At 49.2% G+C, this 121,896-nt stretch overlaps 2 protein-coding genes across 3 annotated transcripts in view; one reads left to right on the forward strand and one right to left on the reverse strand.

The window, feature by feature from the left end:
* EIF4EBP2 (eukaryotic translation initiation factor 4E binding protein 2) overlaps positions 1-4,012 on the reverse strand; it is a 19,790-nt gene extending 15,778 nt beyond the window's left edge. The window contains exon 1 of the mRNA XM_084752312.1: positions 3,646-4,012. Within this exon, the coding sequence (XP_084608438.1) occupies positions 3,646-3,790 (145 nt within the window). The 5' untranslated portion in view covers positions 3,791-4,012. The remainder of the gene's footprint in view (positions 1-3,645) is intronic.
* Positions 4,013-20,107: 16,095 nt separating this feature from the next.
* Positions 20,108-121,289, forward strand: LRRC20 (leucine rich repeat containing 20). 2 transcript variants are annotated; one of them, XM_084752310.1, is made up of 5 exons: positions 20,108-20,245; positions 25,192-25,336; positions 67,359-67,508; positions 88,497-88,664; positions 118,785-121,289. In XM_084752310.1, the coding sequence occupies exons 2-5, from the start codon at positions 25,255-25,257 to the stop codon at positions 118,937-118,939; spliced, it is 555 nt and encodes a 184-aa protein (XP_084608436.1). In that variant the 5' UTR covers positions 20,108-20,245; positions 25,192-25,254; the 3' UTR covers positions 118,940-121,289. The 2 variants fall into 2 exon arrangements, with proteins under 2 accessions (XP_084608436.1, XP_084608437.1); XM_084752311.1 differs by lacking the exon at positions 20,108-20,245 and adding an exon at positions 24,946-25,067.
* The last annotated feature ends 607 nt before the right edge of the window (positions 121,290-121,896 follow it).

Here is a 121,896-nt window from a genome sequence, read left to right on the forward strand (position 1 = left end):
ACCTCCACTGGCAAGCGGACACACGAGACACACACACACACACACACACACACACACACACACACACACACACACACACACGCCCCAATAATAAACATCTCTCTTATACCTGTGTGACATATGCCATGTGTGCAGATGCTGGTGAAGGCCAGAAGAGAACATCAGTTCTTCTGGAGCTGCAGTTCCAGGCTGCCCAATGTGGATGCGGGGAACTGAGCTCATGGCTTCCACAAGACGGGTAGACGCACACTCATACCTGTTGAGCTCTCTTTCTGGCCCCAATAAAGGCCACTTTAAAATGATTCCAACGGGCTGGAGAGATGGCTCAGAGATTAAGGGCATTGACTGCTCCTCCAGAGGTCCTGAGTTCAATTCCCAGGAACCACATGGTGGCTCATAACCATCTATAATGTGATCTGATGCCCCCTTCTGGCCTGCAGGGGTACATGCAGGCAGAGCACTGTATACATAATACATGAAGAAAGAAATCTTTTTAAAAATTTTAAAAAATGATTCAAAAGGGGAAAGTCAGTAAACACCATATACCTAAACACCACCAAACCAACTGCTATACAAGCCTGCTTAGCCTGGCGCTGGGGAGATTGTTCAGCAGTTAAGAGTACTGTATGCTCTTCCAGAGGGCCTGAGTTCAATTTCCATCAAATACACGGTGACTGACAACCATCTCTACTGGGATCTAACGCTCTCTTCTGGATGCGGATCTACTTGCAGATAGAGCACTCATATACATAAATAAAATCTTAAGAAAGAAAGAAAAGACTGTTTAGTCAGCCACTGTGGCACATACTTTTAAACCCAGCACTAGAGAGGAAGAGCAGGTAGACCGCTGAGTTTGAGGCTGGCCTGGTCTACCAACCATGGTTAAACAATGAGAGCCTGTCTCAAAAACAAGCAAAAAACTAAAAGGCTTCAGCTCCAACTCCTACAGTGCTAGCTCCTTACAAACCGGAAGCAAGCCCTCCTGCATCAAAATGTACAGATTGCTAGACATGGTGGCTTTTGATGCCACTACTAGAGAGGCAGAGACAGGTGTGTCTCTGTGAGTTTCAGGCCAGCCAGGAAGATATAGTGAGACCCAACAAACAAACAGCTACGTGCAGAAGCTCTGTAGAGGCAGGCTGTGTGGTGCTCAGTGCAGTGGTGACTTTGTAGCAGAAGGGTAGATCAACGAGTATTTCCAGCAGACTCTCCCAAGCATCTGAGAACTAATCCAAGCCTTGAGATTGCTTCTATCTTTAAGCAAGGCTTAAAACACTATCTGCTTTTCCTACCTATTTTTTTTTTCCTGAGACAGGGTTTCTCTGTGTAGCCTTGGCTGTCCTGGAACTCGCTCTGTAGACCAGGTTGGCCTTGAACTCACGGAGACCTGCCTGCCTCTGCCTCCCAAATGCTGGGATGAAAGGCATGCGCCACCACTGCCTGACTGCCTTTCCTACTTTTGAAAATACAGCACCTCTGAGTTTGAAATAGGACCACATGGTTTTCCCTTTCTGGATCTTCCCTCAGGAGAGCAAGATTAAGGTACAGCTTGGTTCCTCCCCAAGTAAATTAGAGTTAAGTGCACCTGTTACTGTGACTTGTGCCCTGAACTACTGCTACATACATGTGCATTTAGAATTGCCTGGCAATTGTGGTGCACGCCTTTCATCCCAGCACTTGGAAGGCAGAGGCAGGTGGATCTCTGTGCACTCGAGGCCAGCCTGGTCTACATATAGAGCGAGTTCTAGGACAGGCAGAGCTATTACACAGACAAACCCTGTTTCAAAAAATAAATAAATAAATAAATAAATAATAAAAAAAATAAATAAAATAAATAAAAAAAAGAAAGAAAGAAAGAAAAAGAAAGCCGGGCGTGGTGGCGCACGCCTTTAGTCCCAGCACTCGGGAGGCAGAGGCAGGTGGATCACTGTGAGTTCGGGGCCAGCCTGGCCTACAAAGTGAGTCCAGGACAGCCAAAGCTACACAGAGAGACCCTGTCTCAAAAAAACAAACAAACAAACAAACAAACAAAAACAAAAAAAAGAAGAAGAAGAAGAAAAAGAAAAAGAAAATTAGAGTTAAGTACATTTGTTACTGTGACACATGCGTCCTACTGACCAATGCCACAGAACTCTGGAATATATTACAGCTCTCTCTCCATCACCTTGGAAATAACTTTTTTTTTTTTTTAAAGACACGGCCTCATTCTGTAGCCTTGGCCATCCTTAACCTGCTGGTCTTGAATAGACCAAACTAGAAAGGCTTCTTAAATAACTTAAGCTGCTGCCCATCACCACAATCTCCACTGTTCCACAGTGGGCCTGTCTTATGCAATCTTGATCCTGCCTCTAAGAAACGACAGCTTCCTCTGGCCTGGGTCACCAGGAAGGTCTTTCAGGGCATCTCTCCCTTTCTGCCATCCTTTCTCTAGACTGGCCTGGCTGGATCCTCTGCCAACATTTCTCCCAGATTTGTTTGCTTTGATTTTTTTGCCCCCTTCCTGGTTTGGTTTCTTGTTTGCTTTTCCAGACAGGGTCTGACATTGTAGCACAGGCTGTCCTGGAACTCATTATGTAGCTGGGGCTGGCCTTAAAGTGCAATCTTCCTGCCTCTTCTTCCTAGAGCACTGGGATCACAGCCCTGAACTACCACACGCAGCCTTCTGGATTGCTATCTCTTGGTGTTGGCAAGCCTCCCAGGGCCCCTCACTCTATGCCTTCCCCACTGTATAAGATTCCAGGATGGCCAGGCCCAATTGCAAGTAATTGGCTAAATCGAACGTAGGAGCCCTGCCCCCATGGTCAAGACTACCAACCCCAAGAGACCGCAGGGGCGGCCAACCAAATCTTCACCCGCTAGCCAAAGCCCAGCTCCCAAAGAAGGCAAAGTTCTGAGGTTAGAAAATGAGGGCCAGTTTCCTCATGAAGGCCCTGAAGAACTCTTCCCAGGCTCCTCCCTCTAGAGGAACAGCCTAAAAAGGAGACAAACAACCTTTGCGCTTCCTTCTCCCCGTGACCAATTCGACACGTTTCACCTTTCCTCCAGTGCTGATAGTAAACAGTTCCGGGCCATGTTTTTGAAAAGCAACCCCAGGGATCTCCCTTTGCGCCGTCTCTAGGATCAAGCAACCTAACCTGATTAGTGCATGCTGTTTGACCAAGCACCCTTCCACAATCTCAAAGTCGCTCCCGGAAAGCTCTGGTCTGAAAGTTGACAGTGTCTCTACCAAGGCCATTATCTTCTTGGGACACCACAGGAGCTATTTAATCCCCCAACTTCTTCTGGCCTAGCGGCCCACCCCAGCCCCGACCAATGATGACTCCTCCAACAAAGTAAACAATGCTGTCAAAGGCGCATAACGCTGGGCGAGGCATGCTGAGTGCCTGCCAGCCTCCTCTCGGGACTCTTAAGGACCGCCAGACTAGTCATCTTACGGTTCCGCGCCAGATCACTCTCCCCGACTTCCCTCCCTCCCAAAGCCTGTAGGGCAGCTCCACAGGCGAGCCCCGCCGCGCAGAGTGCACGGTATGCAGCACACAGTCCGGGGAGCCGGAGGTGCCAAGCAAAGGCGGAGAGGAAGCCGGAGGGTCGAGCATACAGTGCCACGCGCCAGGCGCGATGGCGGTCAGGCCCGGAGCTGCTCACCTCCCGGCGTTGTGGAGAACAGCGTTCCCCCGGGCGTGGTGCAGTAGTCCTGAGGTAGCTGCGCGGCGTCGCTGATTGCCACGGTACGCGTGGGGATGGCGCGGCTCTGGCTGGGCTGGTGGCCACCCCCGGCGGACGCGGACATGGCTCCGGCGCGGGCTCGAGGCTTTGTGCGGCGGCGGCGGAGGGGCCGGGCGGCTCTGGCTCCTCTGGCGGGCGGAAGAGCGCGCTCGGTTCTCAGCTCCTCGGCTCTCGCTCGGTCGTCCCGCTGCGCTCCTGCTCCCCCCGCCGCCGCTGCCGCCGCCGCCGCCCGGTCCTCCGGCCTCCGCCCGTAGCCTCAGCAGCAGCAGCAGCAGCGGCAGCAGCGGCAATGATGACTACCGGAAGCGAGCGAAGGCGGGAGCAAGGGGTAGTAGGGGAGGGAAATATGGAGACCGGACATGACGTAGGGGGCGTGTCGGAAAGAGTGGGAGGGTAGCTAATGGCGGGGCTGAGCAGATGAGGGTTGGAAGCAGAGTGATTACGGAAATCAGAGAAAGAGGAAGTGATGAAGTCCAAGGGGCGTGGTGGGCGGGGCTTGGAGGGGCGGGACTGAACGCGGAGGAACAGAATCCAATGACGTGAAGCTGAGTGTTGGTGGCTAAAACAGGCGAAGAAAACTTGTTTGTGGTGTGTATGTGTGTTTGGGGCTCAACTAACAGTACTTTCCTGGTGCCTACTTCAATTTCCCATTTATATATAATCATTAAAACTATACTTTTAGGCCCCTTCCTCCCGCCCCCCCTCACGCAAGGTGGCTCGGCAAGTAAAGATTTTGCCATCAAGCCTGCCAATTGCAGTAGCCACGTGGTGGAAGGGAAGACAGACTCCCAGCAATTGCCCTCATCCATGGGCACCCACCCATAAATAAATAAATGTAATAAATATTTTAAAGTATAATTTTAGTTTTAGTTGTTCATCATTAAATAAAAGCAATGCATGCATGATGAACTAAATTAAAAATCAGAAACTGCTTTAATCCCAGCACTCGGGAGGCAGAGGCAGGCAGATCTCTGTGAGTTCGAGGCCAGCCTGGTCTAGAAAGTGATTCTAGGACGATCAAGGCTGCACAGAGAAACCCTGTCTCGAAAAACCAACAAATAAAAATAAAAATAAAAATCAGGGACTGGAGAAATGGCTCAGTGGTTAAGACACTTGTAGCTCTTGCAGAGTACCAGGAACACCAGGGTTTAATTCCTAGCACCCATGTAGAGGTTCAGAACCATCCATAACTACAGTTCTGGGGACTGACCTTTATCTTCTGACATTTGCAACACCAGGCTCATACGCAATGCATATACATTCATGCAAAGCACTCATGTGTATACAATAGAACATACATATACAATAGAAGCAGGATGCTTAGGAGTTTAAGGTGCACCTATGCTACATAGCTAGTTTGAGGCCAGCCAGGGTACAAGAAGCTCTCTGAAAAAGTAATGAAAAATGGAACATGAGGGGGGATGGGTCCACCTGTAAGACTGGATTTGAGTTCAATCCCCATCATCCAGGTTAAAAAAAAAAACAACAAAAAACAATTTAGATCTGGGTGTGGTGGTGTATGCCTTTAATTCCAACACTTGGGAGGCAGAGGTAGGTGGCTCTTTGTAAGTTCCAAGCCAGCCTCATCTACAAAGAGAGTTCCAGGACAGCCAGTGCTATTACACAGAGAAAATCTGTCTTGAACCCTGCCCCCCCCCCAAATTTAAAGGCCAGACATTCCAGCACTTGGGAGGCAGAGGGTAGTGGATCTCACTGAGTTTGAGGCCAGCCTGGTCTACAGAGTGAGTTCTAGGACAGTGAGAGCAACACAGAAAAATCCTATCTTAAAAAGATAAAGAAGAGCTGGACGTGGTGGCGCACACCTTTAATCCCAGCACTTGAGATTGCTGTGAGTTCGAGGCCAGCCTGGTCTACAAATCGAGTCCAGGACAGCCAGGGATACACAGAGAAACCCTGTCTCAAAAAACCAAAAACGAAACAAAACAAAAACAAAAACAAAAAAAAAGATAAAGAAGAAGAAGAAGAAGAAGAAGAAGAAGAAGAAGAAGAAGAAGAAGAAGAAGAGGCCATACATGAAGTACCCCAGGGTGGGGGGCGCTTGCTGGTATAAGAAAGAGAGCTAGAGAGCTAAGCAAAAGCAAGCTCGTGAGAGCAAGCCAGTAAGCAGCACTCCCCCACAGCCTGGGCTTCACTTCCTGCCTCCATCTAGTTCCTGCCCTGACTTTCATCTATTGCCTGTGGTCATGGCCTTCATCACAGCGATAAAAAGCAGACTATAACACAAGGCAATAAGGGGAGAGTGGTAGAATAGGACATCAGCATCCTCCTTTGGGCTCTGAGCTCAAGCACAAAGACTCGGTGTGTGTGTGTGTGTGTGTGTGTGTGTGTGTGTGTGTGTGTGTGTGTGTGTGTGTGTGCCTGTGGCTGTGCATGTGCGTGTGCTGGGGCTCAAACCCGGTCCTGGACTGGACAATGCTAAACAAGGGCACTGCCACCTACCCACACCCAGTCCTGCCACTTAGCCCTTGAATGTTGTTTTCTCTCTTCTTCCTTTGTGTTTGTTACTTTAAGATAGGGTCTTGAGTGATGGCTCAGAGGTTAAGAGTGCTGGCTGCTCTTCCAAAGGTCCCGAGTTCAAGTCCTAGCAACCACATGGTGGCTCACAACCATCTATAAGGAGATCTGGTGCCCTGTTCTGGCATGCAGGTATACATGCAGGCAGAACACTGTATACATAATAAATAAATAAAAATCTTAAAAAAAAAAAAGATAGGGTCTTGCTATGTATCCTAGGTGGGCTTTGAATTAGTAATTCTCCTGCCTGTGATTCTAAAGTACCAGAATCTAAATGCCCCCACATACCCCCCTAAAAAGAAAGAGAAATTAGAAGAGAAACATATTTCTGTTCTTGCCTAGAGTCAGCTATGGGTGCTGAGGAGGGCTTCTTCCTGCCCTAAATGTTGCAGGTTGAATGACTTCTCTGAATGAGAGGTTACTGGAAGCCTGAGGCTACGGGCCCACAGCCACAGAACTCTCTAGATGCACACTGGTGTATTGTCAGGATGTGGCATTGTAGCCAGGCATGGTGGTGCATGCTGATAATCCCAGCACCCAGGAGGCAAAAGCAAGCAGATCGATGTGAGTTCAAGGCCAGCCTGGTCTACAAAGGGCAGCCAAGACCACACATAGAAATCCTGTCTTGAAAAAAAAAAACAAAAAAACAAACAGAAAAGATGCAACACAGAAAACCTATTACATGTGAGTGACTGTAACTTGGAAGTTTTTGTTTGTTTGCTTTCTCTCCCCTCCCCTCACCCCCCCATAGGGTTTCTCTGTGTAACAAGCACCCTGGCTGCCCTGGACTCGCTTCATAGACCAGGCTAGCCTTGAACTCACATAGATCCACTTCCCTCTGCCTCCTGAGTGCTGGGATTAACTAAGAAGTTTTATATAACTTCATAACTAAAAGTTATATAGTTTATAAAAAAAAAAAACCTTGAAAGTTTCATAAAACTTTGTAACTGACGTTTTACTAGCTGAAAGCGGCTGAGCTGTCCCCAAGGCACAGTGACCTTCCTGGAGTCATCTAGTGCAGCGGTTTGCTCTCCCCAGACTCACTTCTCACATCTGCCTGGCTTCCCTTACCTCCCTCTCCTTCCGGCATCCCCAGGGCAGAGCCATTCAGCCACCCACGCCAGATCTGTATCACCAAAGGATGATGGCCCCTCAGATCTGGAAAGCAGTTTTCCACTATACAAAGCACTTTTGCCACCATTATCTCCAGAGCCACAGCCCTGTGATGGGGGCAGGCTGTCCACGGCTCTTATCTACTCTACTCTACACATGGAGAAACTGAATGTGGCGCAGGCATGACCTGATGGCACTGGGCGAGGACCTCTGCCCTCCTCCCTCTGCACTCTCTCCTGCCCACTGCTGGCCTACTTTCTTGAAGAGAGCACAGTGTCCTTGAGTGTCTATCCCTCACCAGCACCCCTGCAGAACCCAAGGGTTGCCGAGAAAATGCTGGTGTTGTCACAGTGTCCAGGCACTGAGGTGAGGCCAGGCGCTCTGCTGTGTGGCTCTGAGGGATCTTATATGACACCCAAGGGGCTGGCTAGTTTTTAATGTCAACTTGACACAGGCTAGACTCATTTTGGAAAAGAGACCCTCAGTTGAAAACAGTGTCCCCACCAGATTGGCCTATGGGCAAATCTGTAGGGTAGTTTCTTAAGTAGTGATGGATCGGGAGGGCCCAGTCCATTGCGTGTGGTGCCGTCCCTGGGCAGGTGGTCCTGATGATGTAAAAAAAACCATGGGGACTTAGACAATAAGCAGGACTCCCCCATGGCCTCCATCAGCTCCGGCCTCCAGGTTTTCGTCTTGAGTTCCTGCCATTAGTGCCCCAGATAATGAACTACAAGCTCTCAGACCAAACAAACCCTTTCCTCCCCAAGATGCTTTTTAGTCATGGTGTTTTAGCTCAGCAATAGAAACCCTAAGTGAGACTCCCGGCCCACTTCTATTTCACAGAGGAGGAAGCAGCTCCAGAAAAGCTAGCTTGCCAGCGTGACCTGAGTACCTCTAGAAATGTCTTTTTTTTTTTTTTTTTTTTTTTTTTTGGGTTTTTCAAGACAGGGTCTCTCTGTGTTAGTGTTGGCCGTCCTGGACTCACTTTGTAGACCAGGCTGGCCTCGAACTCACAGCGATCCGCCAGCCTCTGCCTCCCGAGTGCTGGGATTAAAGGCGTGCGCCACGACGCCCGGCTCAAACCTCTAGAAATGTCTTGTGCGTGCATGTGTGCAGGTGTGTGTGTATGTGTGTGGTGTGTGTGTGGTGTGTGTGTGTGTGTGTGTGTGTGTGTGTGTGTGGTGTGTGTGTGTGTGTGTGTTTAGGCTAGAGGACAATGTTGGAGCCTCTTCCTCTTATTGCTTTGCACCTTTTTTTTGATGTTGTTGATGTTTCTGTTGTAAAATTTTATTTTATTGTTACTATTAGTGTGTGTGTGTGTGTGTGTACACGCGCGCACGCGCATTCAAATATTCAAATCCCACGGCATGCATAAAGAAGTCAGAACATAAGGTTGTGAAGTCATTTCTCCATTTCTCCCCTTCCGCCTTCCTGTGAGCTCTGGGGATTGAACTTAGGTCACCAAGCTTATACAGCAAGAGCTCTTTTGTTTTGTTTTCCTAGACAGGATTTCTCTGTGGAGCCCTGGCTGTCCTGGAACTCTCTTTGTAAACCAGGCTAGCCTTGAACTCACAGAGATCCACCTGCCTCTGCCTCCCGAGTGCTGGGATTAAAGGCGTGCACCACCAGCGCCTGGCCTAATAAAGGCTTTCTTCCTCTTTCTTTTCTGTCACCATGCCATCCAGACTGAGGAAGACCCAGAAACTCTGGGCCGCATCAGGAAGCGCCGCAAGCATCCAGGAGGCCGAGGGAATGCTGGAGGCGTGCCCAGCACAGGATCAACTTCTTCAAATACCCAGGTGACTTTGGGAAGGTGGGTGTGAGGCATTACCACTTAAAGAAGAGCCAGGGCTTCTGCCCAACTGTCAGCCTGGATAAACAGTGGCCATTGGTCAGTGAGCAGCCATGGGGTCAATGCTGCAACAGACCAAGACTGGAGCTGCGCCCATCATGACGTTGTGCAATTGGGTTACTACAAAGTTCTGGGGGGAAGGGCAAGCTCCCTGAGCAGCCCGCCATCGCGAAGGCCAATTCTTTAGCAGAAGAGCTGAAGAGCAGATTAAAAGTGTTGGTGGTGCCTGTGTCCTGGTGGCTTAAAACTGCCTGGGGAGGTTAGTTAAATGCTGACATTAACAAAAAAGGCCTCCTTGAAGCCGGTTTTGAATCTGCTGGCATACTACAAGTCAACCTATCTCTCCTGTCTTTTTTCTTCTCTCTCTGTCCTGACACTCACTAGAGGATCTAACTCCTGTGTTGCCCCAGGTCTGCAGAGTGAAAACAAGGTTAGGGCCCTCAGCAGCCACGTTGCATCTGGTGGAACATGCTGGATATGAGCCCTCAGCAGCCACGTTGCATCTGGTGGAACGTGCTGAATACAAGAGGTTCAGCTCCAACTAGGGAAAGCTCCGTTGGAATGGAAACGCACAGTCATCCAAACATTGAGTGTCCAGCCACACCCTGCTCCTGCCTCAGGCCACAGGCAGGGCACACTGTGTACCCAGCCTCCTAGCCAAGGCCAGTGTCTGCCAAGTTGAGGCAAGGGGTGCTGTCCCAGGATCTTATGCCATCTCTTGGGTAGATCTCAAGGCTGTCAGGGGGACTTCTGTAGGGGTGGCCACAGTGGGGCTCAGAGCAGAAGACAGACCGCCAGAGATTGGATTCTTGGAGCAAGGCGTGAACAAGCCACCTGGCTTTTTAGCAATTCATCAAATAATTTATTCTCAAGTACCCACTTGGTCCCTATTGCAGTTCTGGCTCCAGGTTCGAAACCAAGCTTGCCCACAAGGCACTTCCAGCCAGCTGTGGGGCCACATGCCTTGGCAATAACTCCTGGACCCGTGTCTACTGCACGATCTGGATGGGACCATTCATCTATAGTGTCCGTGACTGGCTATATATGTTGGGTTGTGTTACCACCATCTCTTCCATGGCTTTCCGTTTCTCTTGGGATCTATGAGAAGCTCCATGCAGGTGCTGGAGAAATGGCTCAGCAATTAAGAGTGCTTATTGCTCGCACCAAAGACCCAGGTTTGATTCTCAGCACCCATAAGACAGTTCAAGACTGTCTGTAACTCCCGTCTCATAGGATCTGATGCCCTCTTCTGGTCTCCATGGGTACTGCCTGCATGTGGTGTTCAGACAGACATGTAGGCAAAACACTCATTCACATAAAATAACCCTCTTTAAAATTTTTATTTAATAGATGGATATGGTGGTGCACACCTTTAATCCCAGCACTTGGGAGTCAGAGGCAGGTGGATCGCTGTGAGTTCGAAGCCAGCTTGATCTACAAAGCTACTCCAGGAGAAGCCAAGGCTAACACAGAGAGACCTGTCTCAAAAAACAGAACAAAGCCGAAACAAAACAAAACAATATGTATTTATTCACTTTACAACATGATTTCATCCCCCTCATACCTAAAATAAATCTTGAGAGTAAAACAAGCCCAATAGAGTGTCTTAAAAAAAAAAAGGTATATTTATTATGTATACAGTGTTCTGCCTGAGAGTACACCTGCAGGCCAGAAGAGGGCATCAGATCTCATTATAGATGGTTGTGAGCCACCATATGGTTGCTGGGAATTGAACTCAGGACCTTTGGAAGAATAGCCAGTGCTCTTACCCTCTGAGCCATCTCTCCAGACCAGAGTGTCTTTCTTATCTACCCTGCTCCCTCTGAACATCGTTCCTCCTGTTGCTCTGAGAGCCACAAGTCTTCCTGTCACAGACCTTTGCATGTGCCTCTCTCTTTGCCTGGTTGATCCGTGGTGACAAATACCAAGGTCAACCTCAAGATCCCACCACTCGATATCACAGCCTAATTGAGCGGGACCTTAGGCTTGGATCCCAAATAGAGCTTAATTCTGCCAATATCCAGAGTGAACTCTGAAGTCATCCTTTCCCAGTGGAATCTCCATGTGAGCACTCAGTCCTGACTTGCACTTTCTCCATAGCCTTGCAGAGGACTCTCTGTGCAAAAATAGCTGGTGTGTAAATGCTTTGTGTTAAACCACTACAAGCAATGTCTCCTCACACTCAAAAAGCCATGTGACCTCCACCCTATAGGCATCCTGGGAAACCAATCCATGCTTGTCTTCCTTGTTTCTACTCATCTCAGAGTCCATTCCTAGGACAGCCCCAAGGTCCAAAGTCTCCTGGGCAGGCTCTCAGGGAAAGGGGGAGGGGGTGGCCCTCTCCCTAACCTGACCAGTTCTTTTTGTCTGTTTGTTTTTGTTTTATGAGACAGGGTTTCTCTGTGTAGCCCTGGCTGTCCTGGACTCACTTTGTAGACCAGGCTAGGCTCGAACTCACAGAGATCTGCCTGCCTGTGCCTCCCGAGTGCTGGGATTACAGGTGTGCTCGCCTAGCAACATGACCAGTTCTAATCATGTTACTGCACAACCACCCATCTGCCCCGTCACCCACAGTATATCCTGTGGCTGGCCGTGCTCAGGAGGCAGAGGCAGGTGGATCGCTGTGAGTTCAAGGCCAGCCTGGTCTACAAAGTGAGTCCAGGACAGTCAAGGCTACACAGAGAAACCCTGTCTCAAAAAAAAAAAAAAAAGGACATCCTGTGAATATAAGCTATATGCTCTCTGAACTATCAGGGCCGAGCACATTATCTGATATGTGCAGCCACCCATCCTCTCTATTTCTCTTTTAAAGTTACTTTATTTATTTGCTTATTTGTTTATTGGAAAGGAGGTGTGCATGCCATGGTAAATATGTGGAGTTCAAAGGACAATGTTTTTTGATGCAATTCTCTCTTTCCACCCTGTGGGTCGAAGTATCAAATTCAGACTCGGCAGCAAGGACCTTTACCCACTGCGTCTTCCGTCCACCCTGATTCCCTCCTTCTGTTTTGTTTTGTGTCTCTTGTGTCTCTCTGGATGGCTTGGAACTCCCTATGTAGACCAGGCTAGCCTCCACTGATAGAAATCCACCTGCCTCTGGCTCCAGAGTGCAGGGGTTAAAGGCGTGCGCCACCACACCTGCCTAATGTCTGCCTTTGATTCATCTCGCAGAGCATTCTGGGTGAGAAGTGGGGTGGTAATTGACGAAGTGTTTAAAGGCTAAGTGGTCTGAGGAGAGGCTAGACCATCAATCTTCAAATTTGCTTTTACTCTGTGTGTGTGTGAGAAAGTCAAGTGTGCTTAGGGGCTCTCACTGTCACGAGAATATGCTTGGGGAGAGCAGTGACCCTAAGCAGCCTCCCAGGCTTGGCGGGAGCGTGCTTCTACCAAAGGTTCCAGGATTTTTCCTCTCCCACAGGAATATCCTGGCATTCGGATCCACAGGCAATCCAGTTGGCAATCCCCTTATTATTGCACCTTCCAGGTCAGAGGTTGGGAAACTTGGAGGGAGAAGGCAGGGTGCGAGGAGAGGTGAATTCATCTTAACGAAAGGCCATGCATGAATCAGGCAAGGGGCCCTGTACCTCCAGTCCCAGCTACTGGAAATGCTGAGATTGTAGGCTATCTTAAGCCTAAAAGTCCCAGCCAGCCTAGGCAAGAGGGAGAACCCATAGGAAAAAAAAAAAAAAAAGAGGGGGTGGAGGCCTAGGACTTGCCAGTGCTTCATAGAGCTCAGTGCATGGGTTGTGTGGACCGGCCCATGTCTCTTCAAGCTTATTCTTCTGTGTGTGTCTGGTTGTATGTGAGTGCACCTGTGTGTACACACACTCCTAAAGGCATGTGCCCCCACCATCAGACCAGTGCAGTTACTTTTAATGTTACTTTTTATCTTTAGCAAATGAAATAACATCAGCTGTCTTGGTCAGTGTTCTATTGCTGTGAAGAGAGAGTGACCAGGAAACTCTGATGAAAGAAAGCATTTGATTTAGGCTTGTGTCTTAGTCAGGGTTTTATTGCTGTGGAGAGACACCATGACCTCTGCAACTCTTGTAAGGGAATACATGTAAGGGGGATGTAAGGATGTAAGGAATATGTAAGGAATACATATTCGGAGGTATAGTTCATTATGCCATGGTGGGGAGCTTAATGGCATGCAGGCAGACATGGTGCTGGGGAAGGAGTGGAGAGTTCTGGATCTGCAGGCAGCAGGAAGAAAATGCCACAGTGGGCATGGCTTGAGATTCTGAGGTCTCAAAGCCCACCCCCTGGTGACACACCTCCTCCAACAAAGCCACACCCACTGGAGGTCACACTTCCGGTAATGCCACTCCCTATGAATCTGTTCAAACCCCCCACAGCTTGCTTACAGTTTCAGGGGTTTGGACCTCGCTGTGAGTTTGAGACCAGCCTGGTCTACAAAGTGAGTTCAGGATAGCCAAGCCCACATAGAGAAACCTTGTCTTGAAACAAAACAAAACAAAACAAAACAATAACCAAAAAAGAAAGAAAGAAAGAAAGAAAGAAAGAAAGAAAGAAAACCCAATGCCCACCCCCCAAATAATACACTTCCTCCACAAGGCCATACCTCCTAATCCTTTCAAATAGTACCACTCTCTGGTCACCCAACACTTAAATCTATGAGTCTATGGTGGCTATTCTTATTTAAAACACCAGTTTCCATTTGTGGTCAGGATGTAAAGTTATTATTTTTATTTATTTATTATTATGCACTCGGTGCTCTATCTGCATGTACACCTGCAGGGCAGAAGAGGGCATCAGATCACATCATCAGATCACATTATAGATGGTTATGAGCCACCATGTGGTTGCTGGGAATTGAACTCAGGACCTCTGGAAGAGCAGACAGTGCTCTTCACTGGTGAGCCATCTCTCCAGCCCAGTAAAGTTATTAAAAAAAAAAGTTTCACAGTTAAAAGGTCTTAATTTATTTATTTATTTTTGTTTTTGAGACAGGGTTTCTCTGTATAACCCTGGCTGTCCTGGAAAGCACTCTGTAGACCAAACTACTTCAAACTCAGAGATCTATCTGACTCTGCCTCCAGAATGCTGGCATTAAAGATGTACACCATCACTGCCTTGCATTTATTTATTTATTTATCTATTTATTTCTTTGTGTTTTTTTTTTAACATCCTGACCACTGTTTCCCCTCCCTCTTTTCCTCCTGTCCCTCCCTCCACCTCTCCTCCCTGCCCTGCCCCCATCCATTCCTCTTGCATTTCTCTTCAGAGAAGGGCAGGCCTCCCATGGATATAAGCTATATTAAACTGCAGTAAGACTAGGCACCTCCTCTCCTGTCAAGGCTAAACAAGGCAACCAAGTAAGAGGAAAGGGTCCCAGAGTCAGACAACAGAGTCAGGGACAGCCCCTGCTCCCACTGATGGAAGGCCCACAAGAAGACCAAGCTATCTGACGGTAACATGTGTGCAGAGGGCCTAGGCCAGTCCCATGCAGCCTCCCTGGTTGGCAGCTCAGTCTCTGTGAACACCTATGAGCCCAGGTTATGTGACTCTGTGGGTTATCCTGTGGTGTCTTGACTCCTACAATCCTTCTTAGCCCTCTTCATCAGGATTCCCCAAAGTCTGCCTAATGTTTGGCTCTGGATGTCTGCATCTGTTTCTATCAGATGCCTGTGAAGCCTCTCTGGTGAAAACTGGACTGAGACAGCAATCTGTGAGTATAGCAGAATATCATTAGGAGTCATTTCATTACCCGCCCCCCCCCCCATTCGTGTTTGGTTCTATCCTAGTCTCTGGGCTGTTCAGCCTCTGATTCCTGACTCTCCAGACAGTGTCAGGGGTGGGTTCCCTCCACACTCACGTCTGACAGAGGGATGACACCTAAGATATATAAAGACCTCAAGAAAATAGACATGAACAACTCAAAGAATCCAATTTAAAAACGGGGTAACAGACTTAAACAGAGAATTCTCAACAGAGGAATCTCTTATGGCCGAGAAGCACTTAAAGAAATGCTCAACACCCTTAGCTATCAGGGAAGTGCAAATCGAAACGACTGTGAGATTCCATTTTATACCTGTCAGAATGGCGAAGATAAAAAACACAAATGAGGCCAGGCAGGGTGGCGTATGCCTGTAATCCCAGCACTCGGAAGGCAGAGGCAGGAGGATCTCTGTGAGTTCAAAGGCAGCATGGTCCACAAAGTGAGTCTAGGACAGCCAAGGGTACACAGAGAAACCTTGTCTCAAAAACAAAACAACAACAACAACAAAAAATCAAAACAAAAACACAAGTGAGGCCGGGCTGTGATGGTGCACGCCTTTAATCCCAGCACTTGGGAGGCAGAGGCAGACGGACCTCTGTGAGTTTGAGGCCAGCCTGGTCTACAAAGTGAGGCCAGGACAGCCAAGGCTAATACATAGAGACCCTGTCTCTAAGAAAAAAAAAACACACCCCCCACACAAACTCATGCTGGGGAGGATGTGGAGCAAGGGGAACACTCCTCCACTGCAAACTTGTGGGAGTGCAAACTTGTACAACCACCTCATAAATCAATATAGCAGTTTCTCAGAAAGTTGACAATCTACCTCAAGACCCAGCTATACCACTCCTGGGCATATACCCGAAAGATGTTCCACCATATAACAAGGACATTTGCTCAGCTATGTCCATAGCAGCTTTATTCGTAATGGCCAGAATCTGGAAACAACCTAGACATCCCTCAACCGAAGACTAGATAAAGAAACTGTGGTACATTTACATAATGGAGTATTACTCAGCTGTTAAAAAACAATGGCATCCATGAAATATGCTGGTAAATGCATGGCACTAGGGAAGATCATCCTGAGTGAGGTAACCAGGCCCAGGAAGAGAAACATGGTATATACTCACGTATATGTGGATATTAGCTGAAAAGTAAAGATAACCATGCTACAATCCACAGAGCCAGAGAAGCAAATTAAGGAGGGCTCAAATGGGGACACATGACACTTACTGAGAAATAGAAATTAGTGGGGTGGGTGGGGAGGGAGGGCACTGGACAGGGTGGGGATAGGAGCAGGAGGGATCAGGTGGAGGGAGGAAAAAGAGAGACAATACTGAGAGAGACAAGCAGAGGCCACTTTTAAACCCTATCTCTGAGAAGCACAGGGAAGCCCTGGTTCGCAGCAGGATCCCCTCCAGAGTGGAAGTGAGCCTCTCAGGCTCTAGGAGCCCGCATGTGAGACTCAGGCTTACCGCTGGGTGGCGCTGGTATAGCAAAAATTAGGAAGGCGGGGTGCTGTGAGTGAGAAACCAATCCTTTTCATGGCCTATTTTAAGTACGACTGAATCTGAACTTTGGGGGATTTTTTTTTTGGCGGGGGGCAGGGTTTTTTTTTTTACGTAGCACTGGCTGTTCTGCTTGGAACTAAGGCAAGCCCCACCACTCCTGGCTGAATCTTAATTTCTGTGGTAAAGTGCAAGCCCTTTGAGGGAGAGACTAAACGTTTCTGCTCATCTGGCACCCCAGCTGTACCATGATTGCGGGGGTGGGGGGGTGGGGGGGCACCTCTCACTAGGCAGAACCTTTTGGTAGGTGGACAAAAGAAACTGTTTCGTCTGTCTGCAGTGATATCAAACCCTGCCTGTTGGGAACTCAGCTGTCGGCACGGATGCGGCTAGGTGGACACAGCGAGGCTCAGGGTGAGAGTGTGAGTGAGGTAAGGGCTCCTGTGAAGAGAATAGGATGGGAAGGGGAAAATCGCTATGGCTTCTCCCACACAGGACAACATATAGGGTGGCAACAGAAATGTATTGTCCTTTACACGGGAGGCTGGGGTGTGAGAAAGGGGGTGCGGGCGGGCCGGGCGGGCTGGCTAGAAAGAAAAATCATGATATCAAGGATTAAGTTTTTCTCTTTGTTTCTTTCTTTCGGTTTTTCGACACAGGGTTTCTCTGTGTAGCCTTGGCTGGCCTAGACGCTCTTTGTAGACCAGGCTGGCCTCGAACTCACAGCGATCCACTTGCCTCTGCCTCCCAACTGCTGGGATTAAAGGCGTGCACCACCACCTTGTAGGTTCTTTCCATTTCAAACAAAGTGGAAGATGAGGACCCATAGCAAGAGGTGTTCTCTGCACCTCTGATTTAAAAAAAAAATATTTTATTTAATTTTAATTTTTCTGCATTGGTGTAAGGGTGTCAGATCTTGGAGTTATAGACAGTTGTGAGCTGCCATGTGGGTGCTGGGAATTGAACCTGGGTCCTTTGGAAGAACAGGCAGTGCTCTTAGCCACTGAGCCATCTCTCCAGCTGCCTGCTCTCTGATTTTTACTTATGTATGCATGCGATTGCACTTACAGATGAACAACACACACACACACACACACACACACACACACACACTTGGGAATGAGCAAACAAAACTTATTCTAATTGCTACCATTTCATTTTCAGACTTCATTTAATCATAGGGAGAAACTAAGTTCAAGGTCCCAGGCCCTAGGGGAGCTGGGGACTTCCCAGTAGACGAACAGCTTCTGCTGTAAGGCGACAGTTGTCTGAGTCCAGGCATCTCAGGGACAACCTCCTTCATTTTGCTGACAGGGTCAAGCTAAGTTCATATTTGCAGGCCCAGGAACCTATTGCTATCCTGATGGATGGAAACTCCCTTACTCAACCCCTTATTGGAAAATATGACTGGACAATGCTGCAGCCCAGCCCGCTCCTCTCATTTAATGGTTTCACCCTTTAAATATGCTGTACAACGTCCCTCAGGGTCGCAGTTCAGCTCCTGAGTCTGTTCTGTGGTCCTGAATGATCAGTAGTGGCTTGATTACAATAAATTCTTGTCACATGCATTGACCTGGTTTTTGAGTTTTTAAGTGGTTCACACAACAACACCACACACACTTTTTTTGCAGTCAATCCAAACAAGCTTGTCAGGCACCGAACAGAACAAACTCACTAAGGAAAAACTGCCTGTTCTAAAGGCTTCAGAAATAATGTAAGGCCTGCTTAAAATGCAGACAAATGAGTAGTCCTTGGGGCCATTGCTTACTCTCATGCCTTAGGAGTGTCCTGGGCTCCATTAGACAATGAAGACATCATTAAGCAATGTACCTTATCTTTTTTTTTTTTTTTTTTTTTTCAGGACAGGGTTTCTCTGTGTAACAGCTCTGGCTGTCCTGGGACTTGCTCTGTAGTCCAGGCTGGCCTCGAACTCACGGAGGTACCTTGTCTCTTTTCACAGAGATCTCAAAGATGGAGAAGAAGAGGAGGCTCTTAACCAGGAGCCCAGAGTCAGTGTATCCCTAAAGCTCCCTTGTTGTATAACAAGTTTATTGCTTGGTCTAATTGAGTGGCAGAAAAGGTGACACACTCAGAGATGATTTGACAGAATAGGATATGCCCAACTCTCACAAGAAGAGAGTAGAAAGGGAAGCTACTTAAGAGGCAGTTTTGCTAGCACAGTAATAGAGAGATGGGTTGCAGAGAGAAAACTCAGGTAAAGATGGAATGAGCCAGAAAATGAGAAGAAGCCAGAAGATTAGAGTGGACTGCTGAGTTAGTTTGAGGCCAAGCAGAGCAATTCCAGGCTGAGAGAGAAGCCAGATTAAATAAGTCAGCTGAGAGAAGAGTTTGAGCCAGAACAGCTAAGTTGAACCAGCCACTCCAGAGCTCAGAAAGAACAAGGTGAGTTTCTCTGTGTTAGCCTTGGCTGTCCTGGATTTACTTTTGTAGACCAGGCTGGCCTCGAACTCACAGGGATACACCTGCCTCTGCCTCCCGAGAACTGGGTTTAAAGGCATGGATCACCATGCCTGGCTCACAGTGAGCTTATTAAGCAGTCAATCTCAGAGGCTGAAAAGCACTCTAGGCCTAGATTAGATTGTATGGAGGCTAGAAGCTTCCAGGACCAGGCCTAGGTTAGCGGAAAGAGGCAATAAGCCTCCCAGACAACAACTAAACAAGAAGAATAAAATTACTTGTACAGTTTTATGTCTTTGTTCTTCATCAAGAAGCTGGAGAGGCCGGGCATGGTGGCGTGAGCCTTTAATCGGGAGGCAGAGGTAGGTGGATTGCTGTGAGGCCAGCCTGGTCTACAAAATGAGTCCAGGACAGCCAAGGCTACACATAGAAACCCTGTCTCGAAAACAACAAACAACAAACAACAAAACAAACAAACAAAAAAGAGAGAGGCTGTAGAGATGGCCCAACATTTCCCTTGCACAGGGCCAGGGTTCTGGTCCCAGCATGTACATGGTGGCTCACAGTTGCCTGTGACTCCAATTCCAGGGGATTTGTCCCCTCTTCTGGCCTCTGAGGCCAGCAGACACACAAGTGGTAAATGGATACACATGCAGGAAAACAAGCATACAACGAACAAACAACAAACAAGAAACCACAACAAAACGAAACAACACAACCTTTATCAAGCTGTTACCATGTGGGAACATGAAATTTGGGATAACCTGTATCTGTGTTGTAGGGCCAAGGTCACTCCTATTTGACTCCAGGATAAACCATCTCTGATCCCCGCTGAGGTTTTTGTGTCGCAGCAGCGCTGCACTTAACAGTCCCTTCATCACTTCTCACAATGACCTCGTGAAGTAGGTAATTATAGATTTTAATTCCATGTTTATGGGCTTTGGGGAGATGAAGTTACAATGCGGCCTCAAACTGGTGTTTCTTCACGTTTTCCAAAGTTCCCTGATATGCAAAACTCAGCCTCACCTGGAGAAAACCCAGCCTGGAGCAGAATCCTGAAGACGAAGCTGCAGACGCCCACCCGCAGTGGTCGACTCTACACAAAGCGGTTCCTCCTTGGGTTCCAGAGCGCTCAGGAGGAGTGCGCGCTGATTGGTGCGCGCGGCCGGAGCGCCGGCTTCGCCCCGCCCTGGCTCTCATCCTGGGATTGCTATTGGCTGAGCGGCCTTGCGCGCTGAGCTCGCTGCCCCTTTAGCTCCGCCCCTCAGCCCCGCCCCTCGGGTTCAGAACTTGCACCCTGTGCCCGCGACCGCCGCGGGAACGTGACTGCTGGCTCTAGGACGCATTGTCGCCGTAAGTGCTACCTCAAGCGGCCCATAGGCTTCCCGCGGCGTAGTGTAACGGTGGCCAGAGGCTAAGAGTGACAGGGTCTGGGGAAGAAGGGAGAATAGGGTCCCGGACTTGGTCGCGTCCCTTCCCCTCCCCCGTACACCTTGTAGCACTAAGTGGTGGCTTGGGCGGCGCCCAGGGGTCGTGGACTTACTTTCGCGGGCCCAATATCGCTCGGAAGAGTGGGAGGCTCGATGTTAGAGCTCTCGGACATCCCGGCTTCCGTTTCCCCAGGGAAGTCGCCCCTGCCCATGGGGAGAGGCGGCTGCGCATGTCGTTCCGGGAGTGTGCCTCTCCGCCTCTGGCAGCGTGGGACGTCCCCGGTCTTTTCGATCACCAACGTCCCCTCCTCTGCTTGCTTTATTTGCTTCAGTCCTTGCTTGGCAGGCCAGCGCGGGGCTGGAGACGAGTGTCACCTGGCTGCGGGTATGGTATGGGGTCTGGCGGGGGAGGGGGGGAATCCTGTCCTTGGCCATTCTGACAGTCACGTGCAGGTACCGTCTAAGAATGCTCACGCGGAGCGCCTCCAAACCCAAAGCTCAGAAACCAGGTGCCGATGTGTCCGGCTCTCGCCCCAGCGGGCACTTTCCCCTGGGTGGGAAAGTGGGTCAACTCTGTTCTGCTCTCGAGTTGGCCTTTGGGACTGCTGAGGTGCGAACTACCACTGTGCCCCTTGCCTCTTCACCTCGGTTCTTGGGCTTGGCAGGGTCCGGAAACCTGGCTGGAGCAAGCGGTAGGGCAGCGCATGGCTCCGGAGGCTCCGGTTGCCCAGCAGAGCGGCTGCCAGGCTCTAAAGTTCCCAGTTGACCACAACAGTAACTAAATATAGGGCCAGCTGGTGCGGACCGAAGTGTCACAGTGGCTCCTTTGCCTAGCTCTCAGGGCTGCAGATAATGTGGTAGAATTCTGTCCCTTAAGGCTGCGTCAGAACCATGGTCAAGGTTTAAGTACCCTAACCCGCAGTTTGGAATCTAGGTGAGACCGGTTTCTGATCTGGCAGGGAAATTGCACAGCGCTCACACCCATAGCGCCCTCAAAGCAGAATAGCACACCCACCTTCAATTTATTATAGGCAAACTTCTGGTCTATCTTTGTTTGATCACCTATTGACTGGTCATACCTTAATGTGGGAAGCCTTAAATGGCTTGTAAAGTCCTTCTTCAGAAGTGATTTATCATCAGTTAATTTACCTAACAGCTCCATTGAAGAAGGCAATGTTTTTTTCATCTTACAACTGGGGCTGTCCCACAACATTGAGAACTTTCCCGAATTCTGCTTGGATTAGGTGTGTGTGCTCTTCAGAGGACAGCCTACTAGGCAGGCCCTCCAGAGATCTGGGATAGACTGCCGACCTTATCCTCTGTGGCTTTGTGTATCTGTTGCTGGCACCCTATGGTTTCACCCTCTGGGGCCATGCTACAGGCTTCCATGGCCCCCCAGCCCCAAGGTTAAGAATTAGGAGAAGCCAGGCAGTGGTGGCGCATGCCTTTAATCCCAGCGCTGCACTGTGAGGCAGAGGCAGGAGGATCTCTCTTTGTTCCAGGCCAGCCTGGTCTATATATAGAGAGAGAGTTCCAGGCCAGCCAGGGCCGCACAGAGAAACCCTGTCTCGAAAAACCAAACCAAGATGAACACAACGCAAGAATTAGGAGAGTTGGGGATCTCTTTTTCCGTCCAGCTGGCTGGCTACCTTCTTGGCTCCTCACTTTCCCTGTTGTGAAGGAGTTAAGTCACTGTGGGGGCCAGTGAGATGGCAGTGGTTTAGACGCCCTTGCTGCCAAACCTGATGAGGTGAGTTTGATCCAAGGACCTACCTGGAGAGAACACACTCAGGGAAGTTGTCCTCTTCCTCCAGATGTACCCCACAAGCGCGTGTGCGTGCGCGCGCATACACACACACACACACACACACACACACACACACACACACACACACAGAGGAGGAAATAAAATCAGAAAAGTAAAGACAAGTGAGTCACTTCAGTTTTGGCAGCCCTAATCCACACCTAGGGTTCTGGCCTAAGAGGCTGCGTACTGAAAGTTGTGGGGTCCCCTTTGCCATAGTCCTTCCTTTTCCCCACTGTCACCCACTGTCTCGTGCTTAGAGGGCTATTGAGGCGTGCGAATTTAGGGTCCTATTCACGTTGGACTCTGTCTTAGCCATGTTGAAAGAGTCGTTTGACTTGGTGTGTGCATGTTGAGCATTACCATCGGCGATACTTACCAAGCATCTATATTGGTGAGAATTAAAAAAAAAAACGTATTTATGTGTATTCAATGTTCTGTCTGCCTGAAGAGGGCAGTAGATCTCATTATAGATGGTTATGAGCCAGCTTGTGGCTGCTCGGAATTGAACTCAGGACCTCTGGAAGAGCAACCAGTGCTCTTAACCTCTGAGCCATCTCTCTAGCCACCTACTGGTGAGAATTTGAAGAGAAGTGTAGGGTTGGTGTGCTCACAGAGCTGTGGGAGGGAGAGGAGGGGAAGGGAGCCATGGGAGTAGAGAGGTTTTTTACTTTCTTGGGTTTTCTGAGGCAGGGTCTCTTTATCATGTAGCTCTGGCTATTCTGGGACTCACTGTGTAGAGCAGAGCAGGCAGGCCTTGAACTCCCCCAGTGCTGGAATTAAAAGGTGTGTGCCTCCATCCCGGCTAGAGAGAGAAATCCTGAAGCTCACTAACAAGCCCCCTGACTCATGCTCAGTCATTAAGTACTATTGAAGCTCAGAGGGAGGCTCTGCCTGGGAGTGGAGCAGCAATGGGAACTGGTATTCATTCCTCAAGGATGAGTTCTGCCGAGGTGTTTATTCAGAGGCCTGTGGGTGATGCACAGAAGACTCAGCACTGGGCACACTTGCACACGTCCTCCTGTGCCCTCTTAGCTGGTTTTTGTTGAATGTTCATGAGTTCTGGACTCAGAGGGAAGCAGGCTCACATGCTTTGCACAGTCATATGTACTCATCAAAAGAGGTGTTTCTAGCCTGGCAGTGGTGGTGCCTGCCTTTAATTCCAGCACTTGGGAGGCAGGGGCAAGGATCTCTGTGAGTTCGAGGGCAGCCTGGTCTACAAAGCACAGCCAGGACATCCAGGACAGAGAAACCTTGTCTCCAAAAACCAAAGGGGGTGGGGGGCTTTCTAGGCTCAGTATGGTTGATTACCTCTTCTGACTCCTCCCACACCTTTTTTTCCCCCGAGACAAGGTTTCTCTGTGTAGCCTTGGCCGTACTGGACTCACTTTGTAGACCAGGCTGGCCTCGAACTCACAGCGATCCGCCTGCCTCTGCCTCCCGAATGCTGGGATTAAAGGCGTGCTCCACCACCGCCTGGCCCTCCTCCCACACTTTCCAGCTACTAAGCAGTACAGTTGGATTTTTGGCCCTTCTCATCAGCTGTGTGTTCTGGCCTCCCTGTATCCGCCTTTTGGTGGGACACATGTTAGCACCGTTGACCTGAGCTTGACCTTACCTACTGTTTGGCCAGTGGGTCCCCCGCATCTCTTATTTCTCTCCTCCCAATCCTTCCACATCTGGCCCTTGACTAAGGTGGGTTTGCTGGAGCTCCGTTAGCGAGTTCGAGCCCCAGTCTCGAACTCAGGAGAGACCAGGAGAGACGAAGAAGAGGTCCTTTGACCTTGACTTTGAGTTCTTTCCTCTAAATGGTACTGCCAGTGGTGATGGAGGTGATTTCTGTGAAGAGGTGAGCACTGAATGTGGAGCTACACAGACCTGATTATGGCCCACTGGCCTAGAGCTTGTCCCAGGTACCTGGCCGTTGTTTGTGATTTGGTTTCTTTCTCTATAATAATAGAGTCCTGGAGATACTTTTATTTCTTTTTCATTTCCTTATTTATCTATTTATTTAATTGAGGCAAGGTCTCGTGTAGCCCCAGGCTGGCCTTGAATTTATTATGTGGCCAAGGATGACCTAGTACCTGGATAACGGCCATGTCCCACCGCACCAGGTTTATTTGGTGCTGGGAACTGAACCCAGAGCTTTTGGTAAGCATGTTACCAGCTAAGCTATACCCTCAGCTTATTTTTCCAATGCCTTATCATTTGCCTTTATTTTATATATATGGTGTTTCCGCCTGCATGTAAGTCAATGCACTACATGCATGTTTGTGGCCTGGTGTCTTCACAAGCCAAAAGAGGATGGTTGTGAGCTACCATGTAGTTGCTGGGAATTGAACCCAGGTCCTGTGGAAGAACAGCCCGTGCTCTTAACCGCTGAGCCATCTCCCCAGCCCTCACATTTCTTGAAGCGTCTTCTTCCCAATGATCTAATTTCCCTTCTTATTTCCAGCCCTTCTCTTTGCTTGCAGATAAACTCCAAGCAAGCTGAGAATGAGGCCGGAGGGCTGACACTGTAACTTTGCTCCATCTGGCAGAGAGGGCCTTCCTAGAGATCACCCACCTGCAGACCCCAAGGTCCATTTGCCTTGGTACCACACTTCCTGCTGTGTAGTGGGAACCTGGCAGAGGAGGGCGGTGAGCAGGCCAGCTGGCCTAGTTATGTAGCCTGAGCCCTGGTCAGGCGGCTGCAGAATAGACAGGTGTCTTTCCCCAGCAGTTAGCTGGACCTGGCCTCTTCCCCAACACCCTGCCCTTCCTGTTGAGTCACAGGCGGTCTGATTCTTCACACCTACCCGGCCACTGATATAAGCTCTGTGTATGGTGAGGTCATGTGTTGATCCTCTCAGAAAAGTGGTAACTGCCCTCAGCCTCTGTGTGGCAGAGCAGAGCAGCCCCTGCAAAGGGCAAGCTGGATGTAGCCTGGGCTCTGGAAGAGGTGAGCGGTCTGGGCCTTTCCTTGTAGCTTATTAACGGCCTGAGGCCCTAGGGAGGAAGAGTACTGGTCGTGGGACCCTGGCTGGCAGGTGGGTGCTTCATGGATGGTCCTGTGTCTTCCCCAGGCACAGACCCCTTTGTGAGTAGCAGACCAGCCTGGAGGCTGGGACCGGAACACCCACGTCTGCATGCTGAGGAAGATGGGTGAGGCTGTGGCCAGAGTTGCGAGGAAGGTCAACGAGACGGTGGAAAGCAGCTCAGACACTCTGGGTAAGTGAGGCCTCGCTCTCCTACCCTGTGACTGTCTTGTGGACTCAGAGATGGCATGTAAAGAAATGAAGGGGACATCCATGTGTGTCCAGAAGGACAAGTGCTTTGTGGAACTTCTACTATAGTTGTGGTAGCTGTGAGTAGTGTGTGTCCCACCTTAGACTTTTCATTTTGTTCTTTTGTTTTTTTTTTTTTAATTTATGTTTTTGTTTTTTGTTTTTGGAGACACGGTTTCTCTGTGTAGCCCCGGCTGGCCTAGAACCAACTCTGTAGGCCAGGCTGGCCTCGAACTAAGAGATCTGCCTGTCCCTGCCTCCTGAGTGCTGGGATTGGTGGTGTGCACCACCACTGCCTGGCTTAGAATTTGTTCTTATTTTGGGTCCTGGCTAAAGAAATTGGAAGAGTGCTGAGCTGTGGATCTTGTCTGCTTGGACTTCAGTGGTGTGTGTGTCTGTGTGTGTGTGTCTGTGTGTGTGTGTCTGTGTGTGTGTCTGTGTGTGTGTGTCTGTGTGTGTGTGTCTGTGTGTGTGTCTGTGTATGCTCCCCTGAACTGCCTCAAACCATCAAAATGAGCATGCTTGAGTCAACCCATGCTGTCCATCTTTTGAGTGGCTAGACTGTGTGGACTTCCAGATGGTTCACCCATCTGGAAGGTTCCTTCATGCTCCACTGTTGTGGCATGCATTTTATAAAAATTGAATTGAAGCTGAACGTGGTGGCTCACGTCTTTAATCCCAGCACTTGGGAGGCAGAGGCAGGTCGATGCTTTGAATTTGAGGCCAGCCTGGTCTTCAAAGGAAGTCCAGGACAGCCAAGGTTACACAGAGAAACCCTGTCTCAAAAACAAACAAACAAACATTGAACTGATCACAGCATTTTTAGCCTTTTACTTACCCCGAGATTCCAAGCATTTAAGCAAGCCACCTCTCTGGTGGAGTTCTGCGGACGTGAGTGACAGGAGGAGCCAGGGAGACCAAACACTTACCTCTACGTATGTCTGAGTTTGTGTGTGCCTGTGTGGACGTGAATGATTCATGTCTGTATAGTACTCGCATGTTCTGTGTACACGTGAGTGTGTATGTATGTGAATTCACAGGAGTATCAGTGCCACTGTGGAGACCTAGGCATGTCGGCATATTGTGGGAACCCAGAGGCTTAGTGCATAGCTCTGCCTTGGGGGTGACGGCACGTATGGCTGAGGTAGACTTTGGCTGTGGAGAGGAATATTCTCGGCTTGCGGGGTGGGGGTGGGGGCAGGCTGTGTGCACATGTGTGTGTCTCCATTATGTCTGTATAACAAGGAAGCATTTTGGGTGGTGGTTTATTGTCGGAGCAGAGACCCATCTGTGAGCTCCCTGTCAGGTGTGTCTGGAATGAGTGCTCCGAGTCAGAGGGTGGTGACCCAGGGATAGACAGATGGCCTTCAGATATGCTTGGTCACTGCCTCTTCCAGGAAGCCCTCAGTTTTACCTCACCCACCCTCTCTCCCTTCCTCCCTCCTCTGTAGCTACCCAGTTGGCATTCCTAGAAGGCAAAAACATGGTGGTTTTTTTTCACTGAGTGTCTCTGACTGGAGTGAAATGCTATGCTATGTGGACCTGGTGGCTTCGAACTCACAGTGATGTGTCTGTCTCTGCCTCCTGAGTGCTGGTATTAAAGATGTGCGCTACCACACGCAGTTGACCATGTGGTGTTCTGTGCCTGCTCCCTGAACCTTGTATGGCCTTAGGTGATATCCTGGCATGGGGAGAGTTTGCTGAGCTGAGCCAAAGCTTAAGAGGCTGCTGGGAAGTGGAAAGGTTTCTGCTGGTTTTGAAGGGAACCTTAGGGACAGCCGTGAACTGTGACCCCCCCCCCCAGTACAGCCTTAGAGACTTTCCCCAGCTTACAAGACTCTCTGCCGGGCTTTGGGCTGTTGGGTGTCCTGAATTGAAACCCTACTCTGCCACCTACTAGCTTGGCATATCAGCAGGTTACCTACCCTGTTGAGCCTCGGTTTCCTCATCTATAAAGTGGGCATGCTAATCGTGTCCTCACAGGATGGCTAGGGATAATGGTGTCCTCTCAGGGTTATTAAAGGCAATTACATTTGTCATTTGCTTGACATGCAGGAAGCTGAATAATCGGCAGCTATTACTTTTAATTTTTCTCTCATACCCAGAGGTGGAGGTGGCGGCTAAGTCCTCATTGGTACAAATGCACCTCCATGGCCTACTTTGCATTCCCTCTGAAAGTCCAGTTCAGCGTCAGTTGGCATGTCTCTATAAAGTGGCAGGGGTAGAGGCACCTAGGCAGCTCCCACTCATCCAGATCTGGATCCTGTGAGCACAGTGGGCAGTGACAGTGCTCAGGAGGGAGAGCCAGAGAGGGAGACATGAACTCTGACCCCAGAAGCTTCCTGGTGGAAGTGGCAGCTAGCTATGAAAGGGCAGGAAGAAAGGACCAGATGTAGCTGAGTTGAGAAAAACCCCTGCTGTGTTAAGAGTTGTCATTCCAACCTTCAAGGAGGTGTTGTTGAGGGTTGACACCCCTCCACACACACATACCCCATGTTGTGAAATCTAGAACTCCAAAGACCAGCAGTTGCAAATACATGTGTCCTAGTTGTTAGGTGAGTGAGTGAGAGTGGGGTCTGGGTGACGTGTGGCAGAAGTTATGGTGGGCCAACTTCTGCACTACCTAGGGTCCATGCCCCCTGAGGAACCCAACCAAGGCAGGCCTCCAGCCATCCTGCCAGACCACTGCAGTGCCTGGGATTAGAGCCCCTACTGTAGGCACTAGAGCTGAGTCCCTCCCTCACTATACCACAGAGCCTTGGCATAGGATGGTAGCTGGTGATTACCAGGATTCTGAGTGCCACAGAGCTTCTGTCAATATGGGAGAGCCTTCAGCCATGTTAGTCATCCTAAGCTGGAGACTTCCCTGTGGTGGGGAGCGGGCCTTTTAAATCAAGGTTGGATTGTACAGGCCTTTTATCCCTTTAGTGACCATAGAAGCAAAATGAGACCTGGCCACTGTGAGCTCCCCGGAAGTATGCCTTTTGGAAGGTGAGATGACCAGGCTCAAACAGTCTGAAGGATCTGGGCTTTAAGAAGTCTGTACAGCAGGGTGTGGTGGCGCACACCTTTAATCACAGCACCCGGGAGGCAGAGGCAGGCGGATTGATGATGTGAGGTCAAGGCTAGCCTGGTCTACAAAGCGAGTCCAGGAAACCCTGTCTTGAAAAACAAAAACAAAAACAAAACAAAACAAGAAAATGTGTACATATTGAGTACCTACTGTGAAAAAACCAAAAAACACAAAACCAAGGCCTGGTTAGATGGCTCAGTGTGGAAGGATCCTCGTTACCAAGCTGAAGGATCTGAGCTCCTCAGATTCCCCACGGTAGAAGAAGGGGACGAATCCCTATAGGCTGCCCTCCAGCCTGTGTGGGTCCTGTGACACTTGGGTACGCACACCCGCACCCGCACATGCATACACATGCCTGTGATTTCAGAATCCTTGAAGACTTTTCTTTTAGTGCAGAGGCAAATAAAGATAAGACAGATTTGCTAAAGGAAACAGCTTCAGAACCCAGCTTCCTGCAGGGCATGGCCTTAGCTTGGTCCTTCGTCAGGTCCAGAGTGACCATCCTCCCACCCGAGGGTGGTGAGGTATTGGTTCTGCCCCCGATCCTGCCTCCCCGGTTTCTCTCCTCAGCAGGCACCTGTGTGAGCACTTTGCCAACCCTGACTCATTTAATGGTCATGAGAACTCTATGATGTTAAAATCCTGTTGTAAAGATGGTGAAACAGACATGAGGGGTTTGGTTTTGCTTTGCTTTGGTTTTTTGAGACAGGGTTTCTCTCTGTGTACCCCTGGCTGTCCTGGACTCGCTTTTAAGACCAGGCTGGCCTTGAACTCACAGAGATCCACCTGCCTCTGACTCCTGAGTGCTGGGATTAAAGGTGTGTACTACCAAGCTCGGCTAGACTGAGTATTTTTAAAGAATTGTTTCTAAGCGTCTGCTGCGTGAAGGTATCCAACCTGTCCCCTTTGTAAGTTGCATTTTTTTTCTTTTTCTTTTTTTAAAAATTTTGTGACAGGGTGTCTCTGTATACCCCAAACTCACTACATGGAGCATGCTGACACCAAACTCAAGCTGGCCTTGAACTTATGGTGACCTTCCTACCTCAGCCTCCCAAGTGCTGGGAATACAAGCGCATACTGCATCATATTGTGGGAGTTTTACAGACCTGGAGGTAGGCAGAGTGTACGGGTGACTTGCTGTCACCCAGGTGACCAGAGATGAAACGACAGCTCATCCAGCCTTATATGGTTCAGAGCCTGACGCGGCAGACACCCTGATGCCCCGTAGGGGGGCAGGATATGACAGGATGACCTGAGAGCTAAGCAGCTGGAGGCTACCCTACTGTAGGCTCGCTCTTCTCTCATCTCAGAAACACCACCATGAGCCTGCCTTTTCCTCTCCTCCCTCCTCCCCCTGCCTCCCCCCCCCACCCCTTTCTTTCTGACAGGGTCTTACTATGTAGTAGTCCTGACTAGCCTGGAACTTGCTCCATAGATCAGGCTGACCTTGAACTGGCAGAGTTCCTCTTGCCTCCTAAAGTGTGTCAGCAGACTTGACTTGTATTTTTAATTATGTGTGCCTGTGTGTGGGTCTGTGCACACAAATACAGATGCCCTCAAAGCCAGAAGACAGCATTGGCTCCTTTAGGGCTGGAGTTATAGACGACTGTCCCCTGAAAGAACAGCCAGCGTTCTTAGGCACCAAGCTACCCTGCAACCCCCATCCCTACCACCCTAACTTTTGCTTTGTGACAGTCTCATCAGGTTGTCTAGCCTAGTCCCGAACTTGCGACCACCGTTCTGCTGTAGCCTCCCATGATACCCACGCTTAGCTGAGCTTGGCTGCCTTCCTCAGCAGCCTGTGTGATGTGACACGCATCCTGCCTTGTGAGAATCTTTACCTAGCTTCTCTCTCCCCTCTGAGTAGGATTTGTGGTGTGGACACATGTGGGCTGGAGGACATGCAAACGATTTGTAGGTTTCCCACATCATTAATGGACCCGTCAATGCTGTCATGAAGGCTTTTGTGTGAGTTTGTGCTGGGCCAAGAGTGGTGAGTGTGGTTTGACGATGGAATGGCCCATCTCATGCCCACGGCTCTTCTCTAGCACTTAGTACAGTTTTTACTTTAGAAGTGAGACAGCATCTTTTGTTACTTTATGATGACAAGTGATGTTGAAAATCTTTTCATGTGCCTCTTCACCACCTGTCCATATTTGATGTAATCTGTCTTCTAAACTTTCACTGTCACCCATTTTAAATAAATGAATTTTCTCATTAAAATTTGAAAATTCGTGTGTGTGTGTGTATGTGTGTGTGTGTGTGTGTGTGTGTGTGAAGAGATATTTGATTTTTTTTTTTTTCATTGAGATAGTGCCTTTGCTATTCTGGAACTCAAAAAGATCTGTTTGCTCCTGCTAGGACTAAAGGCATGTGCCTCCCTACCTGGATCTATAAATAGTAATCTTTAAAAGTTACATTTATTCTTTACTTATTTATTGAGTGGGGCACACACATGCCATGGTGTTCATGTAGTGGTCAGAGAACAGCTTCTGGGAGTCAGTTCTCTGCTTCTGCCAGAGGTTCTGGGGTTGGAGTTCAGGGGTCCTGGGGTTAGAATTCAGGGTTCCTGGGGTTAGAGTTCAGGGGTCCTGGGATTAGAGTTCAGGGGTCTTGGGGTTGGAGTTCACGGGTTCTGAGGTTAGAATTCCGTTCATCAAGCTTGATGGTAAGGTAAGCGCCTTTACCTGCTGAGCTGTCTTGCTGGCACCCAGTTCTTTATATATTGTGGATCAAGTTCTGTTTCACTTTTTATTTTTATTTTTATTTTTTAAGTTTGAGGCAGGGTCTGGCAATGTAGTCCAGGCTGGACTCTATAGACCCTCCTGCCTCAGGCTCCTAAGTGCTGGGGTCCTCTGTGTTCTCTATCACACCCGGCCACGTGTGTTTGTGTGGCTCACTAGCTCAGTTTCTGGGCTCTCAGCCTTCTAACCCTGTCTTCTGAGAAACTTGCTTTTAATCTTTTTTTTTTTTTTTCCAGACAGGGTTTCTCTGTGTAGCCTTGACTGTCCTGGACTCACTTTGTAGACCAGGCTGGCCTCGAACTCACAGCGATCCGCCTGCCTCTGCCTCCCGAGTGCTGGGATTAAAGGCGTGCGCCACCACGCCCGGCTTGTTTTTAATCTTGATGAAGTCCAGGCTTATTCTTTTTTCTTCTAGACAGTACCCTTGGTGGTGCATGTAAGATAGCTTTGCCAAACCCAAGCCTGTGTGTCCTCCTCTTGGAACTTTCTGGGAGCTGGGCAAATGTATGGGGGAACATGCAAGGTTCTCCCGAACGACCCTGGACAGGAAGTTTGTGTGAGTCCCTTCTACCTTGACCTTCTAAGGTCTGGGGAGGCCGGCAGCATGGCGGGCCTCAGGATGTGTATGAGCAGTGAGAGAATGAGTGAGAGCTGGGAGAGGCCACGCCCCAGGATGGGTAGACCAAGGCTAAAGAGAGAAGAGATGCTGTGGCGGCCTTTTCCCAGGCACACCCGCTCTTAGTCACCGGCTGCTACACTTACCAGCAGATGGCGCCCTGTCACCAGCTGGCCCGGCTGTTGCTGGGTATCAGTCCCGTCGCATGTAAGGAAGGAGTCCTCTCTCCAGGCAGCTTACTTCCTGTATGTGTACTTGTCTGACCCCTGTAGGGATCAGCCTCCTGTGCATGAATTGTTTTGTTTTGTTTTTGTTTTTTTGTTTTTCGAGACAGGGTTTCTGTGTGTAGCCTTGGCTGTCCTGAACTCTCTTTGTAGACCAGGCTGGCCAGGGTATGCGCCACCACACCTTGCACATGAATTTTTAAAAAAGGTTTCTTATTTATTTGTGTGTGTGTGTGTGTGTGTGTGTGTGTGTGTGTGTGTGTGTGTGTGAATGTATGTGCAAGAATGTATTTGAGTGTTGCACGTGTATGGAGGAGGATGCTGAGCGGTATGTAGGTGCTGGGATCTAGCTGCAGTTCTCACGGTTATGCAACAAGCACTCTTAACCTGAGCACTCTCTCCAGCCCTGTGTGCATGAATTTTTAACACATATGTCTTTGATTTTGCTTGGTCACCATTCAGAATCTTCCACATGGCTGCTTGTAGCCAGAGTTTGTTCTGTGCATCACTGTCTTATATTTCACTGTGCATACATGTGCCCCAGTGTGTTCACCCACACCACTGTTCATGGCTTCAGGGCTGCTCAGCAGTTCTTCTGTATGTATAATTCTGGAAGAGAGACCCAGGCTGTAGGTATCCTATCTAGGTAGTTCAATGAAAAAAAGAAAGAAAGAAAGAAAGAAAGAAAAAACAAAACAAAAAGAAAAAAGAAAGAAAAGAAAGAAAAAGGAAAGGACATGACTGGTGGAGGAGAAAGTTTATTATAAATATAGGGGAGAGCGTAGCCAGAGGCAGGGACATCTGGGGGAGTCTAGAGTGGTCATGACCCTTAGCCATGGGGGTGTGGGCAGGGAGACGGGAACAAGGCTGCCTACAGCAGCCAGGAGGCCAGAAAGAAAGTAAAAACAAAAGACCAGGTAAACAAAACCAAAACAAACAGACCAGGTAAACAAAATGGTGGGATTATATAGGGAAGGGCAGTGGGGGGGGGGCGGTGAGGGTAGCCCAGCTTTTGGGCTGGAGAGGTTGCCAGCCAGGAGGGCCCTGTAACAGGTTGGGACTAAGGGATGCAGAGAGAACCTGGTGGCCAGCATCCACTTTGATATGTTAAATAGGCACCTCAGCCATTTGTTTCAGGGTTTGAGACCTGACAGTAGTAGAGGTGTCATTCAAGCTGGCTTGGGTACTGACTGGTTGTAGGACTGACAGACGGGTAGAGCCAGCAAGTGGGACATAACCAAGGTACCTGTGGCCCCTTTTATCTCTCCTAGGATAGGCCTGCTGGTAGCAAGAGGCATCTGGAGGCTTGGGTGCAGCCCTGACCTTGCTAGGTGACCTTGACAGTCACTCCTCAAGTGTGGCCTGACTTTGAATACAGGTGCCGAGGAGCCAGGTGCTTTGCGCATGTACATCCTCAGGTCACTGGAGTCTGAGAAAAGCAGGCTTGTGTGGGTTAGCTGCGGCTGCAGCAGCTGTCAGTAAGCCTCCGAGGGTCGGAGGCTGTGTGCCTGGCAGGATGTGCCAAGTGGAGAGAGAGAGAGAGCGAGCAGCGTGGGTGGAGCCTTGGTAGGATGTGAGGGTGTAACTCAGAAACAAATAACTGGCCTGAAAAGGAAAATCAATAGAGTTGGAGAAGCTTCACCACCAGCAAATTGGCCTGGCGCCTGGGCCTGCTGCGCCTCAGTGCAGGACCCAGGCTTAGGGCGGCTCTTGTTTCAGAGGCTTGTGATTAACGGCAGCGTTCCCTGGAGGGTACAGAAGTGGTATCAAGAGCAGCTGAGGCCCAGAACTGTGAAAGCAAAGTGTTGTGTCCAGGCAGTGGGAGGCAGGAGAGGGCTGGAAAGATTCCAGCAAACCCTGTCCTCTGTCGTTTGCGTGTTGTTTCTTTGTCCTATGTGGTCATGGGGCCTGCCTAGACGCCTGAGCCTCAGGCACAGAGACCTGAGACAGGGAAGGGAGCCACTCTGATCGGATGCAGCCCCTGGGGTGGAGTGAGTGTGGGGATTGCTCTAAGGCAGTGACTCTCAGCCTTCTATGCTGCAACTCTTTAGTACAGTTCCTCATGTTGTGGTGACCCCCCCCCCAACTATAGCATTGTTTTCATTGCTGCTTCAAAACTGTAAATTTGCTACTGTTACATGTTGAATGCATACATCTGATATGTAGTGTATCTCATTTGTGACCCCTGTGCACGACCCCTGTGCACGCCACTATCTGGAGCTTTCTTTTGAAACACTTTATTTCTGCTCTAAGGCCTAGCCAGGATCTTAACACTTGGGAGGACTACTTAAAGCAGGCAGATGGCCAATAAAACAGCAGCAGGTGCGCTGGCGCATAGCTCAGTTCGGAGAGTGTTTCCTTAGTCACTCAAGCTCTCGGAGTCCCCACCATTTGAGAATCGGAGGGAGGATCAAAGTTCAAGGCCACCCTCAGCTACATAGTCAGCTCAAGGCTGGCACGAGATACAGAAGACCCTGTCTCAAAAGGAGCTGGAGAGATGCCTCGTTGGTTAAGAGCGCAGGATGCTCTTCCAGGCTTCAATTCCCGGCACCCACATGGTGGCTCACAACTGTCTGTAAGTCCAGTTCCAGAGGATCTGGCACCCTCACTTGGATATACATGCAGGCAAAACACCAATGCACATAGAATAAATACTAAAAACCAACAGCAGCCAAACTCCACTAACACAAAACAGGCGTCAGCATGGTAGTACTTGCCTGTAGTACCAGTTCCTAGAAGGTGGAGGTCATGAGTTCCAGGCTAGTTAGACGGCATAGTGCTACCTGTCTTAAAAACCAACCCTCAGCCCCCCACCCCCACCTCATCCAGAAAGAAAACAAAATCAAAATCCAAGCACAGGTGCTGGAGAGATGGCTCAGAGGTTAAAAGCTGTTCTTCCAAAGGTCCTGAGTTCAATTCCCAGCAACCACATGGTGGCTCACAACCACCTATGATGAGATCTGGTGCCCTCTTTGGTGCCCTCTTCTGGCATACAGGCTCACACATGGGGGCAGAATACTGTATAAAAAAATAAATAAACCTTAAAAACAAACAAACAAAATCCAAGCACAAGAAGCAGCTGTGGGCCTTGGGTGCGGACTCCCAGGCGGGGAGGGGTAGACAGTGGGAGGCCCGGCTTTCCCCACGCTCTCCTCTGGCCCTAGTCCTTTGCTCTCTGCCCCAGTGTTTTGTGGGACCGGAAGAACAGTTAGGAGGCTATTGGGGTCAGACTGGCCAGCTGTGGGATTGCTGGGACAGACAGTGGTCAGCTGGAGTCCTAGGCTGCCCCAGTCAATGGCTGTAGTGAGAGAGTCCCAAAGCTCTGTGGAAGGGTCCCAGGCCCTTGATTTCTGTATCCTGCTTGAGGTTGAAAGCGTCGTTGAAAGAGCCCCCATTCTGATATCACGAGGGCTGAAAACCTCAGGCTTCCAAACTTTCAGAGTTCAGGAATGGGGGCCAGTGCTTCAAGGACCTCAGGCTGGTTGACCTGTTGCCTAACCCCCTGATTCTAGCTCTGTGCCGTGTTGCCCAGGCAGAGGACTTACTCCCAGCCAGTGCCAGCACTGGAGAAATGAATAAAGCCCCACTGGCTTGCTCTCCTCCCTTCCCCTCCCCTCCATCCTACCGCTGTGAAGATGGCTCAGGTGTGAGAGTTGCTCCCTCCTTGGGTTGTCTCACTAGAAGCAGGTAGACGGGTTGGTCCCATGACAGTAAGGACACCAAAGCCCAGATGTGGCAGCGGTTTGTGGAAACGCTGCAGTCGGTGGAGACAGGGCACCAGATGGAGAGGTGGTCCTGTGGGTTGGTTGTACAATCCTTGCAGAGGGGGAAGTGAATGGAGGTAAATGAGATTACTCTCTGCACTTGCACACACGTACAGGACTGCTGCTGTACATCCCCACTATGGCCTCTGGGTAGATGCTCCTGAACCTTAGGGTGCCAGATGCAGACAGGGAGCCCCCGGGTTAGAAGTGTTCATGGGTAAGGGTGGTAGATCCCTGCCCAGAAGGGCAGGGCCACGCAGAAGAGTAAAGGAGCCAATTAGGAGATGAGGCGGGATGGTCGTAGTCTGCAGTGAGGTCCCACCTTGTACAGGACCAGGATCTAAATGGCCTGAAGATGGAAAAGTCACTTGGAATCAAAATGACCAGTCAGTAAGAACACACAGCCACTGTGTCCTCAGTGGGCCGGGCTGGCTTAGCTGAGGGACGTACCTCGCACTTCTTCCTCACCAGCTCTGTGATCTGAACCTTACAAGGCTTTGGCTAAGCCTCCCACTCCCTCTGTAGCTGAGGAGAGCTCTTGGATCACAGGCGCACACCACTCTGCCCAGTTCGGTCTCATGCATCCTAGGTGAACATTGCCAACTGGGCTACATTCCAGCCCCTAATTCTCTGTTACAGATGAGGAAACTGAGGCATTGTGGGCGGGGCACCAAGCAACTTCTTCAGGCCATACTTTTCCAGGGGCTTTATGAGAAGGAGGCTTTAAACTCAGCTAAATTCTCTCTGAGGTGAAGCATGCATTCTTGCCTCTGAGGAGAACCACTGAGCCTATTGGGAGTACTTGAAGTCCCAGGTTTGTGGCCAGCACATCCATATTGCAAGGAAATACGTATCTTCAATGTCAGAGTCACATACTGCTTCTGAAACTGGTTAAATGAGTGAGTGCATGAGCTGCCTCTGCTGTCCCCGATCTGGATGAGGACAGAGGTCCCTGGTGGCTTTTGAGCAAGAGAGCTAGCTACAAGCTGGGCTTGGTGGTGCACGCCTTTAATCCCAGCACTCGAGAGGCAGAGGTAGGCGAATTGCTGTGAGTTCGAGGCCAGACTGGTCTACAAAGCGAGTCCAGGACAGAGAGACTCTGTCTCAGAGAGAGAGAGAGAGAGAGAGAGAGAGAGAGAGAGAGTGCACGTGAGCGCGCAAGCGCGCTGTGTGATCCGTTCAGGTCTAAACAGGGCATTGCTGGGTATAGGACATACATGAAGCCACCCAGGGAAGAAGTGGCTATAGACACCTTTGTGGGTAGTGAGGCAGTCAGGTGTGTATGTGGGACCCGGTTGCACTTAATAACCAGGGAAGCCTGGGTTATTTGGAGCTGCTGATAAAGGGGGTTCTGATGAGTTTGGGGACCTCATGGGACACCATGGAACTGGACAGGTGGCTCGGGCAGCTAACACTGGGATTTCTGCAAAAGAGCCATGGCCGCAGGAGCCCACCCCACCTTAGGCTGCTCCCTCCCTCAGTTACAGAGACCCATGCAAATCTTTGAAAGTGCAGGGCTAACTGTGCAGCTCCAGATGCAGGCGGAAGAATGAAGACGCCCAGCCTCAGAAGTCAGCAAATAGATAATTTCACAGCATCAGAAGCTCACGTTGCTCAGACACGAGAATGTTAGCCTTGGGCAGGCAGTTTAATGAGGAGGCTGCAGAGTTTATTAAAACCAGATATCTCTGGCTGTTAAGGCGGCTAGGGAGGTGGGTGCAGGTTGGAGCAGACTGGCCAAGCCAGCCGTTCTGGAATTGAGACTCCCCTGGGCTTTAAACACAACCGTGAACGTGCCAGAAGTGATCTCTTGCTTGATAAAGTTGAGAAATTGCATTTGCTCTTGGAGACAGTGCTGTCAGGACTAACCCTGGAAGATGAGGGTGAGATTAAGACCCTTTGAATCGTCCTGCCTTGGCTGACTAGATTGCCAAGATGTGTATTTTTGTCATGCTCTAGTTTACCAGGGAGGTCACCCTGTGCTGTGTCTGTGGGCATCCCTGCAGAGGATGGAACTCGAAGGTATTGGAGGGAGGAGTTAAAGGAGCCCTGCAGGTATTCCTCTGGGCTGCTATGCTTGTTTCTTGTTCCTGCCCTGAGGCTCACACCTCACCCCTACCTTAGCGCCTCACCCCTACCTCAGTGGCCTGCTGTTCCAGGATACCCTTCTGTTTCCTGTGGATGGGTACAGCTGGCCACCCTCTCAGGTCTGCCTGTTTACCGTGCTAGCCTAAGCTAGCACAGTTGGGTCTAGCTTACCGTTGTGTCCTTAGACAATATTGACACAGTGTGTACCCAGGAGAGACTTCTCATGTGAGTGAATGAGTGAAATGAATTGCTGACAGCTTTCAGCGGGCGGTATTTTTACATCACACAAAGACAGAGAGCCAGATAATGGTGGTATATCTGTCCAACTCCAGCACTCAGGTGGCTGGGGCAGGAAGGTTGCTGGTTTGAGGCTAACCTGGGCTCTATACAGAAAACTATATAAAAAACAGTCCCCCCTGAAGAACCCCAGAGTTGGATGAATAGCTCAGCAGATAGTTGTGTAACATGTACCAGGCTCTGGGTTCAAAATCTATCCCTGCAAAAATGAGAGAGGAAGTAGGGGCTGGTTTTGACTCTCATAGCTAGCAAATTTGTTCTTGGAATTTGAACTTGAGCCTGTTGACCTCTGATGCTACCTGCCCCCCTGGGACCCAATTCCTACCCTTAAGGAGCTCACTGCCCGACCGGGAAAAGTGAGACAGGTGCATTAATAATGCCTTTTTTAAAAAAATATTTATTTATTTATTAAGTACACAGTGCTCTGCCTGCACAGCTCTGCCTGCACATCTGTAAGCCAGAGGAGGGCATCAGATCACATTATAGATGGTTGTGAGCTACCATATGGTTGCTGGGAATTGAACTCATGACCTCTGGAAGAGCAATCAGTGCTCTTAGCCACTAAGCCATCTCTCCAGCCCTAATAATGCCTTTTTGATCATTTTTGGGGAAAAGTTAGAAAAGAAAAAAAGAACAGCTTACCTAAGATACACCAGGCCGTGGGGAGATGTAGTGTGGACTGGGGACTGCGGGTAAGGTGCTTGCTGGATGGCTACAAGGACTTGCATCTACATCTCCAACACACACAAAAACAACCCCTGCAGTTCACGCAGCCTCAGCCTCCCTCATTTCCTTTCTTTTTTTTGTAGTGCTAGAATTTGAACCAAGAGCCTGACACAGGCTGGAGAGATGGCTCAGCTGGTACCAAGGTGGAGAGATGGCTCAGCAGTTAAGAGCACATGCTGCCTTCCGAGGGCACTTGCACTTAATGTGCGTCCACCCATACACAGGCATACATACATATACATAAACATCAAATAACATTTTTGAAACGAAGCTGGCGTAGCAGCACACAGCTGAGTCCCAGTGCTGGTGGGTTGTGGGGAGACAAGCGCATTGAAGGGCATTTTATAGACAATGGTGCCTGTAAAAAATAAGGTGGAGCATGATAACGGAAGAGACACAGGAGCGCATGTGCGCTAGTGCATGTCTTAAGGGGAGGGGCGCTGACCTTCATTGAGAACATGAGACAGAGAGCTTGAGATGAGAACCGAAGAGTGACCTGCTCATGTCCACTTGGGAAGCGTAGCAGGAGATCAGGGATTTGGCCCCACATTCTATAGGGGTTCCACCCATTCCCTATTTACGGTATGATTTTGGGAAAAATCTCAACTCCTATGGCCTTAGCTTTATCTGCAAAAGGGGACATCAGGAACCTCTGGCTTGGGTGTGGTCATCAGGTTTAGTCCAGTGATGTTCGGACTGCAGTGTCCTTTTAGAAGACCAGAGAGCAGTGGTCCTCAGCCTCCTCCCTCCTCTTCCTCCCCCTCTTTTCCTTTCCTCCCCCTCCTTCCCTTCCTCCTTCTCTCCCTCTTTCTCATTCTTTTGGTTTTTAGAGACAGAGTTTCTCTGTGTAGCTTTGGCTATCTTGAGTTTGCTCTGTAGACCAAGCTGGCCTCGACCTCACAGAGATCTGCCTGCCTCTCCCTCCTGAGTGGTGGGATTATAGGTGTGGACCACTGTGCCCGGCTGGTTCTCAAATCTTCTTAATGCTGCTACATCATACCTGTAATTTTGCTACTGTTATGAATTATAATGTAACATCTGATATGTAACCCTTGTGATAGGATTGTTTAACCCCCAAAGGGGTCGTGACCCACAGGTTGAGAACCACTGTCCTGGGGCCTGAGCAGTCTTCTCCAAGATCATGTGGCTTCTACCCAGACCAGCTGAGACCCACCCTGCCCCAGTAGTAGCTGGTGTCTAAGCTGTCAACATCTTCATGGCTGCTGTTCTGACTCCTAACTGTGACTGGGATGAGTCACTGACTAAATTAAAATAATGAATGTTGCAAATCAGAACCAGTGTGTCATTCATGTAATCTGTGCTTGCAAAAGGAAACTTTATTTTTAGTTTTTAATTGAATATTGCTGTATTTTTTTTCTTAAAATAGCAAATAGGCTTGTCAGCAAGGAGCAAGGGTTTCTTTCTTTTTTTAAAAAATGATGTTTTTATTAATATGTTGATAATTTTATATTTATATTTACATATTTTGATCATATTTATTCCCCTCCCCCAGTGCTTCTAAAATCCTCTCTACCCGTCCGATTCATATTTTCTCTTCCTGCTTCTCTCAAACCCATCAAGTCTAGTGCGTGTTTGTGTGGGCTGACTATTCTTGAGAATGGGGTCTGCTCTGGAGTGTGAGCAGTAAACCCCATGGCACATCATTGATGGAAACCAACTCCTCCCAGAAGCAAGGAAACGTTACTAGCTCCTCAGCTAGGAGTGAGACCTCATGCCACCCACCTCCCTTTATTCTGGAGTTTTGTCTGGTTTGGGCTTATACAAGTCTTATGCATGCTGTCACAAGAGCTGTGAGCTCATACATACATCTGCCCTATTGTGTCCAGAAAACCCCATTTCCTTGAATAGATACCCAAACCTTGTGGGAGGGGTATAATATACATGTTCCATTTAGGGCTGACCACTCCTATGTCTCTTATTCTCTGCATGTTGACCAGTTGTTGGTATTTGCTTTTGTTTGTTTGGCTGGTTGGCTTTTGGTTTTTCGAGACAGGGTTTCTCTGTAGCCCTGACTGTTCTGTACTCGCTTTGTAGACCAGGCTGGCCTCGAACTCACAGCGATCCACTTGCCTCTGTCTCCCTAGTGCTGGGATTAAAGGCACGTGCCACCATGCCCAGCCTGGTTTCTGTTTTAATTGCCATTTACTGCAAGAAGGAATTTCTCTGATGAGGCTTGAGAGATGCACTGATCTATGGATAGAGCATTATGTCATTCAGAGTAGTTTTTAATATTGTGCCCGTCTACCAGAATAGTAGCATTAGGTTCTCCCCAAGAGCCATGATCTCTCTAGCCACAGGTTCTTGGCCTGGTTGACAGTGTAGCATATGAGTTCCATCTTGTGGAGCTAGGCCAGAAAGTGGTTGGTTACTTCAAATAACAGCTGTGTCATTGTTGAACTAGTTGACGTATCTTGCTTGCAGGGTTCACAGTGGGGTGAGATTCATGGCTACTTTTCTCCTCTGGTGGTGTGCACAGCACTTTCCAGCCCTGTGAGAGCTAGCGAGTAGGGGTGAAGCTTCGTACACCTTGGGTATGTGTTAACTTCAGTGATAGGTTCTTCTTACCATTGAGTTCTGGAGGTTAGTCAAGCATTGGCAGTAGCTAATATTGTTTGCGGAGGTTGTATGGGACCCTGTTGACCAACAACTCAAAAACCCATCCCTGGCAATAGGTACTTTTATTTGGTAGTGTATGGTTTATAGTTGGAGCATAAGCTCTCATTATAAGGTAATTCCATTTAAATATATATATTTGTACATACATATATGTGTGTGTGTGTAGTATATATTATAATAGTAGTGCCAAGAGCCACCCTGTTAAGGGAGTTCATTAGGCATGTAGGCTGTCTAGGAGGTGATCCAGTATTTGCAAGGTCTGTACCGAGCTGCATCCCCAGAACTGCTTCCAGCCTCTGAGACACTGTCAGGAGCCATTGACTTGGGGAAGTTCAGTAGGCATGAGAGATCTATGGAAGAGATCCGGTATTTGGCAAGGTCTGTACTGTGATGCACCCTAGAATCGCTTCCAGCCTCTGACTACCCTGTCAATTGTGCACTGCTGCATCTCTCTCAAATCTGGCATTAGAGCCGGGCATGGTGGCTCATGCCTTTGATCCCAGCACCCAGGGAGGCAGAGACAGGTGGATGACTGCGAGTCTAAGGCCAGCTTGGTCTACAAAATGAGCCCAGGACAGCCAGTACTACATTCAAGGCCGGCCTGGTCTATAAAGCACGTCCAGGACAGCCAAGGTTACACAGAGAAACCCTGTCTTAAAAAACAAAAAGAAAAAACATCTGGCATTGTTGTGACCTGTTACTGTCTGGGTATTGACCAGCTCTGATTGAGCAAACTTCCTGCAGGATCTTGTTTGAGGATACTGTTTGTTGTTCATATAAATTAATCCCTGATTATGGAATTCCTGATTTGATTCAAATAGTTTTAAAAGTTAAATTGTTTTAGATCTTCTAAAACAATTTTAGAGAGTTTATGGCTGCAGTAAATACCTTTGTGGACCTCCAGATGCCTCACTGAGGATAGCCTTGTAGCAGATTTGTGGCTTCAGATAAGCTTCCACTCCAGATGGCACCAGGAATCCTGGTATTTCACCATAAATATGAGCAAGTTGGCTTGAACTTCCCATGAACCCAAGTTGGGATGAAGCTACGTAGAGATGTCTGAATTTACTCTGTTTTTAAGAATGAAAGACAGATAACATTATTGTCCTGAGCTCATTATGAACTAAGAGATAGCTGGATAATGTATAGTTAGGTCAGTCCTAATTGATAAGTCGTATATTCTTGTAACTTTTAGGCCTTGTCATTCCGAACTCACTGTGAACTTATGTAATGGATACTTAGATAAGAAATGTTTAGATTTAAAACATGTAACCTGTTGTATTTTAGAATTCATCTGTTTTTGTGATTAATTGTCTTTTTTAAAAAAGATTTATTATTATGTATAAGTGCTCTACCTGCATGTAGGTCTGCAGGCCAGAAGAGGATTTCAGATCACATTATAGATGGTTGCGAGGCACCATGTTGTTGCTGGGAATTGAACTCATGACCTCTGGAAGAGGAGTCAGTGCTCTTAACTGCTGAGCCATCTCTCCAGCCCTGTCTTTTTTTGACTATGAAGTAATACCCCTTCCTCAGAAGTATAAGTACGGTCACCAACAATAAACGGTGTTGGAATTGGGAAACTTAACTTCAGTTGAAGTTAAGATGCCTGACTTCATCCACTTTTTCTCGTGTGTGTGTGTGTGTGTGTGTGTGTGTGTGTGTGTGTGTGTGTGTGAGAGAGAGAGAGAGAGAGAGAGAGGGGGGGGGTTATTTTCTATCTATCTCTCTTATTTCCCTGTAGATTCACAAATAAGTTAGCCGACTCAGGGCTTTTTTTTTTTTTTTTTCAATCCAAACCTAAGTTTACATTAGCTTCCTGGAGACCTCTGCAAAGAGGCCTATCTACAGATCAAAGAACCTCCTTTTACAACTGCTCCCACATGCCTCCACCACACCCCCCCACACGCCCCTGCCCTATACTCTCTCTAGCTAGAAGCTGCTTTTATAGCCTCAGCCATAGGAAAATTGTGGTCAGTTTAAGCTCTCCTTCTTGGCCGTAGTATAGCCAGTCCCTAGAGAGGGAACCTTGGACTCCCTTTTCTCCTTCTTCTTTCAATCCTAATCAGTTGCCTGAGCCATCAGCTCTGGCCACCCAAGAGATGAAGTGAACAAACTGGAAGGGCATCTGCATCTAGCACCAGAGACCCCACCCTGGACCTCTCCCCAGCAGCAGCTGGGCATTAACAGAGAGTAGGTTTCTATGGCTTTTTCTTTCTTTTTAGAAACATAAAGAAATGTTTACTTTTATATGTATGAGTGTTTTGCTTCCAAGTATATTTATGTGTATCACATGTGTGCCTAGTGCCTGCGAAGGTCAGAAAAAGACAATGGATCGCCTGGAAGTAGATTTAGGATGGAGGGGAGCTATCATATTGGCACTTGGAGTCACACTTGAGTCCTCTACAAGAGCAGTAAGTGCTCTAAACCACCAAGCCATCTCTCTAGCCCTCCATATGGCTTTTCCAAAAGGTCTTCTGTTCATCACCCCTCCCCATATTCCTTCCTCAATCCCGCCCTCCTATCCTCCACCTCATTTAACCCTTGCAGGTTCTCCTTTATCACACTGTATTCTTTACCCACTTCTGTGAGTTATCCTCTCCCTTATGGCTTCTTTTACTAATTATCTGGCCTCCGTAGGTTCCAAATGAAACACATATGTCTAAAACGTACTACTTTTAAAAAAAGATTTACTTAGTTTTGTGTTTTATGTAGATGAGTGCTTTAGCTGCATGTACATCTGTGCACCACCAAAAGAAGGCACCCTATCCCTAGGTGGTTGTGAGCTGCCATGCAGATGCTGGGAATTGAACTCAGGACCTCTGAAAAACCAGCCAGTGCTCTTAACCTCTGAGCCATCTCTCTAGCCTCACACCTAAAATTTATAAGCTAGCATCACATGTGAGAAAACACATGATGTTTTTCTTTCTAGGCCTGAGTTATTTTACTCAGAAGGAATAGGGATTTTTTTCCCCTCCTAAAACTCCCATATCCCAGGGCCTGGGGAGATAGCTAGGCAAGCATGAAGACCTGGGTTCAATGCTCAGAACTCTAGTAAAATGCTGGGTGTGGCGGCAATTTGTTTGTAATCCTAGTGTGAAAGAGGCAGGGACAGGCATGTGCCTGAGCAAACCAGCCAGCCAGCCTAGCAGCATTATGAGCTCCAGGTTCAGTGAGGGACCCTGACTCAAGATAGAAGGTAAAGAACAGTCTACGAAGATATGCTTCCTCTGTCCCCCCCCCCCCCCCACTTAGCACCCAGGAAATGGAGGCAGGAGGAGCAAGACTGAGGCCTGCCTTAGCTATACTACAGGAGACCCTGTTTCAAAAACAAAAGAAGGGGGCAAGATGGCCCGGTGGATAAGTGTTTGCTCAGATCCCCAGAAACCTTTAATGTTGTGTAGGTTGGCCACCTGTAATCCTAGCACTCAAGAAACAGAGGCTCTGTGTGTGTGTGTGTGTGTGTGTGTGTGTGTGTGTGTGTGTATGTGTGTGTGTGCGCTTGCGCACAAGCTAGGTATCTCAGACTAGGCAGAATTGGTGAACTCCAGGTTTAGCAGGAGACCATATCTCAGTAGATAAAGTGGAGAATGATGGAGGAGAAAGATACCCAATATATTCTCTGGTCTCCACTTTTAGGCATGCATATATACATACACACATACACACACACACACACACATACACACACACACACACACACACACACACCCATACACATAGGAGCATCCATCCACACATGCATACACACTACACAGGCAAGAAAAGGAAAAAGAAAAGAAAAGAAACCAAACCAACAATTAAGACCACCCCCAACACACACACACACACACACACACACACACACACACACACACACACACATACACACTTATATCTCTTCATCTCATAACAGTGAATCCTGCTTATTGCATGCAGGCTGCCTGGTAGGCAAAACACCTTGGCCTTCATTCCATGCCCATAAATTGGTGGTTTTTAGTATAATTACAAGATTGTAAAGCCATTACCACGGTCTAATGCTAAAACATTTTCATCACCCTCATTATGAGCCTTTTAACATCAGTTGCAGGCCCACGTGCCCTATGTGCCCTATCTGCTGGTTACCGCTAACCTACTTTCTGTCTCAGCAGGCTGGGTCTTTTCTAGACATTTCTTATATATGCAATCATATATTGTTTATCCTTCAATATATTGGCGTCCTTCAACCTCTTAAAAATGTTTTCACGGTTCGGCCACTTTGTATCCTATGTCAGAATTCTATCCACTTTTATGGATGACTATTATTTCATTGCATGGATATACTGTACTTAGTGTCTCTGTTCCTCCATGGATGGGTATTTGGTTGTTTTCCACTCTCAGGTTGTTGTAAATGGTTCAGCTGTGGACATTGACAAACAGGTTTTCTGAGGCTCTTATCCTCACTGTACTGAGGAGGTGTCTGAACTAGAGTTAAAGATCTGACCCAGAGGCCGGTGCACTGTGCTGTGGCAGGCATCTGTAATCTCAGCACTCGGGAGGCACAGGCAGATGGATCTCTCTGAGGTCAACTAGCCTGGTCTACAAAGTGAGTCCAGGGCCCACAGAGAAACTCTGTCTTGAAAATACCAAAGCCAGAAAGAACTGACATCAGAAAAGCTTTGGTTTGGACCTGAGGAGATCTTCTTTCTTGGGCCTCTGTAGCTGCTGCTGCCTGCATGGAGCATCCTGATGGATATGACAGCCCTTGGCCTGGATCCACAGCCACACCTCAGCCTCTGAGAAAGACACCTGCTCCCTAGGAGGAGGGAGCTTTGCACTGGTTGGAGAGAGCACATGCATGAGATGCAGGAAGCGTGTGCATAAGTGCTTGTCATACAAAGTGCACCAGTTCACTCTGGCTGGTGGCTGCACTCCACAGTGATGCTCTGAGCTTAGCCCTGCAGGGAGTGGAGATTCCCCACGGCTTCTCTGACGTCTCTTTCTATGATCCAGCCTTCTTGGCACTATGGGAGACATCTTCCCTCTGGGAGATGTTAGAGGTTTATTTCTTTCTTAATTAATTAACTAATTAATTAAAATGATATTTTATACATTTATATTTATTTATTTATTTTAGTTTTTCAAGACAGGGTCTCTCTGTGTAGCCTCGGCTGTCCTGGACTCACTTTGTAGACCAGGCTGGGCTCAAACTCTCAGCGATCCGCCTGCCTCTGCCTCCCGAGTGCTGGGATTAAAAGGCGTGCGCCACTACGCCTGGCTTTAGAGTTATTTTTATTTTATGAGTATAAGTGTTTGCCTGCCTGCGAGTATATGTACCACATACATACCTGATGCCCTTGAAGTCAGAAGAAAGTTGGATCCATTGGAACTGAAATTGCAGATGGTTGTGAGTTGCCATGTGGATGTCAGAAACCAAATCTGTGTCTTCAACAAGAGCAATGGCTGAGCCACCTCCCCAGGCCCAGAAGTACAAGTCATCCTTGACTATATATTGAGGCTAGCCTGGGCTAAATGAGACTCTGGCTCAAAAAAAAAAAAAAAACAGTCTTAGGCCATTTAAGAGTAAGCCATCATTTTGTTACCTTTTTTTTCCTTTTAACCCTTTCGAGAATATCTTCTGACCATGGCAGTATTGTATACATTAATGAGTTTATGGAAAAACCTCAGGCTTGGGCTGGGCCACTCTGGACTCAGGTCCCAGTCCTGTACTCTCCAGCACGTGACAACAACGGCTGCTTGTCACATTTCCGGCATGAGTAAGCATAGATGGGGCAGCCTGTGCAAAGAAGAGTCATGGAGTTACAGGATGTTTGGGCTTGTGACACCCACAAGTCACATAATGCAAATCCCATTTGGGGCTGGCAAGATGGCTCAGTGACTACAAGCCCTCGCTGCCAAGCCGACAACCTGAGTTCAGTCATTGAAAGCCACATAGTGGAAAGAGAGAGCTGGCTCCAAAGGTTGTCCACTGTCCTCCACACACACCATGATATGTGCTTATGAGCGTGTGCGCGTACACACACACACACACACACGCGCCGACCCCCATTTTGTACATGAGGTGCCAAGGCTCAAGGGGATCTCTGAGGCTCCATGGCTGACAGTAGAGATGCCAGCAGGAAAGCTTAGACCTCCTGAGTGCCAGCCCAGGGCTGCTTCCGTGCCAAGTGCCTTGCACGGCCCTTTGAGAGACAGCAACACAAACACATCTCTGTCTTGAAATGGTCGCCGGGCTTAGGGGCTTATGTGAGACCAAAAATTTCCAGCACTCGGGAGGCAGAAACAGGCAGATCAATGTGAGTTCAAGGCCAGCCTGGTCTACAAAGCGAGTCCAGGACAGCCAGGGCTGTTACACAGAGAAACCCTCTCACTAAAAACAGAACAAAACAGAAAACAGAGCCCATTCATCGGCACAGATGGGCCAACACCCAGAGCTGTTTCCAGGGGACACTGTTCAGGTACAAGAGTGGGTGCAAGCATGTGCAAGGCCCTGGGTTTGATCCCCAGCGCCGTATGGAACTGAGCACAGAGGTGTACTCCTGAAGCCTAGCACCGGAAACAGGAAGACCCCAAGTGCCAGGTCAGCCTCCACCTAGACCCTGTGTCAAAAACAAGCCAACCAGTTTCAGTCTCGCCACCCTCTTAGCATCTGCCAGGGTAAAGTCACCACAGCTGGAGGGAGACCTGTTCTCTGTGATTCTCAAACTTGAGCCTCCCCCCACTCCCCCACCCCAGCCCAGCACAGGTGCCTGGGCCCCATACCCTGTAGGTCTGGGGTGAGCCTGGGAGTTTGCATCACTAGTAAGTTCTGGGGTGATACAGGTACTTGGTTCTCCCTACAGTCCTGGGACCTACTTAGTTGAAACAGGGTCAATGTATGGTCCTGCAGCGTCTGTGTCTGTGTGTGAGTGAGGTGCCGCAGTGGCCCTGCTGTGCAGTGCGAGGTGACAGCATCACTAAGTTCACACTAGCTGCATGGTTAAATCAGGAGCTTTAATTAAATGGACCAATTAATTTGCTTGCTTGCTTTATTTATTTATTTATTCATTCATTCATGAGACAGGCTCTTTCTGGATAGCCCTGGCTGGTCTAGAATGCCTTATGTAGATCACGTTGGCCTTAGACTAATAGAAATAAACCTGCCTCTGTTTCCTGAGTGCTAGAAATAAAGATATTTACCACTACATCTGGCTTCTTTCTTTCTTTCATTCATGTGTGTGTGTCTGTGTATCTGTTGTGGTGTGTGTGCAGGTCAGAGGAAACACTGTCATTCCTTAGGCACTATCCACTTTTTTGGTTTTCTTATAGACCTGGAACTGGAACGTACTGAGTGGGCTAGCCTATCGGGCCAGCAAGCTTCAGGAATCTGTTGCTTTTTTTCCACTTTCCTATTGCTGGGATTATAAACATGAGCCACCATGCCTGGCTTTTTTTCCAAAGTGACTTTTGGGGGATTGAACTCAGGTCTTCATGCTTGCAAGGCAAGCCTTTTACCCACTGAACGTTCCCCCGGACCTTACTTTACTTTTTAAATATTAGCGTACATGCGTGTGTGCTTGTAGGTCAGTTCTTCCTTCTGCCTTGTGGGTCCTGGGGATTGAACTGGGGTCGTCAGGCTTGGCAGCAGGCCCCTTCACTCCATGAGCCAACTGGATGACCTGTGAATAAAATTCTTTGTAAAAAGTCATGTGGCCCGAGCAAGCCATTTCCTCTTCTGTTTAGGGATGAGTAAGCACACAGCTGTTCTGACTAGAGTGGAGCTGGTGGCTGAGGTGCTAACAGGCCTGGAGCCCAGCATGGTGCTTAGCTTCCCTGATGACATTAGTTAATGTCAGACAGAGCCCTGCAGGAGAGGAGCCAAAGTCAAGAGTGAGGTGGTTCTGGCTTGTCTGAGAAGAGTGTCGGGAGCTGTGACAATGCTTCTGGCTGGAGAAAAGTTTCTGATTTTTCTCATTTTCCAGGGAGCCAGCAGTGGGTGACAGGGGATAGAGGGGGTGTCTAGTAAACACATAGCTTCAGTTTTGCAAGACCCAAGCATTCTAGGGAGCGATTGCACAGCACATGACCTTACCCAAGGCCACTGAACAGCAAGCACAGACATAATTACATTGGCAAAAACATTTAAAGATTTATTTATTTATAGTGCAGTTTGAAGTTTGTAGCAAAATGGAGAGGGAAGTAGAGTTTCCATAGAACCTTCTCCCCCAGCCTCCACCCTGATCCACATCACCAGAGTGGTCCACTGCTCGGTTACCTTCCTTACGGCTGTGAGAATACCCGACCCACTGAAGGAAGAGGGTGCGGTCCGTCCTGGCAGTGTGAGCCTGAGGCGGATCACATTGTATCCACAGTCAAGAAGCAGAAACAGAGTCAAACACTGGTCCAAAGCTGGCTTCCTTCTCTTTATTCACCCCAGGCCCCCAGCCCATGGTTAAGGGCGGGCCTTCCCAGTCTACAAGCACTTCCGCAGACACGCCCAGAAGTTTGTCTCCTAGGTGACTGGAAATCCTGTCAAGTGGATAGCATTAACCATCACAACCATTACATGGTTAACTGTTGACCCTGCGTCCCCACACCATGTTCTGTGCGTTCTCTAGGTATACGAGAATGCGTAAAGACATGTGTCTGCCATTGCAATACCAGGCAATGCGTTCCTGCTCTCAACACCCTCTGTGCTCTGCATGCCCATCCCCCAGCCCAATCAGGGGAACATGTGACACTGCTTGGTGTGGTGTGGAGGTCCGAGAGGACAACTTGTAGTCTCTCTTATAACCCTTGTGGAAGCACTGTCTTCCTTCTGTTTCGTGAGACACAGGGTCTCATGTATCCCAGGCGGGATTCGTACTCACTGTGTAGCCGAGGATGGCCCTAAACTTCTGGTCTTCCTGCCTCTGCCTAAGGGCTGGAATCATGTACCCCTATACTCAGTTTATGCCTGCTGCTGGGGCATTGAAGTCAGGGCTTCCTGGATCTTAGCAAACAGCCTACCGTCTCAGCTGTCCTTTCTATACCCTAATGCAAGCTCTGCCCAGCACGCCCTATTTCCAGATGGCCACTCTTGCCTGCTTCTCGGATTTTACTCTGTTGGAACCTGTTGCCGCCCACCGTTATGTGTCACCAGGTGCTCACTGAAATGAAGGCTCCTTCATTAACACTAAGTCCTGTTTTAATTAGAGGTTTGGGGCATGCGGTTCAGCCCTCTTGCAGCACATGGGACTATAAAGATAATCATGCCTGCTGTTCACTGGTGCGCTGTCCACGGAACCTCCCTATCGAAGCTCAAGCAGGTGCAGCCGGTGCGCTGGAGAAGGACACTGGACTCCAAGTGTGCTCCAGTGTTAATGCAGGAGCCCAGGGTTGTCCGTGGCGGTTCGTGACCCACCTGCCTCCCCAGCTCCCGATGCCATCTGTGGATGAGTGCCACCGGGTAGTGCAGGTTTGAATAGTGGGAGCTTCCATCTCTGAGCGTTGGTGGGGGGTGGATGATGTTGAAAAGGTGGAGGCCTCACAGAGAGAGTCCTCCAGGCCTTCCCTCATGCTGGTTCTCCTCCTCGGTTGCCTTACCCTCTCCTCTCTGTACCAGTCTCTATTGATTAGTCTGAATTTAGGGTGACTCTAAGCATCCCAGTTTGAGGGGATTCAGGACTCTCCATGCTGATATTGGCGAAGTCTTGAGCAGACGGCTACAAGCGGCTTTGTTGGTTGCCCTGCTCAAATCTCTGGTCTGTAGTTCATGCTGAGTTCTTAGCTCCCTTGTCTCACCAGAGAGGGAGTGGGTGATCTACCTGGCAACACAGGCCTGATCTTCCCGTTGGGGGAAACGCACAGGCACTTGCGGGAACTGAGTTCATGTATCTGTCACGGTGCAGGGGCTCAGCCCTGCTGGCAGTGCGTGTTTCACTGGGTCAAATGGGGCCTTCAAGCTTATCGCCTTAGCCCCTATCTGCTAGCCTCATATTACGTGCACTATCTTTCCTCATTTCTTCCCTCCCTCCCTCCTTCCCTTTTTTTTTTTTCTCTGTGTGTGACAAGGTTTCTCTGTGTGTAGCTCTAGCTGTCCTGAATTTGCTTTGTAGACCAGGCTGGCCTCGAACTCACAGAGATCTGCCTGTCACTGCCATGTCCAGCCTTCCTCACTTTCTTTTTTTCTTTCTTTTTTAAAAAAAAATTTATTTATTATTTATACAATATTCTGCCCATACACCAGAAGAGGGTACCAGATCACATTATAGATGGTTGTGAGCCACCATGTGGTTGCTGGGAATTGAACTCAGGACTTTTGGAAGAACAGACAGTGCTCTTAACCTCTGAGCCATCTCTCCAGCCCCATTCCTCACTTTCTTTATGACCTGGTGACCTCTTACCCCATCCTGTCTCATTTGAACCCCTGTAGAGAATGGGATCCTCTTCTTTAAAAAAAACTTAAATGACATTTTTATTTATGAATTTTGTGTTGGGGGAGGGAATGTACATTCTACAATCTGCATATGAAAGCCAGAGGACAAGACTGTGGAGTTGATGTTCCCCTTCCATCCTGAGCATCCTGGAGATTGAACTTGTGTCATCCGGTCTGGTGGCAGGTGCCTTTTTTTATTTTTATTTTTTATTTTTGGTTTTGTTTGTTTGTTTGGGGACAGGTTTCTCTGCATCCCTGGCTATCCTGAACTCCCTTTTGTAGACTAGGCTGGCCTCAAACTCACAGAGATCCTCCTGCCTCTGCCTCCCAAGTGCTGGGATAGGCATGCTACCAAGCCTGGCCACCTTTTCCAGGTGAGCTATCTCCTTACCCTTACCTCAGTGTCTGCAGGGTTTTTTCTTTCTTTGTGCTCCTGGAGATTAAACTAGGACCTCGTGCATGCTGATCAAGTACTCTCCCACTGAGCTACAGTCCCCTGGCATTGGACCCCCTTCCTGAGGGCGTCATTCCATCTACAGCCTAGATTGTCCTTCCTTGGTTCAGGGCCCCTCGCCTTGTTCTTAGTTGGGCCAGATCACCACCCAAATCCTGGCCATATCCTCTGAAAGCAATACCACCTGTTCGCACGACCAAAGACCCAACATTGAATTTGGTTTAGGTTATGGGGACCTTTAATTCTACACACACAAAAAAACCATCATGGGCATACAGTGTGTTCAGCCTCTGAATTAAGACTTCAGAAAAACTCCATGAGAGCAAAAAGCGGGGGAAGCCTTCAGGCCTTTCCTGAGACATGTTGAGGCTTTGGGATCGCAGGCTTTGAACTAGAAAAGCCTCCGGGAGTTGGTAGCCACAGCCACAATTTCTTGCTGAAGCTCAGCATTGATTCCCCTTTATCTGCGTGTCCTGGGGGAGGTATCTGACCCAAGCAGGTGGCATAGCAGAGGGCGGTAAGGAAGATAGCTTAGCTGGTAAAGGCACCGAGCTTGATGGATCTAAGTTTGTTCCCAGACCCCCCATGGTGGAACAAAAGAACTGACTACCACAAATTGTCCTCTGCCCTCCACACAGGTGCCCAGCTCTCCTCAAATATAAATGTAATAAGCCAGGCACGGTGGCACTTGTCTTTAGTCCCAGCACTTGGGCACGATGGGGAGGGGCAGAGGCAGGTAGTCTCTGTGAGTTTAAGGCCAGCCTAGTCTCTATAGGAAGTTGCAGGCCAGCCTGGGCAATATAGAGAGACCTTGTCTCAAAAAACCAAACCAAAATAAATGTAGTAAAATCTTATAAAAGAAGGGAGGGAAAACAAGACTCAGTGTATCTAACCTGGGTCTAGATCCCCAACTCCCAGTCCTATACCCCAAACTAAGGAACTGTGCACTAAACACTCTGTGTGTGTGTGTGTGTGTGTGTGTGTGTGTGTGTGTGTGTGTGTGTCTCCCAGGGTCCTGGGGATTGATGTTAGGCAAGCACTCTCCCAGCCCTTTAAAATTCACTTAATAAGAACCGGGCATGTGGCACACACCTATAATCCTAGCACTTGGGAGGCAGAGGCAAGCGGATCTCTGTGAGTTCGAGGCCAGCCTGGTCTACAAAGCAAGTCCAGGATAGCCAGGGCTACACAGAGAAACCCTGTCTCGAAAAAAACAAAAACAAAAAAATTCATTTAATAGTAGTTTCCTTGTATGGAGGGGACCAGGTTGGGAGTGGTGTTGACATATATGAAGTATAAGTGATAGATAAATGGCCATATGGTCACCACCCCTAAGGGCGAACTCTTGAAGAACATTCCTTCTCATGTACTGATGGGATGGAAACTGGTCAAGGGTTAGTTCCAGGTTTGTTCCAAGGTGCCTGGGTACCTGGGTGTTCATGTTCTTATCCTGAGAACATGGCTTCTTCCCTCAGCAGGTGATGCTCTGTGCTGTTAAATGGCTGGCGATATAGCTGGAACGAAGCATGTTTGCATCTGGCCTGGCGGACCTGTTGAGGGAATCCTTGGTGACCTCCGCTTTCAGCGGCAGCCAGAGTGCCCTCACTAGGCACCCTGGTGCAGTCCCTGGGGACAGTGGCGACAAAATTGCAGGAAGGGGACAAGATAGGAAGGCACTGGATGAGAGGCTGGCACCTAGCTAAAGGAGGGTGGATGAGGGAAGCAGGCTTTGGGGTGACATTCCTAGCCCTTGGCATCCTTGCAGGGTCAGCATGGGCAGGCCAGAGCCTTCCGGCAGTGGGCCCCAGGAAGCCTCAGAGACTGTGTGTTCCTTAACTCAGACTAGAAGAGGGGAGTGAGCATTTTTTCCCCCTCCTTCCTCCCGGATGATTGTCTCACCGTGGAAAATTAATAGACCTTCAACAAAGGGGGAGTGAAACAAGGAGGATGTCATTTGTGTGGGAGTGACAGCTTGAAGGTGAGGTGGTAGCTCTCGGTGTGGGTGGGGTGCTGTGGTGGCTGCTGACAAGCTGTCTTGCCAGTGAATAGGGACAGCTTTGTGAGTGCTCACAGGCTGTGGGGATGCTGGCTGAGAGGGGAGAAAAAGTGAAGGAGACAGACAGATTCAGTAAGTTCTCAGTGGCCTTGCGTTGCCAGCTAAGAGTGAGTCAGGGAGCTGGGGTGAGCCTCCTGGCTGAGAGCCAGAGTGAGCCAGTTGTTTGAAAACAGAGACAGGGCTCCCAAAAGGCCGTGCCCACGCATTCATGTAGGCTCAGGTGGGTTCGGCCTGGCTGAGTGACTGCAAACAATGTGAAAAATGAGGACCAGCCATTGACTCAGTGGAAAGCGGGCTCAAACCACGGGGCAGTTCTCTCTTACGGCTGCTGCTTAAACCCCCTTACCTCTTTTGATGTTGAATGAACTGGTTTACACAGAGAGACCCTGTCTCAAAAAACTAGACCAAACCAAAATAGATGTAGTAAAATCTTAAAAAAGAGAGGGGGAAAGGGTGAGGCGTGGAGGCGCATGCCTTTAGTCCCAGCAGAAGCGGCTGGATCTTTGTGAGTTTGAGACCGTCCTGGTCTACAGAGTGAGTCCAGGACAGCCAAGGCTATACAGCCAACGCACATGTGCAACCCAACCACTCCTTTCCAAACTTGTGCCCGACTGCCATCTCTGGTCACAACTGGGGCCCTCTTACCGTCTTTTAGTGAGAAATGTGTGACATAAATGAATACATGGAGGAAGGACTTATGGCTCATGCTCTCTGCCCATCCTGGTAGGGAGGGTGTGGCAGAGCAGAGGATTCTGGGAAAGGGTAGGGAAGAGGGCTGCAGGCTGTGCTAGTCAGCGGTGTCCTTTCCCTTTCCTTTATTTCATCCAGGCATCCAGCTTTGTTCTAGAACTTTCCACATCAGAGCATTTCTTTCCCTAGCTGGTCCTCTCTGTGATCTCTGCCGACATGCTCACATAACATTTACTGATCCTAGACCCCTAGCCAGCTAATCAAGTTGACAGTCAGGATTGACTGTGACAGTGGTGGAATGCTGGTCTACCATGTGACTTTTCCTGGGGAGACATGAAAGAAGTGTCTGTCCATCCCAGATAGGATGCTGCCGGGAGATCAAAGGAGCAGTTCCACTCAAGGCCGTCTTAGTGAAACCCAGAGTTTATCAGGATGGCTTACAGGAGCGTGTGTGGATGACTCAAAGGCAGCTGTATCTCCAAAAAGCCCACCCCAGCATGGGCAGTGTCTCGAGGGAGAATTGCATCCCTGAATGTGCATCCTTGCCCCCAGATTGTAGGCAGCTCGGCTGAAGTCCCCCTCCCCCCACAGCTGTTTCCTGCTTATAGCTTGGAGAGAGTCTTGGTGACTCTTGTAACTTTTTGAGCTTTTTGTTTTGTTTTGTTTTGTTTTTTGAGACAGGGTTTCTCTGTGTAGCCTTGGCTGTCCTGGACTCTTTGTAGACCAGGCTGGCCTCAACTCACAGCGATCCGCCTACTTCTGCCTCCTGAGTGCTTGGATTAAAGGCGTGCGCCACCACTACCCAGCTTTTTTTTTTAAAGACAGGGTCTCTCTGTGTAGCCTTCGCTGTCCTGGAACTCTCTTTGTAGACCAGGCTAGCCTCAAACTCACAGAGATCCACCTGCCTCTGCCTCCCGAGTGCTGAGATTAAAGGTGTGCGCTGCCACACCTGGCTTGAGCTTTCTTTTTTAAAAAATTACCCATTTATTACATTTTTAAAAATTTGTGTGTGTTTTTGTGGGTGCGTATGTGTCATAGCACACATGTGGAGGCCAGGAATTGGTTGTCTTTCAGGAATTGGTTCTCTCCTTCCACCGGGTCAAACTCAGGGTAAAACTCTGGCTCTCAGATATGGCAGCAGGTGCATTTACCTGCCAAGCCCTCTCAACAAGCTTTTCTGTGCTTTTTGAACCTTGCATGTCCTGAGTTTGCTGAGCCCAGACAGCCTCGAACTCACTGCTGTCCACCTGCCTCTGCCTCCCAAGTGCTGGGATTAAAGGATTAAAGGTGTGTGCCACCACTGCCCAGCTGTCCCTCTTATTTTTTAATTTCATTAAAAAGAAAAAAGATTAGCCAGATGTGATGGTGCACATCGTTAATCCCAGCACTCAGGAGGCAGAAGCAGGTGGATCTCTGAATTCAAGGCCAGCCTGGTCTACAGGGTGAGTTCCAGGACAGCCAGGCCTACGCAGAGAAACCCTGTCTTGGTGGGGAAGGGGAGGGGGGATCTGTAGGTCAGGTGCTTACTGTGTAAGCAGAAGGACTTGAGTTCAATTCCCAGCACTCACATAAAAGCCAGACATGGTGTGTGCCTGTGACCCTAGCTTGGAGCGTAGAGATAGGCAGATTGCTGTGGTTCACTGGCTAGCCAGTCTGTCCAAAACAGTAAGCACCAAGGTTCACTGAGATACTCTGTTTAAATAAATAAATTAAAAAATAAGGTAAAGAGTGACTGACGAAGAGATCCAACATTGACCTCTGGCCTCTACACATGCACACATTCACTAGACCCTCCAACAGGTGTACATACCACACACACACACACACACACAAGATTAGGATATGTTAAGTGAGCTGGTTTGAATAAACATGGCCCCCATAGGCTTATATATTTGAAAACTTTCTCACCAGGGAGTAATATTATGTGAAAGGATTAGAAGAATGAGGAGGTGTGGCCTTGTTGGAGGAAGTGTGTCACCAGAGGTGGCCTTTGAGGTTTTAAAAGCCCTTGCCAGGCCCGGGTTCTCTCTTTCTGCCTGTGGACCAGGATGTGATGCTCCCAGCTGCTACTCCAGCCCCTGTCTGCAGGCTGCCATGCTCCTTGTGTGATGATAATGGACTGAGGCTCTGAAACTGTGGCCAGGCCCAGTTAAATGGCTCCCTTACAGGAGCTGCCTTGCTCACGGTGTCTCTTCACAGCAACACAATCATGACTAAGACAGTAGGAAATCAGATTACATTTTAAAAAAGTCTGTCAGATGCTACAGTACTGGAACCTCCACTGAGCACTGTGGTATGTACCTGTAATCTCGGCAAGCTCCCTGGCAAGAGCTTAAGGAGTTCAAGGCCAATTTCATTCAGATAGCAAGTTCAAGGCCTTCCTAGGCTACATGAGACTCTCTTTCAAAAAAATGTTGTTTTTCTTTTTTAAGTTCATAGATTTCTTAATTAGGGTTTTATTGCTGTGAAGAGACACCATGACCAAGGCACCTCTTCTAAGGAAAACATTTCACTGGGGCTGGCTCACAGTTCAGAGGTTTAGTCCATTGTCATCACGGCGGGAAGCATGGCAGCGTGCAGGCAGACATGGTGATGGAGAAGGAGCTGAGAGTTCTACATCTTGATCCAAAGGCAACAAAAGGAGACTCTCACACTAGGCCCAGCATGAGCCTATGAGATCTTCAAATAGGGCTGCTTGCTGTGGCCAAGCATTCAAACACATGAGTGTATAGGGGCCGTTTTCTTTCAAACCACCACAATAGACGTCTTAATGAAAACACGCCTCAAATAGAAAACTGTGCCACAGAACACAGGGTGGGGATCTGAGGACATCTTGGTTAGAGCCAGTTTGTCTTTCTGTCCTCCAGTAGGTTCCAGGCTCAAATTCAGCCAGGCTTGCACAGCAATCACCCTTACCCACTGAGCCATCTTGCTAGCCCTGGTGCCCCCTTTCTGCTCTCCACCAGCTCTGCTTGCCACCAGCAAAAGCCAGGTCCCAAGCCTGGTTTCCTGTACGGTACATCCAAAGTTGATCAAGTTCATGCAGTTTTCACAATCAACAAATTTCTCTGTGAAAGGTGCATTTTTGTAATCACATATCAAATGGCTCTGTGCGTCCCGGTGGCGGGCGCACACCGGTGTGTGCTTTTTGGAAGTGGTAATGGGCAATCCCCATAACTCCTCTGTGACTGTGCATTAGGAAAGTGCCTCATTATAAGTCATTCTGTCTGCCTCAGCACTGACATCTCCCCAGATGCTTTTATTCAAATCACTCAAGTTTTCTGGAATAGGATTTCAAGTCTGTGCCAATTGAGGATCCCACCTAAAGGGCGAGCACGAGGCTAAACACAGTGGCGGTTACAGACACTGGAGGAGTGATTACCCAGACTGCCCTGGGATGCTCCGGAGATAGGTCTTCTAATTCAGGCCCATCAGCTCGCTGCACACCATCTCCCCCACCGCCTTGCTTAGTCCTACTGACAAGAAAGTGACTGCCTAGTTTATCTTCAGATTTGCCAAGTTTTTTTCCCATGAAAGTTTATTTTGTAATACATGTATTTTTCGGTCATGAAAACATATCCCTGTCTACACCTATATTTGATAACTCATTTATATGTATATCTAGTACTATTTTGCTATGTAAAACAAGCATTGTGACTCTTTATAGTAACAATCAAATCCTCTGAAATAATTGCTATTAACATTCTGGTTATTTTTCTTCTCATTGTCTTCCCAAAGCCTGTATATTTTTTATTTAGTTGAAACTACTATGTACATAGGGTTTTTTGTTTGTTTGCTTTTTGTTGTTTGTTTTTTAAGACACCATCTGGCTGTCTTGTCCTGCTGGCCTTGAGCTGCTGGGCTCAAATGGTCTTCTTCTTTCAGTCTCCTGAGTAGCTGGGATTACAGTCACACAGCCTCACACACAGCTTAATATTACTATTTTGTTTCAAAAAATTGCCGACCTTGAGGTTAGAGATGTAGAGAGCCTTGCCTAGCAGGTATGAAACCCTGGGCTCCAACGCTAGCGTGGCATAAAACCAGGCATAATGGTGTCCACTGTAATCGAAGCAGCTGGAAGGTAGAGGCAGGAAGATCAGACTTTCAAGGACTGCTCAGCTGTGCAGTGAGGTAGAGGCTGGCCCTGTACTGAAAAAGAGAACGGAGGAAAGAGATCTACCCTTTCTAATGGTGTGAACTGTGAAGCTGGGAAACCGTGGGCTGGTAGATATGAGAGTGCCCAGCAGACATGGCTTGACAGTTCCTGATGAGGGAGCTTTCCTAGGCTTTCAGTGAAAGACCTCTCAAACAAAAGAAGTGAGCAGAATGCTGGGAGGGGTTGGCAACGATGACGATAAAAATGGTTAATTGACCATGGAATGTAATTAGTCTCATTACCCAAAGCATTGCAAATTAGACCAAGGGACACCATTTCCCCTGATCATATTAGCAAGGTTTGTTTTTAAAGCACAGTTTTATTGTGATTAGATTTATAAACAAACAGTGCTCTAGAGAGCAGCTTGCAATCCATGTGAGGGCTGTGCATTTGTTTATGGCTTGTATCTTCCCTTTGTAACTGTCTCTTGTTTTATTTATGGGTTAGTCTTAATTTTCTTTATATTGTCTTAAGCATTTTCATTTTTATTTCTCTTATGTATAGTCTCTTTTGCATAATCCATTGTTTGCCCTTTTTTTCTTTTTCTTTTTTTTCTTTTTTTTTTTTTGAGATGGGGCTTTTCTGTTTAACAAAGCCTTGGCTGTCCTGGAACTTATTCTGTGGACCAGGCTGGCCTTGAACTCAAAGAGATCTGCCTACCTCTACCTCCTAACTACTGGTATTATAGGTGTGTGCCACCACCCCCTGCTGCCTTATTTTCTTAAAAAGATTTATGTATGTGTGCGCACGTCTTTGTGTCTTTGCATGTGCCATGTGTGTGCTGTGTGCCTTGGAGACCAGTGATGGCATGGGATCTCTGGAGTTACAGGTGGCTGTGATCTACTTGATGAGGGTGTGGTGTAACTAAACTTGGGTCCTCTGGAGCTACTGAATTATTTTGACAGCACCCCTCCCCTTTTTAAAAAAATGTTCTGCCCTGTCCCTTGTCCTGGTCTTATCTTAGATGCTCCCTAGGTTTGGAAGGATATCTTCACCTAAGAGGTTAGAAGTCTGAATACTTTTTTTTGTTGTTGGAAATAAACATTTTAAGTCTTAGATGAGTCTTTTTTTTTTTTTCCCTCCCAAGACAGGGTTTCTCTGTGTAGCCTTGCCTGTCCTGGACTCACTCTGTAGACCAGGCTGGCTTCAAACTCACAGAGATCCCCCTGCCTCTGCCTCCTAAATGCTGTGGTTAAAGGGCATGCACCATCAAGTCTGGCTTAAGCATTTTCTCTTGTTATCAATAAACAAATTGTCTGTGTTCACATATAAACCTATTCTAAATATATCCGAAACAGACACAGAAAGATGCTAAATATAACACCTCATTTTTTCAGATCATTCTGTTTACTCACTAAGGGATGGGATTTGTGTAGAAAACACAGCAGATACTCTATTAAAATTTGAGCTGGGCAGTGGTGGTGCAGCCCTTTAATCCCAGCACTCAGAATAAGCGGTCTCCATGACACCGTAGGAGACTGGCTAGACGAACAGCTGCTTAGGGCTTGGAGAAGGCTTTATGGAGCAGGTGACATTTGACTAAGACTTGGAGACAGAGTAGGGATTCTGTGGGGGCAGTGGCATGAGAAGGGCTTCAGCTACTATATGATGAATAATCATGATTATTATATGATGATTTCCATGTGCTTTGGGTTAGTGTTGCTCTTAGGAATAGGGCCTTTAAAGGCCACATTTTTTTTCCTATGGGGGTACAGCACAGTGGTAGAGCACGTCCAGCAAACCCAAGCCCGTTGGGTCAACTCCCAGTGCTGCACAACAGACACGCAGCAATGAATGGAAACCCATATTTTACTGCTGGCACATAGCGTTATTATTGCACTTGTATATTTATTCTGGAAATTTCTGCAAATGCACAGCAACCTAAGAGAGCCAGGCTTCTATGGAGAGGAGATGGGATAGGGTGCTGCTGCCACAGTTGGTGAGAGCTCTCAGAAGGCAATCGCCAGCAATATGGAAGCTCCAGAAAGATTCCCAGAAGAGGTCTGGAGGAGGCCAGCCTAGAAGCACTGGAAGGGTTTGAACAGAGGGGGGAGGGGGTGGTGGCTAGGAACCATCAATGTAACATGCTACCTATGATTCTGTCCAGGCCTTTTGTGAGTTAGGATTTTATAACAGTTTGTCAAACACCACCACTATCATTTTATATACTAGACGAGGAAACTGAGGTTCAGGGAGCTGAGGTGACTGGGGAGAGCTGGACAGCCTAATAGCATAGCCTCTGTGCTGTTTCTCTGTGTGTGCACACAGTTTCATGGAGATCTAATTCACATGCCAATGTAGTTCATCCATGTGAAGTGAACCGAACCACCTGAGGCTGGTTGTGTGGCTAAGTGGGTAGAGCATATGTAAAAATGCAAAACACTGGGTTCGATCTCTAGCACTTCCTAAAACTGGATGTAAGGCACGCCCGTATCTCCAGCCCTTAGGGGGTGAAGGCAGGGGGAACACTTGAAGTTGAAAGTCATCCTTGGCCACATAGTGAATTTGAGGCTAGCCGATATGAGACACTGAAGAAAATGGAAGAACAGGAGGAAGAAAAGAGGTAAAGAAAGAAATCCTTTCAGTGGATTTCACTGTATTCTAGAAGCCATAAAGTTGCTGTTGCAATCTAAATTTAGAAAATTTCACAGACACCTCCTATACACACCTCACATCTCACAGACACCCCTACACACTCCTCACATCTCACAGACACCCCTACACACTCCTCACATCTCACAGACACCCCTACACACTCCTCACATCTCACAGACACACCTACACACTCCTCACATCTCATAGACACCCCTACACACTCCTCACATCTCACAGACACACCCCTACACACTCCTCACATCTCACAGACACACCCCTACACACTCCTCACATCTCACAGACACACCTACACACTCCTCACATCTCACAGACACCCCTACACACTCCTCACATCTCACAGACACACCTACACACTCCTCACATCTCATAGACACCCCTACACACTCCTCACATCTCACAGACACACCCCTACACACTCCTCACATCTCACAGACACACCCCTACACACTCCTCACATCTCACAGACACACCCACACACTCCTCACATCTCACAGACACACCTACACACTCCTCACATCTCACAGACACCCCTACACACTCCTCACATCTCACAGACACACCTACACACTCCTCACATCTCATAGACACACCCCTACACACTCCTCACATCTCACAGACACCCCTACACACTCCTCACATCTCACAGACACCCCTACACACTCCTCACAACTCACAGACACCCCTACACACTCCTCACATCTCACAGACACCCCTACACACTCCTCACATCTCACAGACACCCCTACACACTCCTCACATCTCACAGACACCCCTTCACACTCCTCACATCTCACAGACACCCCTACACACTCCTTACATCTCACAGACACCCCTACACACTCCTCACATCTCACAGACACCCCTACACACTCCTCACATCTCACAGACACCCCTACACACTCCTCACATCTCACAGACACCCCTACACACTCCTCACATCTCACAGACACCCCTACACACTCCTCACATCTCACAGACACCCCTACACACTCCTCACATCTCACAGACACCCCTACACACTCCTCACATCTCACAGACACCCCTACACACTCCTCACATCTCACAGACACCCCTACACACTCCTCACATCTCACAGACACCCCTACACACTCCTCACATCTCACAGACACCCCTACACACACCGCACATCTCACAGACACACCCCTTCACACTCCTCACATCTCACAGACACCCCTACACACTCCTCACATCTCACAGACACCCCTACACACTCCTCACATCTCACAGACACCCCTACACACTCCTCACATCTCACAGACACCCCTACACACTCCTCACATCTCACAGACACACCTACACACACCGCACATCTCACAGACACACCCCTTCACACTCCTCACATCTCACAGACACCCCTACACACTCCTCACATCTCACAGACACCCCTACACACTCCTCACATCTCACAGACACACCCCTACACACTCCTCACATCTCACAGACACACCCCTACACACTCCTCACATCTCACAGACACACCCCTACACACTCCTCACATCTCACAGACACCCCTACACACTCCTCACATCTCACAGACACCCCTACACACTCCTCACATCTCACAGACACCCCTACACACTCCTCACATCTCACAGACACCCCTATACACTCCTCACATCTCACAGACACCCCTACACACTCCTCACATCTCACAGACACCCCTACACACTCCTCACATCTCACAGACACCCCTACACACTCCTCACATCTCACAGACACACCTACACACTCCTCACATCTCACAGACACCCCTACACACTCCTCACATCTCACAGACACCCCTACACACTCCTCACATCTCACAGACACCCCTACACACTCCTCACATCTCACAGACACCCCTACGCACTCCTCACATCTCACAGACACCCCTACACACACCTCACATCTCACAGACACCCCTACACACACCTCACATCTCACAGACACCCCTACACACTCCTCACATCTCACAGACACCCCTACACACTCCTCACATCTCACAGACACCCCTACACACTCCTCACATCTCACAGACACCCCTACGCACTCCTCACATCTCACAGACACCCCTACACACACCTCACATCTCACAGACACCCCTACACACACCTCACATCTCACAGACACCCCTACACACTCCTCACATCTCACAGACACCCCTACACACTCCTCACATCTCACAGACACCCCTACACACTCCTCACATCTCATAGACACCCCTACACACTCCTCACATCTCACAGACACCCCTACACACTCCTCACATCTCACAGACACCCCTACACACTCCTCACATCTCACAGACACACCCCTACACACTCCTCACATCTCACAGACACCCCTACACACTCCTCACATCTCACAGACACCCCTACACACTCCTCACATCTCACAGACACACCCCTACACACTCCTCACATCTCATAGACACCCCTACACACTCCTCACATCTCACAGACACCCCTACACACTCCTCACATCTCATAGACACCCCTACACACACCTCACATCTCACAGACACCCCTACACACTCCTCACATCTCATAGACACCCCTACACACACCTCACATCTCACAGACACCCCTACACACTCCTCACATCTCATAGACACCCCTACACACTCCTCACATCTCACAGACACCCCTACACACTCCTCACATCTCACAGACACCCCTACACACTCCTCACATCTCACAGACACCCCTACACACTCCTCACATCTCACAGACACCCCTACACACTCCTCACATCTCACAGACACCCCTACACACTCCTCACATCTCACAGACACCCCTACACACTCCTCACATCTCACAGACACCCCTACACACTCCTCACATCTCACAGACACCCCTACACACTCCTCACATCTCACAGACACACCCCTACACACTCCTCACATCTCATAGAGACACCCCTACACACTCCTCACATCTCACAGACACCCCTATACACTCCTCACATCTCACAGACACCCCTACACACTCCTCACATCTCACAGACACCCCTACACACTCCTCACATCTCACAGACACCCCTACACACTCCTCACATCTCACAGACACACCCCTACACACTCCTCACATCTCATAGACACCCCTACACACTCCTCACATCTCACAGACACCCCTACACACTCCTCACATCTCACAGACACCCCTACACACTCCTCACATCTCACAGACACCCCTATACACTCCTCACATCTCACAGACACCCCTACACACTCCTCACATCTCACAGACACCCCTACACACTCCTCACATCTCACAGACACCCCTACACACTCCTCACATCTCACAGACACCCCTACACACTCCTCACATCTCACAGACACCCCTACACACTCCTCACATCTCATAGACACCCCTACACACTCCTCACATCTCACAGACACCCCTACACACTCCTCACATCTCACAGACACCCCTACACACTCCTCACATCTCACAGACACCCCTACACACTCCTCACATCTCACAGACACCCCTACACACTCCTCACATCTCACAGACACCCCTACACACCCCTCACATCTCACAGACACACCCCTACACACTCCTCACATCTCATAGACACACCCCTACACACACACCTCACCACTCCCAGATCCTCTCTCCTGCAACCTGGTGCACTCACCTTACTCTCTGAGTGGATTTGCCTCTTCTGTACATGTCATGTATGTAGAGTCATGTATGATGTGTGGTGTTTATTACTGACTTTTGTGTCTAGGCACCATGTTTTCATATTTCTTCCCTATTATGGTATTTCTCTGTGGGCACAGGACATGTTCTTATGTACACATGTGTGTGGAGGTCAGAGGGCAACCCCTACTGTTGTTTCTCAGTTGCCGTCCATTTATTTTTCCTTTTTTTTTTTTTTTTTTTTTTTGAGATGAAGTCTCTCCCTGGTCTTTACTTTAGGAAGTAGACTAAGCTGGCCAGTGAGGCCCAGGGTTCAGCCTGTCTCTACCTCCCCAGCACAGGGCTCATAAACACAGGTCACCGTAGCTGTCTTTGCCCACACCATGGCCTCTGGGGAATCCCACACAGGCCCTTGGCAGTTGCAAGGCAAATACTTTCCCAACCTCCCCGCTTCCCCAGCCCCCACCACTCTTTCTATTGCTAAGTGATATTCCTTTTTATGAGCATGTCACCCATTTCTCAGTCGGTAGCAGCCAGTTGCGTCATTCTGTTTTCAGGCCTTGTGAGCAAAGCTGCTGAAGACACCTCGTGTCTTGTGTTTTTGTGTGTGGAGACACTTGTCTCCATTCCTCCTGGTGTGAATGTAGGAATGGTGTGCTGCCTGGTTTTGTGTGTCAACTTGACACAAGCTAGTGTCGTCACAGAGGAAGGAGCCTCAGAGAAGGAAATGCCTCCATAAGATGCAGCTGTAAAGCATTTTCTCGATTAGTGATTAAAGGGAGATCAAGCAGGCTCTGCCCATTTTGCGTGGTGCCCACCTCAGCCTGGTAGTCCTGGGTCTATGTGAAAGCAGGCTGAGCAAGCCATGGGAAGCAAGCCAGCAGCACTCCTTCATGGCCTCTGCGTTCGCTCCTGCCTTTAGGTTCCTTCCCTGTTGGAGTTCCTGTCCTGACTTCCTTCAGTAATGAACAGTGATGTGGAAGTGTAAGCTGAATAAACCCTTTCCTCCCCAGCCTACTTTTTGGTCGGGGCATTTTGTTGCATCATTAGAAACAGTAACCAGGACCCCAGCACCCCACGATCAGACCCTACAATCACGCATTGACTTTGTGGTTAGCCATTGGGGGAGAGCTAGCCTGTTGTGCTGGGAGCCTTATCTGCCACTGCTTGTTGGATCCAGGTCTAGAGAGATGGTGAAACCTCAGAGGCTGAGCACTGTGTGCATTGCTTGTTTTTTTGTGTTTTGTTTTTCAAGACAGGGTTTCTCTGTGTAGCCTTGGCTGTCCTGACTCACTTTGTAGACCAGGCTGGCCTCGAACTCACAGTGATCCGCTAGCCTCTGCCTCGCAAGTGCTGGGATTAAAGATGTGTACCACCACTACCAGCTTGTTTGTTTGTTTCTTGTCACTGTGCATTGCATCTAGTTAGTGCAGTCATGAAGTACTATTGAGAGGTTGCCTCATGGTCAAGTCTTTGATTGCAAAGGAATTGGTTCTGTAAGGGAAAGTTCAGAACAGTGCTGCCCCGAAGGACATCATAATTGTGACGTAAGGTTTCTTCCATCTCGTGGATTCCAGCTAGGAGGCTGTGGTGATGGAGATGGAGACAAAAAACCCAAGGTTGAGAGTGTGGAAAAAGGGACAAGTGAGGTTGTACTGCTTGATGGGGGTGTGGCACAGGGAATTAAAAAAAAAAATCTCAGCAGCTGGAGAGGGGGCTGGCTTAGATTCATGTGGGTCTGGGGCAGGTTCACGGGACGCCGTGACTCATGGCTCTGATCTGTCCTTGTCCTTTTTGCTACAGACCTGGCCGACTGCAAGCTCGTTTCTTTCCCCATCTGCATCTACAAGGTCCTGAGGAACGTCTCCGACCAGATCCATCTCATCACGCTGGCTAACAACGAACTCAAGTCCCTCACCAGCAAGTTCATGACCACCTTCAGTCAGCTTCGAGGTAGGCCATGGGGTAGCTCAAGCAAGGAGAGTGAGAGCAGCCATCAACCTGCAGGGTCTCACCCCAGCTGAGGACTCTGCCCCTAGAACTAGTCCTGGAATAACCAGACCTATAAAGTCATTCCCAAGGGTAGGCTTTGAAGATAGGCTAGTGCCTGGGAAGTCTCTGGGTCAGATTCGGCTTCCAGCCGATTAAAAGTAAGACTGAGGCCGAGAAGGTGAGTCCTGGCTGGACTCTTTCATCTGAGCAGACCAGCAGATGCAGAGACATGAATGGCTGACTCCCTTGCTCATACCTAGCATGGCGCCCTCTCTCATGGTCCTTTTCAGTGCACTTGTGACAGATGCCAGGAGTTGGTTTAGCTCTCTGGCACACACAGAGTGAGTGGAAGTGATCCTTGGAGGGTGTAGGCAAGAGGCCAGCGGGTGGGCATCATAGATCTTCAGCGATGTCTCTGGATGGCTGAGCGGGATGTGCTGAAACTGTGGGTCTGTGATCCTCCTTCCCTCCACCCCCTGCTCCCCACTGTGGAGCAGGACTGTGTGACTGTTGGATGGTAGGGCAGGCAGAAGGCAGAAGGCAGAAGGCACAGGATGCCTGAGTAAGATGGGTCCTGCCTCCTAGAGCTCCCTGTCTGCTGAGGGTATGAAAAGGTCCATGATGCTGTTTAGAGAAACAAACACAAGATACTGGTCCCGTACAGGGAACAAGCAAGCGTATCTCAGACCCCTGATTTCAGCTGGGCAGCCTTCCCCAGGGAGAGCCCTGTGTGTTGGACAGAGACCAGAAAGCAGAGACAGGTATGGATGGGCAAAGCTTGGTCCAGCCAGTGGGAAGGACTGGTGTAATGGTTCAGGAGGAAGAGGACCAGAGCCTCATTGTCCACACCGATGAGCACAGAGGCAGCATTAGTCTGGGTGGCTCCTTCTGAGTTAAGGTCACAGAGCCCAGTGAGCTGTATCTGAAAAGCTTCTGGCCAGTGACTGGGGATGGGGGTGGGGGTGGGGTGGGGTGGGGGGGCTAGGGCAGAACTGGTTTCCCCAGAGGCACCTGTGTATACTTACACACCAGACTGGTTTCTCTCTCCCCTCCGTTCCTGGCATCTGCTTCGTTACACAGGTGAGGTGGGTCCCCACAGCCAGCAGGCTCCTCAGACTGTTAGTTCATGCCCCTAGTCAGTATCAGACCGTCCTAGGAACTTTCTCTACACAGTATCAACCAAGACCAGATGAATCGGACCATCTGAGTGTGTGAGTCTAGGCCTTGGCGTTAATACACAGCCAGGCCATTCTGAAGTGCTGACCTCTAGAGTGGAGACCCACACAGTTGAGGGCTTAAGCACAAGTGCCTGAGAGACCAGCGTGAGCAACGAGTAAGCATTGAGCATGTGCAGTAAGTAGGGAGTAATGGAGGCTTAGCCACCCACCACCGGCATGTCTGTCAGCTGTGGTGCCACAGGCAAAGATGGGCTGGCGGTGTCCATTCTTCTCAGCTTTCACCCAACTTGGCTGTCTTGAGACAGGGTCTCCTGGAGCTGAGGCTGCCCTCAAACTCACTGTGGAGCCAGAGATGACCTTGAACTTTTGGTCTTCTTTAGGATTAGAGTCCTGCAGTACCATGGCTGGCTCCTGAGGATTATTTAATAGAAGCTGGAAATAAACAGTTTGTGAGAATTTCCCCGAGCTTTATGTAACATGAAAGCCAGTAAGATGCATTTGCAATGTAGATTTAGCTTGTAAAAGATTGGCATGGCCTCTAGCGTCCTCTTCATGGAAGGAGATGAGAATCGAGGAGAGAGACTTGGCTGAGGTCCCACAGCAGAACCTCTAGGCCCTGGACCCAAGCCTCACTGTCATTAGCTCAAAGGTCTTGTAGTGTTATGCCCAGCAATCCCCCTCCCACTTTCCCCCACAGTCTCATGTAGCTCAGGCTGACCCAACTCTCTGTTTAGGATAACCTTTAGCCTTATGATCCTTCTGTCTCATCTTCTAAGAGTTTGGACTATATGTGTTGTAATATATGTGAGTATAGAGGCCACACAACAGATCTGATACCAAGCGATTTATTGTGTGAAGGGAAGAGGGGAGAAGAAGCGAAGTTAGAGTCTGAGTGAGCCACGAAGGCAGAGCGGGGGGTGGGGGGGGTAGGGAGGGGGAGGGGGTAGGGAGGGGGAAGGTCAGTCAGTTGGAGAGCAACAGGGAAAGAGAGAAGGAGGGAAGGGGCAGCCTAGACATAGAGAGGGGGAGAGAAACCAAGGCAGAGAGAAAGAATGCAGTGACAGACCTGTTCTTTATATCTGGTGTGCAGCTGAAGCGTGTCTGGTGCACACCTGGTGGTGGAGTGGCATGTGATGATGTCACAGGTTGCTATGCAACCTAGAAGTTCCTAGTGGGAGCACATAACATTACAATATGTCCATCTTATACGGTGCTGGGGATCAAACCTAGCCCTCCATCATGCTGGGTAAGCACTCTTGCAACAGAGCCACTTGCTCAGCCCTGGGTGTTTGCTGTCTAGAGAGGGAGGTGGTCAGGAATGTCAGGGTCCCAGGAAGAGCGCTTGGGGTGAGGCTTCCTTGGGCAGAGGAGAGATCCTGTGTGTCGTCGTCTTCTTCTTCTCCTCCTCCTCTTGCTCCTCCTCCTCCTTCTTTTATTTTTCGAGATAGAGTTTCTCTGTGTAGCCTTGGCTGTCATGGACTCACTTTGTAGACTAGGCTGGCCTCGAACTCACACTGATCCTCCTGCCCCTGCCTCCCAAGGGCTGGGATTAAAGGCATGTGCCACCATGCCCGGCCTGTGTGCTTTCTTATCCTCAGTCCATCTCTTAAGCACCTGCATTCAAACCAAAAGTGACCAGTAAGCAAGCCAGGTATCTTCTTGATGGAGCCCTGGGTCGCAGAATGCTCATCCTGACCAACACCCCAAGTCTGGGACAAAGTGCAGGAGGGTTGGAGTCCCGGGCAGAGGAATTGATACCTTCCGAGAGCAGGGTAGGTGCTGAGGGCTGGAGGAAGAGCCTTCTAGAGCCCTCGCCAGCAGCTTGGGAGAAACGCTGCTCAGGGCTATGCCTCACGCTGTACTTGCCTCACGCTGTACTTGCCTCACACTGTACTTGCCTCACGCTGTACTCATTCTAATACCGTTGGCTCCGAGGCCTACTGAAGGATGCCGTTTGAACTCTTTCTTTCTCTGCCCCCACCAGCTCCTGACTCCTCTATTCCTTAGCTTGAGCTTTCAAAGGGAAGGGCAGCTCTGCTAATTGGATTTCACACAATGGATTGTAGGCTATAGTGGCCTGGGGGGTTGGCGCGCGCGCGTGCACACACACACACACACACACACACACACACACACACACACACACACGCACACCGTGCTTTATGTGTGTGGAGACAAGGCTCCTGTGTCATCTTCTGGGCTCTTACCAGAGTTAGTGGCTATGCCACCTGTTCCCTGCCTGCCTCACAGGCTCCCAGGGGTACCCTGAGGGCGAGCTCTCTCCATGAGGCTCATGGTTTCCCAGAGTTGAATCATCTTTGATTGTATTTTTCCATTTTATGAAATGAAAAGACAGGACCTGGTCTGCAATGTTTGTGGCTCAACTAGGGGGCTGTTTGTCTGGCACGTACAACGCCTTAGGTTCAATCCCTACCACTGCATAGACCAGATGTGGGGGCGCGGGCCTAGGATCCCAGAACTCCAGGGATAGAGGCAATAGGATCAGAAGTTTAAAGTCATCTTCTGCTACCTGGACAGTTGGAGGCCAGCCTCAGATATGATATCATGTCTTGAAAGAAAACAAAACAGCTGGAGAGATGGCTCAGAGGTTAAGAGCACCAGCTGCTGAATTCAATTCCCATCAACCACATGGCGGCTGACAACCATCTATAATGAGAGCTGGTGTCCTCTTCTGGTGTGCAGGTGTACATGCAGGTGCAATGCTATATATATAATACTTTTTTTTTTTTTTTTTGGTTTTCCGAGACAGGGTCTCTCTGTGTAGCCTTGGCTGTCCTAGACTCACTTTGTAGACCAGGCTGAGCCTCGAACTCACAGCGATCCGCCTGCCTCTGCCTCCCGAGTGCTGGGATTAAAGGCGTGCACCACCACGCCCGGCTGCTATATATATAATAAATAAATATTTAAAAAAAAAACCAGCAAGACCTGAGCCAGCAAAGGGGTCAGATAATGTGTGATTCTATGGGCAAGTGAGCCTACAGAAAGAGATTTCAGTGTGTGGGTGTGGCTCTTCTGTATGCCTGCCTCCTTGCTTGCTATTTGGTCTCTCAACTTTTTTGATTGTGTCCTGCACCTGCTAGGTAGGAGGAATTTGAGACACTCCTAAGAGAGACCTATGTGTGTGCGCCCCCCGCCCACCAAGGAGAGACACTTGAAGGTCTGTCCTTGTAACCTGCTATAGAGCAGGAAGCTAACCTCATCGCGTGCACTTGGCAGAGGCTCCAGAGCAGGCAGGGACAGGGAGTGCTTCACAGAAGAACAAAACCAAGAGTTTCGTCTGGGCGGCCGTTGGGCAACTACTAGTGCCTTGCTACAAACAGGCATCCTTGGAAATGGGCTAGAGTTGGGTAGAGGTAGGTTTAGCTTTCTTCTCATGACCCATAGTTGGGTATGGAGACAAAAATCAGAGAAGCTCACTGGGTATGGTGATGTAGGCCTTTAATCCCAGGCAGAGGCAGGCAGGTCTCTGTGAGTTTGAGGCCAGCCTGGTCTACAAAGCAAGTCCAGGCCAGCCAGGCTGTTATACAGAGAAACCATGTCTTGAAAAACAAACAAACAAACAAAAACAAAAATAGGGTAGCTCACCCAGGTGTGATATAGCTCAAGCCTGTAGTCCTAATACTTGGGAGGTAGTAGCAGAAGGACCCAGGAGTTGAGAGCCAGCCTCAGCTACATAGTAGTAAGTTTGAAACCAGCCTGAGATAAATAAGATGCTGTCTTAACTCAGTATTTACCCTGCACCTCCAAATTAGAGAAACTGTGGGTTATTGAGTCCTGGCCTTTCAGAGCCAGTTGTTACAGGGGTTACTGTTTTGGTTGTTACAGACAGCAGTTCCTATGATGTCTGACTTGAATGAGCAAATGTCTTAGCTAGGGTTTGTGTTGCTGTGACAAAACACTATGACCAAGAAGCAAGTTGAGGAGGGAAGAGTTTATCTTGCACACAGTCCTCCTTTATAGTCCATCACTGAAGGAAGCCAGAACAGGAACTCAAACAGCAGGAACCTGGATGCAGGAGCTGATGCAGAGGCCATGGATGGGTGCTGCTCACTGGCTTGCTCCCTTGACTTGCTCAGCCCAATTTCTTATAGAACTCAGGACCACCAGCCCAGAGATGGTTCCACCCACAATGGGCCTTCCCCATCAATCACTAATTAAGAAAATGCCTTACAGCCGGATCTCATGGAGGCATTTTTCTCAACTGAGGTTGCCTCCTTTTGCATCACTCTGGTTTGTATGTCAACTTGGCATAAAATTAGTGGCACATCAAGCATCCTAGGCTAGTAGCTCAAGGTTGTAGATCTCTTTGATACTGGGTTTCACTGTTGTCAGGAAATCCTGTCTTTCAGGAGCCAGGCACGGTGGTACACACCTGTGATCCCAGCACGTGGTAGGTGGAGGCAGGAGGAATAGGAATCCAAGAGCATTCTCAACTACATAGAAAGCCGGAGGCTAGCCTGGGCTGTATGAGACCAGTACTTCAAAACAAAACAAAACTCAGTCTCTCATACCACACCCCTGCCTTTTACCCAAATCAGTGGATGCTCATAAGCTTCTGTCCTGGGTCACTTTGTGGTTATGTCCAAGCGAATAATGGTACAGGAAACCAGACTCACTGGACACTCAAGTCTCCTAGCCTGAGTCTATGGATTTCTTTTTCTTTTTAAAAATTCATTCTATTACTTTATGCTTATGGATGTTTAGCCTCTATTTATGTTTGTGCAGCCCTTGTATACCTGGTGCTCAAAGAGGCCAAAAGAGGGTGTTGGATTCTCTGAAACTAGAGTTACAGATAGCTGTGAGCTGCCGGGAGGGCGCTGGGAATCAAACCCAGGTCCCCTGGAAGAGCAGCCAGTGCTCTTAACTTCAGAGCCATGTCTCCAGCTCACGCCCCTCCCACCTCTGCCTTCGCTTTGTCATTGTAATACCAGCATTATTTGGGAATGAGAAGACTTCAAGTTAGATAGAGATAGCCCTCAAGGTCCTCACGGTTTCGCAGGGGAGGTAGATGTACTCGCCAGCAACATCGAAACTTAAGGAGTTGTCTGCTGATGGGTGGCTTCTCAAAAGACTCAGAGGCGTGGATGGGAACTCTGGAAGCTCCAGAGAAGTGATTTAAAGTGGGGATTGAGAGATGAGAAGGTATTTTCCAGATAAATGAGGGGGAGTTTCTGTAGCAGCCTTCAGGAGTTGAAAGGCATGTTTGGAAAATGACTGCAAAAATGATACAAGACCAAAAAAAAAAAAAAAAAAAAAAAAAAAAAAAAAAAAAGATAAAAGACCAAATGATGCAGAGCAGAGGGATGAGGTATGTTGTCAGGGACTTGCTTGAGGGAACTATCTGCTTAAGCAGGACCATTCTAGAAGGGTCCTGGTAGGATGAATTGAGGTAAGAAAAGCCAGTAAGGGGCACTGAGGACAGGAGAAGCATCAGGAATCAAAGTATAAAGCCAGCAGATGCAGGCAATGGGACTGGCCTTGAAGACACAGCCCTAATCTAATCCTCAGCCAGGTCCTAAGGGAGCTTCTGAGGTGATGAGTCTCCTCCCCACAGGCAGGGGCAATAGGACAAAGTTGGGCAGGGAAGCTTGGGCTATCTGGTCAACCAGCCTGGAAGCCCCTGTGGAGGCCAAGATAACCCAAAGTCTCCATTGTGGGGGAAAACAGGATTGGCAGAGCTGGGCTCAGGGACAAAGCTCTTGATTATGGCAGTGGGGTGAGGGGGAGGGTGACACTTGATCCATATAGTGTGAAGTTGGGGTGCCTTATGATTTCTACAGTGATGGTCTTGCTTGCTTCCTCAAGATAGTCTCATGTAACCCAGGCTGACCTCAAACAACATATGTATCCAAAGATGACCTAATTCCCCTGCCCCCACTTCTTCTGTGCTGCTTAGACAGTAATGAGTGACACTGTTCGTTGTTTCTTGTCCTTCCCTGAGCGGGGAGGGGGAGGGGGGAGTGTGTGTGTGTGTGTGTGTGTGTGTGTGTGTGTGTGTGTGTGTGTGTTTTCTCTGAGCCCTCCTGCTGACAGGAAGCCTCCAGACAGCCATCTACCCCAGGAAGCTCTGTTGTGTGTATTCCTGCTCAGGCACCTCTCAGGGCCTATCTGTTAAGGGCTTCTTAACTCTACAGGCTGCCATTGTTGTCCCCACAGGGGCCTCCAAGCAACAACTCCTTTGACTATTGGCAGAGAAAATTACAGTTTACCTCATTACCTCAGTCAAACAGATAGATGCCCCTAGATCTTCATCCTTTCCCTCTGGCAAGCTTCCGGCATAAGAGGGCTGCACTGTCCCTGCTGGAGCAGGAGGCTGAGGGGCTTGGGGGTGGAGACAGGGTTGGGACAATGTGGAAAGCCATCCTAGGATGGCTTATTTCCTGGTGTTCTGGGAAAAGGAGGCTAGGAGGAGGGTTCTCTGAAGCATGCTAAATCTTCTGAGCCAAGGATGGATGGAGCTCCTCCTCACATAGGCCATCAGGTGACAGGACGAAGTGTGACACAAGGTACAGGACACTGGGCGTTCACTTCATGCTCTACATTTAGCCCCTTGTATTTACTTTTCCTCATCTCATGTCCCTTAAGATAGAGAAAGTTGCCAGGCAAGCTGGCCAGACACAGAAGTAATGTGAAGTGGGGTATCAGCATCTTAGTTGTTCCTGGGGATCAGTCAGATCTACTGTTGGGGCACACCTTTTCTATTTCTTCAGCATAGATCCCACTAAGGTCATGGAGCCTCCAAGGACCCATCTCCACAGGGCAGTCCCCATTGCTGTCCCTAATGGAGGAGCTCACAGGAGTGTGGTGGTCTCCTGCATCAACCTGTGCTTTCTGTCTTCTCGAATGTCTGATCCTTGTGGTTACCTGGCTGAAAGCAACAGAGTACAAGTGTAGATGTTTGTGACAACTTTAGGACCATATACCAGAGGCAGCAAACCTGTAGAGCTGGAAAGAGTCAGTTCAGTTCCCCTTAGCCTGGAGAGGTACTCTCGCCACTCAGGCAACAGGGCTACCTCCTCTGTCCTTCACCTTGGGACTCTAGCTCTCTGCGTATGGGTTGGCACACACCCAGAATACTGGGACAAAGTGACTGAATTATCTGTGTCTTCCAGCTCAGTTCCTAAGCTCACATTCTCCAAATCCTGAGTGACAAAGCACTTTGCATTTCTCTCCACCACCCCCCTGCCTCCCCCCAAGCTCTCTGCACAGATTTCCTTTGCCGCGGTGCTGCTGGCTGCTCCACCCCTCCCCCACATCCCTGCTGGGTGTCCACATCCCCGACACACCTGCATAGCTCTGCCATGTCATTTGGAAGAATGGATCCTGCCTGCTTGTGTATTTTTGAATAGGCAATAGACACACACAATGCAGTGGTCCAGTCAAAAGGAATAATAAGGGAAAAGAAGTCTCTCTCCTCCCCCAACATCCAGTTCCCTGCCCAGCAGCAGCTGTCACTGCCAGCTCCAGAGATGTTGCTGGCCCATGAAATGGAAATCCATCTCATATTAGTGACATTTGCAGCATCCCACTAAAAGCAGACGTTATTGTAAACATCTTCCAAATACAAATTGATTAGAAATTTTACAGCCCTCTCACCTTTCCCCTCCCCTTCTTCCATGCCTCCTTCTCTCCCTCTCACTGTCTACATCCTCCTCTTGGAGAGTACAAGACACTTGCCCAAGGTCACACAGCAAGAGGATGCTGTGTGGGCTGGGACCATTCACTAGAAAAGGATACATGTATCATAACAATTTTTAACACAGGAGTTGATGTCAGGCTAGTTAAGGATGTAGTTCATTTAGGCGAATGCATCTGTGGTGTGCACTGCCTGAAACCTGGCATGGTGGTGCATGCCTGTAGCAGTAGCACTTGGGAAATAGAAGCAAAGAATCAGGAGTTCTAGATCATCCTCTTCTGCCTAGGAAGCCTGAGGCTAGCCTGAGCTGTGTGAAATAGGAACAGCAACAACAAAGCTGTCTTTTATTTATTTATTTATTTATTTTATTTTATTTTATTTTATTTTATTTTATTTTATTGAGACAGGGTTTCTCTGTGTAGCCTTGGCTGTCCTGGACTCACTTTGTAGACCAGTCTGGCCTTGAACTCACAGTGATCCACCTGCCTCTGCCTCCCAAGTGCTGGGATTAAAGGCGTGCGCCACCACCGCCCAGCTCAACAAAGCTGTCTTACTGGGCTTTTCTGGTGGCAGAATGATCAGCACCTCCTTTTAGTTATAGGCCCTCTTGTTCTCCCCCCACAATTCAGGGGTATGTCTTCAGAGGCTTGCCTTTTGTTTCCTTTCTGTCTGCCTTTAACCCCGGGAAGCTGGGTGTCCCTGTGAATCTTTCTGGGCTCTGCTTGGCATCACAATGGTCCCTTGGAAGAACACCTAACTGCCACACTGACATCTGGCTCTGCCGGAGGAGGGGCACCGCTGTTTAGTAATACACAGGATCTTGCTGGCTAAGCCTTGGAGGCAGGTGTGTGGATCTCGTACATTCGCTTGCAGAGGAGCTACAAGGCCATCCTTGAGTGTCTCCTAATGGAATTAGCTGGTTTTCTTTTCCTCTAGGGCCAGTTGCAGTCAGCCCTGGCAGCTGTCCAAAGTCCAGCAGACTTAGGAAGGGATAAGAGGAAGTCCAGAAAGGCAGCTTTCATTTGTCAAACAGTGGAAACGACAGCTCAAGGGGTCATTGAGCCAAGGTATTTGTCGCTGTTCTCAGCTAGGACACCTCCAAAATGGCATGCAGTAGGTTGTTCTCCCAAAAGCCTTTTCTAGCATTGGATTCCTCAGTTGTCCAGCTCTGACCCCTGACCCCTAAGACAGTCCTTCAGACCTGAGCTCCTCAGCCATAAGGGCCTGGGCAAGTGACCTGGGTGCTGTGACTCTAGGCTTAAGAGCAAAGCCAGGCCTGGCTGTGGCCATGTCTAGGTGGAATGTCAGCCCAATCACAGATTAAGTGGCTAGGGCTGTTTCCTCTGACATGAAAACAGTAGGGAAAAAAAACCCAGGGGCCCAGAGCAAGCTATTGGCAACCTTGTTGGCCCCTCTTGGGTCTCTCTGAACCTCACTCTTTCCTCTCTTATCAGTCTGTTTCTTGTTGTCCTAACGAAACACCTAAAGCTGAGTAATTTCCAAAGGAAAGAGGTTTGGATCACAATTGAGGCAGCTACATGGTTTGAACAGTGTCCTGGCTAGGGTGCCTGGCTGTGTCACAACGTAGCTGAGAGGCAGAAAAGGAACCAGCCATGTGCAAAGGGAGTTGTGGCATTGGGTGACTTCGTTTTAAAATGACTCACTCTCTTAAGAACTATCCCACCCTGCAAGAAAGGCACAAAACCCTTGATTCGTGGTACCCCCATGATAAGCACTTTGCACTGCGTCTGTGTTCCTCTCCTCCCTCCCCCCCCCCCCCTTGAGATGGGAGTCTCTGTAGCCTTGACTGGCTTGACCAGGACTCAAACTCATAGAGACCTGCCTGACTTGACCTCTCCAAGTGCTGGGATTAAAGGCATGTGCTGGCACACCTGGAACACTGGCCCTACATCTTAAAGTTCCCTACCCCAGCACCCTCCTTCCTCAGGGGTCAGGCTTTCAGCACAAGCTCTCTGGGGGACACACTCAAACCCAGGCTGAAGCATGGGCATGGGGAAGCAGTCCCTCCAGGGGGATCCTGTGAGACTGAAGATGCTTCATGTGGTGGTTAGTAGCATCATCAGCGTGACTGGATTCAGACACACCATGGAAACACACCCCGGGCATATTCCTGAAGGTGTGCTCAGAGAGGCTTAACTGAGGAAAGAAGTCCCAGCCTGATTCCAGATGGAGTAAAAAAGGAGAAAGTTGGCTAAGACCAGCATTCATTTTTTTCTGGCTCCTGACCATGAACACAGTGTGACCATTTACCTCACCCCCTGCCACTACCTCTTCCATGTCACATGTACCGTTCCCTCAAACTGTGAGCCAAGACATGCCCTGAAGTTCTTTTGGTCAGGTGTTCTGTCACAGTGACAGAAAAGTAACGAGTACACTGTGGGCAAACGTTTTTTGATAAGCTGCGCTTCTGGTATAGAATGACCGAGGCCTATTGTATGCATAGGAAGACTGAAGTCACAGAAATACGCTTCTACAGGAGAAACTTAAGTGGGGCCTGAGCTGCAAAGACTTAACCCTTCAGAGATGGGGAGCCTGAGGCTCGGCTGGTCTCTGTGACCCGCCTTCAGGTGGAAGCTCACGGTCCCTGGAACCGTGGTCAAGAGCTATGCCACAGAAAGAGGTGCTTTGGTCAAACACTAGTGACAAGATTTGTCTTGAGCCGTCGTCGAAGTGGCTCACTTACCTTGCAAAACAGGCTCATGGTGCTGGTATTGACCTTGCTGTGTAGTCTCGGGGGTTAGCAGAGGCCATGCAGGGATGCATGGCCATGCAGAGCACAGTACCAGCTCTCCAGGGTGTTTGCTGGTCATCCTTAGTCATTTAGAGAGTTGAGGGCTTCGAGCATGACGATTCCAGATTGAATGGCCATAGAAGCCAGATGTGTGGTTTTATTATTATGGGCTGTATTGCCATCCTGGTGCAAACTGAGTAGGTAACAATTAAGAGAGAATGATTCCAGTATGGCTCAAACCCACAAGCTCATGTCTAATGTGGTCTTATTGTTTGTTTATATGAAAGCTTAATAATTGAGTGCAGATTCAACTCGGGGAAAAAAAAAGAAGCCAAATGTGTGTGTGTCTGTGAATGGTGTGAGTCTTTTTAAAAATGGTGGTGCATGCCTTTAATCCCAGCACTTGGGAGGCAGAGGCAGGCGGATCTCTGTGAGTTTGAGGACAGCCTGGTCTACAAAGCAAGTATAGGACAGCCAAGGCTACACAGAGAAACCCTGGCTCAAAAAACCTATATATATAATATTTATTTATTTTTATGTATATGAGTGCTCTATCTGCATGCCCACCTGCATTCCAGAAGAGGGCATCAGATCACATTCTAGATGGTTGTGAGCCTTCATGTGGTTGCTGGGAATTGAACTCAGGACCTCTGGAAGAGCAGTCAGTGTTCTTAAACTCTGAGCCATCTCTCCAGCCACATGGTACAAGTGTTATACACTAGTTCCTAGATTTGACAAATACAGTGTAACATACCCAGTTAAATAGGAATTTCAGATAAGCAGTGACTAATCATGCTCCATGAGATATATGCTGTGAACTCACATTCTTTTTTTTTTTTTTCCTTTCTTTTTGGTATTTTGAGATAGGGTTTTTCTGTGTAACAGCCCTGGCTGTCCTGGACTTCCTCTGTAGGCCAGGCTGGCCTTGAACTAGGTGCTGGGATCAAAGACATATGTAACCATGCCCAGCTTGAACTCACACTTTAAAAAAAAATGATTTATGGGCTGGAGAGATGGCTCAAAAACACTGTATACTTAATAAATAATAAATAAATCTTTTTAAAAAATAATTTATTAGCCGGGCGTGGTGGCGCACGCCTTTAATCCCAGCACTCGGGAGGCAGAGGCAGGTGGATCGCTGTGAGTTCGAGGCCAGCCTGGTCTACAGAGTGAGTCCAAGGCAGCCAAGGCTACACAGAGAAACCCTGTCTCAAAAAACCAAAAAAAAAAAAAAATCATTTATTGTTTATCTGAAATTTGGCCTTAATTGGATATGCTGTGTTTTATCCTGAAACTCTATCACAGTGCTTCTAAAGCTGGAGTGGACACTTTGGGCCAGCATGCTCTTGTCCTCCTTGCCAGTCTTGTACACGGGGAAGGTTTGAGCCAAGACAGAGACATCTGCCCCCTGGTCTGGAAGGATGTTACATGCACCCTGTTCCCATGCTGCAGGCTTTACCCTGTGCCGGGCCTGGGAGAATATAAAACTCATTGCTAAGTCAGCCCCCAACTTTCTATTTGTCCCTCCATTTTCTTATTCATTGCCTTAGCAAGTATTTCCTATGTGTGCCAAGTACTATGCCAGGTCTGCAGCATGCATGATGCGCCACACTGGTTCTGGACCCAGCCCCAGGGTCCCCAGGCACCTTGTCCCCTTTGTCAGACTGTAGCTCTGCCTGCATAGCTGTCTGAGGCTCTGGCATTCCCATACAGCCAACTGCCCCTCCCTCACTCTGTCTGCTGCCCCCTTGGCTCCTGGCCTGGGTCCCGGTGAGCTGCTCTGCCGAGAAGATGGGCACTTCCTGGCCTGTAGGTCACCAGTCCCCACAGTGGAAGGATCAGGGCCTTGGTTACGACAGGGAAGTTGGAGTGAAGGTCAGGTTTGGCCTTAGGGAAGCCAGTAGACACTGACAGCTGACTAGTGCCCTCAGGTTTTTTCTGTGGGGATCAGAGGAACCATCACCTAGGTAGGAGAGCAGGGGCAGGGGGAGCTGAGCCCTGGGCATGGCTGACAGCAGGTAGGAGCCAGGAACAGGCAGATGCCCTTTGGCCCTGCCTCTCTCTATAGGGCCTTGGTGCCTTGGCAGAGGGCCTCACACCTGCTCTCTATACAAGCATCTCTTGATCTGGACAAAGCAATGGGCAGGACAGCGTCTGGTCATCCTGGACACTTAAAAAAAAAAAAGTCACTGTCTTTGAACCAGACCCAATGTGACGTAGACATGCTTCCCTGAGCAAGTGAGGGATGACAAGGACTACTGCCACAGCCGTCATTTTTTACCTTTCAGGTACTCAGCAGAGCCTTCTTAGCTCTAAGTTCCCTGGTTAGATGATCCTGCCTTTGTCATTTCTGCACTGATTGATGGCAGAGCTGTAGAGCTGTGAGGAAAGTGAGGTCCCCACCAACCAAGAAATAATGCCTTGGTGGCCATGGTAGTGCAGAAAGACTGTGGGATAAGGCCTCTGAGACCTTCAGAGAACACCCTTAGTGTTCTTCAGAGACTAGCAATACAGACTCTAGAGGAGATGGGTGGGTGGGTAGGTAGATGGATGGACAGACACATAAATAGATAGATAGATAGATAGATAGATAGATAGATAGATGTGTATATACATACATACATACATACATACAGGGAGATACACACAAAGACAAATAAGAAACATAAATATATAGACAGACATGTAGGAACCTAGCTATGTAGATACATAGAGAAATAGACACAAACTGGCATAGGTGATTACACACAACACAGAGACACTTACATAGAGACAGAGAGAGATGTGTAGATACACATTCTGGCCCCAGGGCAAGCTCCCAGAAGGCTTTCTTGTAATTTGCCTTCGGGGTCACAGACTTCTTATATTGCTGAGCCATGCTCAGCCTGTGATTAGACTCAGGGCTGAATTGGTTTGATAAAGTCCATCATTTTTTCCCTTAATAACAGTTGTGATCGTGTCAGGAAATTACAAGTAGCAAAGCGGAGAGAGGCGAGTCTCCTCCAGCCTCTGCAGCATGTGCACCGCTTGCCCTGCCGAGGGCTGTGTGTGTGTGTGTGTGTGTGTGTGTGTGTGTGTGTGTGTGTGTGTGTGTGTGTGTCTGTCTGTCTGTCTGTCTGTCTGTCTGTCTGTCTCTGTGTAAACAACCATCCATCTAGGAAACATGAGACCCCTCCGATGGGCATATAATGTGGAGATAATATCATGGCTGATTTTATTATTAACTTGCAAACACCTGCTCCCATTTGACTTGGGACGTGGTAGGATTTGGCTCTCTGCTCAGATGCCATTAAGGGTAACAGAAAAGGAGGTGGCCAATGGCCCCAGCAGTTCCAAGATGGGTTTTCACTCTGTGACTGGGAGAATAAGCATGCCTGCTCCGCCATAGAACACTTCGCCCATCCCAGGATTTGATCTTCCCTGCCTCTACTCAAAGACCTTATCTGCCATTTTTTAAAAAAAATTTATTTAATTTTAGTTTATGTGCATTGGTGTGAGGATGTCAGATCTCTTGGAACTGGAGTTACAGACAGTTGTGAGCTGCCATGTAGGTGCAGACAGTGCTCTTAACCACCAAGCCATCTCTCCAGCCCCCTTATCTGTGGGTTTTATGGCTGTCTATGTGAAGGAAGGCCCCATGCCAGGGAGAGGTCCCTCTGCACTTCCTCCCATGGTGCTGTGCGTGGGACTCACAAACACAGACTCTAGACCAGTGGTTCCCAACCTTCCTAACACTGTGACCCTTCAGTATAGCTCCTCATGTTGTGGTGACCTCCAACTGTAAAATGATTTTCATTGCTACTTCATAACTGTAATTTGGCCATTGTTATAAATAGTAATGTAAATATCTGACATGCAGAATATCTGATATGTGACCCCTGTGAAATCTGTGGGAGATAGTGGCTCATGCCTTTAGTTGCAGCATTTGGAGGCAGAGGCAAGCAAATTTCTGAGTTCAAGACTAATCTGGTCTATAGAACAAGTTCCAGGCCAGCCAGGGCTATACAGAGAAAACCCTGTCTCATAAACAAACAAACAAAGTCAGTCTGGGTATGGTACTGGATGCCTTTAATCCCAGCACACAGGAGGCAGAGGTAAGTGGATCTCTGTGAGTTTGAGGCCAGCTTGGTCTAAATAGCAAGTTCCATGACAGCCAGAGTTATATGGTGAGCCTTGTCTCAGAAAACAGACGTGTCCTGTAAGCGCATGTGTGAACCCTGGGTTTGATCTCTAGCATTGCATAATCTGGGCACGATGCAGCTGTAATTCTAACACTTAGAAGACAGAGGCAGGAATATCTCAAGTTTAAGGTCACCCTCAATTTTCTAGCTTATTTGAAGCTAGCCTAGTCTACATAAGATCCTATCTCAAAAGAGAAACATTAAAAAAAAATAAAAAATTGGGGCAGCTGAGACAGCTTATTAAAAGCACTTAACATACAGATCCAACACACACACATATTCCACACATACAAACATACACATACCATAGACACACATATACATAAACCATACACACATACACATATACCATAGACACACACACACACCAAATATATATACCACACACACAGCATAGACATACACATACATACCACATACATACATACATACATGCATACATACATGCATACATACATATATACAAGCCACACATACACACAAATACCACACACAAATACATGTATACCATAAACACATATACACAAACCACACATAAACATACCACACACACACACATACATATACAACACACACAGACACACAGCACACACATAAACACCACACACATAAACACACGCACACATACTGCACACACTATACCTCCCTACACAGTAACATTAAATTAAAATTTTTGAATTAAAAACTCGAGGCAGCAGAATGGTTCAGTCAGGCAAGCTTGACAGCCCGAGTTTGATTGCTAGAACCTACAGCAGAAGGAGAGATCCAGAAGTCATCCTCTGGCCTCTGTTGGAGCACCCTTACGTGTACCCACACTCTTGTACACGTGTACAGCAAACACACACAGCACTAATAAAAATGTCTTAAATGGCCCAGCGTCACCGTACACCTGCTGTACTACTTACTTGGGGCCAGCTCCTAAGTGGCCTGTCAGGCTTTGCTGGCCAGAAGAGAGGCAACTGGGCAGCGTGTTTCTGGAAGGTGGGAGCCTGGAGAAACACACTGCAGCCTGAGGAGGTGGGCCCACCCTCTGGGGAATGAATGCCCAGGCTCCAGAGAGGCTCAGGGCAGCCACCCCTGGTAAAAGCACTCTGCACCCGCCCCTGCTGGAGTCTGCCTAGACCCTGGACTCTTCATCTGGCAACCCTGTTCAGTGAGACTTGAACAACAGGGCTTTTTATAGATAGCAATAATAGGTATTATTATTTTTTTTTTCTTTTTGATGAAAAGAGCAAATCAATTTAAGGAAGAGCGATGGTGTATTCGAGCAGGACTCTTGCAGGATTGTGAGGGCGGTGCTGAAATCCGCTCACCCGTCATTTGTTTACCTACCCTGTGTTATCAAGTGCTCACTGTGGACTGGACCACTTGGGACACTCTTCGGCTTACATTCTCACAGCAGGGGGCACACAGAGTACCTGCAAGCAGCACGCTTAGGAAACGGTGGCTCTCTAGAGGCGATGCTGACAGAAACAGCAGTGACCAAGAGGTGGGAGTCCCACTTTAGATGAGGTCATGCTTGAGTGAAGACACATCATGAGGCAGCAGGCTTTGCACATGGACAGCAGAGAACATTGCAGACAGCAGGAACTAAAGACCTCCAGCACGTTAGAAACAGAGGCTAGAGGACCACACGCATGCAGCTTGAGGCCAGCCTGGTTTGTGTAGCAAGTTCCAGGCAGGCGGGACTACACAGTGAGACCCTGCCTCCACAGGTGAGGGATAGGCAGTAGGTAACGCAGTTGTAAAATGTTTGCCTAGTGTGCACAGAGCTCTGAATTTGATCCCCGACAACAGATGTGATGAGGCACACCTGTGTGTCTTAGCTTTTGCGAGGTGGAGGCAGGAGAAAAGGGAGATCAAGGGCATCCTCAGCTACCTGATGAATTCGAGGCTAGCCCTGGCTGCATGAGATCCTGTCACCTCAAAAAAAAGAGAAGGGAGAGAGAAAAGGGGGAAGGAATGAAAGACTCAAGTCAGTCAAACTGTTAAGTGTGAAGGGCCCAACGCAGCAGCCTGCTCAGTGGCATGAGGAATGCTGCTGGGCCAGGGCACAGCGGGCCAACTCATTAGCATTGCCCCTAACAGATTCCTGAACTCAACGGTCTTCCTACCCGAGCCTCCTGGTACTGGAATGACAGATATGCAGCACCATTAGATGGAGGGGCTTGTATGGTTCAGGCATGGTTTATTTATGAGCCTAGCAATGGAAGGGATCTTTGGTTGCATGGAGCAGGCTTTGGATCTGCTAATGGGACGTAGGATTCAAAATATCACCAAAGATAGGACACAGGGAGGCACCATGTGACATCTCCTCCCATCACCCATTGGGTACTGAGTGCCACATAACCTTGAAGGGTGAGCTGTAGGGATCTCAGAGCAGGCCATCAGCCCAGGTCCGCATCCCAGGAGCCCCAGGAGACCATGCGCACAGGCAGGCTGGGCCAGCTGCAGAGGTGGAGCGCTAGACTCCTATTCTGGGGGAAGTGCTGTGAAATAACTACATAGCCTTCTGTAGCCACCTCTCACATAGCCTGCCACGCTGCTTTTCACTTGCTATCTAATGTCAAAGTGAGAAAAAAGAAAGAGTTAGGGTGAATCGCACCATCTATCTACATGTCACACAAAACCTGTCCAGAGAGCAGTCACAGGAGCAACTAGCGTGCATGCAAAATCCTGGAATTAACCAACTTGTGCTTTATCGCTGGCTTCCAGAAGTGCTGTGAGTGGGCCAGAGAACTGAGTCCAGCCAAGCTCAGGCAGGTTAAAGGAAAAAGAAGTCGGCCTGCCCAGGGTCACCCACGATGCCAGGTGCCAGGATGTACATGTTCAGGCCTGCCAAACTGCTGTGTTTCACACTGTCCAGGTGTCTCCCTTAACTAAGAGCCCCCTAACTTTGAGCAGACAGAATACTCCAGCTCTCCATCAACTCTGGGTACTGAGATCTGTTTGGTATCTAGTACCTGGGGCAGGGATGGCCCAGGGTCACTTCTGCCAAGATTCAGTCTCCAACTGGCCTCCTACACCAGGTACACTATAGTACTGCAGCCCAAGGTCCCTGGGCCCCCTTGCCCAGGAGGAACAGCCACCATGTTCCAGCCTGAAACAGCACAGGGTACACAAGCCTGGCTCTGATCCTCTCTACTGGAGGTGGAAGGCTCAGAAGTCCAGGACAAAGTCTAGCTCGGACAGGCAGATCCTGGGTCCCTAAGGAAAGGGAAGTGAGGCTGCAGATAGCTCAGCGATGGAGGCAGGCCTACCTGTACCCAAACATCACCACTCCGGGCTGCTTTTAAAACAGAGTTCAGTACAATGATGAAGGCTTTCAAAGTGGCATTTGGGAGCCAGCCATGATGGACACACCTGTAATCCCAGAACCTGAGAGGCTGAGGTAGGAGGATCTCATGTGTGAGACCATGCGATGAGACTAAGCCTCAAAACCTATGGGCATTCCACCCCGACGGAATGGGGCCCTATGTGACTGTGTTGGTCATGTGTCCATAGACTTGGCTCTGGGTAGAAGAGCGGAGGGATGTGATGTGGCATTTCCTGTGTGTCAGACAGAGTTGGGGCACTTGTGTCATAGAGAAACAGGCTACTGTAAGGTCACAGGTGAATAGCGTTGCTCACCAAGTGGCCTGTCCCCGCTCGACAAACAAAGACCCTGTTTCTCTGTCTCCTATTGCTTTCCCTGTGTGAACTGATTAGAGCTCTGGAGGTGGCCAGGTTTGGCGTTTGCACTCGAGCAGTGGCTCCTGATTCCCCTGTCATAGACCTGCTTAGTGTTCTCTATCGTGTTCATCCTGGTTCTGTCTTTTTTGCCTCTTCCTGTTTGAGAGCCCCTATGGGAGCCTTTCCTTCCTTCCTCGCTGTACTGCAGTGTATCTTATTTAGCTGTATTTCTGACATTTATTCTATAGCTACATAGTTATATTTGTCTTACACTTTTATTGGGTTCTTATGGTTGTTGTTGGTTTCGTTTGGTTTTTTTTAAGACAGGGTTTCTCTGTGTAGCCTTGGCTGTCCTGGACTTACTTTGTAGACCAGGCTGGCCACCAACTCACTGAGATCTGCCTGCCTCTGCCTCCCGGTGCTGGGATTAAAGGTAAGCACCACCACGCCTGGCTACTTTTATTGTTTTTCGCTGAATAGAAATAAAGACAGAGATATATATGAAGTAGACATAGCTAAATGAGCTGTCACAAACTAAAAAGGCTTGTGGAACATTCTTGGTGTTTTGCAAAGCTTCCTCAGGTGCCTCCAGTATCCCTGCCCCCCTAGAATGAAGCCACTTCCTTTTGCCTGTGGTCATTATATCCTTGCTTTTCTTTGATGCTACTGTTGCCATTTCAGGGTCTTGATGGGTCTTGTTCTTTATGAGTTAGAGTTAAAAGGCAGGAAAAAAATTTCAAGTGTGGCATGTAGCAGCAGGACAGTTCTCACCGCAGATAGAGGAAGCCTTTTCTTTTTGTCTTCCTTCCTTCTTCCTTCCTTCCTTCCTTCCGTTGGTTCTCTATGCAGTTCTGGCTATCCTAGAACTTGCTCTGTAGACCAGGCTGGCCTTGAACTCACAGAGATTCACCCGTCTCTGCCTCCTGAGTGTTGGGATCAAAGGCATGCGCCACCATGCCTGGCCTGGGAGCCTTTTTCTTGAAGTTTTACAGCTTCAGCTGGTGCCCTGGTCCATATCTCAGGGCTGTCTAGACTTCCTCATGAGGGTCCCTTGCACAGGCCACTGATCACCTTCATAGTGACCACTCCAGAGGAGTCACTTATTCACATCTGGTTGGTAGTAGTTGGGTGGGGAACAAGGGCCCATGGCAGAACTGGACTACCCCCAGCAGTCCTGGACAAGGAGAGCCTTGAAGAAAGGTTGTGACACTTTGGGGGACATATCTCAACACATCCCACAAGACCTATCTGAGAGAGCAGTCATACTTGGATCTTTGGGCCCAGCTTCTGTCAGGAGAACCTTCTACACAGAGAAAGTGAGGTACCTCTGCTCAAAGGCAGAAAGCCCTGGGCAGTGGTGGAGCAAATGGGCCTGGCACCATCCTCTTGGGGCCTTACTGTGAGGCAAGGGGCTTTCTCACTGTCTTGGCCTGAGCACCAGCCACAGTCCTGGTGGCCTCTGGGCAGGCCCCTCCTCGCCCAACTTTCTCTTCTTCCCTCCTGTGGCAGAGCTACGCCTGGAAGGCAACTACCTCTATCGCCTCCCCAACGAGGTCAGCAGCCTGCAGCACCTCAAGACCATCGACCTGTCCCGGAACCAGTTTCAAGACTTTCCAGAGCAGCTGACCACGCTACCCGCGCTGGAAACCATCAACCTGGAAGAGAACGGGATAGTGGGTGAGTGTGACCACTGCTGTCTGGGGCTCTGCGGAGAGTAGAGCGCTGGAATTTATTCTCTGTGGGCGCAGGGGAGGCTTGAGTTCGCTGGGCCCAGACGCCTGAGCCTGGGAAGATAACCACTGTACAGCCCTGCCCTCCGCCAGGTGCTAGCTCAGGCTTTCAGCAGCAGCCTGTGCTTTCTTGGACCCTGTAACACGGTCCCAAACTTCTCAGAACAGTGTGGGCCTCAAGCCCCATTCCAAGATCTTCATATGCCACCCTAGGCTGTCCCCCAAGCCCCTTCAGCCATAAGCCCTTTTATGGCTGAGCAAGGCCACAGGGGAAGCATGCTCAAAACAGTTTCTCAGGGCCCCCACCATGAGAAAGCATCCACTCTTGTAAACAGAAGGCGGGGCTCTGCCTAGATTTGGAATGCGCCCTCCTTCCTCTCAACTCAGTGCCTGTCTGTCACACTAGGGCCTCACAGAACCAAGTGTCCTCACTAGCTCAGAGCCCTGAGGTCCCTAGAGAGAGCAGGTGCTCACTGCTTTCTCTGTGCCCTCATCTCCTTGGCTCTTAGCTCTGTTGGCCCCGTCTCACCCTCTCACTGTGCCTCTATCATTTCTGTTGTTCCCGTGTCAGCTGTGTTACCTCCAGTCGGCTTCAATTCTGCTCTTATTTTTTTTCCTAAGTGTTTTTATGGCCCTTTATGCCACTTGATTAAAGGCAATGGCCTCTCGAGTGGTTTGGGCTGCAGCAGGGGAAATGCCTTGTGCTCCGTACCTGCCTTGTGTGGTAGTGCATGCCTTGTGTGGTAGTGCATGCCTTGTGTGGTAGTGTGTGCCTTGTGTGGTAGTGCCTGCCTAAATGTCCAGGATGCTGTGAGCAAGACATCCGACCCGGGCAGGGTTGGGAAGAGGTGAAACCAGCTGACCTTTTCAGTTCTAGGTCTATTGTTTTGTTATTGTTTTTAATTTTAAATTTACATTTATTTATTTATGGTGTGTGTGTGTGTGTGTGTGTGTGTGTGTGTGTGTGCGTGCGTGCGCGCGCACACACACACACACACACACACATACACACACACTACAGAATATATAGAGAGGTCAGAGGACAACTTGTGGGGATTAGTTCTTCTAGTTCTGTCCTTCTACCATGTCCTTATTGGGGCTTGAACTCACGTCATCAGGCTTGGCAGCAAGTGCCTTTGCTGGTTGAAGCATCTCACTGGCCCCTGGATCTGTTCTTTGAGCAGTGAGCAAAATAAGTGTCAGAGCATCACAAGAGTGCATCAGGTTGCATGAAGAGAGATAGCAGAAGAAAGACCCATGTTTAGGAGCCTCAGCTCTGTGTCTGTGAGAGGGTCCCAGCACTGGCCTCAGAAGGCTTTGGCTGTGGGCACTCCCAATGCCTGGGGTCCCTGAGAAGCCTGGCCTGAGTTGGCTCACCAGTCACCTGGTCCTCTGTACAGTCTCTAAGCAGAAAGAGCATCCCTAGGGTACCCTCTCACTGCGCGGTCTCCCTTCTGCGTATGTGGTCAGTGGCCGCCTGGCTATCTGGTCATCTCTGGCCACCCCAGAAGAAGGTGGTCAGAGATAAGGGAAAAAAGAAAAGGGTCTGTCTCTCTTCTAGACTGCGGAGCAGACTAAATATCTGTGCTGGCTGCAGCTCATAAAATGACTTGTGACTAAACCAGGTACCACCAGGGGTCCAGATTCTTTATGCGTCCTCTCCCTCAGGCCTGACAGTGTCCCTCAGCAGAGCAGTCCCACAGCAAGGATGAGCCACTTTGGCTCATTGTCACATGCACGGATCTCTGCTTTTCTATGGAGTAACAGTCATGACGTCACATGTGCTCACGGCCTAGCAGGTCCATGATGCATAACCTTGTTTGACAAATGGAGAAGCTGAAGGTCTGAGAGATCCACCTAGCCTTCACAGCCAAGTTCCTGTTGCATGCTTGGCCAGGGGGAGCTGTCTCTGTCGAGGAGCAGCTATTCTAGAGGAAGCTGCCCAGTTGTCCTCAGGGAGCCATTACATGCAGGAGCCTTGCCTGTTCTCACCCAAAGAGAGGGAGTGGATGGAGTGAGGCGGCCATCACACCCTGCTGAGTTGCCCCAGTTCTACCTCTCCCTGGTCCACTCATGTTACCCAGTGGCTTTTCTACTTCTAAGTCAGTGGGAAGGCCAAACCACATCCTCCATAGCACTTCTGGAGTGAGGCAAGCCCCAGCACAGGCTGCTAGTGGGCTGTTGGCAAGCGAACAAACACAAGGACCACAGGTCCTTCCGTGGGAACGAGCTTGTGTGCATCTCCCACAGGGCCTCACAGAGTAACTGGAGTCAGAGCTTGAGATAGATGCCTTTAAAGTGACTTATTTCCCCTTAGAATGTTAAAAGAGAGTTGGAAAAGAATAAAGCCAAATATTTATGAGAAATGTCTTTAAAACAAACAAACAAACAAATAAAAAACACCTTTTGCCTGCCAGGCAGTGGTGGCGCACACCTTTAACCCTAGCACTCAGGAGGCAGAGGCAGATGGATCTCTGTGAATTCAAGGCCAGCCAGGTCTACAGAGTGAGTTCCAGGACAGCCAGAACTGTTACATAGAGAAACCATCTCTTGAAAAACAAAAACCAGAAAACCAACAAAAAAACCTTTTACCATGGGATTTTTATTACACTTATTTACTTAGTTGTTTTATTGGGGTTGGAGTGTGTGTCCCAGAGCACATGAGAAGGGCTAGGAACAACCTGCAGAAAGTTGGTTCCGTCATGCCTGGCACGGTGGTGCACATCTTTAATCCCAGCACTTGGGAGGCAGAGACAGACAGATCTCTGAAATCAAGACCAGCCTGGTCTACGTAGTAAGTTTCAGGATAGCCAGGGCTATGAAGAAAGGAAAGAAAAAAGAGGGAGGAAGGGAGGAAGAGAATGAAGATGGGGAGGATTCTCTCTCCCACCATGTAGGTCCTAGAGATCATACTCGGTAGGTTTGGTGCTTTTACCCTCCGAGCCATCTTGTCTGCCCCAGAAATATATATCTTTGAGATTTTCTTTTGGTTTGGTTTTGGTTTTCGAGACAGGATTTCTCTGTGTAGGCTTGGTTATCCTGCTCTAACTTTGTAGACCAGACTAGGCTCGAACTCACAGCAATCTGTCTGCCTCTGCCTCCTGAGTGCTGTTAAAGGCATGCGCTACCACCGCCTAGCTATCTTTGAGATTTTGTGAGTTACTGTAAAGCTTTTACTCAGCAGTGCTGGGCGTGGTGGCGCACGCCTTTAATCCCAGCCCTCAGGAGGCAGAGGCAGGGGGATCGCTGTGAGTTCGAGGCCAGCCTGGTCCACAAAGTGAGTCCAGGATAGCCAAGGCTACACAGAGAAACCCTGTCTCGGGGTGGGGGGGGAAGCTTTTACTCAGCAAGCAGAGTGAGTTCAGAACCAGCTAGAATTGCTTGGAGGGATGCCCATACCCCCAACCCCAGAAGGACATGCCCCAGCCAGGCTTTTGATCCGACACTAGTAGCATCTCTGTGGTCACCTCAGCCATCCCACTCTTCCAGTTAGTGCCTCAGCCGTCCCATTCTGCTCCACACTTGGGGCTGCCCTGGGGTGGGAGGAAGAGTGAGAACATGGAGAAGCCACATCCTGGGCATGCCCACTGAGAGGAGTAGGGACACTTGGTGCCACCTGTCCTCAGTGCGTGTCATGACTGTGAGGCATGTGGCTGCACTAACTGTGTAGACAGACAGCCTCTGGTCGGTATGTGGCCCGGCTTCTCTGTGCTCTCCCCTCTGTAGCCATGCCTGTGACCCCATGAGTGCTGCACATAGCGTCTGCAGCTCACTGGCTGGCCATTGAAAGCCTCCGGGTGCCTCAGGGTCCCCAAGACCAAGTCAGCCTGACTATTTCAGTTGCCGGGTATGACCCACTGGGAAGCTGTAATGGTAAATTAGTGGATTGAGACCAGCAATTTCTTAACAGAGTAGAAAATACCAGGGTACATCACAGGGAGCATGACATCTCGTTACTTTGTGTCTTTTATACATTCAGGTGTGTATTTGGGGTCATGGTGAAAAGTTGTTTCTTACCACAGTCGTAATAAAAGAATAAAAGCCACCGGGGCTGTCAAGATACAGTGTGTTTGCCACCCAAGCTGGTGAAACCCTGGCCACCAGCGTTTATTCACCTACATAAAACTAGAAGAAGATGTCTAACTCCACAAAGTTGTTCTTTGGAGCCGAGCATAGTTGTGCACACCTTTAATCGCAGCATTTGGGATGCAGAGGCAGGCAGGTTCAAAGCCAGCCTGGTCTACATAGTGAATTCCAGGACAGCCAGGGCTATGTAGAGGGACCTTGTCTAAAAACAAACAACGACAACAAAAAGTTGTCCTATGGCCTCTTTGCATATATACACATAGTACTAATAAATTAAATCTTAAACAATAAAAGAAAAAAAAAACTACCCAAAGACACTTCAGTAACGTGTCCTACAGAGAGCTGACCTGGCCTCCAGTCCCCACCCTCCAGTTCACGGTCCCAGCTGTATCGTACAGTCTTGCCCTCTGTTGTCCTCTAACCTGCCCCTGTCTGTGTTCTTAGCCTGGAAGACCTTCCTCATGTCTTAGTACCCTCTCTGCCAGTGGTCAGGTCCCCCAGGATCTAAACACCTGCTTCAGATGGACAGGAAGCGGAGCAGGTAGAGGGGCTGCCTCCCTCCCGACCCAGGTGCCCCCCTCCCTGTGCTTCCCATAAAGATGGAACGCTTTTTGGATTTGGGGGAACATGGGTGTTTGTTTTAGGGGGGGTGGTATTAGTGGCTTAAGAATATTTGTTTCAAGCCGGGCGTGGTGGCACATGCCTTTAATCCCAGCACTCGGGAGGCAGAGGCAGGCGAATCGCTGTGAGTTCAAGGCCAGCCTGGTCTACAAAGTCAGTCCAGGATGGCCAAGGCTACACAGAGAAACCCTGTCTCGAAAAACCAAAAAAAAAAGAAAAAAAGAATATTTGTTTCAATGCCAGGCGTGATGGTGCACACCTGTAATCCCAGCACTCAGGAGGCAGAGGCAGGTATCTGTGAGTTCGAGGCCAGCCTGGTCTACAAAGTGAGGTCCAGGGCAGTCAGGGCTATTGCACAGAGAAACTCTGTCTCAAAAAACCAAAACAAAACAAAGAAAGAGTATTTATTCATACAGTACTCCTCTATAAGTTCCTGGGATATGAGATGGTCCCTTTATTTTCCAAACCAGAAAGTAGTACAGTCACCTCTCAGAATCCATAGGGGGTTGGTGCCAGGACATTGAGGTTACCAAACCTGCAGAGATGAGCAAGTCCCTTGCGCAAAGTGGAAAGTCATAGTACAGCTTACACACGGCCTCTGGTACACTCAGACTCAGCTCTCAGTGTCACACCAGTGAGTGTAAATGCTGAGTGAGCGTTTAAATCACAGTGTTTAGGGAATGACAAGGAAAGTCTGCGTGTGCTCAGTACAGATGTGGTGTTTTTTCTTACTAGTTTTGGTCTAAGGCCAATTGATTGTGGACTGAAAACTGTACAGGTCGGGAGGACCGAGTCTCTGTGGAGACGTGTTAAGTATTTATGAATATAACTGCTTGGGGGAAATACAGTGTCTGGAGAGGCAGGGTATTCATGTCCTGACCTCGGGGCTTGCAGGTGTCAGTGTGGACCCAGTACAGTGCTGAAAAGGACATAGCCACCAAGGAGAAAGAGACGCTAGGGCCTCAGCACAGAGGGGACTCTGGGGAGGCAAGCAGGTAGCTGTCCACGTACTTTTAGGGAAGGGACTCCCAGGATGCTCCAGAGAGGCTCCTGGAGGGGTGGAGTGTTCAGTCTGACTGTGAGCAGTGGTGTGAGTTCCTGACTGGGCGCCAGTCCCAAGACGATGAGTCAGCTATTCCCACCTCAGGGATCCACATGTGAGCCCCAGGGAGCACGTGGATCCTGGATCAGAGGGAGCACAACAGCACTGCGGTCTCACTCGTAAGCACTTGCTGCTGCCTAGCAATTCAGTGCCGGAACATGTGGGGGTGAGCAGAAAATCGCATGTTTCAGTGACTTCCATTTGCAAAGCAGGGGACTCAGAGTTAAGTTAGAATTTGGCTTTCCGTGACCTTTAATTCTGTTGTTGTTTTGCACCCACACTATTGCAGAGAGCAAAGGATCATAGGAAACCCCATTCTTGTTAAAGACTTGATAAATAGCTGTGCATGATAGCGGGCCTGTAATTCCAGCAGCATTTGGGAGGAGTTCAAGAACAGCCTCGGCTACACGGTGGATTCCAGGCCAGCCTGAACTGCAGGAGACTCTGTCCCTACTCCCTCACCAAAAAGAAATTGAACAAACGAGCCGGGCCTGCAGCTCAGTGGCAGAGGTCTTGCCTAGTGATTAAGACCTTTACTTGCTGTGCGGCTGGCTTCTATGTCACCGTGACACCAGCTAGAGTCATCTGATTAGAGGGAACCTTACCTGAGAGATTGCCTTCAAAAAAAAGACCAAGCTTTACTGACGCTTGTTAGACATTTTCTGAATTTATCGAGTAATTCAGAAGGGCCCCGCCCATTGTGGATGGGGTCACCCCTGGGCAATAGTCCTGGGGTCTATAAGAAAGCAGGCTGAGCAAGCCAAGCCCTGTGAGGCAAGCCAGTAAGCAGCACTCCTCTGTGGCTCCTTCCTCCAGGATCCTGCCCTGTTTGAGTTCCTGTCTTGACTTCCTTCAGTGATGTGGAAGCATAAGCCAAATTAACCCTTTCCTCCCCCAAGTTGATTTGATCACAGTGTTTTCATCACAGCCATGGAAAGCCTGCCTAAGGCACCTGCTAAGTCACCTCACCATTCACCTACCCTCACACCACCCTGTGAGGTATCTCAGTGCTCGGGAAGTAGGCTAGCCTGGCTGTCTCTACCTCCTCAGCTCTGGGATTGCCTGTGGAGGGCTTGTCCCAGAGAGATGGCTCCTCAGTGGTCAAGAGCGCCAGCTGTTCTCCCAGAGGACCCAGGTTGGATTCTCGCACCCACATGAGAACTCACAAACTGTCAAGTCCAGTTCCAAGGGAACCATTCCCTCCTGCCCTCCACAGGCACTGCATGCAAGTGCTGCACAGATGTGTATTCAGGCAGAATACTCAGGCACATGAAACAAAAGTAAATGTTAATAAAAATAACAATAACAAAGCCAGGCATGTGTCGCCATGCCCAGCTCTAGGACTGAACTTGGGTCCTCATGCTTGAAAGGTAAGTGCTGGAAAGCTGAGCAGTCTCCCCAGCTCCCACCCTGCCTGTCACTTACAATGGTACAGAGGTTGCGGAAGCTGAACAGGAGCCTGAAGGTCTGTGTTTGGGCCCCAGTTTTACCATTTACTGTGTGACATCATTTGATCAAAGGCAGAGACTCTGTTTTCTCACCCAAAAATAGGAAGATGGGTCCTTGTCTGTATCTTCATAGCCCATTTAAGGAAATTATGGCCATTTGGGCCAGTAAGATGGCTTGGCAGATCGAGGCTCTTGTCACACAGACATGAGGACCTGAATGTGATGCCCGGGGCCCATGTAGTGGAAGGAGAAGAACAATTATCACAGGTTGTCCTCCCAACCCCCACTTGTACACTGTGATGTGCAGCACACGGGTGCGATGGCAGGGGTGGGGTGGGGTGGCGGTTGATGGCACACACCTTTAATCCCCACACTCAGGAGGCAGAGGTGGGTAGGTCTCTTGAGTTTGAGGCCAGTCTGGTCTACAGAGCAAGTTCCAGGACAGTCAGGACTACACAGAGAAATCCTGTCTCGAGGAACATAGATAGATGACAGACAGGCAGATAAACAGACAGACAGACAGACAGAAAAAAAGTTTAAGAAAAAAATAAGAGCCATTCAGTGGTGGCACACGCCTTTAATCCCAGCACTCAGGAGGCAGAGGCAGGTGGATGGATCTCTGTGAGTTCAAGGCCAGCCTGGTCTACAAAGTGAGTCCAGGACAGCCAGGGCTACACAGAGAAACCCGGTCTTGGGGAGGGGGGGGGAAGCTGGAGAAAAGGCTCAGCCATTAAGAGCACTTGTTGCTCCAGTACCAGGTTCCATTCCCAGCACCCACACAGTGGCTCACAGCCATCTGTAACTCTATTTCCAGGAGATCCAGAGCCACCTTCTGACCTCATAGACACCAGACACACATACATACATGTAAGCATAGCATTCAGAAACATAAAATAAATTTTAAAAAATTAAAAAAGAAAATCAAGGACATTTGTGTATATACAGCCTTTTGTTAATTTACTTTTCTGAGACACATTCTTATTTTTTTTTTTTTTAATCCCTGCCCACAGCCTCCCCAGTCCCCACGCTGGGACTATAGACATGCGCTGTCACGTCTAGCCATGCATTTCATCAAGTGTAAAGTTCCTTCGTGAACACTTAATGGATTGTTACCCATTTAATTGTATATTTAATGGGATCCCTTGAGTCCTGGCTGGTAAATGATTACGAGTTAACCTTCCCACTGGCTCGGCTCCTGGTTCTAAGCCTGCTTCCTACCGCATGTCCCATCCAGTACCCCAGACACCTGTCTGGGAACTACATGAAGCAGAAACAACCGAGGTCACTTCAGGTCAAACGGGGTGTGTGGGAACTTGGATGTTTCCAGAAGCATCATAGGCTGTGGTGGTAGCTTTGGGCTGGACCACCATCAGACCAGCACAGGGAGGGTGAGGAGAAGGAGGTGCTCCCAATAACTTTGTGCCTCCCATCATCAGGAAAGGGAGATCTATTGGGTACCAAGTTATCTCTGCATCATTGTGCAGAACCTTTGCCTAGCACGTGTGAGCCCCCTGGGAGTCAATCCCTGGTACTGGGGAAAGGGGAGGACAAGTATGAGGGTGGAGAACTGGACGCCACAGGGTAACTGGTTGAAGCCAAACTCTTCTACAAGGCCTTGTTTGGGCAGTGGGTGATTATTGGGCTGCGCAGGGCCCTGGGACTCCCAGACAGAACCCTGACACCCGATTATTGCTGTGGCATTGTTTGCCAAGCCTAACCGCCAGGGTTCAAAGGAATGTAAGTTTTCCTTCCAGGTTTGTTCAACGTGTGGGTGTCGCAATTTCCTCTGGTGACTAGAACAATAGATTAAATGAGACTATTGTGTCTGTCTGACAGGCAGGAAGCTCTCTCTCTGTGTGTTCAGGAGTGGCCTGCAGTGTAATACAAAGTCAAACAAGGGCTTGTAGAATGTAACCATGTTGTCTCAGTTATTTTTCTGTTGCAGTGAAAGCAGTACCATGACCAAAGCAACTTATAAAAGAAAATGTTCCTAGGGTTCACAGTTCCAGAGGGCCAGAGTTAATGATCAGCATGGCAGGCAGCATGTCGGGGAGCACAGCAGGGAGCATGGTAGGGAGCATGGCAGGGAGCACTTACATCTAGATCCTCAAGCAGGAGGCAGAGAGGAAAAGCTAATTGGAATGGCTGGTGTGGGCTTTTGAAACCTTAAAGCCCACACAAGCTGAGCTACATCCTCCCACAAGGCCATGTCTCCTAATCTTTCCCCAAGGGCTCTACCCGCTGAGGACCAAGCACTCAGTAGGTGAGCCTGACGGGTCAGTGTCATTCAGATCACCACAATGGGCTGTTAGAGTGGGGCCAACCCTCAGGGGAGTTGGCCAAGGTCACAGAATGCCTCTGCTCTGCCTTGTAAAGAGTCCAGGGCCAAGCCAGGCGTGGTGGCGCACGCCTTTAATCCCAACACTTGGAAGGCAGAGGCAGGCGGATCACTGTGAGTTCGAGGCCAGCCTGGTCTACAAAGTGAGTCCAGGACAGCCAAGGCTACACAGAGAAACCCTGTCTCGAAAAACCAAAAAAAAAAAAAAAAAAAAAAAAAGAGTCCAGGGCCAGCAGGGAAGGGCAGTCAGCTGCAGGTAACCAAGAGTCTGTTAGCATGAGGGTCTCTTCCCCTTCCCTCACCACACATACAGAAGGGATTGAAAGCTGGGGAGGTGGCTCAGTGCTTCCCTTGCAAGAATGAGGACCTGAGTTCAATCCCCAGAGCTCACAGGAAAAAAAAAAAAGAAAAGAAAGCTGATCATGGGCAGGTGAGATGGCTCCTGGGTAAAGGCACTTGATGCTAGGCCTGATGGCCTGAGATGCCCACCAGATCACTTTCTTCTTTCTTTCTTTTAAGACTTATTTATCTATTTTATGTATATAAACACTCTATCTTCATCTACGTCTGCTCGCCAGAAGAGGGCATCAGATCCCAGTATAGGTGGTTGTGAGCTACCATGTAGTTGCTGGGAATGGAATTCAGGTCCTTTGGAAGAACAGACAGTGTTCTTAACCTCTGAGGCATCTCTCCAGCCCCACCAGATCACTTTCGTCAGCAAGGTGGAAGGAGAGAACCAACTCCTGCAAATTCCTCTGACCTACAACACACACACACACACACACACACACACACACACACACACACACACACACACACGGGCATGTGGATGTGCTTGTAATCCCATCATCAGGGAGGTGGAGACAGGCAGCTCCATGGTACTAGCTAGCCTGGCATATTTGGTGAGCTCCAGGCCAGTAAGAAACCCTGTTTGAAAAACCAAGATGGACAGCACGCAAAGAATGCCACATGAGATTGTCCTCTGGGCTCCATATGTGCACATATGTACCTGCACACATGTGACCCCAAACACACTTACCACTGAAAAGGTAGAGACTAGAATTGGTCTCTTAGCATTTAAGAGAGAGGGGGATCATGGTGCCAGCTTTCAATCCTGGCAGGGGTTTGGCCAGGCGCAGACCCTTGGTCTGGCACATCTTTAAGGGCAAAGCCAAACTCATCCTCCCCTCTTACCCCTGCATCTCCAAGCCTGCCTCAGGGGGAAGGGAGCTATCTTCCTGGGCATGGAATTTGGAATTTTCCAGATTCAGTCCTACCTGATGGCTGTGCAGGAGCATCCCAGGACCCAGGAAGGGTGGCATGGCCTCCCAGGTAATGAATGGTTTGCTGTGTGCACAGTTGACACACTTCACTCACTTGCCCGGCACCTGCAGGGCTAGGATTTGTGTCTGTGGTTGGTACGGGTATCGATTCTGTCAGGAGGCAGTTACTGGACAGACAGTACGGGGAATACCTGCTGGCCACAGCTGTAGAGTCAGCAAATAGGATTCAACAACCAGTTAGTACAAAGAAGTCCTGGCTCCCGAGGCCAAGGGAGAGAAGACCCTGTTTGCAGCCCTGACCCTGCACAGGGGCAACCACAGGGGACTAGCACAGCCATGTTTAGTCAAAATACCTTTCCTACACACAGTCTCTGCCTGAATGGCTTTCTCTCTGCTGGCCACTGTTTGAACAAGCACCTCCAGTTAACCAAGGTGCTAGGGGCATTTTGCTGGCAGCACACAGGCACATAGCAAGAAGTTCTTTGACACTTGTTGAAAACGTGATTGAAGGCTCACACTGGGCTGGGAGAATTCCTAGCTCATTTGGTAGAGTGCTTGCCGGCACGTACAGAGCCCCAGAACCATACAAACTAGGTGTCATGACATCTACCTCTAGGCCCAGCACTTGGGAAGTAGAGGCAGGAGGATCAGGAATTCAAGGTTATTTTGCTTATGTAGTGAATTCCGCATGCTCCTTTTATCCACCAGTTTCCAACACCTCCCACTCTCGGCTGTGTGTAGAGTGCTAGAGGGCTGTGGGATGGTCCGGGCCTGTAAGCCCAGCCTTGCAAGGATGTCTGCCCAGAGCAGAAGCAGCTTGCTGGAGCCACAGACATTGGAGTCTAGGCGGGGTACGTTAACTTTGTACCAGCCACTGATGTAAAGGAAAGCCAATCTCCCCCATTCAACCCCCACCACCCCAACCTTGCAGAACAGAGAGGTGGTTACGACACCTGGGCTGAGCGAGGGTTCTAACCCATGCTCCCTCATGTCATTCCTGCCAGCACTTTGCACAGAAATCGAGGCATTTTCTATGGACTTCTAGAGCAGAGAGCCTCCGGGAAAGCTGTGGTCCAAGCACAGAACTGTAGCTGAAAGGGAGGAGAGACTGTGTAAGGCAGGCTTTGGAGGCGCATCCTGCCAGCTCCTGCCTGCTCCTACTTGCTTGGTTGCACACAGGGAGGTAATAGGACCCAGGATGGACACAACCCCAATAGTAACTTCACCAACTTCTTGTGAATCCTCATGGAGAGGAGAGGTGGTCCTCGCGGTAATTGTACATTCACATCATCCAGTGCATTTTAAACACACCAAGTCCAGATCATATTCCACACCACCTGGACTAGAATCTAGCTCATGGTGGAATCATGATGCGTGACTTCTCCAGATGAGGCCGAGAAGATGGCTCAGTGGATAAAGCATTCACTGAGTAAGTGTGACGACCCAAATCCCAAGCATCAGAACCCACATAAAGCCGGAGGCAGTTGTGTGGCGCATCTGTAATCTCAGCACATCTACAGAGAGGCGGGAGGTGGAGACAGGAAAACACGCACGCACTCACGCACGCACGCACGCACGAATGCACACACCATATACAGTAGAAAATAAATTAATAATGCTCCAGATGATTTCAGTGTGCAGGCAAGACTGGAGCTGAGCTAGACCAGAACCTTCATCAATAAGCATGCTTCTGTACTGGAAACACTTGGTAAATTCAGACAGTCTTATTTCAGCCCCTGGAAAAAGCTATAACTAGACCTCTGTGCCACCACCACCCCCCCACCACCCCCACCCCCGCAACCTGGGGGAAGCATGTAGTTCAGGACGAGAACAATAAGCCTGGTGGTCATGGGAGCTGGCATTCTGCTGGATGGTAACTGAGTTGGGCTCTGTGTATCTTCCTTCACCGAGCCAGCTCCTGGACCCCAGGCATGATGCTATGCTGCCCACCCTGGCTCCCAAACTCCCCACCTTGATTACTCCTCCCCTCCCCTTCTCCCTTTCCCTCCCTTCCTCCTTCTCTCCCTCCCTCCCTCTCCCTCTCCCTCTCCCTCAGCCTGTCACCGCACCATCCTAGGCATTGGGCTTCTGACAGCCATTATGCAGTTCCAGCCCTCCAATTAGAGTACAGCAGCTCCAGGGGAGGGAGTGACAGACACTTGAGAAACTGAGAAATTGCCATGCTTTCTGAGTGTCCAAGCCAGAACCCTGGAGGGTTGGGGCTGCCCAGAGGAGGGCCGAGCAGGCCAGGCCAGGAGCTAAGAGAGCTGCTAGGTGCGGGTGGGCGGTGACTTGAGCTCCCCATCGCTCTGCTCTCCAGAAGCCAATTGTTATTTCTAAAGAGAACTGTCGGAGCAGAATTGATTGCATGTCAGAGCTGGGTACAAAGAGTCGGAAGGAGAGGCTGTGTGACTGGTGGCCCTCCTCACTGTCCACTTGCCCTCCCTCCCCACCAGCCTGTAGTGAGGAGGGTGAGATGGAAGCTGGAGCTTTTCTTAGACAGGTTGCATATGTGCGTAGGTAGGAGATTGGTCTAGGTTTGTTCTGGATCCTTGAAGTGCCTGCACCCTCTCATCCTCTCCAAAGGGTTGCCTACCACATGCCCCTCTGTAACTCCCTCCCTGAAAAGCAGTTTGTGGTCCACTTAATGTGGCAGTGGCCACACCCAACAGCCTGTGAGGCCCAAGGTTCGGCTCAAAGAGGGACGTTAAAACACAGGCCCTGTGGCATGTGGTCCATTCTGCAACCCCAGCCTTACGGAGTTTAAGGCCATCCTCAGCTACCTAGTAAGCCTGGGGACACCCTCTCAAAGTACACACAGGGGCTGGGGAAATAGCTCACTCAGGAAAAGGCTTTCCTCGCAAACGTAAGAACCTGAGTTCAAATCCCAGCACCCGTATAGAAAAGCCATGCATGGCTGTCCCAGTTTGCTTTCTGTTACTGTGATGAACAACATGACCTAATGCCATTTGGGGAGGAAAGAGCTTGTTTTAGCTTACAGGTTACAGTTCATCATGAAGGGAAGCGAGGGCAGGGCTCAGGGGAGGAGTCTGAAGCAGAAACCAAGGAGAAAACAGCCCAGGCTCACCTGCCTAAGGAGTAGTACTGCTCACAGTGGGCTGGGCCCACCTTCATCAATTAGCAATCAAGAAGACGCTCCACAGACATGCCCAGAGACCAGTCTAATGGAGGCGACTCCTCCAGTGAGGTTCCCTCTCCCCAGGTGTGTCAAGTTGACATCTACCATTAGCTATCACATGGTGTTGCACACCTGTAACCCTAGCTCTGAGGAAGCAGGGACAGGCACCCTGAGGCTCACTGGCCGGCAGCCTGCCTAGCTAAATGAGTGTGACCTTCAGGTTCAATGGAAAGTCCTGTCTCTAAACATAAGATGGGAGCCATAGAGCAAGACATTTGATGTTGACCTCTGGCCTCTACATGCATGTGCAGGCACTCACATATATGAACATATGCACACCACAAGCCTGGGAGCTTCCAGCATTGTCTCTTCCGGAGTGGGATTAGAACTCCCGATCATATACAGCCTCCCCCAAGACTGGAGCTCAATATGAGGGATTATCTGAGACCTGCTTTTGTGTTTCTCCCCGAAGGCAGGGGACTAGTCTGTTTCTGTTGGCTTCCTCCCCAAAGCATTGGGGACACGGAAGAGGCCTAGTCTCTTCCCTCATCTGTTTTCCATCCAGCACCGTCACTGTCAGAGGACCATGAGTGTGGTCCAGCCTGTCCTAGGCACCATTCCCTCTCCCTGCTGGGTTCACCTGCGTTTATCTGCTTGTCTGTGGCATCTTTTTTTTTTTAAACATATACATTTATATCATTACACGTATATACAATAAACTACCTATAGCAAGAAGAGCATGACACAATCGGGAATTATATAAATGTTACATTCTTAGTGTTTCGGTTATTTGTATTTGACAGCCTTGCAGAAAACGTCTGTGGCATCATGAGTGGGATGTGAGGCTGGGCTCTATATATAACGTCCTTCATCTTACTTGGTTTGGCCTCTAGGCATCAAGAGCGGCTGTGAGGCTTAGGTGTGAAGCCAGGCCCTGCTTCTGGCCAGCCTGGATTCCCAAGAATCCACACTCATCCTGCATACACTAGTCTCAGCTAATTAACTGCTAGGAACTCACCACCCCTCGACACTTCCCTGGGCCCAGTTCCCTCCTCCTCCTGGCATCTTTTGGGCCACGGGGACCACACAGATGAAGAATATTAGCTCGGAGAGATGGTATTTTATCATGTTGCCTCTCAGCTGGTCGCACTGGCACCCCCCAGCTATCAGTCAATAATGCTAATGACCAGCAAGGTGAAGCCGGGCTGCCTTCAGGGCAGTGATGTCTGTAAATTCTGCCTGCTTGGGTGTTGCCGTAGCTGATTACTTAAGCCTCCTGTCAATAGACAGAGCCTAGGGAGGTCCCTACACTTCAAGGAGTACCAGGGAGGCGGGGCATTGGTTCTGACTGGGATCTTTCCTAGCAAGGTTCGTTAAGTCTTTGCTAGAGTCTCCACCTAGGACACAAAGCTTTGCAAAAGAATCTTGTGGCTAACGCCCTCCCACCCACCTCCATGAGAAATTTTAAGTGAATTGCTCAGGTTTTTGCTCGGTATGTGTCCCAGGCTGGCCTCAAAGTCTCAATACTTCTGCCTCAAACCTTCCCTTCATTTGTGACAGATAGGGTCCCTCATAGCTTTACCAAGGATGCCCTTTAAACTCTGATCCTCCTGCCTCCACCTCCCAAATGCTGAAGTTACAGGTGTGTTAGCTGTGTGCAGTGCTAGGAGTACACCTTAGAGTTTCCGGCGTGCCAGGCGAGCACTCTGTCAGCTGAACTATATATACCTCCTAGCCCCTCAGGAAGCCTCACGAGTGCTGGGATTATACGTGAACACCACCACACCCGGAGACTTGAAGGAATTTTGCTTTGGGTTCATGAGGGCTCCTAGAACCCTCGTATCATAGGACCTCCAGGGTTAGCTGAAGGAGACAGACAGAATGCCTTGTTGAGCCCGTAGCATCTTATGTGCCATCGTGTGGAATAGTAGCTGAAAGCCTAGTAGAAGCAAGAATGAGAAGGGCTTACAACCCTATGCTGGAGTCTTATTCTCAAAAACAAAACAAACAACAAAAAAAAGAGGGGCTGCAGAGATGGCTCAAGGGTTAAGAGCACTGGCTGTGTCCGGCTGGAGGGTTGGCTGTTGAGTGTCCTGAGAGGTCAGATTGCTGTCAGACGTGGCTCCTGGACATGGACACGAACATGGACGTGGTCATGATAAATTGGAACTTCCAGATTATGGATAATGGAAAAACAAAGGGACACCATTGGAAACAGTGCAAAAGAAGCTTGCTGCCGGAGGGCTGAGGGATCCAGGGCTCGTGATGAGATTTGATGATACACAGGTGGCTTTACGAACAATGTCACCTTCACGAACGGGGTTTGTGGGAGCTGTAGTGGCCGAGTATTTCCTGACTAACCAGAATGATGATAAGAAGGATCACTAAAGAGAGGTCCTGGGATTATCTTGTGCTTTTCTTTCATAAAAATAAGATTTTCTCACTGTAGCATCCTAGGCTGTGTGTTTGTCCTTGAAAGAGTGTTAGCATGGTTTAATAACGTAAGGAAAACTTAAACTTGCAGAGGACCCAGGTTTAACTCCCAGCACCTATATTGTAGCTAACAACCATCTATAATTTCAGTTCCTGGGTATCTGATACTGTTCTCTGGCCTCTGCAGGCACCAGGTACATACATGGTGCACAAATCTAAATGCATGCAAAACATCTACACACATAAAATGAAAATAATGTTTAAAAGTAAAAGGCAGCAAGGTACAGTGATACCCAGCACTTGTAAGGCAACAGCAAAGGGATTAGGAATCAGGTGAGCCCTGTCTACTTAAGGAGTTTGGGACCAGCCCAGGCTAGCTGAGACCTTGGCTGCAAAAAAACACAAACCTGGAAAGATGGCTCGGTGGTTAAGAGCGCTCGTGCTCTTAGGAGATCTAAGTTGGGTTCCCAGCACTCACATCATACTGCTTATAACTGCCTGTAATTCCAACTCCAGGGGGATCCGATTCCATTTTTTGGCACGCGTGCATGCACACACACACACACACATGCACATGCATGCACACACACACTTTTTAAAAATCTTTTTAAAAGCAGCAAGAATGTTATCAGTGACTGGAGGGGGACCAGCTCACATAGTGAGAGGCGGCTTTTGAGTAGGATTAGAGGAGCATCAGGATTGGGAGAGTTCCACAGCGCCGAGGGGCAGTGGAGGCCAAAGTGACAAGACCTTTTTCCATTACTAGTCGTACAGTAATGGGCTCTGGCCCAGGGCAGCACATTTGACACGGACACACTTGGTGTCCTCATCCTAAGACACAAATCACTCCTCTCCATCCTCTTTCCTCCTTGGCCACTTGTCCAGACTCACAGAGCATAAATGATCTCTCTTAAGTTTCATCCTGAACGCTCCTGGCTGGCCTCTTGGGCTTGTCATCTGCTAGCTAGACTGCTCTGGTCTGCTGATTCTGCCAGCGTTGACACGGTCTGTGGCTCCACAGCTCCTATCTCCGAGCTGCTTCTGTTTCTTTAGCGTTAGTCACTGGAAAACGAGTTGGCCGCTCTGTGCTGCATCATAGGGGATTTAGAGAAAGGCTCAGGCAGCGGAGAGCTGGGCTACTTAAGCTTGCAGGTAGGTGTGGAGGAAGCAGCAAGAACGGAGGGAGGCAGCCTCTCGCAGGGCCTGGGGTCCCCAGCTATCCTCCAAGACTGGGCTGCAGCAGGGATTTGTGCAACACTCAGCAATCTGTCGCAGTGCACAGTGCATTACAGAGAGACCCTTTTAATAGGCATGGTGGCGCACGCCTGTAATCCCAGCATTCTGAGAGGCAGAAGCAGGCGGATCTCTGTGAGTTCAAGGCCAGCCTGGTCTACAGAGGGAGTTCCAGGACAACCAAAGTTATATACAGAGAAACTCTGTCTCAAAAATAAATGAACAAACAAGAGAAACTGAGGTAGGAGCTGCGGTCTCCAGTGGCAGAAGGGGAAGTGGGATAGTTTAGCAGATCTGAGCCCCATCTCTGAAGTGGGAACATTGTGACAGTAAAGGTTATGAGGCCTAAGCAACCTACCCATCCTGATTACCTTTAGGAATAGAGAGAGAGAAAGAGCCAGAGAAGGCAAGACCGACTTGTCCCTGTCCCTCTAGGTTCTCGTTAGGATCAGGGATTGCCCTTCCTGTTTGACTCACTGACTCGACCTTGGTCACCAAGAATCTGAGGCTTAATTTTTTTTTTTATCTATAAACTGGATCTGTGGTGGTTTGAATGAAAATGCTCCCCACGTCCCCAGTGGCCTTGTTGGAGGAAATGTGTTATTGGGGGGCACACTTTGGGGTTTCAGATGCATACGCCAGGCACAGTGTCTCTCTCTGTCTTCTTGTTGCCTGTGGATCAAGATGTAGAACTCTCAGCTCCTCCTCCATCACTGTGTCTGCCTGCACGCTGCCATGCTTCCCGCCATGATGGCAATGGACTAAACCTCTGAACTGTGAGCCAGCCCCAGTGAAATGTTTCCTTTATAAGAGTTGCTGTGGTCATAGTGTCTCTTCACAGCAGCAAGCCCCTAACTAAGACAGGATCATTGTGAGGAACCTTCTAGAACAAGGTCTCAGACATCAGTTTCTGGAAATATCTTTCTCTGCTAGGCCCTCTTAAATAAGCTGCCAGGCTCCTGTGTGACAGGCACTTAGAAGCAGCTTTTGCTAAAAAGCCATTGTACTCTTAGCAAATGACTCACTTGAGCTCACAGGTCACTCAATGCAAAGACAAAAGCCTGACATCTGTGCCTTTATCTGTGTCTGTCTCCTTCACTTCTACACCCGCCTAACAGGCATGTTAGTCACTCAGGAATGCTACTGGACCCACCTCACCCCCTAGTTTGGAGGCTGAAGGCACAGAGGTGAGTCACTGTCCTGCCTTGGATTCTAGGAACAGCAAAGGCTGGGGGGACAGAGCATCCCCCAGATGTAATGCAGTCTCACCCGGAAGCTCGTCATCTTGCCAGACCATATTGGTCCCCAGCAGTAGTGACAACATTTGGCAGTTTAACAATTCGTTTGTGAGATCCCTCTGAAGGACCAGAGCTAAGATAAGCGTGACCAAGATTGCTAAATTATGCACATACCTCTTGCCTCTACCCCAATTCTTTCGTTATTTATTTATTTATTTATTTATTTAGGTTTTTTTCAGACAGGATCTCTCTATGTAGCCTTGGCTGTCCTGGAGTAGCTTTGTAGACCAGGCTGGCCTCGAACTCACAGCAATCCGCCTGCCTCTGCCTCCTGAGTGCTGGGATTAAAGACGTGAGCCACCAGGCCTGGCATCTTTCATTATTTAAACCAAAGTTTCCCATCAGTACCCTGAGGATGGATTTGGGGTCACTTTGTCTGTTGACACAGCATCCCTTTTGCAGGCTCTTGATATGAAAGTGAAAGTAATTTTAAAATGGACCGGAAGGCAACTAGGGCAGTGTCATTGGCGTTTGAGAGAGAAAGCAGGGCTTTCTTCCTCTTAGCCCTTTCTCTCCCATGGCTTTGCCCTCTAAACATAGCTGTTGAGCTTAGGGGGAAACTTAAAGAGGAGAAGAGAGTTTATTCTAGAACCAAATATGAGTGACCATGGCCTGAGAATACTAATTCAGATTACCCCAAATTCCGTGTCCCAGCATAGTAATGGTGTGAAGTCTATCATAACAAAACAGAGGAAACTGTAAGTAAATCACTTTTCTTTTTTATTTTATGTATTTATTTTTCAAGACAGGATCTCTCTGCTTAGCCTTGGCTGTCCTGTATTTGCTTTGTAGACCAGGCTAGTCTTGAACTTACAGAGATCTGCCTGCCTCACTGCCTCCTGAGTGCTAGGATTACAGGCGTGCACCACCACCGCCCAGCTAGTAAATCACTTTTCAGAGGCATCAGTGGAAACATGAAGTCTCGGAAACTACTCAGCTCGGATGCTGTTTGTTGCGTTCTCAGCTCAGAACTGGAGTCTGTTTGTACCCTTCAAAGGATTTACCTAAGTGTCAGGAGCTGTTAGGTCACTTGGGGAGAAGGACAATAAATGGCTGTTTTGAGGGCTAAAGACAGACCAGAATAAATTGACTCTGGACTCACATTCTAAATCCTGCACAATCAATTAGTCAATCAATATTATCAACCAGTCGGTAAACTCTGAGCAAACACTGAAGTTCTCACCCATCAGTCAGCCTTGCCGAAGGTTCAGTGCAAAGGGTGGTCCTTTTCTGGAACTTCCTTCAAAGCACCCATTTACATATGCCTTGGAGAATCAATTGGTATTCTGAAATTTATGTACATGAGAAGAGGCCATCTCCTCATAATACATATGGTTGTGAGCCACCATGTGGGTGCTGGGAATTGAACTCAGGATCTCTGGAAGAGCAGCCAGTGCTCTTAACCACTGAGCCATCTCTCCAGCCCCCTTTTTAAAAAAATATTTATTTTATTATTATGTATACAGTGCTCTGCCTGCACATACACCTGCGGGGCAGAAGGGGCCATCATACCACATTATAGATGGTTGTGAGCCACCATGTGGTTGCTGGGAATTGAACTCATGACCTCTGGAAGAGCAGGCAGTGCTTTTAACCTCTGAACCATCTCTCCAGCCTGAAATTTAACTGTTATAGAACATTTAGATAAAACTGACATGTTATTATCTCACTCAAGCATAAAATCTTTGTCTTTTATAAATAGTACTAAGAATAGATCAGTAATTTCATTTTTTAAGAGATATTTTGTTGTTTTGTGGGTGGGTGTTTTATCTGAACTGTGCACAATACGCATATAGTGCTGCTGGAAACCAAAGAAGAGAACTGTATTCCCCTGGAACCGGAGTTACAGACAGCTGTGAGCTGTCCCGTGAGTGTTGGGGATTGAACCTCGGTCCTCTGGAAGAACAGCCAGTGCTTTCAGCCATTGGGTCATCTTTCCAGCACCAGGAACTCCATATGTTAATGAAAATCTAAGAAACCCTATAGAAAATGTGGACATAACATAGGTCAAATGCAGCCGGGCAGTGGCACACTCCTTTAATCCCAGCACTTTGGAAGCAGAAGCAGGTAGATCTCTGTAAGGTCGAGGCCAGCTTGGTCTTACAAAGAGAGTCCAGGACAGCCAAGGCTATGTAGAGAAACCCTATCTTGAAAAAAAAATTTTTTAACTTGTTTTCTTAACTAATTTGTTAGATTTGCTTAAGTTTTGTGACTTCAGAGGAATTTGTACTAAGTTCATGGGACAGCTTACTTAAGCCAACTTGAATCAATGTGTCCCCCACCGCCCCTTTTTTTTCTTCTTCTCCTGAGACAGGGTTTCTCTGTGTAGCCCTGGCTGTCCTGGACTCACTCTGTAGACCAGGCTGGCCTCAAACTCACAGAGATCTACTTGCCTCTGCCTCCTGAGTGCTGGGATTAAAGGCATTTGGGGGATCAAAGGAACCTTGGCAAGTTGTCCCTTTTAAGGGATCTTTACCATATATTTAATTATGACACAGATATATATCAAGATGTTTCACTGCTATGGTAAAAAACTTAATTGTGAGGGGCTAAACAGGTGGCTCAGTGGCTAAGAACACTAGCTTGAGTTCCAGGAGATCCAATGCCATCTTCTGGCCTCCTTAGGCACTGTGCACACATGTTGTGCATGTCTACACAGGTAAAACACACATACATATTGAATAAAAAATATTAACAAAAAAGGAGCACATGCTGTTCTTGAAGAGGGCCTAGCTTCAGATCCCAGCACCCACAAACTTTGACTTACAATCATCTGTAACTGCAGCTTTAGGGGAAATGACACCTTCTGGCCTCACAGCTGTGCAAGCACACACACACACACACACACACACACACACACACAAAATAACTAGTTGTGATACAAAATAATACAGTAAAAACAGATGTACCCACTTACAAGGAATGTGAGCTCAAATTTATAGCAGAATCATATAAACTAAGACCTGTTTATTTGGCCAAACTCTGAAACCTTTTGTTGTTGCTAGTGTAGTTTCTAGTTGTCATTGTTTTTGTTTTGTTTTGTTTTGTTTACTTAAATCATCAGACCAAGAGCTAGATCAGGCCCTCACTGGACAATGGCCTTTTAAATTGAAGAGTACAAGCTAGCTGGGCATGGTGGCACAGAGTACAGCTGGCTGGGCATGATGGTGCACAGAGTACAGCTGGCTGGGCATGATGGCGCACAGAGTACAGCTGGCTGGGCATGGTGGCGCACAGAGTACAGCTGGCTGGGCATGATGGCGCACAGAGTACAGCTGGCTGGGCATGGTGGCGCACAGAGTACAGCTGGCTGGGCATGATGGCGCACAGAGTACAGCTGGCTGGGCATGGTGGCGCACAGAGTACAGCTGGCTGGGCATGATGGCGCACAGAGTACAGCTGGCTGGGCATGGTGGCGCACAGAGTACAGCTGGCTGGGCATGGTGGCGCACAGAGTACAGCTGGCTGGGCATGGTGGCGCACAGAGTACAGCTGGCTGGGCATGGTTGCGCACAGAGTACAGCTGGCTGGGCATGATGGCGCACAGAGTACAGCTGGCTGGGCATGGTGGCGCACAGAGTACAGCTGGCTGGGCATGGTGGTGCACAGAGTACAGCTGGCTGGGCATGGTGGCGCACAGAGTACAGCTGGCTGGGCATGGTGGCGCACAGAGTACAGCTGGCTGGGCATGGTGGCGCACAGAGTACAGCTGGCTGGGCATGATGGCGCACAGAGTACAGCTGGCTGGGCATGATGGCGCACAGAGTACAGCTGGCAGGGCATGGTGGCGCACAGAGTACAGCTGGCTGGGCATGGTGGCGCACAGAGTACAGCTGGCTGGGCATGATGGCACACAGAGTACAAGGTGTTGTTTCCTTCTCATGGCCTGAGAATGAGCTTTGCTTCTTTATTTAGAGACAGGGTTTCTCTGTGTAGCCCTGGCTGTCCTGAACTCTCTTTGCAGACCAGGCTGGCTTCCTCACAGCAATCCTCCTGCCTCTGCCTCCCAGGGCTAGGATTAAAGGCGTGCACCACCCTGCCCTGCTCTTTTTTACTTTTAGGATTATTTTATTTTATTTTATTTTACATATATGGATATTTTGTCTGCATGAATAACTGTGCTCCACAGAGGCCAGAAGAGAGTGTCTGCTCCCCTGGGGCTGGAGTTACAGGTGGCTGTGAGGTACTGTGTAGGGGCTGGGGGATCAAACCCAGGTCCACTGAAAGAGCAGCCAGGGCTCTTAACTGCTGAGCCATTTCCAGCTCCAAGGATTTTATTTTTAGCTGTGTGTTTATGGGGAGGTATACCTGCAGGGCTCAGCAGAGGGCCTTGGGTCCCCTGGAGCTGGAATCACAAGAAGTTATGAGGCACCTGTCATAGATGCCGGGAAACAAATTCTTATCTCAGTCCTTGAGATTCATACAAAGGGGTGGGGGGTGAGGGGTGGGAAGCCCTGAGGCACACTGAAACGGGATCAGTGGCCCTCACTCTTTTTGATGTTTTTGTTGTTGGTTGTTTTTTTTTTTTTTGACAGGGTTTCTCTGTGTAGCCTTGGCTGTCCTGGACTCACTTTGTAGACCAGGCTGGCCTCGAACTCACATTGATCCACCTCACTCTTAACAAGGCATCCATTTGGAGGAAAAGAGATCCTTGAGTCCCTGGAGGTCCAACTTTTAAAAGGTTATCAGTCCTTTCAAAAAGACTGTCTGTGGTGGGAGAGACACGTCAGTGGGTAAAGACACTTGCCACCAATCCTCATGGCCTGAGTTTGATCCCTGGAACCCACATGGTCAAAGTTGAGAACTGACTGCAGCAGATTCTCCTTCCACAGCCATAGTTGGTGTGCACACACACACACCCTAAATAAATAAATAACTGTGATGATTTTTTTGAAGGTCTACATGGTGTCTGAGCCAGCAGGTAAAGGACAGAAATGCTGGGCCAGCTTCTAAAGGGAAAGCTTTATCATGTTGACATCACAGGGAAATCCTAAAAGACTGAGACAAACATTGTCAGGAGCATGGCCACAAGAGAAAGGAGGGAAAGTAGACATGCATGTACGCGCGCAGCAGTGCTGGGACGCTTGGTGCATGCTGCTTAGAGCTGGGGCTGTGCAGCAAACAAAATCCTTTCTCTTTCGTGGGGCAAGCGGTAAGTTGCTATGGCCTGAGAACCTCAGTTACCAGAGGAGGAGCTCAAAGCTTCTAGGGAAGTCTGAGGCGGCTGCTAAAGGACAGGAGACAGACTCCTGAAGCAGACGAAGGCCCTTAGCCAACAGGATGCTGGCAAGTGTGACTTGGAGTAGAGAGAGAAATCCTCTGCAAACACCAGGGTGGAGGAGTTGCAGACCAGCCGTTCTCTGGCTGGGATAGGTAGGCTGGTGAACAAATTCCTCCCAAGGGTTAGAGCTTGTTAAAAGCAAGTTTACTTAGTGTGCAGCAAAGATAACAGAGGTAACAGAAGAGCTACCAGCATGTATGATGGGGTCCCCACTTCTCATTTAGGGAACTTCCATAAGTGAGGACTGCTCAGACCAATCAGTGCGCGTTTGTAGATGGTCAGGGAGAGCCGCCTCATTCACAAGAGCCTTGGCCAGTGACTCCCAGCATGCAAATTAAGGCAGCCCAGACTGGTTGATGGTAGGTCCTAGGCAGTTTAAGTGAGCCATTCTGCATGTAATTTCTTGTCATGAATATGGACGAGGCCAGCTCCGGGGGGTCGCTACAGCTGATCTTTTTGTTTGTTGTTTGGTTGGTTTTGTTTTTCAAGACACGATTTCTCTGTGTGGCCCTGGCTGTCCTGGAACTCACTCTATAGACCAGGCTGTCCTTGAACTCAGACGACTGCGTCTGCCTCCCGAGGACAGGAATTAAAGGCATGCGCCACCACTGACCGGCTGCAGCTGGTCCGTCTTGGAGCTAGTTACTCTTGCCTGTACATCTGAAGGCCAGCGCTTTGGGACTGCAGCTTGGAGCCTTTTCATCATATCCTTTGAAATCTATCTCTATGTTAACATCTTCTATTCCCTACGGGCTCGGTGTTAGTGACCATGCTGACATTAAACACGTCTCTGCAAGTGGATGGCTGCAGAAGGCCCCTTCGTCCCCCTCCCCCCTGCTTAGCATCCTTTCCCTGCTTCATCAGTCCTTCCTGGGGCTGATTAAATCTCCAGTCTTCTGCCTTCACTTTATCTCTTTAATTGGCATATCAACTGGGATGCCCAGCCTAGCCTGTCCGGACTGCAGGAACCCGGGCTTTTACCCGAACACTCCATATACCACTGGGCCTTCATTTCCCTCTGTGCCCCATAGAAGTTGCTATCAGTGAAACAACCTGACCTCGCTAAGCCAAATGCAAGACATTTCTGGTTCTTGGTGATGGGACATGGCGGCTTGTGTTGCCTACCTGCCTCCTGTCAGCTACTGTCTGGGGAGATGAACCCAAGAAATGAGCCTTTGTCTTCTTGTCATTAGCCCCACCCCCCAGCCAACAGGGGGCAGCAAGGAGCTTGCAGAGCTGCTGCAGGTGGTCAGCAGATGCAAAGGAAGTGGGTGAGCTAGCAGATGTCACTCCACTCCAAGGGAAGAAAATGTTTGACCTGTATTCTGCATCCTATTTACCTTGGACTCTGGCCTCTCCCTGGTCTGTTGGGGACCACCCTGTCCTTCTGCCTACAGTAGTTCCTACTTGTCAGGCAGGTGGTGATGCTCCAGCATCTATCTGTCTTGTAGTTGGTCTTCTTGCTGGGTTCCACTGTGCAAGCTGTACACTGAAGCCCCGACCTAATAATACACAGCCCTTCCTCGGGGAGCTGGGTGGCCCATCACCCTGAAGTCTTAAGTGGATGAACCTCCCCTTTCCAGCCCCCTTCCATCTGAAGACTTGGCTGCCTGTGTGTTGCTCCCCTCTGCTTAGGCTCACCCAGCTGAAGGTGGCACAAGCTGAATCAGAAGGGTGCTATCAATACTGGGTGACTCAATGCCTATAACTCCAGCTCCAGGGGATCCAAGGCTCTCTTCTAGTCTCCTCAGGTACACACACATGGACACACGCACATGCACTCACATACATACACACACAGAGACACATATATTCTGGGCCTTTCTGTATCAGCCTCCTCATCTGTGAAGTGGGCAGAGGAGCCCCTGAGCTGCATCGGCTTCCTCAGAAGTCTTGTGATGCACAGGGAAAGATTGGCCGGAGCTGACGGCCTGTCTTTGTTGTCACCCTAGCAACCAAGCCTACAGTGGAGGTCAGTGCTGTAGGAGCCTTCAGAGTCCACCACCTCCTGGCCCTAGAGCCCTGGGTACCATCTTCAAAGGACTCAAGGTATATGTCAGAAGGGAGAACAAGGCACCTTGCTGAAGGTCTGGAATGTATCTCTGCCAGGGGCCAGCCAGGCCTGACAGCCTCAATTGAATGCCTTGGGGGAGACAGACTGACCAGAGCTAGGGTCCAGGAACCATCAAATGCAACCACACACACATCCTTTGATGGAGCCACTGCCTGTGCTCCTCCTGGCCTGCAGCCAAAGGCATTCTCACACTAGCCTTTAAGAACGCATGATGTGGCCTGTATGTCCATCACTGGCAAAGTACCGGGAAGAGGCAACGAGGATCAGAGCATGGCACACTTGGCTGCAGTTCAGACAGGTGATTAGATATCTTCAAGGCCTTGGAAATTGATCCCACAACACGCCTTAATGCATCCCAAAATGTTGGGCGCTTGCCAACCCACACCGCCATGGACACTCGGTGCCCCCAGCAGTACACACTACCAAAGCAAAAGCCATCAGGAGGCAGCTTGAAGGGGCTCCTGCAGGTTAAAACTGGAACAAACAGAGCAACAAATTAATTAAACACAACAGTCATAAATCAGTAGATGCATAGGAGTCCCTGTTAATAAATGGGCAGCTACAAAGGGCAGCCTGTGTTACGCAGTGCAATGCTGAGCAACTCCGGGCATTGGAAAACCATCAGTCTGCAGCTATCATGAAGATGGACACAGCGAGGACCGTCATGGACATCCAGGCAGTGGAAACGGGTGGGAAACATTGATGCGGAGACTCCGCCTGCCTGTTTTTAAATTATGTTCCCACAGAGTTCTTGTTATTTGCAAATGAGGGGGAAATAACAATAATTATATGGTAGAGGAATCTAGCACCACACTTGACGGAGTGATCACGGCAACCTTCAAGACGACTGTGTGACTATGCGACTGTGAGCCTCTCGGGCGCACACCACCTGTGCAGGCTAGCAGCTGAGCATCTGTGTCCTCACAGAACCATGGGGATGAGGAAAGTAAGGTTGGGGCGGGGCTAGAAATGACTGCGGAGGAAAGCTGGGGTGTCCGTGGACTTGCTGGGGCCATGTTTTTTTTGTTGTTGTTGTGTTTGGTGTTTTATTTTTTGTACTTATTTGTTTTGTTTTGTTTTTGAGACAGGGTCTTTCTATGTAGTTCTGACTCCTAGAACTCACTCTATAGACCAGGCTAGCCTCAAACTCACAGAAATCCACCTGCCTCTGTCTCCCAAGTGTTGGGATTAAAGGCGTGTGCCACCACCAGACCCAGCATTATTTTTTGTGCTTCTATCTTTATTGTGGGAGCGGGTGTGCAGCACAGCGTGCTTGAGGAGGTCAGAACTTTGAACATCAGCTCTCTCCTTCCAATTAGGTGGGCTCCAGGAATTGAACTCCGGTCCTTAGGTCACAAGTGCCTTTACCAGATAAAACTGTTACCATCTGCCACCTCATTTCTGACTGTGTACTGGAACTTAAATCAGGTCATTACTGCCTATATTTTTGACAAAGAGCTTGAGTGTATTTTGAGATAGGTCCTATTTATTGTCTTTGGATAAAGTGAGAGGCTGATAATTTGAAACTTGATTTCCACATTCTACACGTTAGCATTTGGGACCCAGAGCTAAGACAGGAAAGACTTGCTCTAATACCCAGCCTCTGCTTGGCCATCTGGGGCAGTCCTACCAGCCTGTGGCACAAGGGGATGTGGTGTGTGGGCTCCTAATGTCAGATTATGAGCCAAGATAGCCACGAAGGGCTGTTGTCCTGTCCAGGTCCTCAGCCGTACTCGCCTCCAGGTGGTGGGTGGATAAAACATAGCCCTGCTTTAGCGACCCCTCAAGGGCACAGTGGACCAGGTGGTGGGACAGAGAATGGTGTTGCCACCACTGATGAGAATTCTACATGTCACCAGACACAACGTCCTCATCCATCAGTTCATATACATAATATGCTTTGTTCTTGACAACATATCAGTTGTTCTTTGGGGGAAATGTCATGTTAATCAATTCTGTCCAGGTCCTGACATCTAAGCTGCTTACATCATCTAATGTAGTGATATAAATGTGATGCTAGGGGCTGGAGAGATGGCTTAGAGGTTAAGAGTACCATCTGCTTTTCCAGAGGTCCTGAGTTCAATTCCCAGCAACCACATGGTGGCTCACAACCATCTATGGTGAGATTTAGTGTCCTCTTCTGTCAGGTAGGCATACATGTAGGCAGAACATTGTATACATAATAAATAAATCATATATATGTATTTTATATATATATATATATATATATATATATATATATATATACTTTGTTCTTTTTAATGTAATTATATTTATTTTGCATGTGGAGGTCAGGGGAATTCATAGGAGTAAGTTCTCTCTTTATTGATTGATTGATTGGTTGATTGATTGGGTTCTCTCTATCATATGGTCCCAGGGATCGAATTCAGGTCCTGGGACTTGTAGCACACATGGAGATTTGTGGACGACGGTCCCAAATCTGTCTCTCCTCTCACCATGTGGGTCTCTGAGATTGTCCTCAGGTGACCAGGCTTGGCAGTAAGCACCTTTACCTGCCGAGCCATCTCACTGCCCCTCCCTCTTTGCCTTCTTTGATACAAAATCTCAGGTAGCTCAGGCTAGCCTCAAACTTTCTATGCAATTGTAAATGGTCTTGAGTTTTCTGATTCTCCTGCACCTGCCTCCCAAGTGCTAAGGTTACAGATGTGCATCACTAAACCTGGTTCATCCATTTCTGGGGATTGAACCTATAGCTTCATGCAAGCTAGGCAAGCACTCTATCAACTGCATTACACCCCCAGCCTCTAAGCTGGCTTTTTTCTTAATCACTGTATCGCAATATATCACATGCCATATACTTCGTACATTGAAAGCATACAGTTCGGTGGGCTTTGGCATGGCATGTTACTAATTTAAAACCTTGTGGTACAGGGCGAGCAAGATGTGCTGTAAATGCTGTTTTGACCATTCTAAATGTATATCTTGGCATTAACTGCTTTTATAATGCCACCATCACCGCCATCTATTTCCAAGATGGCTGCCTCGCCCTGAGCTCTTCCATCTCCTGGGGGCCTGTGCTCTGCTGCCTCCATGAACTTGAGTGTGGGTGCCAACTGGAGCCTCTGTGTCCACCTTCTTTCATCACTATAGTATTTTCAAAGCTTATTCTTGCTGAAGCATGTATCTGAATGTTGCTCCTTTTGTTACAGCTGAATGCTATTCCATTACACTCACATACTCTCCCATTTATCTGTTGGTGGATGTTAGGCTATGGTGACTAGCTTTCCTGTTCTCTTCATGGAGCAAGCTTTAAGTACCTGTCTCGAATTCTTTTGAGTGTACTGCGTCTTATATGGTGATTCTGTTTCTCACATGCCTGATCTGATCCCCCCCCTCACCCCACCCCCACCACATAACTACTTGCTGTTTTTTGAAACAAGGTCATTTGTCGCCCAGGCTACCCTCAAACTCACTATGTAGTTGAGGGTGACCTTGAACTCCTTATCCTCCAGCCACTGCTTCCCAAGTGCTGGGATCACAGGCATGTGCATCCATGCCCAACCTGAGTCCTCATGCATAACGCTGCTTTTCCACTGTGTGGCTCTGGGATCCTGAAGGCCCCTCCCTCAGGGATGGGAGCCCTCCGTGGTGATTGGCCCGTGAGCAGCAAGCCCCTGGCGGCTTTCTATGCTCCAAGTGTTCGCGCTCCAGGATCCTTCCCAGCCTGCTTGCTCCCCCTCCTATTAACCTGTCCCCTCTCTCCCTGGCAGATGTTCCTGTGGAGAAGCTGGCCACCATGCCATCTCTGCGCGTCATCAACCTGCGTCTCAACCCACTGAACGCCGAAGTGCGGGTCATTGCCCCACCGCTCATCAAGTTTGAAATGCTTATGTCTCCAGAGGATGCACGGGCCCCTCCGCCTTAGGACACACTCGTTGTGCCCACCCCAGCAAGGGACAAAGGCTCCTGGCCTGCCACCCTGAGAGGAGGGAGGGCCCATGGGAGGCCAGGCTTGGGGAGCGGGGATGGGTGGGCCAGACAGCATACAGTGGGAGGGGCGAAGCTAAACCAGGGTAGGTAGCTTAGCGCCTTAGTGAGCTCTGGTGCTCCAGAGGGAGGAGGTAGGTGGAGCTAGAGCCTGGGCTCAGGGCACTCGCTGCTGCTGTGCTGACTTGGGTAGGTCTCTTGCTGTCTCTGAGCTCGGTTACTTGGGAAGAGGAAAGATAGAGGAGAGTCTCTCCTGCTTGGGGCCCCTCAGAGGTTCTGCCTCCACATCGTCAGACACCCCCTATGCTTGTGGATGCACCTTACGGAGCATTTTATGGACCTTATGATTTGAAGCCTTGTTTCTAGTGTGAGAGCCAGTCACCCTCCTGAGAGGCGACCACCTCTGTCTATTTATTGCCTTCTGAGGACTCAGTGGTGCCCTTTGTGGTGCCGCATCCTGGCTGTCAGGGTCCTTGGACTGCTCGGAGCCTGAACCAAGAGTTTGGATGCCTAGACCCTGTGATTGGGGCCTTGCGACTGGAGTGTTGATGAAGGAACCCATGGACGTCTGGGCAGAGGACAGAGGGGCAGCTCCTGGCAGCTCATTCTTGTCACAAAGCATCGTGGGGAGGATGTTTTATGGACTCCACTCTGTGCCTCCCTGAGATGGCCTGGGGTAGCCAGGTGTTGCCCGCAGGGCCACAGGAGAGACAAAGCCATCTGCACTGGTGACTGTGACCCGAGGTCCTTAGGTATCCTCCTCCACCATCGCCTACCTGTTGTGGCTTCCCTCTGGCAACAACCAGTTGCCTGGTCCTGGCCCAGTAACACCAGCCTGGGCCATCCCCATAATCACCAGTGACCTATCATCTTGAGGACCTTGTGGCCCAGGGGGTAGCCAGAGACTAGGGTGTCCAGCTGTCCCAGTGTGCCTAGAACTGTGGCATATTCCAGGAGGTGGTTGGGTCCTTGCCCCATGGTAAGGCCTGTACTTGGGGGTGTTCTTGACGCCTTCAGGTCTCTAGGTATCTACCTCCTTGCCTGAGCAGCAGGCCTGTCAGCTGTCCTGAGACCTGCCTCACTGACACCTTTGTGTAGGTCTGTGGAGGCCATGGAGTCCCCAGGACGCAGGCAGTGCCGGGCCACGTTGTCTCTAAGGTTTCTCAGTTTTGAACTGTTGCTCAGAGCAGAAACCCATCATACGAGTTTGTCTGGGTCCCTGACCCCTCACAGTGCCCCTGGCTCTTGGTAAGGTTGCCACAGGAGCATTGCTGATATCACTGAGGCCTGAGTATCCTAAGCAAAACTGTCCAGTCTGCTCTCATCCCAAGGCCAGTCAGCCAGACAAAGTAGACATGGGTCAAACAAGGCTTGGGTGTAGCCCAGACCAGACTGGCTCCTCCCACCCTATGTGCCTGAGTCAGGGGGTTTCACCTTGTTGAAGAGGAGGGGGGCTTCTCTGGGGTGTAAGAGGCACCCTATGGTTGGAACCTAACAGCTCCACACCAGCTTGCTGGAAATGCAGCCTCCTGTGCTGTACCCCTGTGATGCCAGCACTTGGGAGGCTTGGACTGTAGTATTGCAGGTATGAGGCCAGCCTGTGCTGCACAGCGAGAGCCTCTCAACACAACCACAGCAGACAAAACACAAAAAGTAAAAAAGAAGAGAGTGTCCGGCATGGTGGTGCCTGCTTACAATCCCAGCCCTCAGAAAGTAGAAGCAGAAGGGTGTGGGATTTTAGGCCGAGAGCAAGAACCCCTGGGCTGTGTGAGGCCCTGCCTCGGTAAAGTAAAAGGGAAACGAGAAGGCAGGGTCTCAGGCTTCACAGTGGCATTCTGAGTCGGAACTGTGGCTTAACAAGAATCTGATTCCTAAAGGGACGTCATGGTGTAAGAATCAGAAGATGGCCTGGATGACCTGGGCAGAAGAAGGTTGTCCTCCCTGCCCCCCAACTTCCATGGATCTGAGTATAAGCCCCGCCTCCCCCTAACTCAGCACTGGGAGACCCTTGCATCTTAGATCGTCCCTCAGTCTCTGTGTCACTGGACTGGTCATATAGTGATCACCAGACGATGGCTGTGTGTGCCCTGCCTTCCCACCCTACCTCTGGCTGGTTATCCCTGCATGCCAAGTGGGCTTGCTCCTGGAAGTTGTTCTCTCTGCTGCCTAGACATCACGGTGTGGTCTGTCTGGGCAAGCCTGGGCAGCCAGAAGCCGCAAGATCCCGGCTCACAGTGTGAAGAAGCACTTTGCTTCAGTCTGCAATAAAGGACATTGTGTTAGTCCCATCTGCCTGGCCTTGGCTTTTTGCTTTTCTTTCTTTCTGACTATGCATGCAGGGTACTTGACTCATTCCCCCAGCACAGACCCCCCAGGGATTAGGGCTGGATGCCACTTGCCCACCTTTGAAGGGGTACTGCATCCCTTGTGGGAAGCTTGGGTTATAGCGCTTGGGTCTGCTAGGTTGGCCTGCCTGCACAGGTCCATCAGGAGCGAGCTGTGGACTGTGGGCCTTCTCTTGAGAAGGAGTTGGTGGGGAACATCAGCAGACCTACAGTTCTGAGATGCCAGTATATAGGCTAGGGAGTGCTAACCGAGAGGCTCCATCTATTTGGCTACAAGGAATTCATTATCCATGTTGGGTGAGGGCTTTCCAACTCCATGCTCTGTCAAGAAATCCAATGAGCTCATTGGTTCCCCAGATTTAATGGGTGGGGTGGGGAGACATTGTGTGTCCACACACACACACACACACACACACACACACACACACACACACACTCTCTCTCTCTCCAGGGAGGAATTCTCAAAGCCACAATGTAGAGAAAGCTGCACTGCGGCAGGCACACAGAATGGACAGCCTACAGCAGGGCCCTGCTGAGCAGTGGGCTGGAT

The sequence above is a fragment of the Acomys minous genome, assembly GCF_964271855.1.
Source record: "Acomys minous genome assembly, chromosome: 13".
NCBI lineage: Eukaryota > Metazoa > Chordata > Mammalia > Rodentia > Muridae > Acomys > Acomys minous.

Excerpts from the sequence above, each read along its gene's own strand:
- LRRC20 (XM_084752310.1), top strand. The coding sequence starts at position 25,255 with ATGCTGAGGAAGATGGGTGAGGCTGTGGCCAGAGTTGCGAGGAAGGTC. Across the intron at positions 25,337-67,358 it reads AAGCAGCTCAGACACTCTGG|ACCTGGCCGACTGCAAGCTC; the intron begins GTAAGTGAGGCC and ends TTTTTGCTACAG. Across the intron at positions 67,509-88,496 it reads CACCTTCAGTCAGCTTCGAG|AGCTACGCCTGGAAGGCAAC; the intron begins GTAGGCCATGGG and ends CTCCTGTGGCAG.